The sequence below is a fragment of the Lepisma saccharinum genome, chromosome 15, assembly GCF_977018435.1.
Source record: "Lepisma saccharinum chromosome 15, izLepSacc3.1, whole genome shotgun sequence".
NCBI lineage: Eukaryota > Metazoa > Arthropoda > Insecta > Zygentoma > Lepismatidae > Lepisma > Lepisma saccharinum.
The window spans coordinates 20,377,809-20,521,987 of record NC_139243.1 but is presented as its reverse complement, the minus strand read 5'-3'; the positions used below and the strand labels follow the sequence as shown (position 1 = coordinate 20,521,987).

Sequence of the window (144,179 nt, the reverse complement as noted above, 5' to 3'; positions counted from 1 at the left end):
TTATGGGATGTTTTCGATATTTTGGTCACGATTATCTCGAGAACCAGCCGACAAAAATTTTCCAAATTTTGATTGAACACTGAGAAAGGATGTTTCTAGAGACCCACTGATTAATATTTTCATTTTTTGCATCAACGTCCCGAAAATTAATTAATTCATTTTACTCTATTTTCACTTTTCTTGACAGAGCAACCCTGCAGAGCCCAGTCGCCTGGCTCTTCACGGACCCTCGTTCACGACTAATGAGCCGGGAGGAGAAGGGAGGGAGGCCCGAGGATAACTCACCAGATGTTTTCGAGCTGTAGAAATCTGCTTCAGGTATAAATATCCGGGGAGGAAAGCTCTCGGAAGATTTAACTGAGTATTTTTGAAATTATAGGGCTAACTTGAAAATGGACAAAAGAAAGTGTTCAGGAATGCGAAGAGAATCAGCACAGATATATATTCACTTAGTCTGGAGTATGAAATTTCTCGAAGTACCGGGATGGCGAAAGTATGCTGTAAAGCATTGCTGTTCTCCAGGAGGGGTTGAGGGCAGCATATTCCCCAGTATCTCAGATGTCAAGAAGAGAAATAAATTACACAATGTCCATTTCAAGAATATTTCGGCAAAAATAAAGCGCAGGTTAAGTAGTTCATGAATATCTGGATAATGAACTTCTAGCAATTGTATAGATCAGTCTCCCACCCCGTCCATGACCAATATCGCATCCCCCCCCCCCCTTAGATCATGCCATAATTCCCATAAAGTATTTTATTGCGACACTCTCCTATTACTGAAAGTCATTTTTTAAGATTTACTGAATAATTTACTTGATCTGGCCCTTCTCCAAATTATTCCTTTTCTTCATCTTGGAACCAATTATAGTGAGTTGAATTAATTACTAATCAAGTATGTTCCTCTCCGCCTCATCGCACACATTGCACAACGATGTCCTTTTTATACATATATTTTAGAAAAATATATTGAATTTTATGATAGTGAAAGGAAAAATATTCCTCACCAAGAATTTAGATGGGGCGGTCTGCGTCATTATCCCCTCACGCGCGAAGCGCCTAATAATCCGGGAGGAGGGGGAGATACAAGAGAATAAAACCCAGATGCACTCGACCTGCATGCAACCGGTTTCGGGTATATGTAACAGGGGAAAGACCCCTCAAGATCAATCTTGGTATTTCTTTTTCTAAATTGTGGACGGGAAGTTTCGGAGCAAACGTTTGATGAATAGAAACAGAATAATCGCAGATAGTGTATATTCGTTTAGTGTGGAATATGAAATTACTGTGCTGAAAACAGTGCTTCCGGCAAGGAGGGGCTGCGGGCGGCGGCATATTCCGAAGAATACAGATCAATTGTGCTAAATCAATTTCAAAAATATTTCAACAACGACCCATATATTGTTTTGTTCCGTGGTGGAGGATTCTCCCCGATATTTGTGTTTATTTCATGTTATAGTGTGTAATGAATTGTTCGGAAAGAGCCATTAAAGTGCCCCTTGCCATTTCACGAACATTTATATGAAGTAAATAATTTAAATGAATTTTATAGACTACACAAACTGTTAAATTCCATCAGAACTATGACATGTAGTCTGCAATATGTATATTTGTGTTTGTTTGTGTTTATTTGTGTGTTATAGTGTGTAATGAATTGTTCGGAAAGAGCCACGGAACTGCCTATTGCCATTTCACGAACATTTATATGAAGTAAATAATTTAAAATGAATTTTATAGACTACACAAAGTGTTAAATTCCATCAGAACTAGGACATATAGTCTTCAATATGTTTATTTGTGTGTTATAGTGTGTAATGAATTGTTCGGAAAGAGCCACGGAACTGCCTATTGCCATTTCACGAACATTTATATGAAGTAAATAATTTAAAATTAATTTTATAGACTACACAAAGTGTTAAATTCCATCAGAACTAGGACATATAGTCTTCAATATGTTTATTTGTGTGTTATAGTGTGTAATGAATTGTTCGGAAAGGGCCATGAAACTGCCTATTGTCATTTTACGAACATTTAGCTATATGAAGTAAATAATTTAAAATGAATTTTATAGATTACACAAACTGTTAAATTCCATCAGAACTATGACATGTAGTCTGCAATATGTATATTTGTGTTTGCTTGTGTTTATTTGTGTTATAGTATGTAATGAATTATTCAAAAAGAGCCATGAAACTGACTCTTGCCATTTTACGAACCTTTATCTGAATTAAATTAATTCTATAGACTACACAAACTCGTTCCCTCAGAACTATGACATGTAGTCTGCAATATGTATATTGTGTTTGTTTGTGTTTATTTGTGTATTATAGTGTGTAATGAATTGTATGGAAAGAGCCATGAAACTGTCCTTTGCCATTTTACGAACATTTATATGAAGTAAATAATTGAAAATGAATTTTATAGATTACACAAACTGTTCAATTCCAACCGAACTATGTCATGTAGGCTGTGACACACACACATATTTATGGGTGTCGGAACCAGAAAACAGAGGCGATGAATTTGATGGTCTGGCTGATCATGCGTCACCCAATTAAAAAGGCAATGTGGCAGGCCCTGGCCCATAGCTGTCGCACCATCGAGTTTACATATGTCTGTAGTTTTAGTTTCTGTGTGTGTGTCGGATTACGTTTATTCATCTTCCAAACCGTTGGAAAGCACTCGGCGGGAGAAACATGATACTTCGGTGGTGATTCCCGGAATTTGACCCCAGCTGGCAGGCCCTTCCAGTTTCTCCACCGCTGGAAACCGGCGATCTGGTGGTAGGAGGGAAAATGCCAGAAGTAAACAATAATAGCTGCAGAAAACAGATCGAGGTTGAGAAAAAGGATTTCTGATGTTTTACAGTCTTGCAAGAGCCGAAGTGGTCTATTTTGTCTACCCCCGTCGCGAACCTGTGAATGCAGCGCGCTGTGACACCAGAGTCCCGGGTTCAAATCCCAGTTCGGACATGGATGTTTGTGATTGTTTGTCCTCAATGAACAAGTCGAGATTTGACATCAATTGAGATGAGTTTTGTGTGAGGAAAGCTGCCCCTTAGGGGCTTCACTTTAATAAAAAGAAAATAAAAAGGATCTGACTGCCATGCGAAAGACCCGGGTTTGATTTCCGGGTAGGTGATCTAAGGTTGGAGTTTTTCCGGCCTTGTACCCGTATAAAGCGGCTCTGGGGCTGCCCCAGCCTCAAATCAATGGGTACCTGGGGGGGAGGGCTAAAAGCTGCAGTAGTATGGGGCTGATCACCACCTCCAAAATGGTCCAGTTCGAGAATGTGTGGGGCCCTATCACCACATCCTCTAAATATGCCTTCATGCCACAGTAGTACGCACAGGTAACTTTATCTTTTTATGGTGTTTGCAATGGAATTGAAATACTAAAATATTATACTGGCATAAATAGGCTACTTGTATTTTGTGCATGAAATGTTTCATTGCATTAGTGATAAGAGCTTTCGAAATGATTGATTTAATAGTTAATTGGTTCTAATGTAGCCATTATGTAAAATTCATACATCCACAACCCGAAATCCGGACAGTCGGGCCGACCTGCGTGCGAAGTGATTAGCATAGCGTGCTAAAACGCCGGGTGTCCTGGGTTCGAATCCCGGCCACGGCGTAGAATTTTTTTTTTTGTGAGTTGCCGTTCAACAATTTCATCTAATACGCATTCTTCATTATTGTTGCAATTATCCAAGTATCAGAAAGCGACGAATAATAACAAAATTAATCAGTCAATCAACGGACACTCGGTTCTAGGATCAGATCCAGGTACCCGGTTCCGCCGAACTTTATATTGTTTGCCATCTCTAGTATATACGTATGTAATCATGTATTATTTATACGCGGATCTTCCCGATGCCGTAGTGGTTACGTCGTCGTCTTGTAATCAAGGAATCCCGAGGTCGATACCCAGTGCAGGCACATTGTGGTTCGGACTCCACTTTAAACTGTAGGTCCAGCCCTGACTAGCCTTTCTGTGCATAAAACAAATTTAAAAACAAACTCTACATTTATTTATGCATATATAGTATGGTCCGTTATCTACATTTATAATGGAAGAATAGTGTGTGTTTTACAATAATAAAAATAATGTAGTAACCAGCCCTGTTACGGAAACGCCACTGCTTTAGAAACATATTTGTCTCTCAGACTCAAACTCTCGGACCAAATTCCAACTTTATATTTTTCTTGGTCCGGAACACACTTCACCAATTTCATGCCACCACTTCCAGTCCATAATTTAAAAGCTACCCAGTTAAAAGCCAAAAGACATGTTGCTTTCTTTTCATCTTCTAAACCTGTTGTATGTTGGGGCGAAACCACCCGCCGTGTTCCAAACCCTCTTTCTACAAGGTCATTAGGCGACCACGAGCAGCTGCAGTGAATCTGCCGGTCTGCAACAGGGTTGCCCTGCCAAGAAAAGTGAAAAAAAAGTCTGATATTTCACAAATAAAATGAATTAATTAATTATGGGGACGTTGATGCAGAAAATGAAAATATCGATCAGTGGTTCTCTAGAAACACCCTTTCTCAGCGTTGTTAAAATTTGAAAATTATCTGTCTACTGGTTCTCGAGATAATCGTGACTAAAGTTACGCCCATAAGCTTACATGGAAAATTGCTCAAACCTTCTCCGGGGTAGGAGATCGCCTTAAGCAAATCATTTTCTGTAGCATTGTTGATGTTCGGGAATGTAGTTTTGATCCATTTTAATGCGAATGCATGTTGCTTTCTACGAAAATCTATTTCCGACGTGCTATTGCTGCTGCTACAAGATGACATGTCACGAAGTTGTTGCCGGTGTGGAAGATGCTGTGGAATTTGTAATTCCGATGTTGTCCGTATATGCTAAATTGAACGAAAGGAGTGTAAATCGAACCTAACCTAGTAGGCATACCTAGTCTCTGTGAAGTTTCGTGGGGTTATCGTGAATTTTTGGGCTAACGTCAATGGTTTTTGGGGCTACCTGTGGATAGTGAAATAAGGAGCAACAGTAAGTACTCGTTAATGTAAGAAATATTTTCGTTAGAAATTCATTATTTCATCAGTAAATATGCGATAATGCCCGGACACCTTTCACTCATTTATTTCCTTCATTTTACCACTGGTACTTACCTATTTTGCCTTGTGAGTCGTTCCATGTCAAATCACCCAGAGGTGGTTGCTTGACCATTTTGTTAATTTTTTATATTTTCACCATAGGTGGTCTTGCTAGTGACCTGCTCAAAAAGAATTTTTTTTTTCAAAAATCTTCCGCCATCTTGGATTTCTGCTCATTTTTCATCACTGCGGGAAGCAAAAATGAGTGTTTACAAGGGTTTTGAAAAAAGGTTGCTGTGTGATTTCTATTACAGATGGAATGTTCTAGTTTTCACTGCCTGAAAGTAGAGATTCTGGCCTTTCAGAAAATGTATATATATGTAAGGTAAGAATTAAGTAACTGGGACTTTAATGGGTTTCAATATAGCCATTGTAACGGGAATTTTTGCCAATTTTAAAGGTCTGTAAAATCAAAAGGGCTTGAAACCACAGGATGGAATTATTTTTGCAAGAACTATGAGTGGAAGGCTTTTCAGCCATGGTGAAACAAATCCGGGGTTGTAAGCCCTTCTGTCCGATTTTTAGTTCCGAAATCCGAAAATTTCCAAAATTTGTGAATTTCAAGGTCAAATATATCTAAAGGGGGACCTGCCAAAAATTAGAAATTTTGGCCATGGATACTCCTACTAGTACTTAGTAAAACCTGTCAATTTCATTTTGGGGTTCACACCGATGTTCATGTTACAGGCTGTCAAATATCTCTAAAAATGACATCGTGAAAACATAATAATAAATAGGCTTAAAGTGACCTGATTTCCATTATTTTATAATCTAGTTATTTTATAAGGGTAAACAGAAATTAAAATAGATAAACTAGTTAGTTACTAGTTGATATATTTCAATATATACTTAGTGTGCTTTTGTTAATAAAAATCAAATCAAATCAAAATCACTTTTTGGATTGAGAACACAAATTTTAGTAAACAAACAAGAGTACTTTTATGTCAGTAAGTATATACAAGTTGCATGCACATGTTTCTTAAAGGTTTATAAATATCCAATACTATCAAACCTTACTTAATACATCCACTCTGATACATAACAAGTGTATGCGAAATATAACATAATATATACAACAATTGTCTGCGAAATATAACATAAGCTACCTGTAAGCATTTAAACGCTTGAGAATATACGGATTCAAGTTATTCCTCTATTTTTTGTATCCCAGTCACATATACACAGTTTATGATATACACAGTTTACAATTACAATTACACAAGACTTAAAATTACATGAACTGAATCCTGATTTGGACAATTCTGATGATGACCACGAGAAAAAAATTACTTACAAACAATGGATAACAACAGATCGTTGCAATTTGATCACTGTTGTAGAAACAATTTCAGAGTTTAAAGAAAATTTAGCTTCAAAGTTACTGCAATTAAAAAGTCACAACTTTATTGCTCAGAGTCAATCAGAATTTTGCAAAAGAACGAAAGAAAGTCTTTCTCCAGATGAATGTGTAGTGATTGGTGATTTCTCTGAAAACTTCACATTTGTTGTACAAGATGAAATCCAGAGTTACCACTGGATTAATGCTCAAGCTACTGTCCACCCCTTTTGTGTCTACTTTAAGACTAATTCTTCAGATGATCTATGCATCAAACGTCTTTGTATTATAAGTGACTGCATTGTACACAACACAACTGCTGTTTACGCTTTCCAAAAGCAGCTGATTCCATTTGTTCAAACGTTCATCCCAAATCTAAAGAAAATTTATTATTTCTCAGATGGCTCAGGAGCCCAATATAAGAACAGAAAGAATTTTTCTAACTTATGTAAGCATAAACAGGACTTCGGTGTGGCTGCTGAGTGGCATTTTTTTGCCACAAGCCATGGCAAGGGTCCTTGTGATTGGATTGGTGGGACGGTAAAAAGACTTGTGGCAAAGGCAAGTCTGCAGCGACCAACTGAGGGCCATATTTTTACACCAAAGGACATGCATGAGTTTTGTGTGGAAAATATTAAAGGATAAACTTCATCATGGTGACTGAAAGTGACAAAAAATGAGCAAGGGTTTCTGAATGACCGCTTCAATGAAGCTCATAGATTTGAAGGAACAAGAGATCACCACTGCTACATACCCAAGGACTCTTCAACTCTTCTCATCAGTAGAATATCTGCATCATTTCAAATTAATCATGTAGAGTTCAGAATTGATGACTCACCACGAATATTTCATTTTAATGAAATAATTGAAAATGACAATGTCGTTTGCATTTACAATAACAGGTGGTATGTAAAAAAAATAAAATAATAAAGTGTTCCCCTGTGCTTAGCACCACGGCATGAAGGCGTATAGGGGGTGTGGGGGTAATGCCCCACACTTTCTTAATCCGGTCGTGAGTGGGGGTGATGTGATCAGCACCATGCCCCTGACCGCCTTTACCCCCCAGGTTTCCCCAGGTACCCATGTTATTCGACGCTGGGTGGGCGCCGGGGCCGCTTCCATCGTTAGAAAAGTTCCCGGATTTGAACCGGCCGAGGGATCGAACCCGGGACCTTTAGCATGGTAGTCAGACGCGTTACCGACTGAGCCACCGCGGCCACTAACAGGTGGTATGTAGGTAAAGTAATTGAAATGTTAAAAGAAAACAATGATGTTAAAGTGATGTTCTTCAATCCTGGTGGACCATCAACGAGCTTTACTTTACAAAGAAATGATGTTGCTTGGGTGAAGTTGAACAATATAATTGATGTTCTGACACCATGAGACTTCACCACTGTTACTCGGAGAACATACAACATTTTACTCAACAGGAAAACACAGAACCGTCACTAAAGTTACAAGCACATAAGAAGAAATAGTCCGTTGATCAATCATCTCCGTGCCAATCAGTGTTTTCAGGATCAAGCACCAGTCGGATATTTTTTCTTTTTTTCATGGCTCCATGGATTGAGAGAGACAAGATCCCCTGTAACTTTGATGTCCATCTGTAGATATGTATATATATATTGATGTAATGTTGTATTATGTGTAGTGATATATGGAATTGTAAATGTCATTGTGATGTAATATATTGAATTGCAAACTGTATATCATAAACTGTGTATATGTAACTGGGATACAAAAATAGAGGAAGAACTTGAATACTTATATTCTCAAGCGTTTAAATGCTTACAGGTAGCTTATGTTATATTTCGCAGACAATTGTTGTATATATTATGTTATATTTCGCATACACTTGTTATGTATCAGAGTGGATGTATTAAGTAAGGTTTGATAGTATTGGATATTTATAAACCTTTAAGAAACATGTGCATGCAACTTGTATATACTTACTGACATAATAGTACTCTTGTTTGTTTACTAAAATTTGTGTTCTCAATCCAAAAAGTGATTTTGATTTGATTTGATTTTTATTAACAAAAGCACACTAAGTATATATTGAAATATATCAACTAGTAACTAACTAGTTTATCTATTTTAATTTCTGTTTACCCTTATAAAATAACTAGATTATAAAATAATGGAAATCAGGTCACTTTAAGCCTATTTATTATTATGTTTTCACGATGTCATTTTTAGAGATATTTGACAGCCTGTAACATGAACATCGGTGTGAACCCCAAAATGAAATTGACAGGTTTTACTAAGTACTAGTAGGAGTATCCATGGCCAAAATTTCTAATTTTTGGCAGGTCCCCCTTTAGATATATTTGACCTTGAAATTCACAAATTTTGGAAATTTTCGGATTTCGGAACTAAAAATCGGACAGAAGGGCTTACAACCCCGGATTTGTTTCACCATGGCTGAAAAGCCTTCCACTCATAGTTCTTGCAAAAATAATTCCATCCTGTGGTTTCAAGCCCTTTTGATTTTACAGACCTTTAAAATTGGCAAAAATTCCCGTTACAATGGCTATATTGAAACCCATTAAAGTCCCAGTTACTTAATTCTTACCTTACATATATATACATTTTCTGAAAGGCCAGAATCTCTACTTTCAGGCAGTGAAAACTAGAACATTCCATCTGTAATAGAAATCACACAGCAACCTTTTTTCAAAACCCTTGTAAACACTCATTTTTGCTTCCCGCAGTGATGAAAAATGAGCAGAAATCCAAGATGGCGGAAGATTTTTGAAAAAAAAAATTCTTTTTGAGCAGGTCACTAGCAAGACCACCTATGGTGAAAATATAAAAAATTAACAAAATGGTCAAGCAACCAATTGATTTAAAATTGGGTGATTTCACATGGAATGACTCTTGTGGAACATTCTTTAAGGTGAAGTTATGCCTTTTCCATAAAATACTGTCAACTTTTCATATTACGATTGATTATTTGTCTTACTTGTTCCACTTCTGTAATAGACAATATGGCGTGCACTCATAATGGATCATCGTGCATCATGATGCGCCAGCTTGTGTTTTGTCAATTTTCAGTGCGCAAGCAGTGTTTCAAACCTTCAAGATGGAAAATTACGTACTATTTCGATTTTTTTTTCATGTTCACCTCCACAAACTATGCACGTTAACCCCAAAAACCATCCACGGGTAGCCCCACAAACCATTGACGTTAGCCCCAAAAACCATTCACGGATAGCCCCACAAACCATTCACACAAGGTTAGGTTAGGTTCCATTAGCACGCATTTCACCCCTAAATTCATCGAAAATAGAAAGCGCGGCGCAGTTAATAATATAAATTTTCGTAAAAAGAAGGCACGTTTGGAAACACTGCAGAGATCGCGTGACTTTCAACGCTCTCGCCACCTGCACACACACAATGGAAACAACGGCATAATGTGGCAGGCAATGCCAATTTCTTACGTAAAAAGTGATTAATTCTTGTTCGGCAGCATTAAACTACGAAGTTTTTACTTTCCGTGAAAGAAAATACCTCCAAGAACGTCCAGAATGCTAAAGAAAGTCATTTCAGTAAGTACTTTCTCCTGTAAATTTGAAGAAATCCGTCCGGGCGATATCGCATATTTACCATTTCATCTAAAGAAATGTTCCGCAAATAAATCATTGATAGGCGTCTCCGGTATAGTAAAGTAGTACCAAAAGAACAAATCGATCGTATGGAATATAACCATCATACCTTACATAAACATTTTCACTGTCTAATGGGAATACGGAGAGTTATGGGTAGTGTAAAAAAGCAATGGGCATTCTCCATTGTCTTAGAATGATTTCATTACTAAGATACGTAAGTCTCAACCACGTATACTACAATTGCATTACATCAGATTCGGGCAGCTAGAGGTGTCACACCATTATGTTTTGATCATTGGTGGAAACATATAATTTAATTATATACAATATATTAGTTTCCAATTCTCTTAGTCTGTCTCAACTAGACGAAAGTTACTGCATACAAATTGGTACTTACCATCGTGCTGGTCTGCGTCCCATTCTGAACTGAAAAGAAAGAGTAGAAAAATAATCAGTATGCTTTGAAATTTGTCAGCAAAATGGGCATAACAAAATATAATTAACAGTTTTTCAAGAAAAAATAAATTAAAACGACTCTTAAAAATCAGGATGGAAATCGATTTACCTTTGGATATTTACAAGTGGAAACCCCACTTCTTTCTTCACACTTCACAAGCAAAATGGACGTTCACAGACTATTAGTAAGAAAAGTTATTTTGGTACCTGTGAGGTCTCCCTTATCGCACAACGCCAGACCATCCATGATGACGTCACCGGAGAATGGACATTCCGACGTTTTAATCCATTTATTTTACAGATAATGACACAAACATGAGATGTGTAAAATACCTCGGCGATATTTGTTTTGGTTCTCGAGAAACACGCTTTCAAACTCCGCTGAAATTCACCTCCTACGTCACGGATTTGAAAACGTCCACTCCACACACACGAGGTCCCCTGACGTCATCACATAGAAATGCGTGCAGGCAGGACTTCTGCTCATCCCGTCAACTTAGCATGAGTCGCGGAAGCGACAGAAAAGTCACTTGTTACTATGTAAAACAAGTATCTTGTAACTTCCAGTGCAAAAATCTGTGCTCCATTTCTTGGAGATGAATTATGCCCTAGCAGTATAGCAGTATTTACTATAATTCAGCCACTCGGTAGAGGGTTCCATTAGGGTGACAAAGCAAAACCTTGTAACAGTCAATGGCTGAACACGTGAACAGCCTTGTTCATTGGTTCTGACTGGCAAGAACTTAGTGTTATAGGAATGCCTTTTCTGGAATATTACAATTATTTTCGTCATAATATTTTCTTCGCAAATTCTAAGATAATACGTTTAGAACACTCTGGTTTACACGCCAATTTCTGCAATATAAGAGGTGATACGGTATAAAAAGGTACGGGGAGTTTTTAAATTTCCTTCAGTAAATGAGTTTTCTTCAGTTAATATATATATTGCAAATTTTTGTATTTAGCCTACTTTTCCGTCACTTTGTATAACCGCAACGATGAGAATACATGGTCAATTTAGTATGTATCCTATCTAACATCACATTTCTTCCCACTTTTGGCTAATCGCTACAATAAAGATGAATGACTACAAGCAGTATTCGAAGTCGGGGTGCAGATGGACACCCCCCACCACACACACACTACCACCACCACCAACAAGCACAATCTAAGTATCACCCAACCTGCCACGATACGAGACGAACTTTTTCTTCTGTCCCATCTCATTTCGAAAACATTCACTTGTCCCATCTCCTTTTATGAGACGAAACGGAAAATGTCTCGTCTCGTGAGCATCACTAACATTAACAATAGAAGCATCCCCCCTGCTGTCCCCAAAGTCTCGAGCAAACATCCTCCCATGTAACAATTTCCAGTTCAATGAAATGTAACTCACAAGGAAACAGTCATGCCCAGGTCGAGAGTCAAACCTGGAACATGCGACTTCCTCAGATAAATCATGAATTTTGTGTATAATAATTACAACGCCAGTTCATTCCTGGTAATTCTGAATCTGCGGTTTGGTTTGCATATATAAGCAGGATAATATTCAGTTTTCGAGGGCTCGTACCGTCGAAACGAGGAGTAAAATATTATATATATATATATTAAGACAGTTTTTTTTGTGTTTATAATGATAAACCTTTGCATACGTTGTTTCGAGACTTGAGACGAGAACGAGAATTGCCCTCCCAAACCGAGACGGATGTTTATAAATCGAGACGAGGCTGTCAATGAGACAGTTACAAATAAACACGAGACAGACATTTACAACTCTCAACGAGAACGAGACCAAGGCTGCCATGTCTCGTCTCGATAGGATCCTTAGTGGTGAAGTTGTGCATTCGGGGTAACGAGATGAGGCGGCTTTTTTCGCAGTACAAAATTCAAAATATATCGTACCATTTCAGTATGGGATATTGTTATACACATGAGCGTATATATAGTTCACGTGGGGAGGGGGGGGGGGATGGATCAACTTTTGGTATGATTAGGGTTGCTTTATTTCGTAAGTGAAAATCCAGGACACTGATGGCCGGAAGCTTGTTTGGGAGCAGGGGGGAGGGGGTGCTGGACCTCATAAAGTTGTGTGTATGTAGTCATGAAGTCACGCTAGTATTGATACTTTTCTGTTCATCTTTTGTCACTGCGTTTTTAAAAAACAAATATCTTTAAGATGACTCGAGGGGGGAAAATAACTGATTTGACAGACTCAAAGCAGTTTCTTATCGCAGAAATTCCGAAACTATCAGGAAATTGCAGACATTTGGTCTGCAGTCCCATCTGGTGTGTGGAATTATGTAATTTCCTTCCCATACGTATCCCATCCAATGTCTCTAATTTAAGAGAATAAAATAAGTCCGAAGAAATTTTTCTGAACTAGCGGAGAGAACAGGTAACTCTGGTAATTTTACTGAACCAAAGGGTGGACCCGTTGAACCCCCACCCCTTAAATACGCCCTTGGTTATACACATTGTTTGCTTGTAATAATTATACATAAACTAAGTGTTAATATGTACTGTGCAACTGATGTAATCTTCTCAGTGTATTTTCTCTTAATTGCCCAAAAATATTTGATCATAACTTGCTCAACAGAAATGAAACACACACAAAGTAAAATAGGCTTTATAAATAAAGTGAAGAATGTAAAAATTCTTATTTTGCACTACATAGGTTACGGTAAATTTCAATAAATATAAGTTTAATTTTTTTTTTTTTTTTTTTTAAATTTGGTCAGCAACCAATTTTACAAGCAATATATTTCGCATGACCTGAGAACACGCACGCAGCAGAACCATCACCTTCTCAAACTGGAGAAAGCCGAATGGCTTGTTCTAGTCACGTGAGCGACGTCATCATCTGTAGGCGAGACAGCCGCCATGTTTGATTTATTTGTTGGAAGCAATGTTGGATCGTTTTTAGCGTATGTGGAATTGCAATGCAATTTTAAGAACTGCAACGAAGTATAAGTGAAGTGGGAGCGTACAAGGAATATGGTCTATAAGTGTTGTGTTCTCAATTGTAGAGGAAATTATGATGAAAACAGTAAGACTAATGTATTTAGATTTCCTCAAGATGTTACTGAAAGACAGAAATGGATTAGGGCAATTCCACGTAATTTTGACCCTACGATGAACTCCAGGGTAAGTAACACAGACTTTATACTTATAAATAAACGAGAGATAGTTTAGTTCATAATGTAAAGATTTAATGTGCACGAAATAGGCATCTAACATAATTTCAGATTTGGTCAAGTTTTACTTGTTTCTTGCAAATCATTCTTGATCACCAGTTTCGAATTGGTAAATCTAACCAAGCTAATTTCTTTAGAAATGCCAAATTTAACTTCAATTACTATATTTGGTTAACGTTACATAGTTGTTTATCGATGCAAAATGAAATGTTCAACGTTATAAAATATTGTTACATCTACCAAAGCAGTCTTTTTCGATAACATGTTCGTCATCGAGAATTCTATACAAATTTTTAGTTTCAAAGTATGCTTAAGGAAAGAAAACTATAGAACTGAGCAAAATTGAAATATATGCACATTTATAATCTTATTTTTACCCCGTTGATCTGCCTCTTTAGGTTAATCGGAGATAATAGAAGGCAAGTTGATATTTAGGTTATGCATTGAAATACAAAGTACATTTGTAACAACAAGCAATTTGTTGGAATATTTTCTTGTATAATTATACAAGAATATATTGTTTATGTTTCAAATAAACGTTTTCACACAAAAAACCATACTTTTTACCGAGCTATGTGAATAAGCAAACATAGTCATTTCGTTTAATTTTCTTTTTCTTGAATATATTTAGTCATATTCTTTACTTGCATGTGTATAAATCATTTTGGCTCTACAAACTTTTATGTGACAATTATTTTTGGTATTCCTAAACAAAATGATTTAGAAATTTGTACTGATGTTTCGTTATTGCAAACAAATAAATCGCCAAACTGTCAACCTAACCTTTTTCGTTAGTCTAAGCAAATATTTTTTTCTCTGTACCAACCGTAACCTGAATCCTTAAACAGTCTTGTAAAAAGTATTGGTTCAAATTTTAAAAAAATTGTATAACTACTAGTACTGAGACTTCCTGATGTCATGTTTCATTGTTGTTATTTAGCGTCGCTTTTCTACAATTTTTGGTTAATTGTGACGATGAGAACGAATGACGATATGATGAAATTGATGTAGCACTCACAAAGAACATCCGTGCCCCGGTCGGATTCGAACCCCGGATCCCCTGGCGTTGTAGCGAGTTGTGCTAACCTCTCAGCCACCGAGTCGATTCTGATGTCAGGTGACCTGAATGAGAGAATATTATTTTCCTTTCAACAAAAGTATTACATGTCTACTTGAGGACAGATTAAGTAACTAAATACTGTACATGTGTATTGTTAATATATTGTAAGAACTTTACCAGTTTGTTCATTCTATGCTGGTGAAAATGAATGTCATACCCGCCTATGGTCTTTTTACTGCCAATTCCTGGCATTCTTAACCTCACGTCATGATTTGCTGAAAATGTTCATGGTAACCACACACTTGTATTTCTATATTTCAAAAACGGTCACAATTTCTGCAAGATTTGCATTCCCTTATATCTTAAGTTCTGCTTGTATAAAGCAAGTACCTAATAGTTCACTTCATTCTAAAGCTCCCACTTTACCTTTATGTTCCCAGTTATAATGCCATTTTTCATTATGCTATTTCTAGGTGTACCAGGCACATTTCAAGACTGGGGACATTGAATGGGAGACTGTGCATGTGGATAACCGTACAGGAAAAATCTTCAGGGTTGCTTTGGCAAGACCTCGGATCCTCGGATCCGTCCAGGTGCAATCCCATCAATTTTCCCTGGATGTCCATCGTACCTGTCTTCTGGAACGCAATATGAAGAGGCACGAGAATGTCCAGAAAAGAAGAAAGAAAAGAGGGAGGCAGAAGCTTGAAGAAGATCAATTGCAGGCAGTATAGGGACAAAGAAAAGAGTATGACGCAACTCACACATTTTCGACTTTAAATGAACTGAAGGATCAGATTAACAAAATCCATCGTTCTTTGCAGTGGGATATTTTGCAAAAGGAAAGCTGTATTATTTTCTTATCCCTCAACCTCTCTGAAAAGCCCCATGCAGTTAAGTATGTTGTTGTAAATGACTCACTTTCTTTGTCAATGTTTTATCGTGGATTTGAAATTAATGAGAAGAGATTTTCACGTAAGGTATCAACTACACATGCTATTGAAGATGCAATACATTTTCTGGAAATGTTCGACAGTGTAGAATCAGCATGTAATATTAGTGATGTTTTGGAAGCCATTGAAATCCTTCTGGACAATGTAAAAGAGACTGTACATGATAGTAGAGTGTCAGTGCTTCATTTTATAAAATCACAGATACGGCTGTTAAATGTTCGTGAAGAACGGCTGAGACATGATTCTGAGATTATTGTTTTCTCATCGTTGTTGAATTTTATGTCTCCATGTGCATATAGGTTCATCCGTGATTCAGGATATTTTATTTTACCCCATCCAAATACTTTGAAGAAATTATGTTCAGATATCCACGCAAGTCCAATCGCAGAGCAAAGTGAAGGCAATTTTCTAATGCATATGCAAGAGAAAGTGGCTCACCTTAAAGACCATGAGTTGTACTGCTCATTGATATTGGATGAAATTCATATCAAATTCTACATCGATTATAAGGGAGGTACAATTGTTGGCATTGAATATGATAGTTCTGAAGCTGCAAAAAGTGCTCACGTATTTATGATTAACAGTGTGCTCTCTAAGTACAAGGAAGTTGTACATATATTACCCGTGAAAACTTTAACTGCTGATTCATTGCATTGCGTAATTAAGAATGTCATATTGGGACTTGAAAATTTAGGTATTAAGATTATATGTGTTGTTTCAGATAACAACATGATAAATAGGAAATCTATGTCCATGTTTAATGTTGAACATAAACAGAACTTTGTGTATATTCACCCATGTGATAAGAAGAGGCCTTTGTTTTATCTTGTGGACACTGTGCACTTATTTAAGTGTATTAGAAACAACTGGATCAATCAGAAAAATGAAAATGTGAGTGTTGTTTACCCAGATTTTGAAAACCTGTGTGATATTCACGTTGCATCATTCGCAACTTTAAGAACACTCTTTAGTATGGAAAGTGATAATATCCTAAAATATGCTCATAATTTATCATTAAAATCTCTGGCCAACTTCCCTAGAAAGACAAAACGTGAAACTAGTTGCTCAAGTTTTCAACCATATTATAATTGAAGGTTTAAAGCAACAAGGGCCAAAACACAATTTGCCGAACTTTGAAGACACTGCAGAGTTCATTAAGATTGTTTTAAACTGGTGGGAAGTAGTTAATGTCAAGTCTCCATGGAAAGGTGCGAGGTTAAGAAACATTTTACAGTATCCTATGACAAACGAAGCCTCAGATGAGAGACTCTTGTACCTACATAAATTCCTTGATTGGTTGGAAAAGTGGGAAAGTTTGAACATCTCGTCAGGAAAACTTACTAGAGAAACTTCCAGTGCCCTGAAAATAACCACACATGGGCTAATTGAAATGACCAGATATTGTACAGAAGAGTTAGGAATGCAATACCTTTTGCCAGGAAAATTTCAATCAGACACACTTGAAGCGAGATTTGGCCAATACCGACAGTTGGCAGGTGCGCAGTACAATGTATCTCTCCGTCAGATTTTTGAGACGGAACACAAACTGCGTCTTGCCAGCAGAATGAAGTTGAAGCTGAAGTCACTAAAATATGGTGACATCTTTGTAAATCAAATTGACGAGCATGGTACATCTGAATTGACCCTTGCACTTACAGACTTGGCTATGTTTCAGAGTTTGAAAATTTGTGCTGCGGATATTATGGAAGCGAAGAGAGATCTTCCTATTTTGATATACCTAGCAGGCTATTGCTCTTACATTGCAAGAAAAAACTTGACGTGTGATGACTGCAGCGACATTCTAGTTTTGGACAAGACTATGCAATATCTTCCAAACGATTCATTGGATTTTATAAAAAGTTTGGATAGAGGTGGATTGTTGTGTCCTTCAGAGGTGGTTGTTGATATTGTGCTGATCAATTATGTTGTTGTCAAAAAACTGATAAGCCGTGAATATGAAGTGGAATTCTTGAAAGCAGTAAACCAGCGGGAAGTGGCATTCAATCTCAGTCTTGTGAAGTTGAGAGAAGATGAAGATAAGTGGTGGGTGAGTTGCAATAATGGACACGAATGCGAAAAGGTTTTGAGAATAATTTTGTGGTCCTCAACAAATGCTTTGTTAAATAATTATTGTAAAAAAGTAAATAACTTTGTTGAAGGCCGACACAAAAGAAGGAAACTCTCCACACTCTAAACTTCTTTCCTGTTTGCCTTATTAATTGTTGAAAAAATAATTGATGTTTGTAATAAAGTGCTATCTGTCGTCGTCTTTTCATGAACGGAAAGACAGTGAAATAATAATAATAATAATGAAAGTGCTAGCGATGCTTCTGTGAGTTTATTAATTGATTAGGCAACTCGGCGAATTTTCTCTGAACGTAACATGCGGGGTTTAACTTATTCTATTTGTTTTTACTTTTTTATATATATATAAAAACTGTAACGAGTTTTATGTAAAACTTAAAAATATTACCGATAATATATCACAAATACACGCATTTTTAAAAAAAATTCCACCAGTAAGTTTGAACAATTTTGAACATGAATTTGTGTGACATTAGGGATTTTTTTGTGGTGGCCAAAGTTGCTTCTTGAACGAAGAATGTTGGTGTAAATATTTAATATTTCTTCTATCTCTTCTAACTATATTTACGGTAAGGATAAATGTTCAAATGTAACTTCCTCTGAGCTTCCAGTCCTTCCAAAAGAGAAACAAATGAACTTAAATTCTCTACGATAAAATATTGTCTTCCTTGTACAGTGTTAAGATGGTCGCCTCCAGATGATGACGTCAGGACTGAGCGCTGCGGCCTGAGCCTCTCTAAGATGGTCTTGGCAGAACCCTTTTATTTATCTTGCACGTGAGCAGCAGGGATATTTCATGGAAGAATGATCATTACAAATCATAGCTTTCCTTTCCACTATTCGCGATTAAAATTAACCGATATGCCATCTGGTGGGGTTTTCAGGAAGTACTCTAAGTAGGATACGTTGTGTTGAAGTCGTTTAAAGCATGGGGAATATGCGAGAGACTAAGGTCTAGTGTTCAGTTTTTTTTTGCTCTAAATCGTTTTATGGGTAAGAACAAATTAAAAGTTTTCATGTGTTTCCACCCCGTGGAATCAATAAAATGAAATTTGTTAATAAATCAGGGAAAACGTAATTGACAGAAGATTGGAATGGGGGATATAACACTGTAATTCGGCAAGGAAATTACGAAGAATGCACGAGTCTGCTTACTTTATTTTTCGAGATAAATATATATTACCATGAAAGTAAAGTTTTAAATTGTACTTTATAAATAAAGTTTTTTTAATTTTTTTTTCGAAACATCATGAAGCGTATTACCCATTGCGTCCATGTATTACTGGTATTACGTATGTGTGAAGTTGTGAACAGGTGCAAGTCGATTAAGGGAGAAGATGAAAATAGTTTGAGAATGAATTAATGTCAAATGTAACCAGAAAAAAAGTGGACATGCTAATGTTACTGTTTCATTCAGTACGATGTCCTTTTTCAGTGAGTATAGCCTTGTCATGAAATCGTGAATATTATTATTAAACCAGCCTTTCTCTTTCGAGAAAGAACTGCAACGATATGTTCGCAATTTTCTCCTGTCCCAGCTTTTCAAGTACAAGTCAATTTCAATTCCTTTATTTCAAATAATTTCCGAGAACCACAGTTACAACATGACGTGCAGATGATACAGCACTGCTTTGGACAACCAGTGCGTATACATAGGTTTCGTCTGCATTTTCCGTGTTATTTTTGCCTATCATAATTAAATATTTCGTTCTCAGTACAGCTTCACGTTTGTTAGAGTACCTGGAATTCACATCTCATTCGCAATACTTAAAAATAATGCGTAATTTAAACGTTTTCTACCATACCAGTCATGACAACACGCTGCTACTTTGTACTGCTGCTGAATGTAAACAAAGATTTATCCTACTTAGAGCGGCCATATTGGAAGCGACACTAGCGCTCAGGTGGTAATTTTAATCGCGAATAGCTCCTTCTTCCATTATTTGAATCTGTACAGATTTGTAAAACTGCTGCACGTGTTCGCTCACCGTGGGCTACCCGCAGTACGCTCGAAGCAGACAACAAACGAGCTCTCTGGAAGTCGTGACGTATTAACATAGCGGGTCATCTTTTCAGCGCAACGCTAGTCTCGCAACTTTGGAAGTCCCGATTCTGCCTTAAACTGGACGCAGAGAAATGCGAGAACTTGCAGGGGTCATTTTTCCAGGGTGTAGTTTTTAAAATTGCTGTAAAAAAAATTGAGTGGAAATGTCCATTTAGTTCTACCATAGAATGGTTCTACACCCTCTTTAGACGAAAGCATTTTCCTTAGCATTTTTCTCAACATTAATGCCATGACCAAAATTCTACCGTGTGAACCGAGAAATCTTATGGCATTTCAGATGCCATGGCATAATTCATGGCATTTCTCAAGGATAGGATCCGTCCTATGGAGTCCATTAGTGGTGACGTCACAGCAGACGACGCGCTGGGACTGAGTCTTCGCAACGATAGAACTTTTCTTCCTATCAAATTCAAAGCTATTTCTTTTCGGAAGGGGTAGCTTTAATTATTGTGATAGCAGTTATGAAACAAAATTATGGTGCGTATCGTACATCAATGAAAAGATGAGATTTCGGAGAATACTAATATATATCACACATATCTTACAGAGGATAAGGTAAAGAATAACCGGAGTAAGAAAATCATGCATTTTCAAAACATTCCAGTTCCGAGCACAGCCAAAGCTCACCTGATCTCAAGTCGGCCATGCTGCTGCTATGGATGATGCGAAACCGTGGAAAACCAGCTGCCTGAGGCGATTGAGCCGACGACGCCCATTGGCTGAGATTTCTTTTGGAGCATTCGCTTTACTCGATTTCCTACTCCATTTATTCTTTACATTCTCATCTGTAAGGTATATGTTATATATAGACGTATTCTCCGAAATCTCATCTTTACATTGATGTACAATGCACATCACAATTTTGTTTCTTAACTGCTGTCATAATAATTAAAGCTACCCCTTCCGAAGGAAAATAGCATCGATTTGAATACGAAGAAATGCCCATGTTTATTTGTTTAGACTCAGTCCCAGCACATCGTCTGCTGTCACACTATTGGACTCCATTTCTGTAGCATTTTTCGTAGCATAACCAATCAGAAGCTACTTCTAGATCATGAGCGCAGTTGTAATGGCGGCTGCGTGAGATGTAAACAACGTATAAAGCCCCTATCACACGGAACTGGATTTCTAGTTGGAATGCCCTAGTTGGCGATGAACTGACTGTCGAGGTAGAAATTATGGCCGCCTGGCTGACTGCTTGACTGGTTTTGAGGAATAGAACATGTTCTAATTGCTACTAACTTCTTCGACTAGATTCTGTGGAACAGCCAATCAGAGCAAAGTTTGGCCATGTGAAGATAATCTGTGAGTTTGCAAAGTAGCCTTTTTTGTCTGTGGTTTCCGAGTGCATACAGCGCGAAAGGCATGTTTACAATTGAAAAAGCTAAAATATTTTTCCATACTTGTATAGTAAACGTTGTGAAGTATGTATTTTATCAGCGCCGTTCTTCTCTACCTAAAACCATTTAATACGAAGCGATATTCCTCTCCGTTGAATAGTTATCGTATTTTAAAAGTGTGAAGTGATACGTTGTTTACATCTCGCGCGGCCGCCATTATGGGAACGGAAGACTATCGACAAGTACGGTGTAACAAGTACCGTGTGAGGCGAAAACTAGCAAATGGGTAGCCAGTCCAGCGTCAACTAGAGCGTTCCTACTAGAAATCCAGTTCCGTGTGATAGGGGCTTAACTTCACATTTTTAAAACACGATAATTCTTCAACCGAGAGGAATTACGCTTCGTATTAAATGGTTTTAGGTAGAGAATCACGGCACTGATTAAATATATACTTTACAACGTTTACTGGGCACGTATGGAATAATATTTAGTTTTTCAATTGTAAACACCGCTCACTCGCCATATATGGTGTAACTCGACGTACCTTTCATGCTGTATATGTTATGCATTGTAATCACAAAAGCTAGTCGAAAAGTTCCGTGAAATGCTTCTGTGTAAAGTACAATCAGCTATAAGATTTTTGGAAGCTTTTGAACATAGCATTTATGCTAGCAAAAATGCTTTCGTCTAAAGCCGGCCTTAGCATAAACAATATATTTACTGTGCATTTATGCTCCGAACAAAACCTAACAACGCAGACATTCCTTTTCTGACGTCAGAACACTGGTCTCGCGTTGCAAGTTGTGACCCGGTGCCATCGGAGCGTAACTACCCTGGCGTTTCAGCGACCATCATTTTGTTCTTTCGACTTTTCGGGATACCGCACACCCCTAAATATCAGTAAAAAAAAAAGGAGTTTTTAATTGGAAATCTGAAACCCCATTAACCTATTCCTTTTCCCCTTTCCAATATATTATTTGCAACAGTGGCGGCGATTGGGTTCCAAAACGGGAGGCGAGGACAGTTTACTTTCCTTGTGCGGGCAAATAACCCCCCCCCCCCCCAATCCTCTAATCGTCACTACTGATTTGCAACGAAGGATTTTGGACAGTACCATTGCATATACATTTCTATATGCCTAGCTTTGAGGGGACAGAATCGAAAAGTTTTGCCACCTCATAGAAAAAAATACTCTCCATTTGTATTCCTCAGGTCACAGGTGGTTAAAAATTCGCCTCACTTAAAAATTGTAATCAACGCAAATGAACTCGACCAGCACACTGACGATTTTCCTGATGCAATGTCACATCTACAGATTAGAGGGGTCACCTCAGTATGTCACCACCACATGCTAGAATGACAGTAGACCGAAAACTGGGCATAAACAAATAGGTTACCACTTACTGTACTACCATAGAAAAGTTAGGTAATAGAAGTGGAAGCTACATTTAAACCTCGCTGCGCTTTGAAATTGCATTTCCATCGGTGGCCAGTAGATGGCGCGGCCGTCTTCTTTTGCTGTTTCCAGCACAAATTGGGGGGAGAGCTCTTTCGGTGACAGTCACGTGGGTTTCAAACGTCCTTATTGGTCAGATCTCTTGTATCCCAGCAAGGCTGTTACCAATGGCAAGGGCTTTCTTTTTCGCTGGTTCCCTTCCAAGCACCGCTGTTAGGGGTGGGGTGAAGAGATGGGATGGGTGATGCGTTTCCGCCACCGCAAAGTTCTTCGGAATCTTTTACTCTAAAGTAAGGTTGCCTTTCCTATGCAATTAACAGATTCTTTGAGTGTTTATTTGAAGGCGAAATTGGGAATGTAAAATGTAGGCATTTTCAACTGGCGCCTGAATTTTCAAATTCAGTTCTCAAAAAACGTTTTTTAAAAAAATATTTCAACTTCGCTTGTGGAAATTTCCATTACCACTTTTGAAATAACGAGTACAGTGTGTGGGCCTCCCCGATGGCGCAGTGGTAGCGTCGTCGCCTTGTAATCAAGGGATTCCGGGTTCGATACCCGGTGGAGCTACAAGTGGTTCGGATCCCACTTTAAACTGTAGATCTAGTCCCGATTGGCCTGAGCAAAAAGAAAAAAATAATAACTCATAACTGAAGTACAAACTGGGGGCGGCGAATTCCATGCACCGGCGCAACAATCATTTCTTGACTGCAACAATCTTTACTCGACCTCGCCGCACAAGAAATGAAAATGAACTGAATAACGTGAAATTCAAATAATTTTTGTTTCACTTTGCTCGAAATAAAATCGTTTCTTTAAGATAGGGTGACCATTCGTCTCGTTTTGACCGGGAGAGTCCCGTTTCATAGGCGTGTCCCAGTTGTCCCGTCGATATTATACAAGAAACACTATTTGTCCCGTTTTTTAAAAGTCTAGGAATTAGCTTGAAAACCAAGTCTAAATTTGAGAGATTCTTAAAAAGAATGACTTTCTGTGTCTTGGCGGAAATTCAAATGTCAAATCCCTTGTTTTGTGTTAGATATTAATATATGATGCAACTTTTTCGGGGAGCTTTATTAACGGTTAGTAAAGAATTAAGTTGTTCTCAAGAAGATTGGTCCTTCCGGAAAATACTTCTGGCATAGTAGTCATACCGAGATTATAAAAATTAATAGCTCTTGACAACGAGAGATCATATTTTACATAGATATTGTTCATGATGTATCATTTATGTGATCCATACTATAATAAATAATAAAAAAGGTAAAGTGCTCCCCTGTGCTTTCCACCACGCCATGAAGGCGTATCTCGGCCGAAGCTTGGAGTGATGTGATCAGCACCACGCCCCTGGCCGCATTTACCTCCCAGACTTTCCTCCAGGTATCCACTTTATACAACACTGGGCGAGCGCCGGAGCCGCATAAACAGGTGGAAAAAGTCCCGGTTCTCTCAGCCGGGATCGAACCCGGGCCTCTCGCATGGTAGTCAGACGCTATACCGACTTTTTTATATATAAAATAAAGAAATACCCCTATTCGGTGGTATCCCCCGTCATTCACACACATTTTCTCAACATTCGTACATATCAGTTTTTCTCTATATTCTCGGCTTTCTAAATTTACGAACAAGTCCTAGCCGGGATTCGAACCCGGGACCACTATGCTAACCACTCCTCCACGGAGGCCGACCACCGACTGAGCTACAGCGGTTACTATAAATAATAATAATAATACGTTAATGACAATAATTTTATAGCTAATTAGGCCTAACCAATTTTTCAGGAGGGAGTAAAGTGACCTTTGGGTCAAAATATTATGATCACCCTACTTTAAGAGCAACATCAAATCGTACTTGACCATGTTTTTATGTTTACATTTTTGCTGCTTTTAAAAATTAAGATATACTATTGATGAAATCCTACGAGCAATCTTTGTATTTTCCTCAACCAGTACAAATTTTTAATTTCAACCTGTATGTGGAGTGAGTTGACGATATGTTCGGGGTCAGTTGACAATACTTGTAATTCTACCTTTGAAATGGTTTGGAATATTTTATTTCAAACAATATACTGCCTTAAAATTACAGATTACAAAAATGTGATTTAATGAACAGCATAATATGTAACATAAATGTTCCAAACCAGCGTGCGGAATCCCGGGGGGACGGGGGGAATTCCAACCACCAACGATCTTGTCTTGAAATTCCCCCCCCCTCCCCCCACAAAATTCTTTCAACGGGGGAAGAGTTTTTGTTTTAACAACAAATATAAACAATTAGTTTGAGATTCGAATATACATGACTGGAATAATATCGAGAACATACAAAAAGAACGGACAACAAAGAGCCTCACCTCTAAGGACACTAAACCCAGCAATCTCCAGAAAACAGAAATTAGACCGACTTGTTACTTCTTCTCCATTTCTCATCGTCTTTCGTTAGCAACCACGAAGTACATAGATATATTAATAAAACACGTAATAGCATTTATATGTGAATTTTATACATGAAACTATTATCATCTGAATATATCTTATTTTTTATCCCTCCTCCCTTATGCACATCATTGTTCATCTATTTGCAATTATACATTTTGAATGAAAGACAGTCGATATAATATATTGTATATTTTATAAAATAATTTGAGACATTTAATGACATTATATATATAAATATGGGTCGGGTCATTCATTAATGTCAAATCAGGCAGGAGTTGACCCTCATAGTCACGATGTTGATGATATTTCGGACACAGCTTTGCTTTGCTCCAAAACCTGTGAAAGGATTTTGCTGAAATATGATTATTACGAATTATATGAGGGTTGTTCAAAATGTCATTTTTGAGCAACATGCTCTTTTCAATTAAGTATATCTCGGGAACGAACGAAGATACAGAAGCGTTCTTGAGCTCGTTGTAAAGGGGAAAAACGGTTGCATATTATGAGATGATAAAATCTTGAAACTTTGTAAAATTTGAACACACTGTTCAAATGTTCAAATTTCAAGTTTGAACAGCTCAAAACATCCCCCCATCGATTTTTCTCATTTTTGAATATTTTTAACTACCATCCTTCCTCTTCATACTAATAAAGTTTTATCGAGGGGTTTTTTATATAACAGAGAAAAATGAATTTGAAATTTGTCCTGCATCAGCAATGAACTGAGCTATAATGAGACTTTTCATTTGTGTCGCGCTAGAGGATATACATACGTACTGTTCAGGGACAGATGATATTCCTCTTGATAATTGCCTTTATTTTGTGATGTTATTGCTAATTTATACGTTACTGTTTTCATATTTTTAGCCGCGTTCATGGGGACGAGATGTGGGAGTGTTGTGAAAACTTCTGTGTTAGCCCAAAAAAAAAAAAAAATTAAGTTGAAAACGACGAATGTTGGGAATGATTTCGTAAAATATGGATTTTGGTCAGTTGTTAGACCTCTACTAGAAGAAAAAAATCTCAAAAGTTCACGTCCTTCTCCCCTGTGCTTCCCCTCAAGCATCGGATTCACAGACTCTTAGTTACTGACTTATACATGTATCTAAGCAGTTATTTTTCTATTAAACTTTTGATCCTCATTAGATAGACTGAAGAAAAGGTAATGTTTCGTTGTTCAATAATGCGTAACGATCTGTAGGATTTTATATTTTGGTAATGAACGCTACCCCTATAAGATTGGATCACATATAAAGACGAATTCAAAGGAATTATTTTCCGGAGAGGGGCATCGTAACGACCTGTAGAATCTTTTAAATGTAACGTACAACGAACTCTAAAATCCCAGACATTTAGCCATCACTTTTCAAATCAGGAAATTGCTAGAACCATCTAAGGAATGAATGTCTTGTCAGACATTGCCGAGCTTCCTTGATCGCCATCCTTGCAAACAGGTGCAAACGATCGCAATCAAGGAAGAGTCTACAGATAACTGAGTCGGCATTACTGAGTAAATTCGATTGGAATAAATGTCTGGAAGGAGAGAGGTCAGTGGTCAGTTCTAAGTCAGTCAATCGAGGAGGGAGTATGAGGATTACGAAGAGGGATAAGAGGACGCCTTGGGGGGACCGTGTCGAGACGAGTCGCAAGTCAGACTCTTTGTATAGTCTCGAGCGTAACCTCTCATCGCATATCTTCAGCTGTAGTGCAGAGAAAAGTATACCCTTTCCAATAAGCCGTGTTCATCCAGTCTTTGGGGGTTTAAAACTCAAGTGGTGTGTCTTGCCACACGTAGGGTTACCAGACGTCCGGTTTTTCCCGGACATGTCCTACATTTTAGTCTTATGTCCGGCGTCCGGGAGGAATTTGAAAAATATCATAAAAGTCCTACATTTTGAGCGTCACAAAATATTAATTAGGAAAATAGGTAACAGAAAGAAATCATTCAAGTTACAAGTCTATGGACTACGCTACCAAACTCAATAGTGAAATTTATTTTGCTTCAGTCATTGATGTCCGTGTGCACGAACGATGATCAAATTTTAAACTCTGATCGGGAAAGGATCACTGGAAAATTCCATTGCACGAAGACGGTTCAACACTTGTTTATCTTCTGATCGGCCATTCGCGACCGTTTTGGTTCTGTGGTGCAAAGTTGTAATGTTTATAAATACTGTACTTTCTATCCCAGAACACAAAACATATATAAATGTCATATATTACGTGCAAGGTAAATTAGAACACAGCAATATTTACGATATTGCTACATGGTGTTGGAAATATGATTGTATAAATTTACGAAAATATATGTTACTGGCTATTTACACGACACGACAATATAAATATATAAGAATTAAGAAATGAAAAATTCAAATAGTTACCACAGTACAGTAATAATAGAAATAATAATAATAATATACCTTTATTGCGGGCGAGGTTCAGCGTACACTGTTCTCTCAAAATCGAATGTATTTCGTAAGGCATTAAAGTCCCGTAGAAGAAGGTTCAATGCTTTCTCCTCCTTTTGTGTTGTGCCGTCAGTTCTTTTTTAATATCATTATTTCTTTACACTCCACTACATCCTTGTACATATTGACAAGGTTGATTAGTACATCTCTCACATTCAGAGAAGTTTGCAGCCCGAATTATCTTCTTCTCCTACATGTTGATACTTTACCACATCACATTACTCTATGGGGTTCTTGGTTGTAATTTGTGTTAGCCAACCAATCAGGTATAGCCTTACAAATTAATCTCGGATCAGTTGAACGGAATCTCCTGAACGTCGTTTTTCGTTGGTGCAATGCAAATCCTTAAACCAAGTTCATTTATTGTGGATTAAAATTGATCTCGTTCATCTGAACTTCGAAATAATCGGCGTTGGTGAACGCGGCCATGAGTCATTGCCCCCCCCCCCCAAAAAAAAAAAGTTTGTCCTGCTATTAAACAAACAGGAAAACGGAAGCACTTAATGAACAAAGTTTTGGGACCACTTTCTGCTAACGTCACTGTTCAATGCCTGAGCAGAATTTCTTGCCTTAGGGTTTATACTGATGGAACAAGGTCTTGCCTATTCTGATTCAATATTCAATACAATTTGATTGTAAAGCAGAGGTATAGATAACAAAATTATTCATGGTGTCTGCCAGTCAAGAAAGTCATGGTAGTCAAGAAAAAGTAAAGAAATTAACAAGTAGGTCAAGAAGTCAATAAAAAGGCAATAAATTATTCTTGTGGTCAAGAATTTTTGCTATCATAATGACTGATTGGTTGATTTAGTTTATTTTACTTCACTTTTTTCTGTCCCTTTGGCTAATCGCGAAGATGAGGATGAATGGTGGTAAGATAAGATGGATGCAGGGACAGTCACAAACATATAGGGACAACCGACACAAGGCCGACATAAGTTTATACTGGCTGTGAGTAGACGCCAAAGCCTCGCTTATCTGCCAAACACAGTTCAGGCTCGTTAGTAGGGTTTTTCATTAAATAAATATTTGTTTTCTTAATTACTAATTTTCCACTTTACCTAAGTAGGGGTCGAATAAATAGACATTAAGAAAAACGGAAAAAGGTATAGAAAAGTTGTTACGTACCCAATAAGACCAAGTAATGTAAATAGTTTGCCAAAGACGAATAGAGATGGCAGCACCAGGCGTGCAAGGTTAAGAATTGGCATAATATATGTGAATAACTTTATAAATAAGAAAAAGCAAATTGGAAAGATGAAAAACAATAGAATATATTATAAGAAGACAAAGAATAAATATGAAAGAAGTAAATTAATATATATATATCTTATAAATCAAATCAATGATCACATGTAAGTTAATATGAAAATTAAGGAAGTCAAAGCACTGATACAAGTTTGTGTCTTTGAACAGATATTGCGTCTGTATGATTGATTTACCATTCCTATAGGGGAAATTTTGTTTACATCAGTGGCGAGCGCGTTCTGATCGACACCCCACAGCACTTTTTGGTTGCGCAGTTTAACTGTAGCACCTACTTGGATGCGCATGTCAATCGGCTGCACCAAGTATACACTCTGTTGTACCTAGTTAGTGGTGGCGCGTTCCAATTGCAGCCCCAAGGGAGGATATTAGTATTATTCCCAAAGCTTAGAGGAAAAAGTTGGAAAAAGGATAAAGGAATTCGTTAAATAGTCAAAACCGAAATAAATTGAAATCCAGAGGGAAGTCCAGATCCTCCATATTGAGAAGGAAGTCCAGATCCAGACCGTCCACCAAGAAGGAAGTCCCGATCCAGAACGTCCATTAAGAGGGAAGTCCAGATTCTCCATATCGAGAAGGAAGTCCAGATCCAGGCCGTCCATTAAGAAGGAAGTCCCGATCCAGATCTGCCCATTACGAAGGAAGAATATTGAGATGAAAATTGACTGTAAACGAGAAAATTATAGAAGAATGTAGCTTATCATGTAAAATTCTTACTCCATGTATCCTGTGTTTACATAATATATTCGTTTAAACGTCTCCATTGGAAGGCATCCTGTCTGGTTTCGTTGTCTACAAAGAACCCTACCCTGTAGATAAGCTAGCTGAGTTTTAAGTTTAAGGTTTATGTACCTTTGCACCAAATGAAGGTAGCATAAATAAATGGCGACCAACTTTTGGGGCTAGAGAATTAGGAACCAGACAGCGAAGAGAGAAAGAATAATTAAAAATGGAGGAAAAGGATAAAGATGTAAATGAGAATGGAGAAGCTACAATGAAGGAAGACGGAGAAAAAAGGGAAACTTTCATTTGTTGCGGAGAGGAAGGAAACAAAGAAGAAATTATTGTTTGTACCACATGTAAGGAAATGAGACACTGGATGTGCGAAGGAATAAGAAAGGAAAAATATATATCAATAAGCGAAAGGGAAGAAGGATACGTATGTAAGAACTGCAAGAAAGAAAAGTTGAAAGAAAAACAAAAGAAGACAGAAGAAATAAACTTAATAGAATTGTTTCAAAAGATGTCAATGCAAATGGAAGTTAACGCACAGAGAATGGAAGAAAATAACAGAGAATTGAAGGAGAAGATTGATGAGAGTAATAGATCAGTAGAAGAAAAGTTAGAAGAAAGTAATAGGAAGGCGGAAGAGAACAACAGAGAAGTAAAAGAAAAGTTAGAAGAAAATAAAAAGGAAGTGAAAGAAAGGCTCGATGAAAATAGTAGAAGATTAGAAGAAGTAAGAAATGAAAGCAAGAAAATGTACGAGAAAATAACCGAGACATGTGAAGAAAATAGAAGATCATTGGAAAAGAAGATAGAAGAAACAACATTGCTAATTGAAAACAAAAGCGTGGATATAAATAGGAAGATCGAGGAAGAAGTTTCAAAACTTAGAGAGGAGAATATACACAGAACCAACAGTATGGAAAGAAAAATTGTTGAAAATAAATCGCAAATAGAAGCAGTATCTTCTAGAGTAGATGCAAATGAAGACAAGATAGAAGAAGCAAAGATTCTGATAGAAGATAGAAGTTGGACGATGAAAGAGGAAAGTTCCAATGACGAGCAAGACAGCAAGATAGACGAAGAAGCTATAAAGTTAAGCGAAGGAAACAAAGAAGAGACAGATAAGAAAATAGAAGAAGAAGAAAGAGGAATAGCAAGGGATGAAAAATTTACTTTTCAATGTAATGATGAAGAAATCCAGGTCGAAATGAAGATGAAAGAAGAAAGTTCCAGTGACGAGTCTCTGACGGAGGAAGAAAAGAAGCATACACATAACCGAAGATGTAAACAAAGAAGGAAGAAAAGTAAAATGAGATTTAGATATATTCACGTAAAGACATGGAAGAAGAAGAAGAGAAAAAATTAAAAATAGAAAAGAACCTGAAGAAAGTTAATAATATGCTAAGAAGGGTCGACATAGATCAAACGGATTTTGATTCTACTTCGCCAAAGAGAAGGAAGAAGAAGACGAGACGGAAAAGACAAGGAGAGCATGCATTTGATGAAGATCTAGAACAGAAGAAGTCTTGGCAGAAACCAGATTGGAAGAAGAGAGAAATGAAAGTAATTTCTTTATTAGAAGAAAGTTGGAAGAGGAGGAAGAAGGATCTTGAGAAGAATAGAAAAGAAAATAGAAGAAATAGAAGAAAAATAGGAAGAGAAAAAGAAAACAAGATAGTGACAAGCAACGAGTATTTGAAAGAATTGGAAGATACAAATAGGACTGACTAGTGCTAAGTATGAAGATGTTATGATTTACAGACTGGCAAGCGTATGTTTCTAAAATTATTAAAGTTCTCTGAAAAAGTTCCAGTTCACCAGAAGAAAAATTTAGTTACTGTAAAAAGATATACGTATATATATGATAGTCATCGTTGGAGGAAAATCTATTCTGCAAGTGATATCTTAAGAAAGAATGATAACTGCTAATTTATGTCACCACTCGATTGAACAATGAGACTGATAGTGAAAGATCAAACCTGTAAAAGAAGAGATGCCAAAGAAAGTAATATGGAAAATGGATGTAAACTTTTCAATTGTACGAACAGAAGAGAAAGAAGAGAACAGTTAGGCACAGAAGGAAGTTAATCATGAAGAAAACTCTCAGGAAAAGGAGAAGAAAATATGAAAGAAGATCGAATAGTATCAGTAAAACATATTCTTTGTAACCTTAGACGATTAAAAGTCATCGTGTATTTAGAAAAGTGCAAATGAAACGGGTTGTAATCCCAGAAGTTAGAAAAAGAATCTGTTGTATTCCGAGAATGGGTTGTAATCCCAGAAAATAAATATATCTAGATACATGCTGATATGAAATTAAGGCTGATGTGAAGAATTATTGTAACTGATGGAAACACGTAGATGGTCAACTTAGAGAAGAGAGAGAGTTCTTTGATACGGAAAAATCTGAACTAACTGATAATCTGTAGAGATATTGCTGAAAGAAGAAAAGGGTGAAACGAAAATTACTATTTTGGCAGGACATCGTCAGGCAAAGACTATCTTGGAGAGATTAGACGAGCAGACTTGTAGGAGGTGAACTATTGAAGAATTATATTTTGTAACTAAAAATAATTGAAGAGGTCACGAATTTTTCTGGAACGTGGTGATAAGATATCTAGAAACAAAAAATAGAAAGAAGAGAGAGAATTTGGACAACATTAGAAGATATAATTGTACAGAAGAGAAGAAAGAAAGCGTCAAGAAGAAATAATAGACTTGTACATATATAATTTGAAAAAAAATGTATCTGCATATATATATATATATATATATATATATATATATATATATATATATATATATATATATATTACGACAATTTTTTTTATGGCCAACGGGGGGAATATTGTGTTACGTACCCAATAAGACCAAGTAATGTAAATAGTTTGCCAAAGACGAATAGAGATGGCAGCACCAGGCGTGCAAGGTTAAGAATTGGCATAATATATGTGAATAACTTTATAAATAAGAAAAAGCAAATTGGAAAGATGAAAAACAATAGAATATATTATAAGAAGACAAAGAATAAATATGAAAGAAGTAAATTAATATATATATATATCTTATAAATCAAATCAATGATCACATGTAAGTTAATATGAAAATTAAGGAAGTCAAAGCACTGATACAAGTTTGTGTCTTTGAACAGATATTACGTCTGTATGATTGATTTACCATTCCTATAGGGGAAATTTTGTTTACATCAGTGGCGAGCGCGTTCTGATCGACGCCCCACAGCACTTTTTGGTTGCGCAGTTTAACTGTAGCACCTACTTGGATGCGCATGTCAATCGGCTGCACCAAGTATACACTCTGTTGTACCTAGTTAGTGGTGGCGCGTTCCAATTGCAGCCCCAAGGGAGGATATTAGTATTATTCCCAAAGCTTAGAGGAAAAAGTTGGAAAAAGGATAAAGGAATTCGTTAAATAGTCAAAACCGAAATAAATTGAAATCCAGAGGGAAGTCCAGATCCTCCATATTGAGAAGGAAGTCCAGATCCTCCATATTGAGAAGGAAGTCCAGATCCAGACCGTCCACCAAGAAGGAAGTCCCGATCCAGAACGTCCATTAAGAGGGAAGTCCAGATTCTCCATATCGAGAAGGAAGTCCAGATCCAGGCCGTCCATTAAGAAGGAAGTCCCGATCCAGATCTGCCCATTACGAAGGAAGAATATTGAGATGAAAATTGACTGTAAACGAGAAAATTATAGAAGAATGTAGCTTATCATGTAAAATTCTTACTCCATGTATCCTGTGTTTACATAATATATTCGTTTAAACGTCTCCATTGGAAGGCATCCTGTCTGGTTTCGTTGTCTACAAAGAACCCTACCCTGTAGATAAGCTAGCTGAGTTTTAAATTTAAGGTTTATGTACCTTTGCACCAAATGAAGGTAGCAAAGTCCAGAAAAAGTCAAGAATTCTGGATGTGTTATCTTGGTAGACACCCTGGACACTACTCAAGATGAAACATCTCGAACCATTTTCAATTACGGTAACTGCTGAATATTTGTTTGCCATTACAGGTCATAATTCAAATGTTGATAGAGTACTTTCATTACCATCAGCACAACAGACTCACGAGAGAAATGATTTTTTCATGAAGTCTGTAAAATGTTTGTTTGGTACTGGTCCCTATAATTTCAAAGAGTTTGACTGTCCACTCTAACATAAATATAGTTTGACTAAACCTGAAATTTTGATAAAGATTGTCTCCTCTGAGAAGTACCGCTTAAATCATGTAGTGAGAGGTGCATTGATTAGTATGATTGCAAGTTTTGAAATTTTGCATTTAAAAATTTATTAAGAATTCATTTTTTTTAAACTGAAAAGTGTCACTTTTCAACTACTTTCTAAAGTGTTCTATATATATATCTATTATTTATTGAGAATGTTTTGTGTCCTACCTACATTTTGGGACAGCATGTCCTACATTTCCCTTACAGCGATCTGCTAACCCTAGCCACACGTATGTGTTTAGTCATTACCACTTGCACCTTACCATCAGGTTTGCCATGAACAGCGAGTATGCCAATAGTTGGGGTGATGAATGATGAATGAGCTACATTACCCGTAGTACGATCCCACGTGGTGATAGATGCGGGATATTCATTTATTTCAATTCGAAATAAATGAAAATTGGAAGGATAGGCAATGATACGAATGTAAGTGGTTTTCGCGTTATGTAAGAAATCATCTTTTAAAATAAAGACAAGTCTTGTCTTCCCCTGTACTTTTAGAATTTTCTCGATTGTAACTATCAAATAAATTATGCGACAGAAAATTATTTGGAATAAAAATTATAGCCTAATTTATAAGCAATAAACTGATATAAGTTTTAATGTATTTAATCAAAGAATCGCCATAAGATGTGTCTCCAAATAGAGGACTCGTACCCACCATCTTGATCACTGTCCAGCGGCTAAGTCCCTAATGATTGACGAATTGTTACACTTTTTGATAAAAGCAAGAGACTTGGTAGTATAATTGTTATGCCATTTAAGGAATTTTCTGTCGAGGAGCCAATCGCTATGTGCGTGCCGATGCCTCCCATGTTCAAAATAGTCCACCGTATTAGATTTATTTTGGTTTGATATTTCTCGGGAACGGTGACGCCTATGAATGTCTGGTTTTCTCAGAAGTGCTCCAAATAGTATAAACTTTCACACTAAATCAATAAATCTATTTTTAAAAAATAAACGATTATTTTGTGAAATACTCATTTTTAAAGTATTTTGTGAGAATAACTGCATATTGAAAATTTTGTTGATGGTTATGTTCTTACATTTTCAGTCATATAAATTAGAGCTCATTCCAACATCTCGAATTGAGGTCTCAAGCAATAAAATTTTGTATAACTGTCATTTGTCCAGTAACTTTATAAATATAAAAATAGTATTTTAAAAGGAAATCATGCCCCTCGCCCGAGCGCGACCGTCTCCCCCTCCCTTTCCTAGAAAGACGAGTTTTCCCCGTTTATTTGTAAAAGAAGTAATCAATTCCACTCCTCCGTAACTATTGGACTCACGACCTACATATTTTTATGGGACACTTTTTAAAGGTTTATTTCATAATCTATTCACTCAAATTCTCTGTAGCAATAATGATTTCATACTTGATTTTAATTATATTAAGTTTGGTAACAGCGTACAATTGCCTCACTAAATGGTCGGCTTCTCACTTTCCGATTCCGTTTTCTTCCTAATTTTCAGCGAGGGTAAACAAAACAGGTTTCGAGAATCGACGGGACCGAGCGGGCAGGTTTCTAGTGTTTCGCCCGATGGGAGGGATTGAGAGAGAGGGGAGGGGGAGTGAACTGCCTCATCCAGAATAAATAGCCTCGGCCTTTTACCATAGCCATGGGCAGGGGCAGCGTGACAAAATTCGCAGCAGCTTCTATTCTCCACTTGCTTGTGTCCATAGGAACACAGAGCAGATGGTAGGTTGGTTACTCTATCCCAGTGGTTCTCAACCTTTTCGAGACCTCGGCCTAGTATTTTTTTATTTTATAGGACGATGCCCAATCCCAACAAATTTATTCGTAAATACTTTTCAATTTTTTTTATAGTTTATACTAACAATTGGAAAGTGTGGTATAATCATAAAGACTGACAAATATAAATTTAAATTAGTTACCAATCACTGGACCAATGCAATATTATAGCATGTAAGTTCCTCAAGCCATCATCATTAAATTAATTTCTGTTCATTATTATTGACAAACCCCTTTCTGATAAAAAATATATAATATTTTTCCGTATAAAATTGATTATTGTATTATTAAATTGATTGATTTTAATTGTGTAATTAAAACTGCCGGCCCCCGTGGCGGAGTGCTTAGCACATCGCGCTACGACGACAGGGTTCCTGGGCTCGAATTCCGGCCTGGGCATGGATGTTTGTGACTGTCCATTTATCAATTTCATCATATCATTCCTCATCACCATCCTCGCAAATTAGACAAAAATGGCACAAAAAGCGAAGTAAAAGAAAGCAAATCAAATCAATAATTTTAATTAAAACTGCACTCACTATAGAAGTCAATTAAGCAGGAAGCCAGCAGAAGAATGACAGCTTATCGGCGAAACCCTGTCCTATCATATACACACAACAAATATGTACATGCGTAAAATATATAATTTAGTCAATAAACACTAGTTCAACACTAATACCAGGCTGTCCCAGAAGTCTTGCACCATCAGCACACTTAGCCCCAAGAGATGAAGTTTGCGAGGGTAGGTGGCGCCACCGGTGAAAGGCTGTTGGCAGGCATAGAGGACAGGTTCGTGGGATCAAGTGAAGGCACGCGCAGCATGTGTAGCCAGTGTTCCTTTGAAATTAAAGTGGGCACGATGAGTGAGGACCAAATTGCACTTCGTGCAGTGCTAGCTTTTTTATGGAAAAAATGTCCAACAGCAAAAGCGGCAGCGGAGGAAATTTGTCTTGTGGAGAACGAAGAAGTGGTGAATCGATGGACAGCTTCCCGTTGGTTTAAAAAATTCGCTTCGGGTGATCTACGCCTCGCGGACAAGGCCCGCACGGGGTGACCTCCGATGGACATTAACGAGTCTCTGCAGGATGCTGTGCATGCTACACCACAATCCAGCACACGTGTTAGCCAGAGTGGTTGGGGCATCCAAATCGACAGTAAAACTTCGCTTGCATGACATGGATTACACCAATAAACAGTCTCGACAAAGTCCACACGAGCTGACAGAGGTGCAGGCCCAGCGCAGAGTTGCAATTTGCCAGACATTGCTACAAAACCCGCATGATCTTCGTTTTTGGAGGAGAATTGTGACAGGAGACGAGAAGTGGGTGTTTCTGAAAACCCCGATACACGTAAACAGTGGGTGAAAAGAAGACAGGAGGCCATCGCCCATGTGAAACAGGACAGATTTGGGAAAAAGCTCATGCTGAGTGTGTGGTGGAATATTGACGGGATTGTCCATTATGAGTTTGTTCCAGAAGATCATGCTGTAACAGGTGAAATGTATTCTGAACAATTACGCCGAGTGTATGCTATTCTGGACGGGAAATACCCGGCATTAACGAGGAGGAAGAGGTTACTGCTGCAAAATGACAATGCTCCCAGTCACCGGTCTCGAAGAGGGACCAACACACAGGGACGGCGACAGGGGTGGGCACGGGTGGGCAAGCGCCCACCCAAAAATTCCTGTGTCCACCCGATTGCCCACCCAATCAAATTCAATAAGTACATACACTTGGGGATATGTGAATGACTCAATAAATAAGTGTATTCTGGTGTTCACAACATGTATATTTTACTTGTGAATATTATCTTTGCTAGAAATGTGCACATATTATTTATTTATTTGTCTCTTTTCTTTTGTGGCGGAGATTAAGGTTCATGCCTTTATAATGCGACAGTGTTATGCCATTGGAGAAAAAAATATACAGAAAGAACTCGCAACAAACTGTCATTTTACCTCCACAGAAGATGCGTCCATTTTAAGAGGGTGTCTTGCCTGAGACAAATATTTGAGACTTTTGGGAAACAACGTCATTGTTCACGGAATTAGCTGCCTTGATCCACTAATGAAACGCTTAGCGATTGAAACTACCACCTCAACTTTCGAAGTGCTATGTACTAATGAAACTACATTTTTTTTTGGAATAGTAAGTTGTGGATGATTTGTTTTATTATATTTTAAGTCATTTTTCTGCTAATTTTGATAATGACGACGATAAGGTTCAATGGTGATTAAATGAAAGTGACGAAGGGGCGAAAACAAACACACGCGGACACTCAAAATACAAACCCCATAAATTATTATTTCGACTTTGGTTCCAGGCGCCAGGGACTCGTTGCCCTGCAAGAATAAAGTTTCCAAACAATATTCCAAACTTTTTGTGAGGAGTGTATTAATATGCATGAAAGAATGTGTCCATCAGAGACAACGCGAAAGGAAATGGAATAAGTTGCGAGAATAGATTAGAAAGAGAACGAAGAGGAAAACCTGAAATGGAAAGGGAAAAGAAGTAAGAAGAAAATCGGGAGTGTAAGAGAGAGGGGATACATGTACGTCTTACATGCACATATATATGGTCTTAAATTTATACTGCCCACCCTAATCTATCAATATGGAGCTCCTGCCCACCCGGTCGAAAAATTCTGGCGCCGCCCCTGCCAACACACTAGCTGAGCTTGACGGATTTGAGTTGTTACCTCATCCCGCCTATAGTCTGGAAGTTGCACCATCGGATTACGGTTTGTTTCGCGCTCTCACACATTGCCTGTGTGGTCGGCACTTCGGTTAATATGATGAGGTAAATTCTGCCTGTCGCGAGGTTTTCAATTCTAAACCTGCCACCTGGTATCGCCATCATATTGAACTGTTGTCGCAAAGGTGGGTGAAGGTAATTGAACATGGAGGCCTGTACTTTGCTGAATAAAGTCTGTCTTTGTTTCTGATATTCTGTGTTTCGTTTTCGTTTTAGTATGGTGCAGGTCTTCTGGGACAGCCTGGTATTTTATTTTGAATCTGCAAACTCGCTGAAGAAAATAGTTGGCTTATTATATTACAACTGAGCTTCTTTTTTTGTAAGTTATTCTAGTGAAACTTTTGCTGCCGTTTTCTGTCCGTAAGTTTGTTAATTCAGGAATGAATTAAAGTGATATCCAAACGAAGACAGTCACAAAATTGCAGGTTTTTACCTTGGAACACTAAACACGTCTATCTTCATTTAACTTCTTGGATTCCATTTTCTAATATTCCTGTGAAGAGCATGTTCCAATGTCACTTTGGGTTCGGGCCTATTGTAATAATTAATGCACTGTTACAGAAATTGAATTACATGTTTAAGAGATGATAATTAACCTATCGTTAATGTCCAGGTTGAAGAGGTCCTCCATTTCTTCTCTTGGGATCTCGTCAAAGAAGGCGTCATTAGAAATATTATGCTTATTTCTGTGCTTATGTCAGAAATTAGTTTTTAGATTATATTTAGTCCCGTCTTCACAGAATTGCTTCCACATAAAAAAAACATCCACTGTGAAATAAGATTTGAAAAGCCTCAATTGCGTACAATTTATACGAATCCATGTTTGAAAGACAAATTGAACGACATCCAGACAGCGCAAATTTGTAATTTATATTTTCAACAGATAGTTTCTAATTTATATGATCAGCGATCAATATATGTCGTGGGATATACACTAATGAAATCTGTCCGAAAATCTTACTAATTCAAACATTAATAGAATTTTCAAGAAAACGTGTACATTACCCAGGGCGAAGTTCGAACCTGGAATCTTCGGCGGTGAGATTTTGAGTCGATAACTCAAATCATTTGGCCACTGAGGCTGTCCATTAAATGTAGAAAATATAGGTACGTGTATCAGTTTGTACTTAATCACTCCGGATAAATTCAAAGATGGTACCATAATGGAGGCTCTTCCTCCCAGTTTCATATTTGTATTCCTCCATCTCGTCTTTCTTAATCTAATGATATAAAGAGCAATATATTTAAGTTTATTACACTTATATTCACCTCACCGTTAGATCAACTTTGATGGGAAAAAGTTTCAAGATAAAGAAAATCGAAAGAAAGCATACGAGGTCTTTATGGAAAACACAGTCCTATAATTCACATAAACTGACTGTATTTATTATTTTCGTTGCTTTTATAACTCTTAGTTTAATCGCGACGATGAGGATGATGAAGCGTATACAATACAACATCTCTCTCCATGTAAACAATAATTATAATTATAACCCATGGCGCAAAGGTCCAAGCAGGTCAAGATACTGCCGGCATCACTCCCACATGCCTCAGCAGAGGGAGATCATGCAACAGTGGCGCAACTACAGGGGGGCATTGCCCGCCACCCCAACCTTGGACGGAAATGAGTTCTGGGGGGGGGGGGGACATTGACGGCCAAGTGCATCTGCAAGGGGCAATTACCGCCCACAACTTCAAATTTTATGTAAATAAAAATGCTTTTCGTAAAATTTTCTTTTTCGCTTCGCTTGCAGTATACCTGCTTTTCTTAGTATTATCAAGTCCCGAAACATAGCTGGGGATGGCGAAAGTCGGCCTTGGGCGCCGAACGATCTAAATGAAAAGAGATGAATTGTGGTTTTAAGTCTATTTTATGCACAGAAAGGCTAATAGGGACTGGACATACAATTTAAAGTGGGATCCGAAGCACTGTCATGTGCCTCCGCCGGGTATCGAGCCCGGTACTCCATCAAACGGTGACGACGTTACCACTACGCCATCGGGGAGGCTAAAAAGTTGTAAAAGAGAGAATGCGTTGGCGTCCCGTGAAATTATTTGCGCCCTATTAAATTTAAAAAAAAAATGGATCTAAAAATATTCTTGCTCGCAGGTTGTTTTCTGTAATGCATTGTAAATTACCAGAGAGAGAGAGTAACACTTTTATTAATTGATTTTGTTTTAAATGTATGAGCAATTGTTGAGGAAAAGGAGCGTGCACAATTTATGTAATTTTTGCTGTTGGTTTATTGTGAGATGGATGAATTTATTGTGTAATGTATTTCAATAATATATTATATTGTATATAATATGCATTAAAGAAACTTTGAATACGTACACAATTTAGTGTCCACGTCGCTCCATGTTGCATATGTGCGAAACATATATCGTGCATGAGTTATACATGTTAATGTAAAAGGGAATTATATTTGGAATGCATTTATCAAGCATTACTATCTTTCGAAAATAGTTTGAGTACTTTTTTTCCGTTATTAATGTGAAATTGAACGTCTTGAAAAATAATTTAGATCGTTTGTTCGAAAACAAATACTTTAGCACCAACTTCTACCCCTTTTTGCATAATTTACGAGGGTAATAACGTCTTTGATACTACTACTACCGCTACTACTACTACTACCAATAATAACAACGTGTCATTCTATAGAATGAAGGGATCTGAACCAGTTAATTGATGGGGTGATGTAAACTACTCATCATTCATCCTCTTGATGAGACCACTCGTCATTGACATGACGAGTTATTGCTTGGCATGCGAAAGGTACAAATTACACAAAGGAATTAAACTACTGAAAAGACAATGGTCACTCGTTGGGTTTTGCGAACCGTTGAACCTGTATCATGGCTGGGTGTAGGATAATTACCTGTCTATCTGAAGTCTTTAGCTGAATGAAAATAGCGAAGTCCTCTGTAAGCTTCTCTCCTATTTGTCGACCAGAGCGTTGTTCTACTCCTCACCTACTGCCTTGCTGACCACCTTCTCTCTCTCCACTCAATCCCCAAAGTCAGTCACCTCCCAGCTTGTCTCACCTCTATATTCCCTGGTCATCGAGCTCTTCCTCGATGCCGAATCGTGTGATTATCATAATTGCTACCATGCAAACCGCTGACACCATAACCAGAAGTATACCTGTTTCCTGAATGCTCAGGAGGTTTGCATGGCACAACACAATGCATTGTAAACATGCCTAAGAGGCTTGAGACAGCTGAGAAAAACAAGTGAATGCCCTGGTCAACATGAAGCGTTCAGAGAGACTTAATAAAATAAACATACAATCTTAGGGATTGATACGATAATAATAATAATGTTGGTCCCGGGTTCGAATCCCGGCTTAGTGTCAATTCATCAATTTCATCATATCATTCATCCTCATCTTCGCAAATAAGTCAAAAGTGGCACAAGAAGCAAAGTAAAATAAAGAAAATCAATAATAATAACATTATTAATATTGGTACGTTTATTATGGTACTTGCCCACCCCCAGACAAAAATTTTAAAAATTCGTGGTTCCGCCTCTGTCATGCTACCAGTTACGGGATGACGTGTGATTAGCACGACGAACCCTCAGTTGTTGTTATAGGTTTCCACGACCTGATTACGCTAATCGTTCGTAGCTCCCCAATTTGCTCACGATGGTGAGTGGCCTCCGGCCTCATACCCTGGCCAAAATTTTCGGGAGAAAAGTTGTTACTAAGTAGAAATATTTTCCAAGTATAATAAGTAAGAATTTGATATGGTTCTACTAGAAAGTTTGTATTACTAGGAAGCTAGCAAAAAGTCTATCACTGTTTTGCAATTGCAAGCCGAACGATACTGATTTTATATGACCAGGGGTCAACCTAGAATTTTACAGAAGTGTAAGGGTAAATTTAGATCCGAAATAATCATAAATTTGACTTCAGTGAAAAATTTTAGGTGAGAGTTGAGAAATTTTGTAGTCGTTAGGGGTGCGTGGATAAATTTCTGTATAGGACGTCATTACTTTCACAGGTAAGGTAAAGCAAAGTTCCCCGTGCATATAGCACCGTGCCATAACACACATTTAGGGGATGTGAGGTAGGGCCCCACACATTCCAGGTCTCGGTCATGTAATCAGTACCACGATCCGGCCGCCTTTATCCCAAGGGTTGCCCCCAGATACACATTGATTAGAGGCTAGGTGAGCCTCAGAGCCGCTTTATGAGGGGACAAGGCCCACCTCCAGAATCGAAACTGTGTCTCCCACGTGGCAGTCAGACGCCCTACCGAGTAGACTACCGAAGCCGTATTCTTTATTTTTATTTCATTTTGTCTTTATTTTTTTTTTATTTTTGGTGATCTGGTGTCCCTTGCTATCACTTCGATTAAGAATAATTTAATACACAAGGATTCTCTGTTTATTTTTAATACACCAAATCGCCGACCTACATGACGCTGTGGTTAGCACTGTGCGCAACAATGCCAGGGATTCAAGGTTCGAAGCCCGGGCTTTGCATGGTTGTTCTTTGTGAGTGTCGGTTCATCAGAACATCAATCATCCTCATCTTCACGATTAGCTAAAAGTGGCAGAAAAGCAAATAAAATAAATCAAACCACAAAATCGAAATTAAATATTTGTTTTTACCCGGACATGCAAACAATTTTCATTGTGAACTCAGCCGGCTCCCGTGGCGGAGTGGTTAGCACATTGCGCTCCAACGCCAGGGGTTCCCGGCCTGGGCATGGATGTTTGTGAGTGTCCATTCATCAATTTCATCATATAATCACTCCTCCCCGTCTTCGCAAATTAGCCAAAAAGTGAACAAAAGTTGAAGTAAAAATAAAGCTAATAAAAAATATTGTGAAATTTTATGTAAATAAAAATATTTTTCGTAAAATTTTCTTCCTCGCTTCGCTAGCAGTACCTGATTTTCTTAGCATTATCAAGTTCCGAACCGTAGCTGGGGGTGGCGAGAGTCGGCCTTGGGCGCCGAACGATCTAAATGAAAAGAGATGAATTGTGGTTTTTCCATTAATTCCGAAGAAGAGCACCCTGCCGAGATTTCATCTTTGGAACCTTTGAATATGGTATTCTGCGCCTTTCCTCTCTTCGATCTTCCATTTCTTGAAGGTTTACTCTTCCAACGAAGGTTTGGCACTTGTTACAAATAACACAAACTCCCGTTGCTTCGTAAAACACACTGAAAGGAGGTTCAAGCATTCCGTCATCCGTGGTCAAAAGCAGGCGGGCAATTAGCAGCACCCCTCCCTTCCTTCGCGGTCCTGCCGAAATGAGGGGGAAAAAACTCCAACCGCCGGGAAAGACCCCGTTCCGTGTAAAGGGTCGAGGATGACTTCGCCTGTTTATGGCATTTGGAATGAACATTGCCAAATTTAATGTAACTAACTAACTAACTCCCTAGCCTTCTTAAACCCGAAGGTTCATGGCTGCAGCAACACAGGTCTTCCATCTTTCCCTATCTTGAGCAAGTTCTATATACTCTTTTCCATCCCTACCGATTTCCCTTAGGTCCATCTCAACGTTGTCCCTCCATCTTCGCCTTGGCCTTCCTACAGGTCTCTTACCATCAGGTTTCCCAACAAGAATCCTGTAAACTCCTCTTTCCTCTCCCATTCGTGCCACATGGCCTGCCCATCTCAGTCTTCTTGATTTAATTATTCTAATAATATCTGGACATGAATACAAATTACGTAGTTCTAAATTATGTAACCTTCTCCACTCACCTGTCTCCTCATCCCGTTTAGGTCCAAAGATTTTCCTAAGGATCTTATTTTCAAATACTCTCAATTTATGTTCCTCTTTCAATGTAAGGGACCAAGTTTCACATCCATATAATACTACAGGCAAAATTACGGTTTTGTAAATTTTAACTTTTAGTTTCTTAGATATTAAAGGAGAAGACAAAAGTTTATGAAGAGAGAAGTAACATGCATTTCCTGAATTAAGCCTACTTTTTATTTCCTCTTTAATATAATTTTCATTTGTTAATATTACTCCTAAGTATTTGAATTTGGAAACTGGTTCAAACGAGTTGTTATCAATAATTAGATTTTGATTATTACCTAACACTTGGTTTCGGCCTGTAAGCATATATTTAGTTTTCTCTTTGTTAACTTCCAAACCTATCTCTTTAGCAGTTTTGAAAAATATTTTAGCATTATTCTTAATTGTATTCACATCATCCCCCAGTAAGTCTACATCATCTGCATATGCTAACAACTGAGTCACACCATTTAATTTTAGCCCTTCTTTAGTTTCTTTTACCTTCCTAACAGCATATTCTAAGGCAAAATTAAAGAGCAATGGAGATAATGCATCTCCTTGTTTTAACCCATCATGAATTGTAAATTTGTCAGACATATTAATACCCACACGAATTTTACTTTCTGTTTCACTAGTGCATATTTTTATCATACTAACAAACTTCTTAGGTATTCCAAACTCTACTAATATATTATATAATTTATCTCTTTTGACCGAATCATATGCTTTTTTGAAATCAATGAATAGCTGATGGACATTTTGATTATATTCCCACTTTTTTTCAAGTGTCTGTCTGATGTGGAAAATTTGATCTGTAGTTGATCTGTTACGTTTAAATCCACATTGATAATCACCTATAATTTCATTAGCATATGGGGTTAGTCTTGTTAAAAGAATGTTAGATAATATTTTATATGTTGTTGAGAGTAGATAAATTCCACGGTAATTATTGCAGTTCATTTTATCACCTTTTTTAAACACAGGAACAATTATGGATTCTGTCCACTGTTGAGGGATTTCTTCTTTATTCCATATTAAACAAATTAATTTATGAATTTCCACCATATGTAAATAAAACCAAATATCAAACCATTTGTGAGAATGAAAATTTGAATAGATTATGAAATAAACCTTTGAAAAGTGTCCGATAAAAATTAGAAGGTCGTAAGTCCAATAGTTACGGAGAAGTGGAATTGATTACTTCTTTCAGAAGTAAACGGGGAAAACTCGGGAGACGAACACGCTCGAGCGAGAGGCATCATTTCTTCTTAAGTATTCAGTTAATCTAAAATTTAAATTAAAACTTCTAACAAACATTGCCCAATATTACAATATATATAATACTATCGTTTGATTCGGGAATATTTTTAAGACTGTTAACTAGTAGTGGTGATCGGCACAAGAAGAGAAGTAAAATAAAGTAAATCAATAATGATGATAATAATAATAATAATGTTACAATAACATTATTAGCAACATTATTATTAACATTATTTTATTAACATTATTATTATTATTATTATTGGTACGATTATTCTGGTACTTGCCTCCCCCAGACAAAAATTCGTGTTCGCGCCTCTGGTCCCAACCAAGACAAAGCCTACATCACGCAGGAAGTCACAGCACGGAGTTAGCGGGTTGTTTTTAAAGAAATCGTTGACGCACGACATCAAACTATGGTCAATGGATCCGTCTCTCCCCCAACCTTCCCTCGCTTAAGGACGACTGGTCCTCTATGCCTCCCAAGAAGACATCACTTCTGTCCCGCAGTCAAGTTACTTTGTGTTCTCTGCCCACTGCCTGAAGGTCCCCTTTTGCAGGGATATAAAACCTTTTTCGAGCAAGGCCTCATCCCCTTCTGCAAAGAGAATGAATGGGATTTTGTCAACCCTCACGGTCTGAAAATTCTGTAACGTCATCGTCACATCGGCTCGAAGAACTTGCCTTCCTGTGATGTGTTCACGTGGAAGCGTATAGAAATAAAAACATCAGTGGAGTGTACTGAGTGTACCGAGTTTAAACCCATTCTTGAGCTTTGATTATATAATGGAAAATTTGGAGAGCGGTATTGGAGGTTTATCACGAATCTTTACAGTGTCGTTTGAGAACTTTCGATATGTCTAAACCATGTAAGCTGCCGCCACCGCAAAATTCAATTTTGCATTCCCGCTCCCCGCCCCCCCAAAAAAGTCACGCGGTGACTCTTGCCAGAATTGTGAAAATTCCTTGCCTCGTTGCATTGGGTCGTCGTTATTGCGAACGTTCTTCCCGGTATTGATTTCGTATCCCCTTGTGAACTCTCAAGTGGTACTGAATATACATCTACATCAGTAAATAATGTTGATGAAGTGCTTTCTGAATAGCCTAGAAGTGATTAATGTGTTGCAATTTTTTAAAATTTACTTTTGAACGCAAAAATAGACTCAGTGGAATTTAGCAACATGTATTCTGGTGAGTTCCATAGGTAAAGGTGATGTAAATTTTCCCGTGCATATAACACCGTGCCCAGGGGCGCCGACTTGTCAAAATTATTGGGGTGGCTCTGATCACTGAAATAAATGAATGAATGACTCACTCCCTCCCTTTTTTAAAAATAAAAATTACGTCTTCCTATAGCAGATTTAAGCAGCTATTATATTCCTCATGCAAATGAAATGTAACATGAAAAACGTGTGTCTGCTCATTTGTTTTTTAGATAACACTTAACATTTTTATTTGAAAGTAGGCTATGTATTTACATTAAGAGGCCAACATAACAGTTTTATGCCGGCCTCGGTAGCCGAGCGTGTTGGGTGGTCGTCTCAACTCGCTTTGATCCGGAGGTGTCGGATTCGAGTCCCGGCAAGGGCATGGGTGTGTTTTAATGTCCGCAACAGACTTGTAAAGAAAGGACATGTGACGGGTGCAAAGAACCTTAGTGTTGACGTACCCATAAAAATAGCGAATATTTACAATATTTAACAGTTTTATTTAATTATTTACATAAATGCTAACACAAATCGTAGGCAAATAGTTTTACTTTTTTGTTCTTGCTACAATATTTTACTTTTTAAATTTAATTTTGCAATAATAAATAAACACATAGCACGCCGTGCTTTAGCAATAATGCCTTTGATCATAGCCGTTCCCGCTTTCGCAATACAGACTTTTCATAAGCTTTCCTTGCGTACTTTACTGCAAGCCAGTGTTAAATAAACTCAAAGACTTTAGAATTATTTTCCCCTTATTCTTTGGACTAGAGGAAGAGATTTCGAGGATAACTAAATATCGTACATATCAATATTGCCTGAAAGTCGTGTTTACTACCTCAAATTGTTTGGAATTTACTAAACAACAAACATACTGGTATAATTGTCATATCACCTCGTTATTTTGAAACTCTTTTTAGTAAAAATGTTATCAATACTCATAATTATATACTTAGTATATAGTAATAAGTCATGTGTTTTGCTGTCTCCGTTCATAGCCCCCACCCCCAAAGTTGATGGTTTAGCGGTCTCAGCTCCCAAATTTGATGGTCTAGAACATTTCAAATGTGTATTTAAAGTTAAGTTCATGTTGCACAATTCAGAGTAAACTTTACAAGAGAAGCAAAATAATACATTAGATTCTCTTAAGCAAAATTATTTGAGGGTCTCTTCCCCCATATCATTAATATTGGGGGGGGGGGGCCTCGAGCACCCCCAAGCCCCATGGAGTCGGCTCCTATGACCGTGCCATGATGGCATATGCAAGGGTGGGGCCCACACATTCTCGATCTCGATCATTTTGGAGGTGATGTGATCACTACGCTCCGGCAGCCTTTACCACGTTGATTTACTCTCGGGTACCCATTGATATGAAGGTGGGTGAACCTTGGAGGCACAAGGCCGGAAAAGTACCAACCTTAGATAACCCATCCCGAGAATCAAAGCCAGAAAAACTCCAGCTTTGGGCCTCTCTGCAGGGTGTCGGGAAAAGTGCGCTCTCGCAATAAAAGTGGGAAAAATGCGCCCTCCCAAGAGTAACCACAATGAAAAGGGGGAAAAATGCGCCCTCCCAAGAGTAACCACAATGAAAAGTGGGAAAAATGCGCCCTCCCAAGAGTAACCACAATGAAAAGGGGGGAAAATGCGCCCAGCATACACGACCTTCACCAATATGATAATATGTTGATCAAAACAACCTTCACGCAGCTTCACCTCACACTTAACACAGGTTTGGGACTGTCAGGAAAGAGATATTTTTTTTAAAGTACAGTAAAAATATTCTCTTTTCTGGCGTGTTTAGAAGCTGGAGATGATGTCCTTTGTCATATTTTTATTTTACTTTTATAATTTTTATTTTATTTGATTAAAGTTTTTATTTACATTTGTATTTCCATTTCTTGTGACCTACGTTGACGATCTTTTACTCCATTTTTTGGATGTACGCCAGACTTCTCAGGCACTTGGTAAGGTCCTTGGGTGTGCTTGTTTTGTAAGTATGTAAAATTTTGCTAATCTGTTCATCCAGTTTTATGTTCGTTCGTTTCCTCTTCGCTCCTTCCAAACCGATGCTAGCCCTGTCATATTTGTATCCGCTGTATTCCACTTCCTGCTTCAGCGTCTTCAGAAGGGTGTAGAAGTTGGGATGAAGTCGAACTTTCTCCTGCAGCTTATTGTTCCACCCTTCGACAGCATTGTTCGTGCGGTGCTTTGCATCTTCACAGTGCCACACATCAACTGGTAGATTTGGATTTTGCAGCCATTGTTGTACAAAGTAGTCAAGAAACGCTGTCAGTTTCTCTCCTGCTGGCGCCGTACTATGGATTTGGAGCCACCCATCTTCAACGTCCTCGCGGGTGATCATTGACAGAGCGCTGCACATTCGGACATGAAGCCTTACTTCTTCGTCATTCTTGTAGTCCGGTACCAATCCAACGTCTTGAACAGACACTGGTTAAAGTGCAAGTAGCGTCCCTTGATGGTACAAGTCGGGAAGTTTGAAATGAGGAAACAAATGCACGCATCTTCGAAGTCAACCATGATTCTCTCTGGATTCCAACCCGGTAAAGATTCCTTCATTTTCCCAAAAAGGAGGTCGTAAGTTTATCTATTTTTTGTTGGGCAGGAAGGCGAATACTACTGGAGCTATGTTCGTCTCGTTATCTGTACTGCCAAGGTCTGCGTGGATTGTATAGAGCTGGGTGAACTGCTTGCTACACGATTTGAAAGTCCCGTCTATGAAGAACTGATTGTGATTCTGCAGTATTTCCCTGCCTTTGGAGCTACAAAAAACGAGGATTCTTTCCTCGTATCTTTCATCTACCAAAAGGAAACTTGAACTGTCGCTCATTTTCAGGTCTTCTTCAGATAAAACGATGTTCTGTCTGGAATTCGGGTCCCGACGATCTCCTTGTGCCTGCCTCCTCACATAGTTCATGCTGCGTTTGAAGCTGGAGTACACAGGAACTTCCGCCACTAGGTCGAATCCTTGATTAAACAAGGGACCCATTTCTTCCTGATAGAGCTTAGCCATAGATTCGTCACCTTCTCTTGCTCGCTTCTTAGCTGCCACTCCCTTAATTCGGACTTCTGTTTTGGCGACGTCCGGTTTACACTTGTGATCTGTTGAGCTGATTATTTATTTTCCTTTCGTAACTAACTGTCCTCTACATTTCTCTTTCTTCTCTTTAACACAAAGCCAAGTAGTTTTCTCATCCGTCTTCTTCTTAACTCGATATTGAAATCCATTGAACAGAGAACACGACTTGCCTCTGTTCGTCTCGGTGATTGTTAAATCAGCCATCACAAATAGAAACACAAACACACACACATGACCTGTGCCAGAGACGGGTTGGTAATGACTACTGAGTCATTGGAAAGCTTACCAGGTGTGCGATAGAAGCAAACAAATGAACAGAGTTAGATAACCGGGAATTCCAACCCATCAATGGATTAGTTGGTGAAGGTCATGTGTGCTGGGCGCATTTTTCACACTTTCTAATGTGGTTACTCTTGGGAGGGCGTATTTTTCCCACTTTTATTGCGAGAGCGCACTTTTCCCGGGCGCATTTTTCCCTGATTCGTCTGCAGAGCTGATTAACGGTGTCCTTTATAAATCGTGCTTCATAATGTTTCCCACTAGTTTCCAGTATGCAAGATTTTTACTCACAAAGGAATCTAACGAGAAACCAACAACACCATTGTGTTGTGTTATGCAAGAAAAATCGAATTAATTAAATAATAATGGTTACATATTATCTACACTTTGATGATAAATTATGTAAAACTTGTAATATTTTTTTTTCTACTTGCTAAAACATGGGTCCCTTAGTCCACCACGGTTTCTATTTCCTTCAAAGGGCAGAGACTCTTGCATCACAACAGACAATGTTTACCTCCTGGTTACGTTAATCATTTTGCAAAATGTTGTGTGAATTTTGTTATTTTATTGTTGAAATACATGTGTTTGACACCCAACAAACAAATTGGAATCCCTTGATTGATCAGTTACTTCTTGGATTACAGTGGCATCATTAATATTTCATATGAAGTTTCATAGAGAGAAATTTAATTAAAAGGGTGCAAATAATTTTACGGGGCTCAATGGCATTCTCTTTAACATTTTTTCACCCACATAGATCATTTGGCTCCCAAGGCCGACTCCCGCCGCCCCATGGTATGGCTCTGAATTTGGACTATAAGTGCGAAGATATTGCGAGCGAAGCGATCAAGAAAATTTTACGAAATGTATTCTTATTTGTATAATATTTGAAATCCAGGGGGCAATTTCCACTCTGTGCCCTCCTGCAAGTGCCCTCGGCCGTCTGAAAGATAAATGCATGGAACACGTGAAAACTAATTCCATCTTGAGTATCCATTTGTCCTTGTTTTTCTTTCTTCCTCAATGTTTGCTTCCCCTAGAATGAACTCAATCCAAGGTCGGGGAGGGGGGATGGACAATGCCCCTTCACCCCTGTAGTTGTGGCACGTTTGTGAGTGTCTCTTTATCAATTTCACGTCATCACTCATTTTTGCGATTAGCTAGAAGTTGCACAAAAGCAAAGCTAAGTAACAAAAATTAAAAATCCACTCCCTCTCTCTACCATATGATTCATATGATATGAATCAATATTACCAAAAGGTAGACTTGGGAATCAAAAATTTAAGCAGTTCGAAGTTCATACCAACACATCAAAGAAAAACATCCGAACACATTAGGGAACTTTAATACAACACTACTCAAAATGCCACAACTGTTCTAGATATTGAAAATTGCGAAATCATTTCCCGAAGTCTGAATCTCGAAGAGAATCCCCCCTTGCATCAATGATTGTAAAATAGAACTAAAAATACACAATATTGCAGACTGCAAACTTCTGATGTCTGCCTCTCTACACAACAAACACATTCATTTTTGCAAGAAGAAAATTGGAATTTTACAAATTTGAAAAATCGTCGATGTTATTTTCGTAGCTTATTGTAAGTTCACATTTAAATATTTCATAGTTCGAGGAGGGGCATACCCCCCGTGGCCCCTCCCCTGGGTACGGGCCTGCCCATATTATATAATATTGCCTAAAATACCAATTTTTCTATTATTTTTTATTCATCTTTATTTCTTCAACTCAGGTTTAAGTACATTGTAAATGCATTTATGACCTAATACATGCATGAAAATGCCCTATAAACTTAGAAAAATGACCTAAAAATTCTGAAAGATTTTTAAAACAAATTTATAAACTACCAAGAGAAAGTTTCTATCAACACAAATTCTATCAAATTACAAATCAACGTTACAGTATCTATCACATGCTCATTGCGTATGGTGGTAGTACAAGTAAGAAAGTTCACTTTTTGTCATCTTTTACACTTTAAGTACTGAGTTGCAGTACACAACGAATGATTGTCGATTTTTGGACAAGAGAGCCTTGTACACAGAAATTTTTTTCTCGACTTCCACCTACACAAGAGTAGCTTACTTCCTGTTAAGTCACTTTCAATTCCATAGAGTGCAAATTGCTCCCTGACAAAATATCCGATACAGAGCACAAAACTTTGTACCCTTTGTTTTTTTACAATAATCCGTCTGGCGACAATATATTTACTGATATAGGGGAAATCACATTGTTTGAGCTGAATTGTTATACAACACCTTGTGTCAACAATCCTGCACAGAATTTATTTGTTTCTTCAAACACAGTCATTCAGAACTGCGCTGAAGTCAATGAGACGAGAGTCGGGAACCTCTCTCCTTCAAAGGGTTACATTTGCATGTAAAATGTCCCTTCTTTCACCAAAATGTAGAAAATTCATAAAATGACTTAAAAAATGGCCGAAAACTGGCAAACGGTTTAAAAAGTCTAAAAATTACATTTACTTCAAAAAGGTTCAAAGAATTGCAAAAAAATGCCCAAACAATGGCGTTCCCATTTATTCACTTACGTGTAAAATACGTTCCTATCTACTATGCAATGTTTCTGCTTTACCAAAAAAAATATGCATTTGCATCAAAATCCTAGCCCTAGTTATCACATTACAAAGGATGTAATATTATTGAAATTCAAATTTCTCACTACCAGAGTAAAGAACCTGGATAGCTATTTAGTGACTCGGACAGAACGACACCAATCAGATGTCAGCCCACCCCTTCCTTTTTTTCAGCTCCACATTTATAGTAGTCAATCATTATTAAATTGTTTCGTTCTACGTGTATTTCGATGCCCGGCCTGGGCATGGATGTTCATTGTGAATGTTCTCATATGAATTTCATCATATCATCACTCATCCTCATCGCCGTGATTAGCCAAAGTGGCAGAAAACGACGTAAATAACCTAATTCAATCAATTGAGCATTCAACACTTTCGAATCTGCCCCCCCACAAATGCTTTGTGTGAGCCTGACATACGCCCCCCTCCTTTAGTGTTGCCCACGAGACGAGACTTTGGTCTGTCTCGTCTCGTGGAGTCTCGTCGAAATGCTGTCTCGTCTCGAAAATATTCGTTTGTCTTATGACACATGGTCAATCTCGTTTCGTCTCGAATTTTTAAAAGCCTGTCCCGTCTCGTCCCGTGGGCAACACTACCCTTCTTCAAATCAACATGTTTTCGTTGCTGAAATGGCGACCCTCGGAAGAAGTTTCACCTACGTAGGTGACGTCACAGCAGGCCTGTAGCTATAGGGAGCAGAGGGGCAACTGCCCCCCTTGTAAAAAATACAGAATACATATCTACCTGGAATTCTCACTAATCTTTACAATTTGATCCTGTATTACTCTAGCAATATAACAAAGACATTTATTGATTTTGTGATTTATGAAGGTGTGTGGGATTCCGTATAATGTCGGATCAGGATTTGGGGAATAAAATCTCTTCCAGATTCAAACTTCGGGAAATGATTTATCAATTTTCAGTATGTAGAACAGTTGTGATATTTTGAGTAGTCTTGTATTAAAAGTGCCTAATGTATTTGGATGTTTTTCTTGGATGTGTTGCTAAGAAGTTTGAACAGCATAATTTTTTGTTTCCCAAGTCTACCTTTTGGTAATAGCGATTCATGTGATAGAGAGAGGGAGTGACGTGAAATTGATGAAGAGACACTCACAAACACTGCTGCAACCACAGGGGGTAGTGGCATTGTCACCCCCAATCTTGAACGGAAGTCCAATCTGGGAGGGGGCAAACATTGAAGTAAAGAAACATGACTAGCAGAATCTAAGAATAGTAGAACAAAATGGATACTCAAGTTGGAATTAGTTTTCAAGTGTTTCTTGCTATTTTCCTCCAGACGGCTAAGGGCACTTGCAGGGGACAACGAGGGGCAATTGCTCCCTCGATTTCAATTTTTTTTTTACAAATAAAAGTACATTTCGTAAAATATTCTTGCTCGCTTCGCTCGCAAGATCAATATCTGCTATTCTTAGTCCCACGTTCAGAGCTATAGCTAGGGCGCGGCGGGAGTCAGCCCTGGGAGCCAAAACGATCTAAATAAAAAAAAATGTTAAAGAGAATACCATGTTCCCCGTGAAATTTGTTGCGCCCTATTAAATAAATATTGTTTTCAGTTTGCAAATATTTGATACTAAAGATTTTCCTGCTCGCTTCGATCCCAATATGATTAATTTCTGTAATGCATTCTAAATTACCCGAGAGAGAGGTAAGGCCAGATACATATATATATATACTTCAGACTGTTGCTGCTTAAATGCATGAACAATTCTTTTGAGGAAATGGAGCGTTCACATTTGAGAGACAATTTGGAGGATGAATTGACCATGTAATGTATTTAAATTATATATATATATATATATATATATATTAAAGAAACTTTGAATACGTACACAATTTAGCGTTAACATGTTGCATATGTGTTTTCTTATTTTATGTCGCTCTATGTTACATATGTTTAAAATATATGTTGTATACATGAAAGTTATACTTGTCATATGTACAAAATAATAATGTTCGTCATTATTATGTTCTTGAAAAATACGGTTTGTGTGCTTGTTTCCATTATTAGCTAATATGAAATTGAACGTGTTGGAAAAATATTTCAAATAATTTGTTCAAACACAAATGCTTTAGCACTGACTTCTATCTCCTTTTGCATGATTTACGACGATAATAACGTCTTGTAATGCTACTATTATTACCACCATTACCAACACTATATTACTATTATTATTATTATTGGCACGTTTGTCCTGGTACTTGACCCCCCTCTCCAGATAAAAAATTGTGGTTTCGCCTCTGCTCACAAAGAAGACTCATGCTCAGGCTCGAACCTGGAACCCCTGGCTTCGCAGTGTGTTATGTAACCATCCTACCATGTAGGTCGGCTAGTGAAAGATGTAGGACAGCTTACTGGCTCAAATTATTATCAAACAAGATGAAAATGTGATAGTGTTTCACAATTATTATTTCGGTTAGAAAGCGATAAAATTTGTAATTCGATAGGGTTACATTAAGCATCTTATGGAGTGTAAATATCAATTTCAAATCTTATGAATCATTTCTCTATGCAAACGCATCAAATATGGTAAGCAACATAGGTGTGTGTTATGATATCCATTTTATAAAGGAAAAGTTAAGTTTTAACCCTGACTGTTTGCATGATATCGTTTCAATAGCATGTTATATATTGCTCTCAGAATTTTAAACGGCAGTAAAAATAAATGACATTTGCAACTACGAAGCTTACAATGGGATTGCATCCATTAAGGACAGAAGATGCCTATTTTGATTGCTTGTAACATCGAAAGATGAATTAGAGGCGCAAATAGTGACTGAGAAAAGTTGCTTGCCTTGATGTCCTGCACACACTGTGAAAGTTGTCAATGTTATCAGGCGGCACCTTATGAATATAGGTTCAAGAAAATGACAAGTAGAAAAAAGCTGCAGTGAAATAAATACGATTGAAAATCTCTCAAATTACATTCTATTTATTTTCTTATATTTATAATAATAAATTGTGTCTATAGCAGAAGTTGTCTGTTAAACCTACCTCAGGCACAATCTAATTTTTTGACAAATAATTATGTCAACTTTTCTGCTATGTAGTGGATTCTCCTAATTTTATTCATATATCTTAAGCCATTGTGTGACTGGTAAAAATTAGTATCAGAATAAAAATCCCTGATATTTGGGGTTTGTACTCTTCTGCTCAAAAAGTGGTGACGATAAGCTGCTCAGACACTTCGTGCCGCGGAAATGGGGTAAAGCGAAGGAGGCCCCTTATATCTTTCGGTTTCGTACCATAGTCATTAAGGAAGGTATTTTTCAAAATGTAAAGAGGATACAGCATTTCCCTCGATAAAACTTGATAAAACATGAAATATTAATGATGACAGTGTAATCCAAGAAGTCGCTGATCAATCAAGGGATTCCTATTTGTTTGTCAGGTGTCAACACAATATTTTGCAAAATGGTTAACGTAGGCAAAGATTGTCTGAAGTGATGCAAGAGTATTTCATTTGAAGCAAATAGAATCCATGGTGGAGTAAGGGACCCATTTTAATGTTTTAGCAAGTAGGCCTAAAAAAATGTAAATGTTTACACAATTCATCAAAGTGTAGATAATATGTAATCATTATTATTTAATTAATTCTATTTTTTCTTGCCTAACACAACACAATGGTGTTCTTGGATTCTCGTTAGATTCCTTTGTGCGTAAAAATCTTGCATACTGGAAACTAGAGGAAAACATTATGAAGCACGGTTTATAAACGTCTTCCTTAATCAGTTCTGCAGAGAAGCCCAAAGCTGTTGGTACATATTAATCGTCTATTAACATTATTGACCTGTAAATATAACGTAGATACAGTCCCGATTAGCCTATTTATGTTAAACTTTATCTTTGTATTCTTTGGTAGTCCGAAAAGGTCATTATCGAAATATTGTTATTTGACGTTGCTCAAACTTTTTTTGTTCGTTGGAGTTTCAAGATATCATCCCTTTCCTGTTACTTATCACTTTTGGAGGAGGGGGAGGGGGCATCTTCCAATGCAACACAATATATTAAAAATTTGCCCCCTCTAGGATTGACTTCGCCTCCCTACTAAAAATTCCTGGCTACGGGCCTGCGTCACAGAGAAACTGGCTCTGGCGGGATTGTAAACACGAGAGTTGGGGGAAGAAAATGCCTGTAGGACCTTCAAAAGCGGGCCAAACCTGAATCAGATCCGCGAGCAGTTTGGGCATCGGGGTAATGGTTGCGGTCGTAAACTTGGGAACATTACGACAGTGAGTGAGTCCTAACTCAAGGTTACCCCCCCTCCTCCTCGAAGCCAATGCGTCACTATTTTTCCACAGAAGATTTGAATCTCAAACCTGCGAAGATTGACATAACAGCTACTGAAGGGAGCCAAGAAAGCTCAATTGATCATGATAATTAGAGACAGTGGCGTAGTGGCCGCCCGGCAATGCAGGGTGTGGCGAGGTGTAGAACCAGCCCCGCAATATTCTTTCTCTCTCTCTGCTTCTGAAATTTTATATAGCTTAGAAATTCAACAGGAAGTGTCGATTATGAAATAATTTAATTTACAAGACAGAAATCTGGTTTCCAGGAACATATGATAGGACATCTTCGATAATAAGCATGGGCGTTCTGGTTCGGCCAGAGGGGCCCGGCTAACTTAACATATGTGTCCCCTTCGAAATGCAGAATTAACTTCCTTGCTCGCAGGTGGACATCTATAGGAAAAATCCCATATCTCATAACTAGACCTCGGATTTTTAGAATGTCCTAAAAATCTTAAGTTAGGCTCGAAAAATCCTAAAATAGGTTCGAAAAACCCTAAAATAGGTTCTAAAAATCCTGAAATAGGTCCTAAATATCTTAAGTTAGACTCGAAAAATCCTGAAGTAGGTTAAAAAAACTTAAAATAGTTCAAAATTTCTGAATACTGCTGATTAGGTATAGTCACCGGCAATGAAAATGGGACACATATATCCTGAAATATGCACTATCTTGCATAACGTTATGTGTGTTGCCTAACCCTACGGCGATGGCAGAACTCAACATTGGAAATTTGCTATTAAAATCCACTCATCCACCAATCTGTTTTCATGTTATCCACAGTAAAACTCCGCAATTTTGTCTGTGAGGATCACCTTATATTCTGAAAATCTTAAAACAAAAATATAGTGAGTGGTGCAAACTTCAATGTTGAAATGTTAGTTTGCAAGGCGTGAATGCCACAAAGCACCGAAGTGACGCGAAAGTCAGCAAGACCACACAGATCAGACCACTTTGTATTGCACAGGTAACAGTGGAACCTAAAATAGGTTCTAACAAGCAAAATAGGTTTTTAGGCACTAAAAAACTTTTGTTGCGTTTTTTTTAACGAAACGCTGACATATCTTATTATTTCTTGCATGAATCCAGTATAGAAAGATCCAGTTACTCAAGCAGTCGTTGCTTTGTTGCTGCACAATATAAAGAATTAAATTTGATAAATCATGAACTTTTATCACTAATTTTAATTTTACGTGTGGTATTTGAATGTAACTTCACATCAAATATTTTCAAGATGGCTCTAAGCCTTTTTATATTCAAATAAGAGCTGAAAAAAACTCTAAAATAGTTTACACCTGTTCCATGTTACTTCAAAGTGATCCCAAAACTCAGTTTGATGTGGAGTCAAATTATCCCTTTGCCCTAAGGGTTCACAGCGTATGGGTTAAATGTTACCATTATTTGGGGGCATTTTGTGAAGTTCATTTTTCTTCCATATTGACATTCTGTGGACATTTCCTTCTTTCCAGTGTGTTTTTATTTTATGATCTACAGTGCTCGAAGTGGATACTCCTATAGCTGGTATGCTTGTCGAGGAGGATTGGATTGATTTGGTGTTTAAGTCCACTTTATGCACAGTAAGGCTAATCGGGACTGGACCTACAGTTTAAAGTGGGATCCGAACCACTTGTGCCTCCACCGGGTATCGAACCTGGGACCCCTTGATTACAAGGCGACGACGCTACCACTGCGCCATCGGGGAGGCCTCTTGGTCGAGGAGGGTCTTTGTGTAGATCAGCATGGAGACAATGAAGAAGTGGGGGATGCTTATGCAAATTATCCTAGCAGGAGGGGATGGTTAATGGAAATTTACATAACTGGGGGAAAAGAACCCCTCTGCACTCCTTCTCCACACCCACAACTCCAGCACTGACGATCTATTATTAATATAAAAAGGTCTTGTTTCATGAAATATATCGAAAAGAAATGCTATTGTTGAAATTATTATTAATAATGTCCACTATTATTAAAATTGAAATCCTTTTCGGAATTCAGTCTTTCCGATCGACTTTCATTGAGTGACGAATTTTCAGTGAATGAAGTCCCATCACCGCCCTATTACCCGTCTTTCAAAGCTGGAGTCCGCCATATTTCCTTCTACTAGATTCCAATTGAACTTGTGATGCTGGGTTAACACTGGAAATCTAGAGGTTCAGTTCAACCCCCAAAACAGAAATGAGTACATTGTTGAATACATTAGTTACAATTAGTATTAGAAGGCTATTATAACTCCATTAAGCCTTGTCTCCATGATTATGAAAAACTAAATATGCTGACCAAGGCAGTAATTTATTTTATTAAAAACATAAACTAACGTAACGTTTCAACCTTCTAGCAAGGTCTTCTTCAGACTCTGTATCAAGTACAAAAGTAACCAGATACAACAAAAAGGGTAATATATATACACAAACATTCAGTGGCGTACGCAAGGGGGGGTTACCGGTCACCCCCCTTGAGCTCTTGAAATATTATGGAAAATGCTGTAGAAAAAATTAAAAATGGCTAATTTATCACAGTCAAAGATCTGCGACAGTAATAATAATAATATTAATAATTTGGATTATTATTCCCATGCAGCATGAAGAAAAACACAACATTCCAAACACAATCTAAGCAGCCGCAAAGTTCAATTTTGCAATTTTCTTTTGCATAAAGTCGCGCAGTGACTCTTGCGAGAATTGTGAAAATTCCTTGCTTCGTCCTTATTGCAAAAGTTCTTCCCGGTACTGATTTCACATCCCCTTGTGAACTCTCAAGCAATGCTGAGTCTACATCCACATCATTAAATAATGTCGAAGAAGTCTTTTGTGAATCACCTAGAAGGGATAAATGTGTTGGAATGTCTATAAACTTACTTTACAACGAAAACATAGACTCAGTGGAATTTAGCAACATGTATTCTCGCGCTTCATCATCACCCTGGGTGAGTTCCATAGGTAAAGGTAATGTAAATTCCCCCGTGTATATAGCACCGTGCCATGAAGTCACACATAGTGGTGTGGTGGGCCCCAAAGATTCTTGATCTCGAACTATTTTGCAGGTGATGTGATCAGCACCATGCTCCGGCAGCCTTCATCCCCCAAGGTTGCTCTCAGATACCCATAGGCTGGGTGCGGAGACAAGGCTGGATAAATTCCAACCAATTCCGGGAATCGAACCCGGATATCCCACGAAGTTGTCAGACTAGACCAGTGCGGCTCCTTGAATGAGTTTCATATTTCGATTATTTCAATAAATTTAATATATTTGCTTGTTTTTATGGATTTTCTTCACACTTAAAATGTCTCACTTATCATATACAAATAACCGTTGGCTAGACAATTATTTTGAAACAAAAGAATTGTAATTTTGTTCTATTTCTTTCATAAATAGCAGCTGCATTAGTAGTAATTAAACTAATTAATTAATTATAAGAATTATTAATTAATTTATTATTATTATTAATTAATTAAAGTATAATAAAACAATGGTAATGTGAATTTGTAGAAAGTTTTCGAGATAACACCCCCCTTGATGAAATCCTGCATATGCTACTGCAAACATTACTCCCTCCAGACTATTTAGAAAGTTGTTTGGAACTTTCTAGCGGATGACTTTCACTTTCCAACTTTACTTTCACCTAAAAGGCTAAACACAATTACTTCCATATAGAATGTGGTTGGACTTTTTAATCTCACGCTCTTTTCCCTTCATTTTTCTTCCTTCTCCTCTCCTCTTTTTCTCTTGCCCTTTCCACTCTTTCCAACATCTTCTTCCATTCTTTGTTTAACTTCAGTCCCCCATTCCAGTTCATTGTGTCTTCTTCGCCTTTCTTCTCTATTTCCTTGGCTTCCTTCCATTTTCTCACTAGCATTCTCTTCTCCCTTCCTATCTGCTTAGCCTCATCCCACTCTATGTCATGTCCTGTTTCTCTCGTGTGTTTAAATATTGCATTTCTCTCTCTCTTAAGTCGTACATCATCCCTATGTTGTTTCAACCTGTCTTTCAGCCTTTTTTTCGTTTCTCCTATGTACACACTCTGACATTCTTTACATTTTACTTCGTAGATAATCCCTTCTTCTTCCTCTTCTCTGTTTTCCTTTTTCTTGTTAGCATTCCTCGCTATTCCTAAGATGCTTCTCCCTCCCTTCCTGTAAGTTTTAATTCCTGCTTTCCTAAGCACTTTGCATATCTTTTCTGTGGTCTTCCCCATACTCCTTATTCCAAACCTTCTCTCCTCTAGTGAGAAAATGGAAGGAAGCCAAGGAAATAGAGAAGAAAGGCGAAGAAGACACAATGAACTGGAATGGGGGACTGAAGTTAAACAAAGAATGGAAGAAGATGTTGGAAAGAGTGGAAAGGACAAGAGAAAAAGAGGAGAGGAGAAGGAAGAAAAATGAAGGGAAAAGAGCGTGAGATTAAAAAGTCCAACCACATTCTATATGGAAGTAATTGTGTTTAGCCTTTTAGGTGAAAGTAAAGTTGGAAAGTGAAAGTCATCCGCTAGAAAGTTCCAAACAACTTTCTAAATAGTCTGGAGGGAGTAATGTTTGTGTATATATATTACCCTTTTTGTTGTATCTGGTTACTTTTGTACTTGATACAGAGTCTGAAGAAGACCTTGCTAGAAGGTTGAAATGTTACGTTAGTTTATGTTTTTAATAAAATAAATTACTGCCTTGGTCAGCATATTTAGTTTTTTAGGAGGCTAATGTGAGGGGATTACTTTATATCATACATTTTAGTCCGATGAGAAGGTCCGGAATAATGCAGTTAGATACCTCAAAAATTTTTAGATCCAATTTGTGCAATTGAAAACAATATTGATTTATTAGTGCGCAATTAATTTCCCTGGACGCCATGGCATTCTCTCTTTTACAACTTTTTTTAGATCATTCGTATCCAATGGCTGGCTCCCGCCGCCCCTCTGAACTTGATGAAAACAAGAATAGCAGATAATGCGAGCGAAACAAGCAAGAAAATTTTACAAAATGAATTTTTATTTGCATAAAATTTGAAATCGAAGGGGTAATTGCTCGCATTAGCCCCTGTCCCCCCTGTAGTTGAGTCACTGTATAACGCAGACATATTTAAGTAATATATGTTTACTTTGGATACTTTAGGCTCACTGCCATTGTTAGTCAACCTTATTCTGCACAGTTGCTCGACTAACCTTGTGTTAATGCGAATACCACGCACCCTTCCCCCTTCCATCCAAACCGATTCTAAAGGCATAAGAGATAATGTTTTATTTCAACCCTATCGCCGCGATCACCCACAGGTAGGTAGAAAACCTATACATAATAACCAAAACTAAAAATCAATAACAAGTCAATCAAACGATAGTTTAAAGTGGGATCCGAACCACTATGTGCCTCCACCAGGTATCGAACCCGGGACTCCTTGATTGCAAGGCGAAAACGTATTCACGGCGCAATCGAGAAGGCAGTTATAAATATCTGATACATAAACAATATCAAATAAATTCCCTTATATGTATTAAATACTAATGTATTTTTACATGTTTAGTAATTTACTTTTATATTTAATAACATTATAAATATTAATCATATAGGCTCTTTCTTCTCAGTTGCTTGGTAGAAAATTTGAAAATTTTCATGCACATACATAATATATATGCATAGTTTGTGTATGTCTGTGTAGACCACAATCTTCTTGCCCCCCCCCCCCAAAAAAAAATCAATCTTCAATGATTTCGCGCCCTGATAGGGTATGTAGATGCCTGGCAAAGTCCTCATTTCGTAAATTCACGAACTGCATGAAATCAGAAAAAGACATATATTCCCCCCTCGTTTTCAGAAAACCTGTTTCACAACCCAGCCCTGTCCTTTCTGTGGTGAAGGACACTCCAGTGGGACAATGAATCTCCCCCCTATTTACAGCGAGCAGCAAAAGAAGACGGCCGCGCCATCTACTGGCCACCGATGGAAATGCAATTTCAAAGCGCAGCGAGGTTTAAATGTAGCTTCCACTTCTATTACCTAACTTTTCTATGGTACTACGAAGAATCTTGTGATTGCTTTCTCATAAGGAAAGAAAAATATTTTTACTTGCAATGGGACAGATTAATTGATAGTCTAATATTTCTTGAAGCTTTCCTTGGGATATTAGCCAGATCAGTTCCAGATATGCTAATGAAACTGACCTGGCTTGGTTGATATCCTGAGAGAACCTCTTTATAATTGGTACTTGATCCTTATCAGCAGATATGGGCATATCAGTGCATCACAGATAATTTTATCAATTCAATATATCATTTAGCAGCCTGAAGTTCAATGCAAAATTTCCTGTCACGTTGTTAACATTGTTATGCTTATAAACATACATATAATTCACATGTCCTAGTTTTGTGAAGGTAAAATTCCCCGTGCCATGAAGGTGCATTTAGGGGATGTACTGGTAGGGCCCCACACATTCTCAATCTCTGCAAATTTATGGGGTGATGTGATCAGCACCATGCTCCAGCCACCTTCACTCCCCAGGATTTTCCTCAGGTACCCCTTGATTTGAGGTTGGTGAACTACAGAGCTGCTGTACGTGGGGACAAGACCAGAAAAATTGTGAATCGAAGCCCCATGGCAGTCAGACACCATACAGACTAGACCACTGCGACTTATAGTTTTGTGAAGCCAGTGTCTAAATACACAGTTTGCTTTTCAAAGTAAAACTACAGTCACCTGGTTCCACATATGAAATATGGTGGATAAAGAACCACTTATGTTCTGTAAGTATCATCTGCAATTTTAGATCAGATCACTAGAATATTGGTTGTTAGTGTCAGTAGATATTTCATATCGATATATAACTTATTCTACCCTATTCTTACAAGTAGTGTGTGGTTGATCTTGCAATGCAAGGTATAATTAGAAATATGATCCAATTTAGTACATTTATCTTTTCATCTGTGTAGAGATATGCCGGAAGTTAAATGCTAAGCTGGTCAGTAAAAAATCATGATTACAAACAGCATTTTTTTTTTTTACTGGCTAAACACTGCATTTTTCCTTAGTGTAAATTATGCTTTTCTTGAAATGCATGCTATCTTCCAGGTATTTAATCTTTCCATGGGAATAGTGATCACCAACCCCATGAAATTTGCAGAATTTTTCTCTCTCACATAAAGATTAGTTACAAGTTGTTGGAATGTGGAAACTTGTTAGGGACTTATGGGAGGAAAAATGAATTTGGAAATAGCACTTTTTTAAACAACCACACTGTAAAATTATATTTTTATGGCAATTTTCACATCAATACAGCACTGCAACACAAAGTGCGCATGGATGCTTTTGAATATCTGAACATTCTTTCATTATCTTTGTTCTAAGCTCTGCTGCACTTCTAAGCAACTGAATATTATAAAATTAACAACAGTCATATGCTTGGGTGACACTTGTCAACCATATGCCTAAATACGTAACATGAAAAATGGTAAAGCTTCAAAAGAGCACACAGATGAACATGTCATACAGGGGTAGTTAATGAAGAAAAAAACGTGTCATCCAAGCGTGTGACTGACATTAACTTTTATAATATTACATCATTTACTAGTGCAGCAGAACTTACACAGCTGAGCTTGGAACAAAGACAAAGAAAGAACGTTCAGCTACATAAAAGCATGTGCAGTACAGTTCACACAGTATTTCATACTTTTACTCATGCACCTAAACATGTTACAGAAAATTGCATGCATAATGCAGGGTAAATTGAAATCATTTGCATGTTGAATATGAATCTAACTGACTAATCTACTCATATGTGACTTCATTGCCAAATGTTTATACAGAGAGAGAGCTATGAATCCTAACATAACAACTGGCACAAAAAAATAGTTGATAGTATTTTGTGCCTTTTCCGAAGATAATGGCGAGGAAACAATATTTTTTTTTGTACAAAAATGTCAAAATATTGTATAAATTGTAAGAGGAAGTGGATAACAATTTGCATTAAACAATAAAAATAAAATTTAGGCTACAGTACTTCATACAGAAAATTACATATATTTACAGTTTTAATATAATACATGAACATAAAACACAAATTTTTACCTACAACTCATTAGTAGGGTGTGGATTTTTACCTAACTGTCTTCATTACTTTGTAATAAAATGTAGGCTTTCAATGTTTTGAATTAATTTCATGGTGTGTCAAGCATGATGATGCATTTTGATAGGGTCTATAAAGGTCTATCTTACACAATCTTCAGTAACAATGCCTATTATTTTCACCTTTATTTACTCAGGACTCTTTCACTACATACATTATAATACAAATAATAATTAATAAGTGTTCAACTATCGGGGGCAATTCAGTAACAAGTTCATGTTCACTGCCTGTTTTGGTGCCTCTTTAAATCCTATTTTAAGCAATTTTAGTGTCTGCAATCTACTCTACTTATTAGATACAAAAATATACTTTCACCAAAAAAGGAGTTTAAGTTTTCAAGACAATATATATATATACAAAAAAATATATAAAAATATAAACAATCAGGAGTTAAATAAATTCATATGAGAAACATAGCAGAATTATGTACTCAATTTATATATAATCTGCATGAAATTATTATTATAGCAAAGTTACTGACTCAGTAATTTTTGCTAATTTTTACATTTACAATCATTGGAAAAGACAACACAGAAATGTCAAAGAAATCAAAATAATACTATTAAATTGACCAAATTCTAAAATATAAGCAAAATAGAAACTTCAGTGGTCTACGATATTCACATAGTAATTTATTTTGGCATAAATAATCTGCAGTGACCATCTGCATACATGTTCCAGTTGCTGACTTGCTGGCTCATCATGTGAAGTGGTAGACTTTTGACTTCAGCACAAAAATTTCTGGGTTTGAGCCATGACCTGAGAATGGATGTTCTTTGCAAGAGTCCTCCATCAGTTTAATCTAATTCTCATCATGAAGTGGTAGAAGAGTAACACCAAATAACAATACAATACCCATACAATGCATGTTTCCATTGAATACAAAATGTTTGGTAGAGATACTTAAATCTGGTTACTCACAGAACTGGGCCTAATGATTTAAAGTGGAATCCACCACTAGCATGTGGCATGAGTACATCTCAGATGGGTATTACAATATCTTCAACTTTACATTATAAAAACTTAAGAGAAATCATACAGCAAAAATAATTAAAACACAAAACAACCAATGAATCTCACAATTGATTGCTGCGAAAGATGGAAGTACCTACTATCAGTGCAAGTGTATGCATTCAAATCCAGCGGATTTTATTCCTCGATCCAATATCTGAATCCTAAATTTTGGATCAGATATCCAAATCTGGAATCATGGATTAGATATCCAAATCAGAAATCATGGATCAGATATCCAAATTTATACAGATACAGGTCCAAGCTACTCATTACAGTTTGATTATTTACATATTACAATGGTGCGTTTTACTCACTATCAATTCAAATAAAAATAAATAAATAACTTACGTGAGTAGGAATGTTTCAGAATGACATTTTGGAAGTCTGTACTACTTCCTTCATCAGGTAATAAAATAAAAAAACTTTAGGTGCCAAACATGGTACCACGTTGTTAAATCGTAAGTTGAGGATTCAGGTTGAGGATAGAAAAGGTAAAACACTTATGGTGACAGCATAAAAACTCCGATGGAAGTCTTCGCTGGTTAAAAATTCCCTATGTTAAGAACAAAAACCACAGCTAAAACAAATAAAAGTTGAAGACCTATTACAATCCCCTAGTGACTTCCGTCAATGTTGGGTACCTTTTCTATCCTCAACCTACGATTTAACATCACGGTACCATGTTTGGCACCTAAAGTTTTTTTATTTTATTACCTGATGAAGAAAGTAGTACAGACTTCCGAAATGTCATTCTGAAACATTCCTACTCACTCACGTAAGTTATTTATATATATTTTTATTTGAGTTTGATTATTTGGTAGCATATTGTGTAACCAGAGGCAGCTGGTGGCTCTCAATTAGGTGAAGGGCTAGTAGAAAAAAAGTGTGTTCTGTCACTTGTTTTGCTCGAAACCCCATAAAAAGTATAATTTTCTCTATTACCCCATTTTTCCCCTACTAGCCCTTCACCTAATTCAGAGCACCCAGCCACCACTGAACAGCCACAACACAACTTAAGAACCTTTAGAACATGCGTGCCACCTTCATTGCTTTCATAATGTGCTACAGGCATTCAAAATCCTTTTTAAAAATCCACATATCATTTAATACTCTTAATAGATGCACAACTCCATAAATTGTCTAAAAGTTAAAACATACAAAATTATAAATAAGATGAAATCCCAAATGTACGTGGTTGAAGTTAAGAATTTTTATTTTTACATGATACGAGATTATATAATTGCAATCCAATGGTAAGAAGAGAAGAAACGTAAATAGTATAATGGAACACTTTATGAAAAGAGCTTTTATAAATATTTTAAAACACATAACTTTTCTCCAATCATAAATCATTTTCTTCATGTTTTACTATGTCATTATAGGATGTAAAAGTATTTAAAATTGTTTTTCTGTACAAAAGCTATTATACTTATCTATATTTACACTATATGACAAACAAGAATCCAAGATAAATTAACAAATTACAACAATAGTTATTGTAAATACACACACGTAGGAAGTAGTACGTATATTTTTATTTTTACATTACTTTGTTTGCATTCACTTATCCTACATACAACATATTATAAAAAAGCTTACATACATTAACATATATTTACAATTTATGCATTTGAATCATTATTCATTATGGTACGGCTTTGTCCTGGCTTGTTGGTTCATGGTTAATGGGAAGAAGTTGACGGGTAGAACTGCTGGAACTGAAACTATCCCCACTCGAGCGGTTACTTAAGTGGCTTGCATTACTCAATGGTGTTCCCGGAAGTGACATCACACCTCCCATAATTCCATCCATTACAGTGCGTATTGCAGATTTTCCTGGTGTACTTTCCACTGACATGTTGGCCGAAGTGGATTCCTAGGACACATAAAAATGGTTATTATGTATCATTAACCCATAACACTATTGCATTCTTTATATGTGAGGGAGCAGATAGGTTTCTGTAAAACTGATAGAGATGAAGCTTTACCATGGAATAACATTTCTTCAAAAATAATAATATGATAAAAAAAGAGCTCCAAGATCCTGCTAAATTACCATTTCTCTCTTTGTTAGCATTCTTACTGAAAATAAGATATTTATGATTTGGAGAATCAGCCTAGTATTAAAATAATCACGATCTAGGACAAAAACAAGGAAATAAGGACAAACCCTTGAGCAAATAAATTCTTATTGTCAACTCATTAGGATACTACATGGGTGGCTCTCAACCTTCGTGAGCCTGCAGCCTGGTAAATTAATTTTTTTAAAAGTCAATGCTCTGATCCCAACAAGTTTACTCGTGAATAGTTTTATATTTCTTAAACTTTATTTATTAATTAATATGTACCCTTGAAATGTAATATTAATAAATAAATTATGACAATCGCATAATTATAGAGAGTATTAGTTTGACTATATCTAGGCTTGTTTTACAAATAAGGAATTTGTATTAAATTACTGAATAATGACTTGATCTAATGGAATCTTATAGTTTCCTCTGCCCCGTTATCATTAAATTTATTCGATAAGTGCTGACTTTCAGTGGCATGTCCCATTTTGGACACCAAAAAATTCCAAATAATCAGAATATTTCCACTTCAATATATTTGTTAATGAAAATTCCTGTGCGAACTAAATTGACCGTGGTGCCCATCCTTCAACCTATAAATAAATTGGAGGCGAGAAGCAACGTGACTTCCTGCCAGTTAGATCGTTTTATCACTCACTGCCATTGCTGTGAAAACATTTTTTGTCATCATAGTGGAAATTTGAACAAAAGTCCATCTTTCCAGGTGGCTGCAAGAAAGGATTTCCTCTTATCGCTGGTGAACCCTGAACGAAAGTCCATCTTTCCCCGTGGTTGCTACCTGGTGTAGGAAATCTAAAACTTCAGCTGAACGTCTTGCAGCCCGAGGCAATTGACGCCAGGCGCTGGTACCGGCAGTTGAGAAACACTGCGCTACATACTGGGTGAGTCTTTTAAAAGAGGCCCCGTGGAAAATGCGCTCCTTGCATGTAGGCGACCATGGTACACCCAAGAGAAGAGCGGGTTAGAGAACAGTCCAGGATATGTCATGTCATGTCGTCGAATATGCTTGGCACCGATATCCTGGACTGTTCTGTAACCCGCTCTTCTCTTCGGTGTACCAAAGTTGCATACATGCAAGGAGCGCATTTTCCACGGGGCCTCTTTTAAAAGACTCACCCAGTAGTTTGTCAGTTTTTTTAGAAACACCCTGTACATAGAAATAATTTCTTGCATGTAGGAAAGCAGATGACCTAAATTAATAAAATGTTTTGTATCCTATTATTAAGATTTCTATTTGTCTTTATTACCCTGCATTTTGATACACACAGGATATATTCTAAGAAGAAATTTTAGTCAAAAATACGGGCTTAATCTCTGGCCTACTGTATCATTTCTCTACTAACTGAGCAACTAAGCCAGTCTTGGTAAAAAAAGGTAAAGTGTTCCCCTGTACATAGCACCACGCCATGAAGGCATATAGGGGGTGTGGGGGTAACGCCCGACACTTTCTTGATCCAGTCGTGAGTGGGAGTGATGTGATCAGCATCACGCCCCTGACCGCCTTTACCCCCCAGGGTTTTCCCCAGGTACCCATGTTATTCGACGCTTGGCCAGTCTTGGTTTCACCTTATTTTTTGCTTCTGTGGTTTCTCCCTATGTGGAATTGCTGTTAGTTATACTGAATGAGATTGTTGCATTTGAAACATCAGTGACCAGGGAACAGATGGTATGTAGACTAAAAAAAAAATGCTATTTTTATTTTGTATATTTTTACATATAGCAGCTTTTAGGATATATTTTACAGATTTTAGTTATTATAAATATAATTTACATATTTCTAAATGTTTCCATGCCAAAGGTTTTCATTTCATGTATATTCTGTTCATAGACAATGCATCTCTTAGTCTGGCATCCTTATCAAAAAAGAGAATATAAGAATAACCTTTCAAGGGGGAAATTCATTACATATTTTAAGTCAAACATAGTTACGATCAACATAAATCTTCCTTTAAAAACAAAAGAAGGAGATTCATATTTCAGAACTTAAATGAAAGTTTGGTAATCTAACGTTTTGGTAACGGAAAATAAAGCACATTTTGTATTAGAATTTTCCATCACAATTAATGTCATGAAAGCTTAATTAATTTTACTTAGCTAGATGAGCCGTTTGCTAAATGAAAATTGCCATTTTTACAATTGGAAGTCCATATTTTGATAAAAATAACATATCTAACACTTATTCTTAGTACATATCAATACATTCCCTGCCAATGACATTCATGGTACCAAGTATAACCTTCTTGGAATTGGATATTGCCTTGTGTTTAGGCAGGGATGTACTACAAAGATATTTCAGTGAAAATTGCAGACTCAACCAGGACTCGAACCTGGGTTTCTGTCAAACTGACAATGCACACAGATAAAACAGTGGGAACAAAAAGTAAAGCACGATCAGGGCTTGCTTGGTAGGCCAGTTGGCACAGCAACAGCACACGGAGCCAGAGATGCTGAGAATCGGGACTGGACAGTTTATGTGCTTCCGACAGATTTCCAACCCGGGACCCATTGATTACAAGGCGAGGACATCACCACCACACCATCTGGGATGCCCTAGTTTGATTTCTGATTGAGCCTGGATTTTTCACTTAAGTTTCTTCACAGTACATGTCTGTTTCTATTCTCAAATTTTGATCCAATAAGCTTTATTACCAAATTACTAGACACGCAACCTATTGCGCATTTTATTATATTACAGTTGTGCAGAAAACAATTAACTACAGAGCATACCCAACATAATAATAAAGATAAAATCCTCATTAATCTTTAAAATGACAAAAAGAAGCATGCATAGTACATATGCATGTGCATTGATGAAAACAATAACATTTGCAAATCCATCACCAATTGCATCTCGCGTACGTGTCATCATGTGGTGTAGACAGTGCATTTCATCAACCCTTAAAGCAGCGTACATCCATGCATAGACAAGGACAATATTACTTCTATAATCTTTGCACAAATTTTAGTGACATTAAATGAAACACCAGAGCTGCCAACACATACAAAAAAAAATACAAAAAAATTACATGCACATATTTATATCAGCCTTTGGAAAGCTATCTTTTCAGTTAATTTATTCTATACTCTGTCCAATCTATCCTTGGAGCAAGTGAACAAAAACAAGTGTCTGTGCAAGTAGTGATGCGAGGTGGCTCCATTAATGAACACGTGAGAGGAAATGGGATTGCATGGAGGGGGAAAGCAACTGAAGTTACCAGCCTTTGCAGCAACGTGCACTGCTTTTATCTACCCACTCAATTACAACCCCCCCCCCTTCCTCTGCTGCTATGCATGGCCTTGCTCCAAAGATAGTAGGGACAGAGTATAGATTATTTATAACTAATAGAATATGTTGAGTGTATGAAGTGTACGAGGAATATTGTTTTTTCCTGAAGACCATCTAAAGATTAACACCAAATTTTAATAAATTACAATAAATCTTGTATATTTATGTAAATATCAAGGTGTAAGGAAATTCAGAGTAAATCCTCATACATGAATTAATAGTGCGACATAAGACATGTGCTTGTAACAAATATATATATATATATACCTAGTCATATCATAAATTTTGTTACAAAGTTTAGACAGGGACGGCAGCACTGGTTGGCAAGCTTACCCTGCAATGTTGGATCAAACAACAACCAGTATCATTGTGTGTTTGGCTGTGACCGGAAAGGTAAATTTCACTGCGAGTCGAATGGAGTGGGGTGTATATGAGAACCGTGTGGCATTAATAGCACTGCACAAAGTTGGCAAATCACCATCGGACATTTTCAACACCCTGAAAAAGCTGAATATCAGCAGGATGTTCGTGCATCAGACCATCAACAGATACTGTGAACAGGGACAATTGAGGACCGCCCCAGGAAAGGTAGACCTCGCAGCGTGAGGAGCCAGAAACTTGTGAAAGCAGTGGTGGCACGGATTCAACAAAATCCTGTCAGGAAACAAGCAGTGATGGTTCAAGAGCTGAACATTTTGAAAATGTCGATGTCACGTGCGCTACGAAGTGACATAGGACTCTGCGCTTATCGGCAAAGTACTGGTCACTTCCTCACTCCACAGCTTAAGGTCCAGAGGGAGCAGAAAACAAAAATACTTCTTCAGCGCAAATGGTGGCCACAGATGGATCCTTTTCACAGACGAAAAAATCTTCATGATTGAAGAGTCTTACAATCGTCAAAACGACCGTGTTTATGCCTCGACATCCCTGGAAGCCCGTGAAAACACACCACGGATCCTCAGAGGCCATCATCCCGCCTCAGTGATGGTTTGGTGGGGGGTTTCGTACAATGGCACAACTGACCTCCACTTCTGTGAACATGGGGTGAAAACATCTGCAAAAGTATACCAAGCGACAGTGCTGGAGCCACTTGTGAAATCATTGACCTGCACCATGTTCAACAATGAGCCGTGGAGCTTCCAGCAGGACTCAGCACTGGCCCACAAGGCAAAGACCACACAGGAGTGCCTTCAGAGGAATGTGCCTGATTTCACTGCTCTGGCTGATTGGCCCTCCAGCAGCCCCGACCTCAGCCCATTGGACTACAGGTTGTTGTACATTTTGGAGGGCATGGTCTGTAGGAAGAGGCATCCAAACCTTGCGAGTCTCAAGCGTTCTCTTGTGAAGGCAGTGGCGAACTTTCCACTCGAGACCATGTGTGCTGCGATCGATGACTGGCCTCAGAGACTTCGGGCCTGTGTGAAGGCCAGAGGTGGCCATTTTGAACGATTGGTGCTCTGTATTGGCACGACCTGTACCTTTGTAACATCCAAATATTAATACATTAGTTTGCTCACTGTGTTCATTATTAACTTTGTAACAGAATTCATGATATGACTAGGTATATATGAAGATTACAATTTGATTTCCACTTTCTAGCAAATCATAATTTAGTTCAATACTGTTGGAATGTGTAGAGAAGTAACTGTTACATGTAACTTCATTACAAGTGACTTGTTACTTCTAAATGCAGATTTATATTATATATTTAAAAATCTACTGTACACTTCCATGCAGTGATTGAAGTGGAAATTGTTAGCTCGGGGGATACTGAGTCGAGTCTTTGGGCTTGCTGAGGTATATTTCTATGGTTTAATGGGGTGACAATAAAGCACCCCTCACTTCAAGCGCTATGGGCAGCACTTAACTCTATTTGGTCCAGTCATCTCTAAAATTGTGAATCCCAACTGTTTTATTTGAACAAATGCACTCAGAAATACTTCAAGAAGATGCTGTTTCAATCAATTAATGTATTTGTGTTCTTGACAGATCATCATTTGTATAAGAATGGATACTTCAATTACTGCAATACAGGATTACTATAACAGAAATAGACGCTTTGAATGTTATATAGAATCAAAACCTTTATTCTAGATAGACATGTACGTAATTATGCATAGCAGCATAGAGGTGGGATGAAAGTTTTTCCGTCTGCAGTTGTTTATGATGGCAGCATCACACATCTGCTGTTGCAATTGTTGATGAGGACATGATTCGGTATGTTTGGAACAAATTGGAGTATTGTATTGATATCTGTGATTTGATGAAAGCGAGAGAGAGACAAAAAATTCCTCACACACAAAACACCAGTAAGTTAATCAAAAAATTATAGACAAAATTTTTTAATAAGTTTTAAGTATTTTGACTATATCAATACTACTTTTGTTTCTATGAAATGCTGAAATTGTCATTTTTTTTAGCAACCTTGTAAACCAATTTTGCCCTTGGATGACATTAAAATCAATCAACATGCTGCCACAGACACACCAAGGAAGACAGATGTGTACTAGAAGCATATGTTATGTGAATGACACTGATATGGTGTCAATGTGTTTGCTTTCTCAAACAAACAGCTAACTATACTTCCATTTAACATGTAATTTTGCATGCACCGTAAATAAACCCAGATTTATATGGGCCTTCTTGTAGTCATGCTAAAGACATGCACATTACTTTCAAATATTCATTCATTCATTTGCTTTATTTTACTTCGCTTTGCGCCACTTTTGGCTAATTTGCGAAGATGGGTATGAGTGATGATATGATGAAATTGATGAATGGACACTCACAAACATCCATGCCCAGGCTTGGATTTGAATCCGGGATGCCTAGCGAAATATTCATTCATGTCTGCTTTTCTGATCGTCATACACTTCCCGAGATGCATACATACAACTTCTGATCAAATGAACCACATGTTAATATCCTTTAATTGCCATTTTATGACATATCAGTTTTTAAAATGCTACCCACTTGTTTTTCTTCAGGTTCGTAAGAGTGGCTCATGCCTCGCAATGGTAGTGCCTGTAACTCAGGTTTATCCTGGTACCACTAGTGCCAGTAGGGGGCCTGTTGTCAGCTGTAAGACAGTGGATGCTTTGTTCTCTGCCAACCAGAGTTTACAGTTGCCTTTTGAGGGGAATTTGAACACTTGGTTGCCATGTTCTCATCGAAGGGAAGGCAACATACATTGGGTAACAATGGTTCACAGACAACATACCACATCTTGGTAAGAGCTGTACCACAATAAACCTTCTGGCCCATATCTAGGATCTGACCACATGTGGTACCATTTTCCAGCACTTCTACAGACACATTAGCAGTAGCCTTTACGTCTATTTCCAGATTGACTGTGATGCCTCACTAACGAGGTAGAAAGATGTTGCAGTTGAGTGCAGGGAGATTATATCACTTCCAAAGTGCGTTTACTAGTTTCAAGAGCATAAACTACAGGGATCGTGATTGTGAAAGCTTAGGAGTCAGATGGTAGAGCAAGGTTACATTTTATGGTTCCCATACAATCTCGCTGACAGGCTTCTGGCAGGGAGTGAAAAGATTTAATCTTACCTCTCGGCCAAGCGGTTGAGTGTAGATATCAGGCAACAGAGCATGGAGTCCTGAGTTCGTCGGACCCCGGTCGTCTTGCCCATGGCTGGCGACGAAGCACAAGCTGGTCTCGGAGAGATGGCGTCAGAACGACGGTCTGACCGACGGCTGCAACTTGCAAGCCGTGGTACCGAAGTTGGTAAACTCGCATTATGACGATAACTCTCAGATGCGACTGTCAGGTGAAGTAATATTTTTGGTCCGGCTTTGAATTGTACAATAAAGGCGATTGTAATTGCCCATAGATGGCAGTTGAGTGCCAAATAGCTTATTGAACTGATGATTAATACAAAGATTTCATAATAGATGTCCTCACTGTACTCTAAGTGTAAATTGGTAAAAATGATTGCATTAGCCATGAAAATATAAGATTATATTGTAAATACAATGAATGATAATATTTTCCAAATTAGATTATATATGTTTGCAATGTTATCACAATTAGTAATGCACATTGCGAATTTGCAAGAAAAGAGAAACATTCGTCAAAACCGGAAGAATGCAAATGTTAAAAAGGAACTGGTTCCAAGAACGGATCACAGAACCCGTTGACTGTGCGGAAGCCGTGGAATTGACGTAGATGGAATCAGTTTGAGGAATCGGATCGGCGGAATGGTTCATGGACTCTGTCCGGGATAAAGGAAAAGCTATGGCGGTCGTCAAGGAATGAGCGAGAAGTATCAATGGAAATCGGGCTTATTAGGAATTGATAAGTGGATCCAATTAGCTAAATTTGTTCATCAAGGACCGTTCATCGAAAATTCCAAAGAACATTTACTCTCCATTCTGTGTGGAAATGGATATTATAAGTTAAAGTTGAGAGAATTTTTCGCCCGATGGCAGCTGATCTGTAAGTACAAATCTTCAGTTAATTCTTGCATCGTAATTAGATGAACGTGCAGGAACGTGAACTATACAAGGTTTCATCCTCAATTTTGTATATGCTAGCATCCGTGTGAGTAATTATGGCCATAATTCGTGTGTATACCTTGTGTTGAACTTTGGAGGGAAACTTGGCGTCCTGGGTCGCCATATTGAAAAAAGTTGTGGAAAATTTCATCGAGCGTAAAGAACCATACTTGTCTCAATCTGAAATTGATTTAAACGATCAATTTGTGTTCGATGGTCCAGTATAAAGGGACCAAGGTATTTTGTTGCACGTTGAAGTGTACGTACAAACTTTGATAGGGTGAAATAAAACCCATTTTTGTCAAGTACGTTTTGATTACGCACCACAATTTGTTGGTGGCAAGGTCATTGTGAGGTGATCATTTTCATTTGAACTGAAGTCTTTAGCGGACTTCATGCTTGTAACTCCCGCGCATATTGACGTTTGTCAACTTTTGATGAGTTATTCAGTTTCATATATTCCCGGGTAGTACAATTCCAGTACATTGAACATTTACTTAATTTCTAGTAAGGAAGTTATTATTGTGCACATGGTACATGGTATATGCGAAGGATACTTAATGTCAAATATAAGCTTGTTTATGTTCTGGCGTAAATAAATTGTTGTCGATAAACTAATATTTCAGACTCTGAATTTGCAATTCGTATCCAAACATGCTTTAGTGCATTTTGAATGTAGTAATATGTTAATGATAATATTTCTTTCAGGCAGGGAAAGTTCATCTTGCTCTGGTCTCTAAGGGCGATAATCTGAACTTCCTTTTCAGCAAGGGTATTTCATGTTCAAGTCTGCTGTTCTGGGTTGGGGCGTACTGTAAGCTAGCACCCCCCCCCCCTCTCCGGTTAAGCCAAATAGTTTGTCTTCTTTGAGTATTCGAAGTTCATTTGTCAGTATTGATTAGTTGTATTTCCTAGAGCTTGCGGGAATTTAACTTAAATGTAAGGGCAAGGGGTGATCTAAATTCATTCACAGAGTTGATCATTCTTACCGGTTGGTCAATATTTTGTTTTAGTGTTGGACATTGATTTTCTTTTAACTTGAAGCTTTAAGGGTATAAGTTTGCGAGAGCAATTACAATGCTGCGTGACCGTGTGTTGCCTGACGGGTGTGTCCAAAGTGCAGGGGTTCTAAATTTTTGAGTTAAGAGTTTAGGGTTGGGAACATTGTAGAGCGATTGCATGTGGACATATAGGAACGGGGAAGCCTCGTCAGCCTAGTCTCGTCATAGCATATGTACTGCGGTTGCCTTAGGCAAAAGCTACATCTCGGTTTCCCGAGCCGGCTTGAGACCTGAAAAGCGCAGGAGGTCTTCGCCTGGTAGCTGGTATTCTCTTAAGAGCTTCTACTGAATTCTGAGGTGTGACTAACTGCCGAATTCTAGTGCCTAGCATTTTTAAGCTGCTGGCAAATACTTCCTAGCTCCATGCTCAGCTCTTCCGTATTTGCAAGCCGATTACAGGTTTGAACCCGGCAGTATCGAAGTATGCAGTCTTCTGACGTCAAGTGCTTCCGCAATTTGTGTAATGTTACATTGTGCAGTGTATTGTCGCTTGACCGAGCACTGATGTCTCGACAGAAAATTTTTAGCTTTTTACAGAGTCTCCCTTGAATCGTTCCGCAAAAGTGTCATGTTATCCCTTTACGCAGCTGTTCATCTGGTCTAGATCATGTGCACTAGATCAACACCCCCATCGCCCATCAATACCCAGAAAAAAACAAGGAAAAATTACTAAGGTAAACAGTTTGAATTATTGAAATGCCTTCTTCTCTCCTTAATTAGTGTTGGAAATGAAGCTCACCGGACAAAAAATTAGTCACCCCTGCGCAAAAGCAAGGTGGTTTCCTGATGCCCCTACAAATGGCGTTGCAGAGGAGTGGCATGGTACATTGTGTCTGGATCAGTGCTGTGTGACTATAGCAATAACATTGAGTGCAGAAGATGTTGCCCAGTACGGGGATAGTGTGTCAAAATGGGCAAAGCCAGGGATGTGTCGGAGTGGCAAAAAGGGCGTACCCATGGTCACACAGTAAATGAAGTTGCCGGATTTGTTGATGTCTCGATACGAACTGTCCAACGTGTGTACAAGGAATGGTGTCCCACTGGTGGCAATGAAACACGGCGTGAGAACTGTGGTCGGAAAAAGATCCTAACCCAGAGGGACCGGAGATGAGCGTGATGTCTTGTGAATGACAATCGGTTTCAAAGCAGACAGGAATTGTTTCAGTCAGTGAATGAAGGTCCATCCCAACCAATTTCCGAGCGAACATTGTGACAAGAACTTCATGCCATGGACATATGGAGTCCGGTGCCTCGAAAGAGGTCTTTGCTCACAGCAACACATAAAGTTGCACGTCTGACATGGTCCAGACAACACCGAACTTGGACAGTGGCAGATTGGAGGCCTGTAATGTGGTCTGATGAATTGAGATTTTGCCTCTTTTCAATTGACCCAAGGCATCAAGTGCACCGACGGTCAAATGAGGCATTTCATCCTCAGTGTGTGGAAGGTGTAGTTCAGGCAGGGGGTGGTTGTGATGTTTTAGGCGTGTTTTTCTTACTATGCACTGGGCCCACTCATTCAGGTCACTGTAAACATGAACCAGTATGTTTATTTGAACATTCTCTGTGATCAGATGCTTCCCTTCAGTCAACATTTTCATGATGAGCATGCTGTGGACACCCCCATTTACCAAGATGACAACTGCCGTGTTCACAGGGCAGCATGCGTATGCGAGTGGTTTGATGAACATTCAGGCAGCCTATCACACCTCGCCTGGCCCGCTAAATCACCTGATCTTAACCCCATAGAACATTTGTGGGACTATTTGGAACAGCGGGTGAAACGCCAAAATCAGCATCCCGACAATTTGGAGGCCTTACGTGATATTCTGATCAGCGAGTGATGTCAACTGTAGTGGAATACATGCAGAACCTTGTGGACTCCTTACCTCGACGAATCGAGGTGGTTATCAGGGCCAGGGGTGGTATTACTCGGTATTAGAGTGATGTCTCCAGGAAGTGACTAATTTTTTGTCCGGTGAGCTTATTTTACCTATTCCTAAGAAATAACCCCGCTACCAATTCAACTAACCATGTAAAATGACAATGTAAGTGTAAATCTGCTCATTTGGGTGATATAGTGTTTGAATACAAAACCTTCACCATGCAACTGCAAGGCTTCGGGTGCACGACAACTTTTTGCAATGGAGTTGTTGAGGAAGTTTGCGGCCTTAATTTTTGGCGAAATGGATTGGAAAGAAAATATATTAGGCAAAAGCATTGAAGATCTTAGGAATTACTATAACAATGCATGCAAACAGTGCTTGCATTATAATAACTTAACGACTGCTTACTTTTCCCCAATACAGAAGTTAGGTGAAACGAAAAATAAAATACCTCGTACCTCGGCCGCTATAGGTATTCTCCGAACAGTTGCTGCTATCTGTTGAGTGTTCTTTCGGAAGGGCACGTGCTCCGATACCCAGTTTTCCCCCTTGCTTTTTTTGGTTTCTTCAGTCAAGCTAGATAGAGCATAGGAAGAATACAGCAGAACGAGTACACTGTGCCAGATGTGTCCTGGGCTCTCGCTGCCTAACCTGGTGAGCTTTTCTTGTCAACAGTCGGGGAAAATTGGGAAATTTTAAGCATTGTGATAACTTTATTAACGAAAATAGGTGCTTTGTAAAATAAGTGTATTGAAATGTACTATTTTATTCTGCAGAAAGGAAAACAAATTGAAAATTTTCCGTTTTCAGTTGGGGGTTCGTGTGCTCCATGAACTCCCTTCAGGCGATGCCTCTGGTTAAAAAAAAAAAAAAAAAAATGAGAACATGGCCTTACATGTGGTAAAATCAGCATAATGTAAAACTCACAATAAAGCATGAATGTAAAAAGTCACAAGGGGCTATAGTAGAACCACAAGCAAAAAAAAAAAAAAAACCTGTGCAGACCCGCGACTCCTGTGCACCGTATTCCCACATGGAGGGGAGGGGGGAGAGTGGAGCATGCTTCCATATGGCCCGAGTTGAATGGAAGGAGGAGGTGGTGCACGGGGACTTTTCGCGGAAGGTTCTTTTCCTTGTGGTCACTCTAAATCAATGTTTCTGGAATATCACATCCCTGTCGGGAAATTGTGTCGGACAGACTGAACTTCTGGAAATTGTGTGCCCGTTGGGTCCCACGCTCGCTTACAGAATACCACAAAAAGAATAAAATGGGGAGTGCATTACTGTTCTTGACACAGTACTGTGAGGAGGGTGATGACTTTTGGAATCGCATCGTGACTGGGGACGAGGCATAGGTGTTGCATGAGACTCCAGAAACAAAACGACAATCCATGGAGTGGAAGCACACGTCCTCGGCATGAAAGACCAAAGCCAGATTAGTTCTGACCAATCGGAAGGTCCTGTGCACGGTGTGCCGGGACAGACAAGGTGTATTGCTTGTGGACTTTTTGGGGTGCGGCGAAACCATCAATACCAACTTCTATTGCAAAACTCCACGAAAATAGCATCATACAATACCAAACAAGCGACGTGGCATGTTGAGCCATGGTGTTGTTTTCATTCACAATGATCGTCCCCATACGGTGGCTGCAATGCAACGAACGACTCCTTACAGACTTTGGCTGTGAAATATTTCCTCATCCCTATATAGTGCAGCCCTCGTATAACTCGTATAACCCATCTCATTTTCATTTTTCTTTGCACCTGAAAGCTTTCCTTGCTGACCAGAGCTTCCAGGATGATGATGGGGTCAAACAAGCTGTTACACTTGGTTATCAACAAAGGTGGCATCGTTCATCGATATGGGGATACAAAATATGATGTCTTATGATAAATGTCTCAACAGGGATGGTAATTATATTGAAACATAGTCCAAGGCCTCTATTTCAGTGTACAATAAAGTGTTCTGTTCCATTACATTTTGTGTTTTATCAATTGGCCAATGGAACTTACTTGCTGGATGACCCTTGTATGATGAATAAGTATTTACAGGATCCCATATATTCCTCATGGAGAGGAAACTTCAAATTCAAATTACATCTAATCAAATGGACATTTTGAGTTTTCCAAACGGAAATAAAATCTTGAGCCTGTTCTCTTTCCATTCATATGTTTTTCTAAACCATCAGAAATTTGATATTCCCAAGAGAACAAGTAAAATAATACTGTGAAAAGCGTAATGCTAAGTTTTCTCCTCCTCCTACAACCATTCAACACACAGATATCTTTTTCGCCAGCTTGCAGAGGGGAAATATCGGAAGAGGAGCAGTAGTTTAGGGTCCTTGCATCTGGAAACTGTTCCTCCTGCCCTTAAGAAAAAGGAGATGGCAAATGAAGAGTTCACTGCATTCTTACCACTGATATTGATGTTTTCTGTAACCAGGATAAATGTTTCTGTTATCTTTTGATTTAATGACTTGTATATTCCTTTAAACCTATTTATCAGTAAGGTAAGTCTATGCACTTTTTCCACATCTTCTCGTATTTGAGATACTGCAGTTGCACTTGAAGATATATTTACCTTAAATCAATATAATGGTATATATCTTCTATTTTTTAATACTTATCACCTAGACACCCTGTATAATTCACACAAAAACATTGTAATTTCCATAAAACACAGTAACAAAATAGTTACCCGGTATTGCATGTGCAGGACATTGCTTGACAAACGATTTCACAGATGAAAGAAAAAGTACAAGGCAAAACTTGCATCAAAAAGATGCAGCACTCTACAGTGTGGAAAAGCAGAAAAATGGGATGAAATAAATGTCAGCATCTCTGGTGTACCACAAAGGAAGGATAAAAAAGAAAAAAACAGAAAGAAAAAGTTTGAAAACACACAAGACATGTTGAACAATAAGCTTAGCAAAGCCTGCTCACCCCCTCCTGTCAGCAACTGATATTAGGCAAGATGTCTTGGTCATTTTTGCCTTGTTTATGTGCAAGGATAGGTTGCAAGTAGTCTGCCTAGAAACAAAATGACACATAGACAATATTGTATTTCAGGATATTTTGAAAAGTGTGACCCATCATCCACCTTGAGGAACAGACATAAAAGCAGAATTTAATGAGTCCTCATTACCTTAATTAGCTGATTAAAACAACAATGCACTGCTGGATGGATCCTATATTAGATAGAAAAACTTATTATTAAAATGCATTTTCATTATACAGGGTGTACACAAAGTGTCTGACACATTTTAATTATTAATAAATCAGAAACTAATAAAGATGCAAATTAACTGGTGGCAATGATAGATAGATAAACTCAAAAAGTGTTATGTCCTGTATCAGTACCCTTCCATGTGTGCTTCTTTTGTTGCACCGAGAATGTCAAGACGATAATTGATTTTTTTCACATGTTCGGGTCAGTATGTGTCGACATTCACAGTCGCTACCGCGTTGTTTATTCTGGCTTTCAGTTCATCACTTTTTCCTCAAACATTTCTGCCACATATCCCCAAAGGAAAAAGTTCAATAGGGTTTTGTCAGGTGATCTCGAGGGCCAAGAAATTGGACCACCACGTCAAATTCATCTTCCAGGCAAGCGTTCGTTCAAAACACGACGAACAATGTTGACGAACCTTACAAAAGTGATGAAAATAAAGCCAGAATAAACAACGCGATATCTGCTGTGGATGTAGACATGCTGACCCGAACGTGTGAAATAATCGATTATCGTCAAAATGAACACACATACTGATGCAAGACATAAAACTTTTTGAGTATCTGTCATTGCCACAAGTTCATTTGTATCTTCATTAGTTTCCGATTTATTAATAATTAAAATGTGTCAAAACACTTTGTGTACACCCAGTATCTTAACAACATGCTCATAAACGTGTCAAATAGAGTTACTTTTTTTCCAAGTGTATGCTTTTTTTATATATTTTGAAATGTTTTGAATATGTACAATATTCTTATAAAAGCATGTAAACGAATTACTAACTTTCTTTGCGAGACTTCCTTTTAAACGTTCTATTATTTTCAGTGACTCCTCCCACCATGCACTTGAGAACTTGGAACCCAGATGTGAAGCAACAAGTTCCAAGTGGATGGTGCAAGGGCCACCAAAATTAATAGAACCTTTCAAAGTTAGTCAGTAATTTGTTTACAAATATTTATTATACAACTGCATCTTCTATTCTCCAAACATGAAAGATTTTTATGAGTTTTATGAAACAGTTCTTCTAATATGCCTGCCTGTCTTCTTAACGCAATGCTTATATTCCTGTATTTCATTCATTTTTGATATGGAAGAGAATGTGTTGCATTAACATGTGTACTAAGATATTACAGAGGAAGTGAGGGATGGACAGATACAAAATTTTGGCTGATACAGATATTCTACAGATCCAATAGAAAATTGCATATGTTACTTGAAGAATATGATTGGTTCATTAACCTCCATCATTAATGTTTGTGATTGCAGGTGATTACTCTGTAAAAAACTGCATATTTATACATTTATGTTATAAATCCCACAATTATGAATTACTGTACATGTTTCACGAAAGTAATAACAAAATGGCAGAAATTTGCACTAAATTAGCATCTATTTATAGATATATTGGATCAGTGAAAATATCAGCATACCTATATTGGCCAATACCGATAAAGTAACAATTAAATCTGTTTCATGCATTACATATATACAGAAGGTTGTTTCACCCTTGGTAAAACCTTCAGTCGCTGTCAGAGGTGCTGTGTTCGCCCCAGCACCTTATAGTTCATGCCAGCAGAGTGGCAGACAGTTAGCCACAAGATGGCAGAGAGGACGGTGGCACAGGGCCTTTTTGTCTTTGATGATGTACTGCTTTGTAATCAAGATGTCAAGGTGGAGGCACAGTTACGATTAGACTATCTGTGCAAAAAGTAGACTAATTAAAATTAACTAAAAAGCATAGCCTGATGAGGATAGTTTCTGGTACAATATATGCCACACAAATTCGAATGTGCAGTTGTTTCTTATCCACACTGGAGTTTCAACCCTCACTTATGCTTTCCTGCTTTCTTATATTTTATAAAAAAAATATGAGCCCTGAAAAATTTAAAATTGGGGTTTCGGTGTGTTCGTATGCATGTTCACATACACAAACAAAATAACAAAAAAAAAATATAGGGGAGGGATGGAGGAAGGGGGGAGAGAGGGAGGGAGAGGAGGGAGGGAGGGAGGGAGGGAGAGGGAGAGAGAGAGAGAGGGAGGGAGGGAGGGAGGGAGAGGGAGAGGGAGAGAGAGAGAGAGAGAGAGAGAGAGAGAGAGAGAGAGAGAGAGAGAGAGAGAGAGAGAGAGAGAGAGAGAGAGAGAAGGAAAAACTGCCTCACATTACAACAATATATTCAAATTCATTTCATTTCTCAGAGTATATGCTTCACTTCTGAAGGGAAAAGGAGCAAACAGTAAACTGCTAATGGTAACAAAGCGTAGGTAAAGTGGCATGCTGAAGTACCCATGCTACTACAAAAAATTAAAGAATCCAATCACTGTTGAATAATGCAAAATAATACAATAAATCTTATTTTCAAAGTTTCTTTTTAAAAGTCTTTTAATGATGTCTGTCTGTTTCCCAGAATTTTTCCAAGCTAATCGGTGAATATATATATGCATTGCTAGTCAATACATACTTATAGATTATAAATAAATAGGCAATAACTGATTAGTGTACATAGATTGGATTTTTGTTATTGAGTATTGCTTTTTTACCACTTTTGGGTAATTGCAATGATGAGGACGAGCGATGATATGATGCAATTGATGAAGGACACAAAGAATACCCATGTCCAGGCTGGGATTTGAACTGGGGAAGTGCACAGAGACTAGCCACAGTCTTCTATCTTTATCTTTGGAAAGTTCTAGGAAACTGGAATGAAACATCATTAAAAGAATTAAAAAAACAAGACAGTTCCAAAATTAGGTTTAGTCTAGCGATGGGGTAGATTACATGATAGTGGCAGCCCCAGTGTACCTTTCTAGGCTGAAGTGATGGATGAGAGAGAAAGGAAGCTGCTGAGTGAATATTCCTTTCCTCCTCTTTCTGGGATGACTAGTAGGATGCTGGATTCTATGCCTGGTGACCCCTTGATATTTACAGGTGGACATCAGGAAACAGACTTACCTGCTAATGCTCGGCTGTAGCATCTCTGACTCTAAAATTAACATCTGCTTCGGTCAGAGCACCGGCTGGCCAATGTCAGTTCCCAGGTAATGCATGGGGATGCCGTATCCTGTACCTTTGTGTGGCACGAGGTACCCACTGCGCTGACCACTGTCAGTTCGCCTCGGAGGTACCACATACTTCCCCCTTCCCCAAGCCCAGAGAATCAAATTACAACAGAGACCTGTGATTAGTTACCGAAAATTAATACTCTAAATAAAATTAGCTTTGTTCATTCTTCATGGCACTGCAAGGAAAAATGGATGAACCTCACCTATCTAATAGTTTTTCTTGTATGTACGCATTGCTTGCATTATAGAATTATTTTCCTGTAATTTACGGTTATTACAAGCATAAGAAAACAGTTTTTCTTTGTGACGTTTCAGGAAACGTTTTGAAACGTCACAAAGAAAAACTGTTTTCTTATGCTTGTAATAACCGTAAATTACAGGAAAATAATTCTCACCTATCTATATGCTGAGACCAGGAGTGCAGTGATGCCACACAGCAGATAGTCATAGCACATCTATAAGTGTGCTAGTTGTTTTTCTCCTTACTTAAGATAAAAAAAAAACTAGTGTAAACAAAACTGTAGCCGCAGCCATTTTATATCACTCAGCAAGTCCTCAGATACTTTTTATTTTTGTGCCTACGGCTAATGAAGTTAGCACACATTGCACAAATTTTGCCATACATCTACTTGCAGTATGTAGCCTGTGTGGAAAGACCATTACCAATAATTGATACTTTACTGATCTGATATACAATTAATGCTTGTAACCCGTTGGCTTAGAAAAATAAACTAGGTATTTGAACATTTACTCTGAAATGCCAGGGTGCATGAATTATACACTAATGTTCACAAAAATATCAATGATTGATTGAATTGCTTTATTTTACTTCACTTCTTGTGCTGCTTTTGGCTAAATTGTGATGATATGACGAAACTGATTAATGGACACTCACAAACATCCAAGCCCATGCCAGGATTCGAACCCGGGACCCCTGGCATCGTAGCGTGATGTGCTAACCACTCTGCCACGGGGGCCAGCGAAAAAAACAAAAAAACAATGAAAATGGCATAATTATCCACTAAGTTATTTTTTTAACATTGACAAGATCCATTGTATAACTGATTCTTTCTTGTTAAAATTCTTTAACCATTGTTATAACTGTATCTTTAATCAAACTAAAAAGGAAGGAAGTCCGTGTTCTCCTGAAATGTCACAACAAAAATTGTGTAACAACCGTAGACTACAAGAGAAATAATTCCACTACGTTACAGGCTAATATGTAAAAATAGGATCAGTAAAATTGTCAGCTATTTTTCTGACAAATCAAAACACTAATTTATGACTGTATTGGCCAGTATCAATAGAGTACTGATGAACATGTACATCCCTACTTTGTACAATGCAACAATAGGTTTACTATAACAGCATACGCAATTAGCAAGACCAAAAATAGTTCCTAATGGACAACAGAAGACTTACTTTATCAACATGTAGGGGACTCAATATAGTCGTTCCTGGATCTTCCGGGGTGTAGTAATCCGACTCGTCGCCAGGAGGTGATGTCACGTCTCTCGAAAGACCATCGCCCTCTCCGTTTCTCATTCGAACGCTTCCCCGGGATTTGCTGCTGCTTCTCCTGATGCTATTGCATGTTTCTTCTTCTTTATCATCTGCTAGAGAGTCAGATTTCAAGTCATCGTCATCGTCCATGTTGGGAATTGCAAGCAGCGGGTCAGGGATCATGAGTCCTGCTATGTGGTCTGCCACAGGACTTGGGTCTGTTGATGTGGCTGCATCAAGGAGTGGAGACATTTTCTCAGCCTCACTATCAGGCTCTGGTTCAGATTGGTCTGGCGTCTGAAACATAATTGCAGTGTTACAACACGACTTCGATTTTTGCACTGAACCATATTTCAATAAACAGTGTCCTTACTTAAAGAATTGTCCAAAAGTCGACAAAATTAAAAATGAACACTGCACAACACATTACGATTCCACACACAAGAACTCATGATCTCTCGCATTGTAGTGGTATATTCTAATCACTCCATCACAGAGGCTGACACCTACCCAACTGTTGTTGTCACATGAAGCGATGGTATTCACATTGGATCATGCTGTTTATACATTATAAAAAGTATGAATAAACCTTTTTGAAGGATATATTACCATAATGCACAATCTTGGTCCCATAAAATATTAATGCACATTCATAATATGGCTTAATGTGTTATGTAATGAAAATGTTATGTTACATTGCTGCATGTACAAGTTATTCTATTGTCAAGTAATAATTTCACTAACTTCTTTTCCTTTGACAGAGATCAATCCATGCAAACCAACCATATAAGTTTTCAAATCAATCTTCTTATACAAATAATGGACTGTTAAAAAACCTGAAAATGTTTAGCATTTGTCTATGGTTATGCTAAATGCTGAGAAAATATTAGAAGGTGGGCAGCATGTGAATGAAAAAATGAAACAATTTACTCCTATTTTGGCTACATAACGTAGTCCTTGTGAATCTCTACTTTAAGCACAATGATGAGGACAGGACAAACACACACACATTGTGTCCTTACCCAGCAATCAAACCAATAACTGCTGGCATCATAGCATGATAAGGTATCCAATGAGTCACAGAGGCTGGCAAAATGCAATGATCAGAGTACACAGATGATTAACATTGCTGTACATTTTACACGTACAATAATAATGATGATGATGATGGAGAAAGTCTAATAGCGTTCAACTAGAACTCAGACAAATAAGATTTCAAACTTACATCATCAGCATTTGAGGTGTCCTTTTCATTCACCACACGGACAGTGTCTCTAGGAAGCAAAGCACTTTTGTCTCTATTGTGAGGACGGCTTTGACGCCTCGTTGGGATAGGAATGGCCTGTTGTTCCTTCTGATTGTCCTCCTCCTGTGCCAACAATACAGACATTCTGAACTAAAAGGAGAGAATGAAGAAAAGTCCAGTGACAGTGAAACAGAGATTATCTACAATTAAATAAAATTAACTAAAATCATGTAAGTCACAAATATTAAAAAATTATGGATGACAAAAATTAAAGTGACAGAAATTATTGGTAAAATACGTAATACATGGGTCACTCTGAAGGTTTTGAGACTGTAAGCCTTAAAATGAAAAAAAAAATCTTTTTTCCATTACATCTTCTCAAAGTACTCTCCACCACACTCTATACAATGTGTCACCCGTTCAAACCACTTTTTGAATGCTTAACGCCATGTGTTGGCATGCTACAAAGACACTGTTCATATCCAGCCACTGCAGCTTCAGGTGAGTCAAATCGAAGACCACAAATGTTTTCTTTCACTTTAGGAAAAAGAAAAAAATCACATGGGGCCAGATCTGGGCTGTAAGGGGGATGGTGTAATGTTTTGACTTGTGACTCGTTCAGAAAATGTGTTGTTTCCCTTGCGGTGTGAGCAGAGACATTGTCATGATGCAGCATGATTCCGCGCAGGCCTGTCTTTGGATGGTTCCTCCTCAACGAATCAAACACTTTGGGCAGACATTTTGTCGTGTACCATTTGGAAGTGACTGTTTTTTATTCTTCAAGTGGAACTGTCACAATGTGCCCACTAGCAGAGAAAAAAGAACAGATCATCTTTTTGCCAACACTTCTTGATCTCTTCACTTTTGTTGGAGGATCCTTCCCAGGGAAGACCCAGACTGATGACTGTAGCTTCGTTTCAGGATCATATTGGTATATCCAGCTTCCGTCACCTGTTATGATGTTAAAAATGTGTTTTGATCTTCCTCCACTGAATTTGTCCAACATTTCCTGGCACCAATCCTCTCATGTCCTTTCTGCTCATTTGTTAGGTTGATGGGGATCCAGCGACTGCAAATCTTCCTGACATGAAGTTTTTTATCCAGGATCTGTCTAACTGCTGCCGATTCAATATTTAGGCTTGTTTGAATCTGCACATATGTACGTCGTTGATCTCCTCTCAACATTTGTTCAACTTTCGCCACATTTTCATCTGTTGTGGCTGTTGCAGGCTGCCCTGAACAATCTTCATCTTCAAGGGAGTCCCTTCATCTCTTAAATTCTGCAAACCATCGATAGATGGTGGCTTGTGAAGGGCAAAGATCCCCAAATGCACGGTGCAATTTTTCACGACACTCACTCTTGCCTAAACCAAGTTTGAAGTCATAAAAAATCATAGCACGGAAATGCTCTCGTTTCAGATCCATCCTTGCTCGAATCGAAACCTCAACTGCTGCTGTGTAAACTATCATGCCGACTCAGTCCATTGTTGGAGCAAGTTATAACTTGCAGAGTTTGCTAGTGAAATACCAATCTAACTATAGAAACACCAGCAGCTTGTTGCGTTGGCTTATTGTTGTCGATTCTCAAAACTTTCAGAATGACCCTTGTAACTTTACCGATTCAATATTTTAATAATAAACTCTTTAAAAAAAGAATAATGTATCATAGGTAAGGCCAATATGAATTTTAGCCAACACTGATGATATAAAAGTTATTAATAAGCAAATTCTACCAATACAGAGTGCTTTAAATGATGCAGAACCCTAAGCTTCATCGATAACTTGAAAACCATAACAGATATTCACACTGGGTTATTTGCATTTTGAAGCCTTCTCCTTTGAGATATGCTATAATACTTTATGTTGTAGATTCATTCCACGTAGAAAGCTCCATTAATTAACTAACACATTAGCTGATAATAGTGATGATTGGTGCTTGAAGTTTTTCTATATGTGGTGGATGCCAAATGGTGTTTCATGAGCCTTTATGTCAAGTGTGTTGATTTATTTTACTTTGCTTTTCTGCCACTTTTGGCTAATTACAAAGACGAGGATGAGTGATGAAATGATAAAGGGGCACTTGCAAAACCCAAGCCCAGGTCAGGGTTCCAACCCGGGACCCCTGGCACTGCAACATGCTGTACTAACAACTCTGCCACAGAGATCAGCTTAGGTCAAGTTTAATTTGACAAGTAACCAGCATTCTAATTTTGCAGCTGCTGCTCTGAGTCTTTGTCTAATGGTAGAGTTTACGTTGTTGGAAACTTCCATTTGAAATTGCCGCTACTTTCCTGCTCACCATGATGAAAAAGTAACGCAACCTAACATGCTAGCTCATCTAAAGGTAAAAACATTGACATTGAGAATATGACACAAAATATCTGTAGGTTCGAGTGATGTATCATTGCCTTTGAGTGATGAAATTGAAGTGCCTCATAATGATAGTGAAGTTTGTTTGGTGTTGCTACCGAGTTGGGATCTTCAGTCGCTGCAGTCAGTTCCAGCAAAGCAGTCTCGTGAGCATTCACTAAAAAAAAAAAAAACATACTTCCTGTTCTTCTGCAAGGAAACAATACCCCATATGATTATTTTCAGTTATTGCTTCATGATGTATTTCTGGAAGAAAATGTTCAAGAGGAAAGTCAATGTGACAAAGAGATATTTCCATCATGAGTAGAGGCACATATTTTTGGTAAATAAGAAAGCAAAATTTCGGTACAAAAATAGAGTCAATTTCGGGTTCAAAAGGGGTCCATTCTTGCTTCTCAAATATTTACAGCAGAATTAATCAATTTTCCGTGAATTGTATAACTCACAGGATAATTCAAACTTCAGTAAGTGTGACGTCGGTAAATAAATTCTAAATTTAGTGTATAAGAGTCTATTTCGTATTTTGCAGTTCATTTCACATCATTTCGTGACAAAACAGGGTACGAAAATGCACCTCTCACCTTTCAGAAATATTAAAAATCAATCTTAGAATGTGTTATTTCACATTTTTGTGTCTTTGTCAAAAATGAAATATGCATGCCCCTAGTCATGAGGAATGTGTCACATATCTCAATGTGGACTTGACTGTGCAAGAACTGAAATTATTCATAAGGTCTAATGCTCCATACTCAGACAATTACGATGCCTCATATTTAGGACTATAGCAAAAGTGATTCTTTGTTCTTGAGTTTTTCCATCAGCTTATAAGTAGAGATAGATTTTTGATTATCGTGCACTGTTGAATTCGTACAAAAATCCCAATCCTAATAAAAAAAAAAAAATGTCCATACAATATTGGTGCACAAGTGGAAATTCAATTTTTTCAAATAATTTCCATCATAATTGGACTGCACGAAAGTTTTGCATAGCATTTTTGCAGATCCTGCGAAAGAGCAAAGTGCCAGGGAAGTATTAGCTAGTACCAGTAAATAAATCCAACTAATATATTCTGAAACCACTGGCATCAATGTGAGCGCCTACCAATTCTCGTAGCACTGCTTGCCGCTGGATTCCTAGGATTTTTACCTTTCAGACCTTAAACATATTACGTTGTCATCAAATTCTTTAAAAACAAGTCTATCTTAGAGATTTCAAGTTTTAATTTGGTTTCACATGCAAAACATGCATCGAACTCCTTACAAGCACAGCTTCCATCAGAACACGCCACAGAATATCTATACCCGGCCCTTGCTCTCTTTTATACAACGTGATCGCCAATATGGCTTTCTCATATTGCTTAGAAAGTTATAATTTGTAGTGTGATTGAACTCGTATAAAATTAATTTTTATACAATGTTTTACAACTCTACAACTTATGATCTGTCATATAAAGAGCCATGGTGGTCTATTCAGCAGGACATCTGTCTGCCACGTGGGAAACCTGGGGTGGGGGTGGATGGGGGTGATCCAAGGTCAGAATTTTTCTAGCCTTGTCCCCACATAAAATGGCTCTGGGGCTACCCAGCCTTAAATCAATGGGTACCTGCGGGCAACCCTGGGAGATTAAGGTGGCCAGAGCATGATGCTGATCACATCATCTCCAAAATGGCTGAGATCGAGAATGTGTGGGGCCCTACACATACATTCCCTAAATGTGCTTGCACGGCACTGTGCTATATGCATGGGGAACTCACCTTACCTTTTCTACCTTATCTCACCACTAGAATAAGCCAATATGAATACATAATTATCAGCTCGTTATACTAAATATGCATCTCCTTTGCAATAGGCTAAACGCACTGCACTCACCTAGTCATATACACTAATTAATGCATTGAGCAGTGTGTACGTTCCCTTGCAATTGGTGCAGGTATCTGTTCAAAGTGGAGATGACTCAGCCCAAGTGATGACGTATTTCAATTAAAACTAAGAAACAAGAACAACATTATTCAATGTACTCATATTTCAAAAATTAAAAAGAACAAATGAATATTGTGCTATTTGAGAAACTAAAAGGAAAATATTCTATACTGTACAAGAGACATTTCTAACCTCTGGTGTTGTGCAATTTCCAACGCCCTTTATTTCCTTGGGGCTGTCTGGATGCTCTGGCTCTTCCACATTTGTACCTCCCCGCACCAGCTGACTTTGAGATCTCTCAAGGGTTGACCTTCAAAGAGAAGTAATATTTGTACAAGGGCTGTTCAAAAAGAAACTGAATTTTTACAAAATTGAGAAAATTGTAATATTTACCAGCAATTTGTACCTGTCCCCTTCAAAATACTCCCCTCCACTGTGCACATATTGCTCACAGCGTTCTTCCAGTCCTGGAATGCCTGCTTGAACTCTAGTTTCGGAATGGCCTGTAGGTCCAGTAGAGAATTCTCTTTGATCTCCTCTATTGTCTGGAATATGTGACCTTTGAGGGTTGCTTTCAACTTGGGGAAGAAGAAAAAGTCTGCTAGTGCCAAATCAAGGGAGTAGACTGGTTGTCAGACAACATGTGTCAGGTGATTTGCCAAAAAGTCCCGAACGAGTGAGGAATGAGCATGTGCATTATCGTGATGAACCATCCAGGACTTGTTCTGCCACATCTGTGGCAGACGTTAAGCTGTTGCATGACGTTAACGTAGAAAGCTGCATTCACTGTGGAACCATGCGAGAATGTAAACTCCGAATGGGCGATCATCCCCTGCCAATCGAAGATCACAATCAACATCAATTTAAATGGAATCTACTCATTTGTTGTCCTCGATGGAGGTTCGACCTGATCTGAAACGTCTATCACTTGTAGCACAGTGTTTGACCGAGACATTCCTCACCACAGGCTTCACGTAACATGTTGTACGCCTCTTTGAAAGTTTTCTGTAATTTCACACACATACTCGCTGCTCTTCCAGTTTCTTCATGGCAGGGTAACTGAAAATCGCCACGGGGACTCAACGTGTCTGCAAATCAACATTACTGCGGTTAGCAACAGCTTTGAAACTGGGCACAACTAGGCACCACCAATGTCAGTTCTCTTCAACAAATTTATGTATACACTTTACAAAAAGAGTTTGGGTTCTTTTTGAACAGACCTCGTATAACAGTAACAAAGAAATATTTCCTACTTGTCACAAAAGTAAAAACATAATTACATGAACAATTTTACAGTTTCATAATACAATGCTGGGGATGCAAAATGGAGAGGAACGTGCAGTGTTGCTTCTAGTTTCTGTACAGGCAATGATACATGGGAACCACAAACTTACCAAAAGCAATGCTTCACACCATAGTGTGATGCCACAGTTGTAGCTTTCTTGCCTTGTAATCAAGGGGTCCTGGGTTCGATACCCGGTGGAGGTAAATAGTGGTTTGGATTAGCCTTACTGTGCATAAAGTGGACTTAAAACACCAAATCAATCAATCACACCATAGTGGCATGGCACGTTACACAAGCCGGCATTTGAATGGTGAAATCCTCAAGTGCCATGTGCCATGTGTGTCTTGTAACATCAGTGTACCTCCCAATTTGCCTTCATGGTATAAAAGCTGACCTGCCAGACAAGATGAAGTCTCTGCTAACACTAAATGATCCTCCATGACATTCTGTTGTCTGCCACTTTGACCATTACATCCAGTATTGAGGAACCAAATATGTACATATGACCAAATACCAATACACTACCCTTTAGTTGAGATGGACTGACACAGGTTAAAATTTCAAACTACTTGTCATAGAACTATAGTTTGTGGGGAATCACATAAAAAATGGCATATTTTTTATCAACAAGACTTGTAAAATTTTACATCAACAATTTGTCACCTCGGAGATTCAGTCCAAGTTGACATTTCAACCCATAGTTCCTGGAAACTTTTTTTTTACACAAAGTTATCATTCAAAAGCTTAAACCGTTGTTGCAGTAGGTAACAAACCCCTTTGAACAGACAAAAGACAGATCCCATGCAAAAATATCCCCAAATAGTTGGAAGGAGTTCCCATCTTTGATGAAATGTGAATACACAGAGTAAAAAAAAAAAAAAAAAAAAAAAAGTAAAGTAAAGTGCTCCCCTGTGCTTAGCACCACACCATGAAGGCGTATAGGGGGTGTGGGGGTAACGCCCCACACTTTCTTGATCCGGTCGTGAGTGGGGGTGGTGATCAGCATCACGCCCCTGACCGCCTTTACCCCCCAGGGTTTCCCCCAGGTACCCATGTTATTCGACGCTGGGTGGGCGCCGGGGCTGCTTCCAACGTTAGAAAAATACACAGAGTAAGGTACATGAAAATAAAATGCCTCTTTTTTTTTCAATATTTGTGTCGTTCTCCTGGCCAGTATTAATTTCTATCTCTCTATATAATCTCTCTCTCTCTCTCTTATCTCTCTTTCTGTGTGAGTTTGGCTTCTTAAATACTATTTCATTCTCTCATTTTCTACGCCTTCACTCATATCTCTTCCTTTCGCTCTCCTTTAAAACATGTTATAATTGAGTGTAAAAATGACATCAATACATTTTACTTAAGAATTATAAGCCCCCCCCAAACAAATTCCTGAGAGTGCCAATGACTGTACACACTACACCCCTCCCACCAAAGTATAACATCTATCTCTACTATGTAAATACACTTACAAATGATATGATGTTAGTGGCCTGAACTGTACAATAACCATGGAAATCTCTTCTAACTTCATTCACTTATTGTTAGATGCAATAATGAGCAACAATAGCAAGATATCCCTGAATAAATTTCACCGCTCTGTACTGTACTGGAAGGAATACCTTTCGCATGGATTTCAAGTTAAGAGACGGACCATTTTCACAAAATAGGCCCATGACTTGATATAAATAACCGTTCAAGAATTCTTCTTGAGATTCTGCACCCCCTCAATTCTCTCAAAACATTGATTTATTGGGTCTCACAGTAAATCCAATCATATCATTAATATTTAGTGAGGTAAAAATACACATTCTAACATGCAGGTATTTGTAATCCAATAAAAAATCACAACTAATTTGAACTTGCTGATACTGTCCGTGTGGCTTAGTCGCAACTATAGACACAAGTGTGCATGCGCTGACTGGGCGAGTCCAGTGGCAAAATAGGGGTGGAATGGATAAGGGAAAGAGGTTTCGTGGAAATCATCTAGTACTGAAACACTGAAATTTCGTGCATAGTAACAGCGCTTGCAAAATAGGCTAGGAGTTTTAGCAAATATCACAAAGAACAACACAACAAGCCACAACTTCCGGTTTTAGTAATCACATATCTATACTTTTAAAAATATTGCGATGCGGTTGCATAGTATCGTTAGCATATATTCAGTATCAAATTAGTTTTAAAACCCCAAAAATCAGATATTGTTTTGATATATGAATATTATACTTCTAGTAGAAAGAACTACCTAAAAATCACAACATACATATTTAGGTTCAGGCACATGACTCATTACGTAATCTTTTACAGTGTTGGCTATTCACCACTGTACCCACGTCCCGTAGTAAAATGTGTTACATATTACCAGAGATAGAAAAGAGCTTGAAACCGCTGCTGGAAGGAGCATGAAATGTTAGAAAGTGGAGAGTTACACTTGAAGAACATCACACAAAGAGTCAATAAACACAGAAATATACATCAACATTAGAGGAGTTAGAAGTAAAATAAATAATAATTCCACTTCATTGCAAGAAAAAGGATTTTATCCGTCAGTGTGCACATCCAAGAACTAAATTCCAAAGAAAAGAAAAAACACAAAACATGGCTTACTCATTGCAAACCGGAATTTGACAAGGAATCCGTAAGGGCAAAGGGCTACGATATAAATATAAAACACATTCTTTCAAAGCAATTTAATAATTTCAAAACTCTGCACCGTTCATGATAACTAATGCATTCTGAGTAGAACATATATATCTACCCATAAAAGATATAAGTTTCTTACCTCTTTTGTAACATCTGCGGCAGCTGAAGTTAGCATAAAAACACCAGACACAGAATACATACACCATAGAAGTATAGCCGGTAAAGGTAAGTTTGTTAAGTCAATATATATAAGATAATATATGTCGAATATCATATCCATGAAGATAACAATTAGGACAAATAGGAATTTGTCTTTGAAAAACTGAATTCACATGCTCCATAATATCATAAGGATAAGAGTAAGCAAAACGTACTTGTTTCAAATCTTTTAGCTTCGCAAGAGTAGTGGCCTTGTACTGGCTTCACAGTCATTGGTAGAAGTTCCAAACAGTCATAAGACTGAAATCTCGTCAATTTCAAGATCTCATCATTCAAGAGCTTAAAGCGTTTTTGCAGCAGATAATAAACTCCGTGGAACTGACAAATGGCGCCATGCAATAACACCCCCCCAGTCATTGAAACAGTCGTCAACTTTGATGCTGACCTGTAGAACGAACTGCGCAGATTGGCGTAGACAAAACGAATATGAAACCTGGACAATCACCATTTACGGTTGGTTTTGGGTTCTGTTTACGATTGTAAATAATAAGCAAAATGTAACAATGCAAAATTTACCAATGCCAATAGCTGAAGTGTAACAACACAATTTTATGTAATGTCAAAATTTCAGCACAAAAAATGACCATACATTGTGAAGTCAAAACCAGTATATAAATGGCGAATAAATTTCCAAATTACCTGTTAAGGACTTCTGCGGCTCTCACGGCCCCTTCTTGGTCAGGAGGGTCCATTATGTCCACAGGGGGGGCACTTGTCAAGGTTCTCACTTGGTAGGGGCCATTCAGGGCCTCGATGAGTGACACAGCTTCATAGCCAGCTGGAATATTTTCACAGCAACCCTGAAAATATGAACTATTCTGTAGGAAACATAATTTTCGCATGTATATTACCCTGTAGAAAACATGTTCCTTTTGTTTTTTACATATACAGTACTCTATATTTTCCTCCGTTTGTACAGATTATTCCTCGAGTTTGGATTTTTATTGCAGATGGACCAATATAAAAAATGTTGGCAATGTTGGTATAAAATTTACTCATTTTGGTGTAAAACACAAACAACAAATGATGTGTGCAAAAAAATTATGGCACAGAAACTACATACCTTACTCTACTTTTCACATATTCGCTAAACCCATTCAAGCACTTATCATAACCAGTTTGATATCATCATTGTACTCGGTTGTCACCAATGTACTCAACCATGTAGTTGATTGATTGATTGAATTGGTGTTTTAAGTCCACTCCATGCACAGTAATTGGGACTGGACCTACAGATTAAAGCAGCATCCGATGGACCAATATAAAAAATGTTGGCAATGTTGGTATAAAATTTACTCATTTTGGTGTAAAACACAAACAACAAATGATGTGTGCAAAAAAATTATGGCACAGAAACTACATACCTTACTCTACTTTTCACATATTCGCTAAACCCATTCAAGCACTTATCATAACCAGTTTGATATCATCATTGTACTCGGTTGTCACCAATGTACTCAACCATGTAGTTGATTGATTGATTGAATTGGTGTTTTAAGTCCACTCCATGCACAGTAATTGGGACTGGACCTACAGATTAAAGCAGCATCCGAACCACTGTGTGTCTCCACCGGGCATCGAACCCAGGACCTCTTGATTACAAGGCAACGATGCTACCACTGCTCCATCGGGGAGGTCCTCAACGATGTAGTGACAGCATCTCTGAATTCATCAGTCTTGGCAAAGTGATTTCCGGAAAGAAGGAACATTCGACTGTAGCACACAGCACACTCCAGTTTGGGCCAAGCAGGAAAATGGTTCAGAAGTGTATGGTATTGAGCTGTGAGCCCTGAATATGAGCCAAAATTGAGAATCCTGCGGAGTGTGATAAGGTTTCTGAATGCAAGAAAATTTTATGCCAGTGAAAATCGTACGCAAATAACGGATGTGTATGGTTAATATCGTGATGAAAGCATCATCTGTGAGAAAGTGGCGTACCAAGTTTAATAGGGTGGCATGTTTTTTGGTGGCATCATTCTCGTCTACGACAACACTCGTCCTCACACAGCTGGTGCATCTCGGCACCAACTGCAACGTTTTGGTTGGGATGTACTTGTATTCAACCATCCACCATTCATCCCACATTTGGCACCCACTTGATTACCACTTGTTCCTAAAATTGAAACACTTCTTTCTGGAAAACACTTTGCCAAGACTGATGAACTCAAAAGGCGTTGTCACTACATGGTTGAATACATTGGTGGCAACTGAGTACAATCATGGTATCAACAAACTGGTGTGGAAAAGTAGAGTAAGGTATTCTTTGCACACATCATTTGTTGTTTGTGATTTACACCAAAATGTTCCTTTTTGTGGATGACCCTCGTATGTCACACCTATATAAACCTATAAATGAAAACAGAAAACAGGAATGAAATATCAAGATGTTGTTCCAGATAAATTAAGAGAAAGAGACACATTTTGCTGGTTTAAAAAGATACCAGCTGGCGTTTATAGGTCGAGGAGGTGAATGAACAATTCAAAGTCTGCATGGAATGTGTTAATTTTAATATCAGATATCTGTTAAAATATATTTAGTTAATCCGAAATGAAAATATTTGACACGAACTATGGTGGATTTCATTTGTTTTTTTGTTATTTAGTGTTGATTTTCTGGCCACTTTTGGCTAAATGCGACAATGAGGATGAGTGATGATCAGGGCCCAGATTTTGATGACATTTCATCTTTTAACTGGTGCAACGTAGACATTGCTAACTAGTACAGAAATCCTGAACACCCTCCTCAGGTTGAAGAAATTTAATTTTTTAGGGACATTTTTTTACAATTTTTTATTTTTAGGTCATTTTTTAAAATTTTGCATCATTTTTAGGTCATTTTTTTTAGATTTTCCATCATTTTTTTAAAAAATTGTGTCATTGCATGTTGAAACATAAGAAGTTCAACAATTTCTGTTTTGTCAGAATGTATCTTGCAGTACTTGCTCTGTGTTTAACTACCAGCGCAACAAAGCCTGTCTGAAAATCGTGAAATGGAACATTGTCGAGTTTCTTATTCACAGTCCGTACAACACACCAAGGTGAAGAAGCAATTGCTAAATTGTTTGTTTCGGAATGAACCAAAAAGTTTATTTTGAAAATTAACAATAAATACCGCATGCTCGAGAATCAAAGGAAAGCGACAGCTTAACTGTTGGTGCAGTTGAACGTTGTATTTTTGAAGGTCACTCAGCACGAACATTTGCATCTTAGTCCGATATTCGTGGTTGGGAGGGTGTGACTTCTGTTTCTTCTATTCGTGAGTTCAGGTGTCGAGTGGACTTAAAATGCCGAAGATAAAGCCATCTAAAGCTGCTCATTTGAAGCAGATAATCTCAGAATTTGGTGAGGACATATATTTGTGAATTCTTCCCAATGTTATTGATTGGATCCATAAAGTAAGTGTACAATATAAATAATAGTTTTTCTTGTATGTATGCATTGCTTGCATTGTAGAAAATAATGTGATCAATTTTTTTTACCTGAAATAAAAATAAAACAGACTGCTTTTTTTCACAGTTAGTGTGCTATATTACAACAATGTAACATTGACAACATCCATTATATAACGGATTCTTTTTGTTTAAAAAATTGCTAACCATTGTTATAACTGTATCTTTAGTCAAAATGAAAATAAATGTCTGATGAAGGGAGCGTGTGTTCTCCTGAAATGTCACAACGAAAAACTGTTTTCTTATGCTTGTAATAACCGTAAACTACAGGAAAATAATTGTACAATATAAATATATATACTATTTACAATAAGCAGATTGAGTTTCGTATGAATTTTTGGGTCATTTTTCAAAGATTTCAGGTCATTTTACAGGATTTTTGTTGTCATTTTAAAGGTCATTTTTTAAAAGATTTTTAGGTTATCAAAATCTGGGCCCTGGTGGTGATGATATGAAATTGATGAAGGGACACTCACAAGTAACACCCATACACAGACCAGGATTCGAACCCAGGACCCCTTGCGTTGTAGCACAATATGCTAACCACTCCACCACGGAGGTTGGCACGAACTATGGTGGAACATATAAATATAAAAAGGAAAGCTTGTCATTGCAAGATTGTACATAAAATTGTGATAAGTATCAGTTATATTAGAATTATTCACCAACATAGTTTCTTTTCATTAGACTAAACATGCACAAAACCAATAAGGAATTCAAGAAAATTTTAATATACTCATTAAACATAAAACCAAAGAGAAAGGAGATTTTCAAGGCAAGAAGCTACAGATGCCTCATATATTTTCCTTACCTGAAATACCAACTTGTAATGAAATACAGACTTGTAAAAATTGTTGTAAAAAACTTATAAATAATAAAATATAATGCTGACTACCTAAGATTTTGAAACTGCAGTTATCAAGAGAAAGACAGACATTAAAATATGTTTTCTTTTCTTTACCTCTGTTGGTAATGCTGCAGCAGTTGGTAAGCCTAATGCTCCAGAGGACCTTTGGAGTGCTCGGATTTGCAGCAATGCTCTAAAAGGACTTCTACATATCGGACAGTTATTTGCCTTGTGGAGGGAGAGAAAAAAGTAGAATTACATGGGAAATAAATAGCCCAAAACAAAGCATTTTAATATGAGTTAAATTATAGTAAAAAAATATATACATTATATGATGAAAATGTCTACACATATCTTTGTCACATTATACAGTCAACTCTGGATGTAGTGAACTTGGTTGTAGCGAACCTAAATCACTAGTCCGACCCAGGCGCGGCTCGTGCATTATTTTCCTGGGGGTTCACCGAAGTCATATGACACATATTCAGTTTCCACAAACACTTTCTTCGCGAAACAAAGGGATCGGGGTGGGGCTTAAAAGATTGATACAGATTTTTTTTCATAGAATGAGGTTTCATAGCAGAGTTTCATAATAATTATCATAAATTACTGTGACGGAAATGAAATTAGATGCGGATAATAAATAGTTTTACGTCGACATTCATCTTCCAGGCGGGTGTGACCCCTTTTTCCATTTGGAAGTCCATGCCTGCAATTATAAAATGAATAATCACAATGGTCCTACAATTATTAAAGGGAAATGGCAACCAATGGCATGTGCGTACCAGAAACCTGAGACCCATGAAACCTACAGCTTTTTTTTATCTTCTTTTTTTTCAAATTTGGAGTTGGTCAACCAGCACACGCATAATCTCTTATTTTCTTTCAACATACAAGAAAGTTTGTTTCCGTTAATTGCATGCATTTTAGCAGCCATTTCTTACCTGTGCAGACAGCAACACCTACACTGCATCAAATGGCGTAATATAGTCCATCCTTTGTAGCATCAATACTTTCCAACAACTATCCAAGCACTTCGAAAACTTACAAACTTGAAATATTGACACCGACAGGGTTTGTCACGTCTTCCTTTCTTGTCTAAGATCGTGCCATTCTTTTACTTTCACATATCCGAAGTGTTTCCATCTTTAAGGAAAAAGTCTGGATGCATGCACGAGTTATTTTAGTAAGGTATTTCTTTTATTTTAATTCACCGTATCCAATTCCAGCTTTCATTCATTTCTACTCATCCTTCTCTCCGACAATTTTGCATTTATGCCAAGAAGTTCAGCACAGAAAGTATTCAACAGAGAAGATTGAATATGTAACGAATGTGCTCCAAACTTAAACCTCACAGGGCAACACTGGAAGGGAGGAACCAGCTGGGTCTCACTGGCAGCGAGGATGGTGCCCTCCGGCTTCTGCTGTGGCTTCTGAGAGAGCAAGAACTGTGCATGACTGTTGGTCGGAGTTCGAGGTTCCTCAGAATCCTCTTCCATGTAATTTGCCCATATAGCTATCCTGAGCTTCTGCCTGCCGCCCGAACCTTCACTATGACAGAAGCTCTCCTGTGAGGGTTCAGCTGAGAGTCTGCACGAACGTGGCCGACTCGCGGTTTCTCTTTCTCAGCAAAAGAATTTGCCGTGTTATGGACACAAATACATGACATCTTGTGTAGAAATTTTAAAGAAAAATTGTCAAAAGTTAAAGACATTGTTTATTGTCCATTCTCGAGGTAAATGCTGTATATTATAAGTGGGGGTTCACTGATCCTGTGTGCTATAGGGCCAACCGCGCCTGGTCCAGCTCCACATACATTCCACATTTTCATGCTCGGCAAATAAAATACATGGTAGTATAATAAATATACACAAGCAAATTACTAACTATATCCACGAGACTTACTGTTAAGAGTAGGTAAAGTTCCCCACGCATATAGAATTGTGCCATGGAGACACATTTAGGGCATGTGGGGGTAGGGCCCCACATAAACTTGATCTTGGCTAGTTTGGAGGTGATGTGATCAGCAACACACTCTGGCCACTTTTATCCCCACTCCCTCTCCCGATACCCATTGAATTAAGGCTGGATGAGTCCCAGAGGCAGTTTATGCGGGGACAAGGGGAAATATCCAACCTAAGATAGAGTTAGTAAATTGCTTACATGTTTCTATTACAAATTTTGTTCATAACGAACCCTAACTTGTGCTTTAGTGAACCTACAAAATTAAATGCGCTCGAAAAACTAAAATTGTTGCATCATATCTACAATATATTGGATTGGATAGATTTGTTGTTTTAAGTACACTTTATGCACAGTAAGGCTAATCGGGACTGGACCTACAGTTTAAAGTGGGATCCATATCTACAATACAGTACTTCAAAACAAACCTTATATTAACTTGAATGTTTGAGAACATTGATTACTTATTTGGTTTTGGTAGCATGCAGGGTGGGGAAGGAGAAGGCTGAGGGCAGGGGCAAGGGGTGGGATTGTGACTCATGGCGGTGATGAAGCACTTGATACCTTGCTTAATACATCCTGTGTCAATAAAACTACTACTGCGTTAGGTCTTTAATTTCCTCTGTCGCTACTAACGTCAACTGAGGTTAAGGAAAGGTATTTTGGTTTTAGTGAACATCGGTAGTAGTAATTTTAATATTAATTATTTTCTTGTTGATTTTTATGTTTTATTTTTCAATGTAGGCATTTATTAGTAACTTTGTTAAGTAACTTCTTGTGTTGATTTTATATTTATATTAACTTATTGTTTTGTTAATCATCAGGACCTGATTATCTGAATCCGCAAGGGTGCATTATAGGCAGAGTTGACTGCATATATTTTTAGGATATGTAAGTATTTTAAAACCACTTGCTATAGTTAGACAATTAGTTACCTGATACCGTAGAGAATCTGCACATGAGTTGCACAAACACAAATGCCGGCATGGTAAAATTAACGTGTCGCGCACATCACACATGCAAATCACACACTCAGAGCCATTGTCTTCTGAATCGTCATCGGCAGTGTTCTGAAAAGAAAAATATCTTGTTACACTTTATATTTTCCTTCTTCGTCTAACAGATTCTCTCATAGATTTTTATCTACTAATCTACAGAGGATATTATTACAAGAGTTAAATAAAAACCTTAAAAGTCCAATAAAAGTAGTAGGGACATGAGGTACCAACTGTTATTTACAAAACGACCTCAAGGCTGCAACACTAATCAAGTGAGCTTCAAAACGGCATTTATTTTTCAATTTAAAGATGGCGCCTCCTATACACACTTGCACCAGTAAAGATGAGTGATTTCTTGCCCTCTGTCAACCTAAAACTTACAGAAATTTCTCGGCAAATGAAAATTCAATATCTGTGTATGTTTACCACACCAGCAAGTTTACAAATGGAGGAGAACGTTCAAGAATGGCTTCAGTTTGCAGGCAGATGGGTGGAAAGGTCTTTGCAGTGGCTCATAAGTGACTGCACGTGGACCCCAAAGACTTATTCTTGAAAATAGATGTAGATCAGCACTAGGTATGTGCTAAAATACAACAACCTTGTTCAACGCTGCATACAAAAATCTACTAGATAAGAAACAAAAACAAATTAAGGTTTTTATTTGTATTACCCGTATACACTGCAGTGTACTTATGTAATGAATATAATAAAGTTGTTGGGGTACATAGATGATTCCCTAAGAATGAAAGAGATAAAGTGTGTATCAGACACCTTGGTATATACCCATAGGAACCAGGACATGTCCATGTAGGTGCATTCATCTCATAAATAATATCTTAGAACCTTAGTTTCTTTACTGTAAGAGTATGTAGGACAGACTGTATACAGCTCAAATTTACATGAAGTATCAACTGTTATTTACAAAACGACCTCAAGAGTGCAACACTAATCAAGTGAGCTTCAAAACAGAATTTTTTCAATTTAAAAATGGCGCCTCCTATACGCACTTGCACCAGTAAATATGAGTGATTTCTTGTCATGTTTGTGTATATAAATCGTCCTGTTTTTGTATCTTGTTACATTTGTACTTGGTGCAGAGTCTGAAGAAGACCTTGCTATAAGGTTGAAACGTTACGTTTAGTTTATGTTTTATAATAAAATTAAATTACTGCCTTGGTCAGCATATTGAATTGTTATATCATGGAAACAAGGCTTAATAGTGTTATAATAAGAGTATGTATGAATATTACAGCAGAAAGCATTTCAGTACATAACTCACAGAAACCATATTATCACTTGAACACATTTTGAAGTTACGGAGATTACGTTAGAATCTCACCTTTCCATTCTCAGCATTCTTGTTTTCAATACCATATATCTCCTGAAGAAGGTAGGAAAGTCCGTCAACGTACAGTTTCTGCTTCAGAGCTTTCAGTACAAATGTTCCATCAGCATGGCAGTCTACAACAGCTATTGTGGTATGAGACTGATGGGGTTCTGCAAGAACATAATACAATGAATAAGGGTAAACTAATCAGGATATTACAAACTTTCATGTTGCGTGATTTGACATTGCTTTTCTACCTCTTGAGTTAACCGTGACAGAGTTGCTACACAATGAACGCAGGTATTAACCTATTCCAGTGTTTCTTTACTTTCCAAACCTATTAGTTTTAAAACCTAAGAAGTGTCTACCTTGGAATTATAAAGTTATTTCTGTTTTGACTACTTTACGTAACATAGTTTTTCTTGTATGTACACATTGCTTGCACTGTAGAATTATTTCCCTATGGTTATTACAAGCATAAGAAAACAGTTTTTCGTTGTGACGTTTCAGGAGAACACACGCTCCCTTCATTAGACATTTATTTTCATTTTGACTAAAGATACAGTTACAACAATGGTTAGCAATTTTTTAAACAAAAAGAATCCATTATATAATGGATGTTGTCAATGTTACATTGTTGTAATATAGCAAACTAACTGTGAAAAGAAGCAGTCTGTTTTATTTTTATTTCAGATAAAAAAAAAATTGATCACATTATTTTTTTATTTAAAATTATGAATACCAAATATCATCAGGTAATTCAAATTCATCATTGTTTTCACAAAGTCTCTTGAGGTTTTCTGTCACATTAAATTTTAAAGATGGTGGCTTACTCCATTTGTGAAAAAGAAAACTCCATACTGAATTTATATCTGATGAAGGGAACGTGTGTTCTCCTGAAATGTCACAACGAAAAACTGTTTTCTTATGCTTGTAATAACCGTAAACTACAGGAAAATAATTTTATGTAACATTTCTACATCTTTAATTGTGGCAATGAGGATTAATGATGAAATACATGATGGGACAAATATGCATTTATGCCTTACTCAGGATTCAGCTCATAACAACTGGCTTTCTTGCAATTTATGATTAAACCCCACCACAGGGACTGCCAACAAGCAAAGCAGTAAATCTTAAATAAATAAATAACCCCTGGTATAACAACCAATGCGAGCCAGTGGCTACATATCAACTGGAGACTGCACAGCCACGGTGCAGGACAAATAAACAAATAAAGAGGGAAATGTAAAGTTCACGAAAATTTTACATTATACTCTACTGCGACTGTTCAGATTGAATGTATGATGTAGGAAAATACAAAATCTGGGAACATTCTTGATTGATTGGTTGAAATTAAAAATGGTAGGTGCATCAGCACTAAATTGTGAAAACTTACCTCAGGGCATTTATAAATATGTATTAATTCAATGGGATTTGGATTAATGTAAGTTACAATTTTTCACATCTATGGAGAAAATTTCATGCATAATGAGTCATGCGCGCCGACTACGTGGGTGCTCCGGGGCTCGAGCACCCACATAAATAATCTTGTGGGTGCGCCGCACCCACAAGATTTTTAGTTTGATAATAACAAAATAAAATAAATATTTCTCACTTGCCATTATCAAAAAATAATAAGCAATTAAAACATTGAGATGGGACAGACTTTGATAAAGACAAGCTAACATTGCACAGGGACGTGTTTCTAGATGTGTGCAGAACGAACAAAGAAAAAGTGGCCAACTTGTCAGACATTACAAATATTTTAAGTAGAGAAAACAGTGGTCCCATGCGTGAAATGATCACAGAATTTGTGAAGTTTGTACGGGTGATTTTAACTATACCTGTTACTTCTTGTACCTCTGAGCGGTCATTTTCAGCACTTAGACGATTGAAAACGATTTTGCGGTCAACAATGACCCAAAAAATATTGAATGATTTGGCAATTTTGCATGTTCATAAAGAAATGACTAAAAATATTGACATTACCAAAATTGCAAACAAATTCAGAAGTGCAAATGATGTAAGAAGGAACGTGTTTTATATTGAAAGTTAACATGTCATGATTATTATTATTATTATTTGGTACATAAAGTTAGTCATTTTGTAGTTTCTGTTCACAACAAAATCCTTGCATAGTTCTCTCTGCAATACAATTAAAATTATTTGCATTTATGAAGAATTTTTCATTTTAATTTGTATGAATGTGGTATTTTCTTTTAGTAACGTGTTGATAATATCATTGCCTCTTGCAATCATTGTGCATGTAAGTTGTTTAAAGTATACAATACTTGATAATTACAGATCTAACCGCCCACAGAAATTTTGGAAAGTCGGCGCCCTTGTAATGAGTAGCCACCTTGTTAATGTATGAAACTGAGGTAACTGCAATGGATTTAGCATTAGAATAAGAAATAGTTAGAATTTTTGCACTATATTATATTCTATTTGTTGAAATGTTGGGGATCTCTAAAAATACATAGGCTGATTTTTTAGTAGTGGCAACTATTTATTTTCTAGACACATAGCATACATACATGGTTCGAAGTTTTACAGGCCTTCAATGTAGTACCCAGCATTGTGTACAACATGTTAACAGCAATGTGGAAGCTGTCGGATGCCGTGGGCACTGCCTAATTTGTTGAAGAGAGCGATCTACTGCCAGAAGAATGTCTCGAACTGTTCGGAAGCGAATCCCACGAAGTGATTCCTTCATCTTAGGGATTAGGTCGAAGTTGCAGTCCATGGTGACACCGTTGTGCTGTGCAACCTCTAGCACATTCAATTTTTAACCAGCTCCGCTGCTCCTGCTTCGTAAACATCGCGACCGCTTGCTCATAACTGCTCTGTTCTTGTTGTCACTGCGCACGGGCATGCAGTGGGAAGAGTGAGTTAATTTGCTCTGAGGGAGGGTACGCATGTAACTAACCTTTGGTATAAACAACATTGCCTGGCGTTGCAATAACACAGTTGCCACTACTAAAAAATCAGCCCTTGTATATGCAATTTTACTGATAAACCAACAATACTGCTAGTGCTGCTTAATTTGTCCTACCCCTTTATGTCATCTTTCTTTGATATTGTTTCCTTCATATGCTTCCCTAAAACTATTTTATTCTTTACACCCAGTTTCAAATTACTGTACTGGAGTAATAAATAAATGAGTACTTTTTAATTTTTTTTTTAGAAACAAATAAGAATTAAAAATTGATCCAATGTATTCAAACCTACCATCTGTACCATCCTCTGCGACACAATGGATAGCAATTGGAATGATTTCACGTTCCGTGTTATATGCCAGCTCCTCTTCTGAGAACTGGCTGGGGTCAAAAATGTGAGATACTTGTGAAAACTGCTGATTTGCTCCACGCTTGTAATGGTACGTCTTGGAGTTCATCGTAGCATCACGGGGAGTGTACCTGATGTGAACAAAAATTAATATTAGTTCATATTCATCACAAAGGGATTCATTTTAATTTAAAAATATAATTATGCAAATTGATTCAGACTTGTCAGTGGAGCTGGTTTATTCGTTAAATTTAAACACACATACCACCCTTCTCCTCCCATAGTTCTCGTAAGCTATACGCAGTTTTTAAATTGAACAAAAGTAGATGAAGAGAAAGGGAGGACCATGTAAATTTATCCATTGAACACAATATAATAGTTCATTAAAAGAGCAATTCCACAAATAATATTATGAACAAAAATTTCTGCACAACTTCAATTTCATATTTTTCAGGGGACCAAGATTAAAAACTTTTAAAAGTAAGGAACATGTAAAATCCAGGTCCTACTGTACATCCAAAATTTTGTAATTCATATAGGTAAATTTCTTCAGGCACTTTCTAGAGGTGATGTGATCAGCACCATGCTCCAGCTGTCTTTAACCCCCCCCCAGGTACCCATTTATTTGATTGAGTTTTTTTAACTCCACTTTATGCACAGTAAGGCTAATCGGGACTGGACCTACAGTTAAAAAGTGGGATCCGAACCACTGTATGCCTCCACTGGGTATCAAACCTGGGACCCCTTTGATTACAAGGCGATGATGTCATTTATTTGAGGCTGGATGAGCCCCAGAACCACTTTATGCGGGGACAAGGCTGGACCAATACCCAACTTGGGAATTGAACCGGGGTCTCGTGCGTGGCAGTCAGATGACCTCCCGTATAGACCACCACGGCTCCTTAATTAATAGATAGGGGGGCTTGTAAATTTATCCACTGAACATAGTACTACCACCATTAGTGGTGATCTGGTGCGAAAACTGTGGGATACGCAGTTTATTCCTTCTTGTTAGAAGTAAAGACTCAGCATTAAGAGACTATAGTCCAGGGGCAAAAGTGGAGAAAGTTTACTAATCACCACCACTGCTAATATGAAAAATACTATGAACAAATTAATTACAGTAAAACCTCATTAATCTGGACCCCGATTAGCTGGACTTCGCTTAATCCGGCAGGCACAAGGAAAAAAAAAGCAGAATGCAAGGTGTTAAATGTGGCTGGAAGTCAACAAGAAAGGCATTCAACTACTGATGAAGTTCTGTTTCCCGCAACTTATCCTCCTCATTAGTCTGGATTAACGAGGTTTTACTGTACATCCAAAATATTATAATTGAGTGTGTGTTGAAAATATTTGTAAACAACCTAATCGGATAATGAGCATCATAATAAAATGTGCTGCTGGTTTGCTTCGCATCCATTCTGAACCACAACACGAGATCGAAAAACGTTCACAAAATAAAGAGGATTTAAATCTAAATTAAACGCAGTGGTGCAAGAGCCTTCTGGGGGTTAAGGTCTAACACACAACTTTACATTGCAGTGCACGGTCAGTGCTTCAAGTCCCAATGTCATTGTTTTCTGACTTTCAAGCCCAAGTCAGTTTCGGTTGCTTCCAATCAGCTCTCTAACTGTCCTCACAGTGCACTCAACACCGAAAATTTTTGAAGTTCCCACCTGGGATCAAATGTTTGCATCGAAGGTGAGAATGCTAACCATTTTGATAAAATAGGACTAAAGGGAATTTATCAAAAAATGGATAATATTTTTCAATTACATTTATCGCTGGATTCAAGTAGGTTGTATAAAGTAACATTTGTAAAATACAGGGTGAGCGAAAAGTCGCCGGACTGAAAGTTTAAAAAATCATTTTCAGAGTTTGTTTCCGTTCCGTAGGACCAAACGCGCATGGCTTGTTTCGACAACCCTTGGGAAGGGGAGGGGCCTATTTTGAAAGCGAGGCTGGCGTTGTACCTGCAGCAGTGGCTGTTTGTTGACTGTGCAGTTCAAGATGGTTTTTAATCGCGAGAAGCATGTTGCTTTGTTGGAGGCTTACTGAAGACAGAAGACCTATACTTTGTGTGTGGAAAAGTGGAGAAGACTGTATCCCGATGATCCTGTACAGGATTTCATTTGGTGCATTTGTTTTCTTTATTATCTTATCTTTTTTAGTATCGCACTAAAATCTATGTTAATAATAGTAATAATAACAATAACAATAAATAGCAAATTTCAGGAATAAAGACATATTATTGAATACAGGAAGATACATCCTACATTGAGCATATTTCAATCTGTTGAATTTATAAATCAATAGCTATGAAAAAATATTCTCAGTTGAGTCCGGTGACTTTTCGCTCACCCTGTATAATATCCCTCACAATCTCATTGTCTTAGAATAGCAGTAGATTCATATTGTTTGAATTTGAATTTAAAAGTTTGAGTGCGTCAGCGCTTAGGCTATTTTACACCCATCACATGATACGGGGTCCAACCCCTTATCTTTTTTAATATCGCACTAAGATCTATGTTAATAATAACAATAACAACAATAACAATAAATAGCAAATTTCAGGAATAAGACATGAATACAGGAAGATACATCCTACATTGAGCATATTTCAATCTGTTGAATTTATAAATAAATAGCTATGAAAAAAAATCTCAGTTGAGTCCGGTGACTTTTTGCTCGCCCTGTATAATATCTCTCACAATCTCATTGTCTTAAAATAGCAGCAGATTCATATTGTTTGAATTTGAAATTAAAAGTTTGGGTGCATCAGTGCTTAGGCTATTTTGCAACCATCACATGATACAGGGTCCAGCCCCTTACCGTAACTAAAATAACAACTGTAATGCCGTGTAACTAAAATATTTAAAACATTCTGACTTCAGTTAAAAGCTGAGTCTGCAAAGGGCCACTCAGCACAGGCAAGGACAAAAACAGGACAACACACAGAATTATACTGGCCTCAAGGGCCAAATGCCAGAGCCTCGTTAGTCTGGAAAATGCAGTCCAGGGCATACTATGTGGAAGTGAGGTTGACAATTGGGCGTACTACGTGGAAGGTCCTCTTACACCCCAGATTCATATTGTGCATCGAATCATATAGTGGCAGTGATTAAAGCTATACTTTTCTTTGTTGTGATCAGAGTGGAGAAAAATCATGATTATAAAAATTTGATCAATTTTTAAATTTAAATCGGATTTTTTATTTCAATCGATTTTTTTAAAAATCATGCTTAAAATTGCTTGCATGGATTTTGGAACTACACATCTTATGATTTTTGTAGAAAGACTTTTTTCTGGTAAACAGCCCTATGTAATAGTTAAGAAACTGAGTGAACAAATCTTAACCACAACTCAATACAATTTTATATTTCCAAATATTTAATTTTATCAAATCCCAGTACAGGTATATAACAATGTAAATTTACTATACTATAAAAAAAATAGCAACAATTCTTGACCACTAGCATAATTTCTTGACGACACCCTGTTATACAGGGTGTCTCATAAGTAAAAATGCAAACTAACACAGGTGAAAGTACACGATAATAGAAGCAAAAAAGTCTCAGTAAAAATGGGTCTGCAAACGAGCTGTTTTCGAGATAATTGTGAATGTGTGATTACAAGCCGCCACTGACCTCATTGTTTGTAAACGTCGTCCTAAATGGTAAAATGCTAATAACGTGTGCGAATGTGTGGGTACAAGACGTACGACCTCTCGGAAATGTTCTATTTGATTACAACGCCACCTCTCGGAAATGTTCTGTTTGATTACGCCACCTCTCGGAAATGTTCTGTTTTGTAAACAAAGAGTAAACCTCGGATCACGCAAGGAGTAAAGCACTCGGTGTTTACACAATGCAATGACAGTTTGTAACCACACATTATTTGCATTTGACCAACTAGAATGATGTTTACAAACAATGAAGTCAGTGGCGGCTTATAATCACACATTCACGATTACCGCAAAAACTGCTTGTTTGCAGTGGTTATTGAGACTTTTTGGCTTCTATTATCATGTACTTTCACCTGTGTCAGTTTGCGCTATTACTTTTGAGACAACCAGTATAACTGACATGATGTTGCATAAGTTTTGTTACATATTTTTACATATTTGCCAGGATATTACATATATTAAATATTTGATAATTTACTTTACACAAAACAACATATTCTGGTAATTTTTCCTATCTTGATTCTTTTTCCTATATTTTCGATCTCTGAAACATGATGACGGAAATTTGCAGCTCATGTGATGTCATATTTTATCAATGAGATGCATAGTGCTTACGGTCACCTAAAATTGACTGCCTAGTTTAAAGATTTAATGACAGACAAAAACATTACTGAAGTGTTATTTATCGAAAGATGCTGGAGTTTCTCCCCCCCCCCCCCCCCCCGAACTTCTGAACAACTTATGTTCTTAAAATTATGTTGGATTTGTTCATATAAAAAAAATATCTAGCAGAATTCTTCAAATTGCTTGGATACTCAAATATTATTAATATTATACATTCTTTGATATTACATATGTATTTAGCTACATATTATTTTGATAATACATATTTAGGTACGTATTTTATCAATTATTGTTACATATTTATGTACTTTCTACTTTGATATTACATAAAAATCTGGGGTCTAGTGAATGACAATAAAATTAATGTTGTACACTCATGACCAGCCTGGGAACTTCGGCGCCAAGACTCAAAGTTGACTACTTGACACGCTCAACCATTGAGCTTCTCTGAAATGTGCATCAAAAAATATTCATGGACTCTTTCAGGAGATTTTAAAATACATTTTCAGATTCTTTGATTTGATTTGATTTTGATATTAAAAGATAGGGTGCGTCAGCACTAAGGCTATTTTGCAACCGTCACTTTATACGGGGTCCAACCCCTTATCGTTACACATGACAACTCTAACGTTGCAAGTTATCATAAAATATTAAAATCTTTCGACTTTCATTAAAAGCTGAGGCTGTAAAGGAGCACTCAGCACAAATAAGGACAAAACACAGGACAACACAAACAAATTATACTGGCCATGGGGCCAGTCGCCAGAGCCTCGTTAGTCTGCAGTCCAGGGTGCACTATGTGGAAGTGAGGTTGACTATTGGGTGCCCTACGTGGAAGGAGCACCCCTTACTCCCCTCAGATTCTTTGGTGGTGTAACATAATAAATACCAAGTTTTTAGTATTAGGGTGCACTTGCTACAGAGGATCACATACCTTTAACATTTCTCAAAACAAATGGACAAAAATAAATTATAAAAACATTTTTATGTTGAGTATCTCCCTATCAAGAAACTGGTTTACATTATAGGTAACTCGTGGTTGGACTTGTGTTATAGGTAAAGTTCCCCGTGCATATAGCAAGGCCGGAAAAATTCTGACCATAGATCACCCACACCGGGAATCAAACACAGGTCTCTCGCAGGGGAGGGCTGTGGGGGCAGGGCCCCACACATTTTGGATTTCGGCTATTTTGTAGGTGAGGTCAAATCATCATTGACAAAAGTTTATTGCAAAACCAAGAAGTCCACACATAAGATGTGCAATTCATATTTATAGCAATACATATAACATTCACCAACCTTAAGTACATTAGCACCAGAAACAACAACATGACTAAATATTTACAGTACTACTTACACAATGCCATTTGCCGAGACTTCCTCTGTACAAAAATAATATATTGTTATAGCACATCTACAGTCACTGTCAAATGTAAATTCTATGTTGAACTGTGAAGGCTTCTCCTCCCCCATCGCTTCGGAAGACGATGTCTTTCTGGATTCAGCCACATCTTGCTTGTCCGGCACACGGATAAATCGGAGAGATTCTTTCCTTATGTTTACTAAGGACTTCAAAGTCTTAGTGGGTTCATTGGCTTGCGGTGGTGGGTAGGGAAACTGAAAAATATTAAAAAAGTAGCTGAATTAGAAATTACCAAATCCAAATATCAGATAGTGGCACAAGAAGAAAACATGGCACTTCGTTGAGTGACGTGGAAGCGAGCTGTCACACGTGTGTGGCGCTGTGTCTACTCGTTAATTTTCTGTTTGCGCAGAAATTGTTTGTGTTAAGTTTGTGAACACAATTATTGTGTATGTGCGTTAGTGTATGAAAATGTGTTGGAGGGATAAAATTGTTTGGTAAGTACTAATTTTTTGACACATGTGAATTGTCCTCTGTTTTTCTCACGCGGAGTGAGTGACTTTGATCTGTAAGGGAAACAGTGTTTCTTCAGGCCCTCACTTACGAGAGAACAAACCACACATGTCCCAAGAAGGGGGCTCACATTTCAACACCCCCAAAGCACAAAACAATACAGGAATGACACTCCATCATTTTTAATCGGAGGACCGGTTTCGAACCAAAGTGGATGGAAGTCACATGTACCTGAGACGCCCAACGAAAAAAGGAAAAAGTCCCCTGAAACATTAGAAGACCCGAGGAAGAAAAAAATTGGCAAAAAAGAAACAGCTCCCAAATTACCCCTTTTCTCCCCAGTAGTGAATATGAAAATGTAACTATGGATACGGAACTGAACAATATTCCTGACATAAATTATATTCAACTGGGTCTATTTATAAAGCTTTCGCTACAACTAAACACCATAATTTCGAAAGAAAAAACATTAGTTTAAAAAGAAAACATCAATACATGAAATAATTGCTAAAACGGGACAAGTTCATCACGAGGTGATGATAGAAAATAAATCTTTAAAGACTGCATGCATATTACTACAGGAAACAACAGATAAATCCAGTGTTGCCAGGCCAACATGCAGAAACAGCAGCATCACATGCGGTTGGGACAACAGGAAAAGCAGCACAAATACAAAAATCCACAGAAACTACGAAATTCACTGTGTTCATCTCTGATGAAAATAAAAACAAAGATGCAAAAAGGTTCCTCAGGAAACTTTTACAAAGGTAATAAATCCCATATGGGATGGGATCAAAATTAAAAACAAGATGCTCATTGTAGAAGCGACCTCCCAGGAAGATGCTGAAAAGATTGTGAACCATCAGGAGCTGGCGAAACAAAAACTCAGGGTAGAGCTCCAAAGGAAAAGAAATCCCCTCCTAATTATATATGACGTCCCGGCACAGAAGGAAGAAACAAGCCTGTATGAAGAAATTTACATGCTCAATTTGGAAGATAAGATCTGAAATTCAATCTGAAATTCAAGACGGGGCCGAGAAACAGGGCTACTTGCAACTGTGTGTTCGAAGAAGTGCCTGATTTAAGGAAAATATTGCTGAAAAACGGGAATTTTTTTCTCCCTGGATATAAAGGATTACATTATGGTCCCTAGATGTAACAAATGTTTTGATATTGGACATGTAAGCCGATATTGTAAGGAAAACGAAGTCTGTGCACACTGTGGACAAGCTAATAATCATAAGAAAGACACATGCCCAAAGATTAATAAAGGACTGCAATGGCAAGGACTGTCCAACCGATAAGTTGCAATAAGGAAGACTCCCAGCTGACTCCGCAGAAATTGGATGAGAGAGGCTGCTCACAGAGGAAGAAAATTCAACAAATTGAATCTGTTGCTAGAGAGAACTAACATAGATAATCTAAGGAAAAACCAACATCTTAACTCCTTCATAGCATATCTTGAACTTCCAGACCCAACTATCATTCCAGAACAAAATAATAAAAAACCTTTAAACTTCATACTAAAGAATAACCTATACCTAACAGAACAAGTCCCCTCAAAACCGAGACAACCAATCAAACCTCTCCTTGGCTCAAAGATACCCAGCCTTCCCCTCAGCGTATTCACTAGATTACCTGACTGTTCCATACCGATGGAACACCCCGAAATCCCCCCAGAAACGCCTCCTAACGAAACCCTCTTCAGTTATCACACATCAACCGAACCATCCTGCAGCAAAGCAGAATTAAAAGCCGGAAAGATGAAGAAAAAACAGAAACTGATTCAGAAGGACACCAAGATCTCAAAGCAAGCCCCCCCCCCCCCCCTTTCCTGCCTACTCCACCACCCCAGAGCACCAAACGTCGGAACTCAATCCCGATGCACGGGTCATCTTCCCAACACGAGGTTACAGCAACTTCAGCCACCCTCAGCTACTTCACCCTCCATCTACGTCGCCGTGCATCGACCCACCTTCAGGTTAAGGAGGAGAAGAGTGTCGAAACATAAATCAAAAAAACATCTATAACGACTTCGAGAAAACCTTAAGACTGAGTAGATTAGAAGAGAAGGACAACTTAGTTACGGCCCTGCGACTCTTAATAAGAAATAAACATGAAAAAAGGAAGATCAATTACATTTCCGTACCCTGAGGTGGTCAACTCAAACAACATTCCAACGGACATAAATGAGTTATCAGCGTTATTGGAAACTGTGTTTACTCGGTGAGGTGAGTCCCTCGACATAAATGAGATTTATGCTGACTTTGCAAAAGCACACGAGAGGGTGGTTTTCATTCATAATAAAGACTGGCCACAGTGCTTCCAGGTAGCAAGACTCCCGTAGACAATCAATATAGAAGAGTTGCACAAGTAAACCTCAACGACACAAAACTGGCCACTAAGGAAATATTTGATTTTGCCAAAAATAAAAAAAAAACATTTGCGCCGATTGGGGCAAAAATTATTCAGCACAGCGGAAATACAAGGCAGCTATAATAATACTAAATAGGAAAATAGTTCCTACAAAAATAGCCCAATTCTCTAATAGACAGATTAACATCGCACAAATCTCATTAGAAAAATTCTCGTTCATATTGATCAACAGTTACTGTCAATATAGCTTTAACACAGAACAGGTTTTGGAAACATTGGGAGACGTGTCTAATACCTACAATAACAAAAGCATCTTAATTACAGCTGATGCAAATACCACCTCGCCTTGGTGGTACGGGCATGGGACGGACCCGAACGGGAAAAAGGTGAAGGACTTTATATCGGAACATAACCTCTTTGTACAAAACCAACCAGATATCCTGACAACTTACAGAGGAAGAGCTGGTGCATCCAGCAATATAGACATAAGACTCTTAAATAAGAAGCTTCTAGGAAAAATACAAGGATGGAGAGTGCACGACATGGAGACCACAAGCAACCACAATGTAATCTAATCACCTTTAAAATTTTCACGAACATTATAAAAAATGAGAAATCATCAAACCAGATATATAAATGGGATAAAACCAATAAGCAGCTGCTGATCGATTCTGTCAACCTGCCTCAACAAATACATTCCAACAAATTGTTTGATGAATGGGCCATGGAGATTAGGCTTCTGTGGAGGATGCTGCACAACAAAACACATTAACATGCTACCCTCTGGTTTATCTTGCTACGAGGAAGCCATTTCTATAATTGCAGGGAGGTAATGCAGGGGTACTTATAGTGCTATGTTATGGAAGTGCAATTAAAACACCACAAGCAAAACCGTGGAAATTTAAGAGGTTAAAGGAAAGGCCCAAACAAAGGGACCTGAACATGACTTACTCATGATGACACTCATATTAATTCTATATTAATACCCTCGACCCATCAAAAATAAGAGTCCCATTTCTGCAACTAAAATTTTCCTGGCACAGCTTGATAGCGAAGACCACTTTCCAAGGTTGAACATATTTCCTAGTCCCAAGTCAATTTTCCCTTGCCCTGTGACATATAGTTAGTACTGGTAGCTCTATTTGCTGAGCCCACTAGTTTTTAGTTTCTGGAACCCATATGTTCATTGGAGAAACACGAATATTATTCCCTGACCCAAGTTGTTTTATTTATTATTATTTATTTTTAAAGTTCAAATGTAGACGAATTCCTTTTTCATTTTAACAAGAGATTTTGCATTTTATTGTAAAAAACAAACCTCATTTTGTTGTTTAGCAATCAGTACAGTCAGGGGAAAAGCATGGGCTGAGGGGTTCCAATCAGCAGCAAGTTATTTGTGACTAGCTGTTCAAACTATCTGCATATGTAAGCTGTCAGGTGCATATCTTGAACTTTTAATTCGAAACACTGCGAGTATAAAGGGGTGATAAAGCCGCAAATATTTGTATAGGGAGGAGTACTAAACTTAACAGGGATGATGGCATCTTGGAAGAAGGGTGGGTTAGACTTTTCAAAAAATGGGATAAGGCAATGAAAACTGAACCTATGATCGGCTTTCATGTTACTCCGAAGGGCATCCGAGCGGCCGGTGAGGAATGAGAATTTACGTTAGAATGGTGACATAATAGGAGGGGAAGGAGGACTGAATAGGAGGGGGAAGCAGCTTTCACCTCACATCAGATTGGTGTTGTTCATCAGTGCTGGCCTTGTAATTGGCGTGGGTTTTAATCGATTTCAAGTGTCCCCATTTTTAAGTGGTTTTAATCGAAATAGGTGGTTTGTCTTTACGGGAATTTTAATATGTGGAGTATTTTTAATTAGGAATGTGTCAGGGAAAGTGTTAAGTGTTTTCAACCCTACCCTCAACCTAATCCTCTTTTAACACTTTTTAACGCGGCACTATGTTCAGTGCTTAGGAAAATATTTATGAACGTGATGAAGGAGACAGTAGGACCCTGAAACGGTGTTCCAAAAAAAGCTTCACACTCACTCACGTAAGTAGTGTTAAATTTAACTTTACACAAGTTAAAGTTGTTTATTTCATTTAATAGTGAGTAATAGGCACCAAGGATGTATATGTAGTAAGAACAACTGATGACTTAGATAACTTGAAACAATAAATGGCTTCGGAAAAATGTAATGAACTATCTGTCTACTACCAGAATGTTAGAGGGTTATATACAAAATTACACAAACTATACTCTAGTATATCCCTTGAAAATTATGATGTAATCATACTAACAGAAACTTGGTTAAATGTAGGTGTATATGATGGCGAGTTCATAGATAACCGGTACATGTTTATCGTCAAGATCGGGTCCATAAGGGAGGGGGAGGTGTCTTGGTTGCTGTAGCAAACAAATATTCTGTTGAGGAATTTAAAATCACTATAGAATATGTAGAAATAGTATGTATCAAATTTATATTTGAATATACAAGTTACTTTTTTTATCAGTATATTTTCCACCAAAATCACCAATTAAGAAGTATCAGGATTTTTTTGAATTTGTTGAGGAGATTGCTAACCGGCATAGTTTTAAAGTAATTATTGTTGGTGATTTTAATATTACCACAATAATAGATGATCAATATAATTTATTGGAAGGTGGACCTATTAGTATTTCTCTTGCTAATTTTTTATCAATGGGAAATCTTAAATCTGTCAATCATGTAAAAAATAAAAATGGGAAAACCCTTCATTTATTATTGACAAATGTAAGTGATAGCATGACTCTTATTAGAAATTTACACCCGTTGCTTGAGGAAGACCACCACCACCCGTCACTACATATTCAGGTCGTTTTAAACAAAAAGGTTACTAGTGTTAAATCAAATCCAGTTACTGTATACAATTATGCAAGGGCAGACTTCTACAATATGTACAAACACTTGGAAAATGAAAAATGGGACAATTTAGCTACTTACAAGAATCCCAATGAAGCCTTAGACTATTTTTACAAGGTAATTAATGGTGTGATAGACATATTTGTGCCGAAAAGATCAATATGTAAAAAACGTTCTTATCCATGTTGGTTTACATCTGATATAATAAGAAACTTAAAAGAAAAAGAAACATACAGAAGAAAGATGAAATATTCAGACTATTATCAAACTAAATTTGTTGAATTACGTAGAAAACTGAAAAGAATGATAAATATAGCATATAAAACATATGTATCAGAAATAGAGAACAATTTAATAAGCAACATTAAACCATTTTGGAATTTTATAAGAAACAAGAAAAAAACAAATAGGAAACTAGCTTATATGATGTATAAGGGTAATAGATTGGAAACAAATGTATTAATTACTAATGGTTTTGCTGAATATTTTCAAACAGTGTATGCTTCAAATCCTTCAACATATAACATCATTGAATCCTCTGACATGATAGTATCTCAGTCGTTGGTGGTAGATTCTATCACCAAAGCAGAATGCAATGAAGCCATAAAAAAAAACTGAAATCAACCAAATCTAGTGGTCCCGACCAATTGCCAACATACTTATTCAAAGGTTGTGCCGAATTATTATGCACCCCTTTGTGTTATATTTACAATATTATTTTAAAAACTCAAATTTTTCCTGATCTTTGGAAAATCAGTAAAATTTGTCCTGTTTTAAAAAAGGGAGACCCATGCGAAATTACAAATTACCGACCCATTTCACTAATCTCAGCTCCTTCAAAAATATTTGAATATATATTATATGACAGGATATAGGCTACAACCATATTAAACCTTATATATCAATAGATCAACATGGTTTTTGTCCTGGAAAGTCTACTTCAACTAATTTGGTCAATTTCACACAGAGTATATCCGATTCCCTCGATGATAGGAATTCTGTTGATGCAATATATATGGACTTCGCCAAAGCCTTTGATACTCTTGATCACGATGTATTGTTAAGTAAATTGTCTAAGTTTGGTCTCTCTCATAACTTTCTTACGTTAATATCCTCTTACCTATCCAATCGAATGCAATTTGTGACATACAATCAAGCTAAGTCATACACTTACAAAGTCTGTTCCGGTGTACCACAAGGCACCAATCTTGGACCATTATTCTTTCTATTATACATCAATGATCTACCCACAATTTTTAAATACTCAAAATGCTTACTTTTTGCTGATGACTTAAAATTGTATAAAGTAATGAAAGATCCAAACCATGCACATAAGTTGCAAAAAGACTTGGAAAATGCACAAAGATGGAGCATCGAAAATAAATTAAATTTTAATGTCACAAAATGTTTTGCAATAACTTTTTCCAGGCAAATCAAACCCAGTATTTATCAGTATACAATGAATAATCATGCATTACAAAGAGTAAATCACATAAATGACTTAGGAGTTACATTAAATAATAAATTACATTAAATAATAAATTATCTTTTGGAACACACATTGATCAGATTTGTAATGATGCTTACAGAACGTTAGGGTTTCTAATTAGAAGTTCACAAGACATGCATAATGAAAGAGCTCTGACAAGCCTGTTTAATTGCCTTGTTCGAACCAAATTAGAATATGCAAGTGTAGTCTGGTCACCTTACACTCAACGTAATAGCAAAAAGATAGAAATAATTCAGAAGAAATTTGTTCGTTACTTATATTACAAAAAACACAAAAGATCATCTTTTCAGGATTAGGTATCATATAAACAACTACTCAGAGAATTCAATGTTACACCTCTGTACGAAAGGAGAGTAGTATCACATCAATTATTTTTATATAAGTTAGTCAACGGGCTGGTTGACAGTCCAAGTCTCCTCCAAACATTAAAATTTAATGCTAAGAAGGACATGTTGCGGTTCAGGCAGCCTTTTTATTACAGTAAATCCAACTCAACAGAACACCAGAATTCCCCCATTCTAAGACTATGTATTAAACATAATGAAATAGTCAGAAACGGTGGAGACTTGGATTTCGCTATGCCATTCATGCAATTCCTGTCCGTCCTTCGAAGAATATCATGAATAAATAATAAATAATTATAGATGTTTTCTGTGTATATGGGTATGTTTGTAAATACAATTATGCCTGTATGTGTGTATATTTGTTTATATATGAGTATTTACATGTGTATAGTTATAAATGCCTCAGTCTGTATATAGATATGTACCTTGTTCTACCTCAGTGAATATCATTTTTGGATTTATGTTCTCTAGAATACTTGTGCTGGTGTTCTTTATGAAACGATTATTGTAGTTTTGCTCTCCTTTTTCTTCTATTATTTTTGTATTGTTGGAATTATAATTTTTTAATTGTTTAAAATATATATATATATATATATGTAAGCCTATTGTAATTGGAGCGAAAGCTCTGTTATAGGTGAAATAAATAAACAAACATACAATATGATAAAGGGGTGTAAATGTAAATTTATCACCGAAATTATAACAGGTCTTGGTGAAAACTTTAAAGGGGTTGCGTAAACGTACATAACCTTACCTGTATTGAAATCGAGACTTACACACAACATGACATGACAATGAAAGATTGCAAAGGTTTATTGGCATTTCAAGTGTTCTCATTTCATATTTTCTCTTCTTCTTACAACAATCGGTCAAAAGTAAAAATAACATCCGGTACATTACAGCCCCCACTCTTTCGGCAATTGAGTATGCAATTTGCAAGATTATTTGTTGTTTGACCCAGGCACGTATCAGTGTGTAGCAGTGCAAGTGAATAGAATGCCTAATGTAAAGGAATCTCTTGGGGTGAGACTTGAGGGGCTGAATCTCTTGCGGTGAGATTGAGGGACTATGTTACAGAATTTGGGACTGTTGTGTTCTCCACAAACGACACGATTCTCATTTGCAAGTTGTGTGAAACCAGGGTAGGATATTTGAAGAGGTCTTCAGTATTGCAGCATTTAGACAAAATGCCAAAGAAACTTGTCAACAAAAAAATATAATGCAGTTCAGGAACTACTTCAAAAGGTGGCACGAGGCCAGACTGATCAACTGTCTTCTTTCTCCAAGGACCTGTGGATAGCATTTATCGTGTCTGGTATTCCTCTATTGAATCTGGAAGAACCTCCTCTTCGTGAGGTCTTACAGAAGTACTGTGGCAAGGTAATCCCTCATGAGGCTACACTTAGGAAGGCCTATGTGGGAAATATATACAGTAAAACTACATGTAGCATTTGAGATAAAGTGAAGAACAAAAATGTGTGGTTGACGAAATAACAGACTGTTGTGGACGTTACATAGTTCATGTTGTGGTGGGTATTCTGGAAGTGGAACATGCATTCCTTGTGAATGTCAAAATGACCGAGATCGAGAATGTGTGGGGCCCTACCCCTATGTCCCCTAAATGAGCCTTCATGATATGGTGCTATATGAATGGGAAACTTCACCTTACCTATTGGTATTACAGGGATATCCCATAATTGTCATCAGGATAAAATATTTATAAAAAATGCATTGGAACATGCCAACGTAAGTTTCTGCAAAGTGCTAGTGCATTTTTTTCTTAATTTACCATTTGCACTGACGACAGGGGTCGGATATACCTGAAATGCTGATACACTATCACAACCTTTTCTTTTCATACTGTCTTGCATGTCATACTTGTGTTCGTACCTAAATACAGATAAGACTATGGAATTTAAAGTGGCGTTGCACTGAATATCTAAAATGGGCATGCCGAAAAACAAAGATGTGTAACACATAAAAAGAACACAAGGGGTTGAGAATATGCAAGTGCATGAAGAGTGGAGAAAAAGAGAGGAGCGAGGAGGGAAGCTAGATTGTATAACAATAAAGGCAGAAATTCTATATACTGCTAGTACGTCACATTTTTCTTTCTTAATGGATTGACCTTCAGCGGATGATAACGTCTCCTGCCTGTAAGCCTCTTGAGGAGGATTCGAGAATGCACTTTTCAAATTCTCCTAGCAGGAAGACTAATTATCGTAGAATTTTGTCATTCATTCTCACATTTTGAACCTTCCTTAAAGTAATGAGCACTGTTTGGATTTTCGAAAAAAGTTATTTATGTTGACACAAGCATGGGCGATTCGCATGGACAATGTATTTTTAGTTGACAAGCAACTGCAAGTATCGTAGACTAGTGGGAATGATTGTAGAAGTAAATCGGAATCTTAGTAGAATGCATTTTGGGACTTTATTTTAATGCTAAGGAACAAAAGGAACTTGGGCCAAACCATTTTTTCTCAAAGAATCACCTTCTTGTGGGGATGGAAAAACTGGAATACCTCCTCCAAAATAACACAATTAGAAGAGAGATAGAAGAAAATTTAAACTATGCACCGAAATTCCTGTTTGGAGAGCTCATGTGCACCCCACAATAGACCAATAAAAATATTTTAAAACTTGGTACTGTTAGGACACTACAGAATCAAATGTACCAGCCACATGATAATGTTAATGTGTAAATGATGTTTTGCATTATTTTAAAATTCTGTAATATTTCCTCATATCTGTTAGTTTTTTAAATTAACTGAATAGAGAAAAGCACTTAAGTAGTTCTACTTACTGGGGTTGGTCTACTTCCTAAGAAGTTCAAGTCTGCATTTTCTCCAAAAAGATAAGCCTCTGGTTGTGGAGTATCAAACCTTTCACCTCCCATAATGAAGTGACTTCCAAAATAATTTCCTGCAAACATAAGGCAACCAATGAGTATTTCTGGGTACTAATTTACTATTCCACAAACAGAAGACAAGAAACTACTTACAGTAATAAGTTCCTGTAGCATTGTCTAACATCTGGAAGGTGTTTTCTGTCATGTGGGAATGTATCATAGTAGAAATTCATTTTTTTGTTGAAAAGTAATTCTCCGACACACAATAGCCTTTGGCGCATACTGTTTTTACGCAAAATGAAACAACGCAAATAAAGAAGTAGGCTACTTGTAATGTGAAAAATTGAAATTACTTTCATCAAAAAAACATGAATACACCTTCAAGAATGTTCCATGAAGCAGATACGTAAGTACGAATGTTAAAAGTGATGAAACGAAGAAGTTACATGTGTTTGTGGAATAGTAAATTTGTACCTTAATATTTAATATATTCATTTGTAATGATCTTTATTTACATTTGTGTGATCAGATGCTATATTGCACATATTTATAAAATAAGATTTAAGAAATCCTTGAACAAACAAAATCTTAGAAGATAGTAGTATTCACTATCCATATTTACACTTCAATTGCACATTGAATACATTTTCTTTGTAGTGACTAAACTTTTAATTCTCTAATCTGGCAACCACAATGTTCCAAAAACCTACAACATGGTAACAGTTCGTTATATTGGAGACACATTTAAATCGGATATATTTTGTGTTTTGCATGATTCGTAATTACCAATTGTGTATTGCGGAACATAGTTCAAGGTGCCATTATGCTTTTTACATTAAAACAAAGACAATTTTTTCACATACAGAGTGATTTTTTTTATTCCTTTCTTCGCTTCCAGAACACACAATATGGCAGGCACAACTTGGCTTACGTTGTAAGTATGCAGTGTTTGGAGCGAATTGACAATATAGAGAAAGTCTCCAATTTTGTTAATTTTCGGTATACTAACTAATTTTGGCCTCCTAATCACGAATCTGTTGTAAAAGACCGGGGGTCACGTCTGGAAATTTGAAAAAAGCAGATTGAATTTTTTTGTATATATAGGTGTATATGCGTAATTTTACGAACGAAAATGTAATCTCCTGTCATTGTTTCCAACCACACCGCGGTTTTACAACAAAATCATTTATGATGTTCAATTTTAGTACGAACCCTATTTTTTCGATGAATTTAGGGGTGAAATGAGTGCTAATGGAACCTAACCTAACAGGCCTAACCTAACCTCACGTGAATGGTTCATGGGACTACACGTGGATGGTTTTTGGGGCTTGTCAATGCTTTGTGGGGCTACCCGTGGATGGTTTTTGGGACTAACGAACAATGTTTCATCAAAATGTACAATTTCCAGATGTGACCCCCGGTTTTTTACAACAGATTCGTGATTAGGAGGCCAAAATTAGTTAGTATGCCGAAAATTAACAAAATTGGAGACTTTCTCTATATTGTCAATTCTTACCCAGGGTTTGAACATTCTTCACTGAAAAATACCTACACCGGTGGAAATTATACATTAGGCACGGGTAGCTGAAGGATAACCCCACAAACCATTGACGGATAGCCCCACGAATCATTCACGGATAGCTCCACGAACCATTTCCATAAGGTTAGGTTACGCAAGCATAGTAGAAAAAAAAGGAGTTTGAAACACTGACAGTGGCTTACGTCATCAAACGTGCGGAGCATGCAGTTCACGTACGGGAAGCATGGCAATTGTACGTTGGTGGGATATTTCTCTTGAAAAATTTATGATTTGCCGGGCAAATAGATTCCACGATTAAAGCAAATACCTCCACGAACGTTGGAAAGCTCGGAGAAACTAATTTCCGTAAGTAGTTTCTTCTGTAAAAATGAAGAAATGTGTCTCCGATATAACGAACTGTTACTCATAAAATAGTAACAGAATAAATATATTAATCAATCTATACGGTCTGGTTCATGTTCATATCATATGCAACTTGAGCCTTGTGCGATGTTAGCTTGCATCGATTATTATTATTCTTATTCTTGCATTGCAGTGAAGAGTGACTTCGTTACACTGATGTTGTCGGAGCATATTTTAATATGTAATAATGTATAATTAAACAAATAAAATATGTTGATATTATAATGAGCTTCCTAGTAATAGTAATTCATATAAACATCACTGAACGACTATTTGACAATCACGACATCTTATACTTCTAAAATCCTACTACTCACCACATCTGGGAGGGTATTTATATGCGTGATTTGAGCTAATATCAACCTCTTCCACTCCCGCATTTTGTCTGCTAGTCAACGCGCCCATCCTTCAATCATAAATTGACAGTTTAGTAACAGTTACTTCTTTGTATACATAACATTTTCACAAAATAAACAACGGATTACACTCACAAATTTTTTTAATGGAGAATGCATCACCACGATGTATAAACGGGAAAAAACTGACAGGTTTTCATCACTGGTTATATGTTATATATACACTACGTTTTCCATTTCCATCGTCGAAAAATGAGTGAAATTCGTAATTAGTAGTTAGAAATACTGAAATAGTTACAAGTTAATTACAGTACGAGTTCATGCGAAAACATCGAAAGTAGAAAATAAATTGTAATTCTCGTGCGACTTTCGTAACGGGCCCTTTGTAAGATCCTCCCATTTGTTCTGTTTGATGGATTAACGATTTGACCATGAATATTACCGGACATTGCATGCGCGAAATAATAAGAAACCGCAACATTTATATTCAATTAGCTTGTATATTATTTGCTTCCATTAATACTTTTGGCAATTTCATTCCTCCTGGAAGAAATATCACAGCTCTCCTCCATAAATTCATGAAATTTCTATTTGCTCTGCAAAGCGGGTAAATTATCGATACCTTGGGAGGTACGAAGAGGACGACATGGGCTAGTCGCTAGTAGAGAATTGAAAAAAAAAGAGTGAGTTTGTTTGTGTTTCCTGTGCAGTGTGAAAAGTTAAATAACTAACGTATGCGAAATTCTAAATGACTTAAAAGAAAACGATTATACCCATAGAAGGAAAGAACTTGGAAAGCACATTACATGAACATGTAATGCACGGATTTCCATGTAAGATGAATAACGTTGAACCAATGGAAGCAGTGGAACAACATCCGAATGTTCCGCAACAACCCACTTCAATAACAGTAGATGATGTAGATGTTGAATTCTTACCAATCATTTACGAAATTATTCGAAGGTATGCTGATTACGTGTTACTCTGCATCAAATCATACCATGTATGTGCCCGATGGATAGTTGTCCACATATCCAGGAAAACATGTATTTTGAACCCACACAAGGTTATATGTCTGTTTACACATACTTTGGAGTTTTGGCGATGACTTACTGCGTATTTGCTTGAGAATGGTTTTTCACTCTTATATACTCCTGTATGATTCTTCTGTTGCAACCAGCAGTTCATTTACTGTCGTGTTCGTTGCGGACTGCTGCTCCCATCTAGGTCTAGTGTGTGTTTGGTGCAAAGGGGTTTCATAGTTAGGTTAGGTGAGTCAGGTTTAGGGCTGTTAGTATTCAAATAACGTCTGAAAATGCTTTCATGGTTAGGTTAGGTGAGCCAGGTTTAGGACTCTTAGCATGACAATCAGTGGTGCAACCACAGGGGGGCATTGCCCCCTCCCCCCAGCCTTGGACTCCACAGTTGTAGGGTGGGCAAACATTGATGGCCAAGTGTACCTGTCGAAGGCAAATTACCGCCCACAACTTCAAATTTTATGCAAATAAAAATACTTTTCATAAAATGTTCTCGCTTGCAATGCCTGCTTCTCTTAGTCTTATCAAGTTCAGAACCTTAGCAAGGGGTCGGCGGGAGTCGACCCTGGCCGCCGAATGGTCTAAATGAAAATAAGTTGTAAGATTGATTTATTTATTTTTGGTTTCAAGTTCATTTTATGCACAGAAAGGCTAATCGGATGTTATAGTCGACGTGCTATCTACGTTAACGACCGGCTGGCTTTGAAGTCCACGGAGCATGCTAACCAGCTGCAACAATCACATCCAATGCACAGTGTTGCCACACATCTACTCTATGCCCCCTTGTCCTTCTGCGCACAAACACCTTCCCACGGTCTCCACATTGAAGTTTGCAAAGTACGACAACAGTGTATCCGCAGTCATGTGATTGAGATTCCACGTGGAGTAGACGAGCAGAATGACAGCTGTGCCCATTGGCTGAATGTTGTGTGTGATTGGACGAAAGCAACTCGTCCGCTATTCAACCCCACCTACGTTCGTGGCGGCGGCATTCTTCAGTTCTTCGACGTTTACAAACTAAATGCGTGGACTTTACCACTACACCATCGGGGAGGCACAAAAGTTATAAAAGAAAGAATGCATTGGCATCCTGTGAAATTATTTGCACCCTATTAAATCAATATTGAGTACAGCCTGCAAAATAATTGGATCCAAAAATTTTCTTGATCGCTTCGCTTGCAATATATTATTGTTCTCTCTAATGCGTTGTAAATTACCAGACAGAGAAATAAGATTTGTCTTAATTGATTTTGTTTAAAATTCATGAACAATTGTTTTGAGGAAAGGGAACATGCACATTTGCGAGACAATTTATGTAATTTTTGCTGTTGGTTTATCGTGAAATGGATGATTTGGTTGTGTAATGTATTTAAATTATATATGTTGTATATAATATGTATTAAAGAAACTTTGAATACATACACAATTTAGTGTCCAAGTCACTCCATGTTTCATGAGTGTGAAACATACATCGTGCATGAAAGTTATACATGTTAATGTAAAGAAGAATTATATTTGAAATCCAGTTATCAAGCATTTTCTGTCTTTCAAAAATAGTTTGTGTGGTTGTTTCCCATTATTAATGTGAAATTGAACATGTTGAAAAAATAATTCAAATCGTTTGTTCGAACACAAATGCTTTAGCACCAACTTCTACCCCCTTTTTGCATAATTTGCGAGGGTAATAACATATTTGATACTACTACCACCACTGCTACTACTACTACTAATAATAATAATAATAATGTTGGTCCCGGTCCCGGTTTCGAATCCCAGCTTGGGTATGGATGTTTGCCAGTGTCCATTCATCAATTTCATCATGTCATCACTCATCCCCATCTTCGCACATTAGCCAAAAGTGGCACAAGAAGTGAAGTAAAATAAAGCAAATCAATAAACATCAATAATAATAATGTTATAATAATATTATGAACATTATTATTAAATTTATTATTACTATTACGATTATTATTATTGGTATGTTTATCGACTTCCCCCCCCCCCCAGACAAAAATTCATTGTTGCGCCTCTGATGACAATGATTTTCCTAAATGCTTTTAATGTTGCATGTTGGTGCTGTTCTCAAGCACAAAACCCCTTTGAGCTTTGTGTCGGCATAATATGTGGAATGCCTTGTTGATTGGAAGCAGGAGTATTTGCATAAAGTACCTTTTACATCTTCTTTTCACCAATAAATACGTGTCATCAGAACTGCAAACAGTGCTATTTACTCTCAGAAAGCTTCAGTTTACTATCACCATCTTTCCCACTATTCAGCGATACTTTCTCTTCCTTCTATGAATGAAAAATGCCTTGTCGATGGAAACCACGGATGCTGGTGTAAGGTAGTTTTTACATCTCTTTTTCATTGATAAGTTGCACTTTTCTGAACTTCAAACAATGGTAACTATAGGGTGCGGCACGTAAAACCAGCCCGCTGTAATGATATCTTATGAAGGCACGGGCTGGTTTTAAGTGCCGCACCCGTTACTTTCACCAATGTTCATTTACTGTAACAATCATTTCTACAACTCTGCAATACTTTGTCTTTCTCCAATCAAACTGAAAATAGCCTAATCATTAAACATTCGGAACTGTTGCCGAAGAAATTAAAGTTCTTTTTGGGGGCATTTTATTTCAATTTGGGGTATGATTTTTACAATACTGGACAATTATCCAATTTCTTCCATATTTCGCATACTCAATAATTTACGTCTCCTAATCACGAATCTGCACTTAAAGTTTGGCACTCACGTGTAGAACTTGCAAAATAAGCGGGTCCGTGGTCACAATTAGCCTTACACCCCTCGAACGATGCACGAACCATAGTTAAAATTTGGGATCATAGTAATATCAGGAATATATATTTTGCTATTTAGGTATATATATTTCGTTATTTAGTATTCGAAACACAATATCTTGTGATAAACATTGGTTTTCTTGAGAAATCGAGGGTGTTGGTTGCGATCATGGACCAGCTTATTTTGCTAGTTCTACATGTAAGCGCCAAATTTTAACTGCAGATTTGTGATTAGGAGGCCTAAATTATTGAGTATGCGAAATATGAAAGAAATTGGGGAAGTGTGTATCGTAAAATCCCTCCCAATTTGGTGAATTGTAATGTAGGAAGTGAAGTATATTAGAGAATTGGTTTTGCAGTGTTTGGGTTATTTTGTGTAATGGTACAGAATTCTATAAAGAGCAGCTCTTAACTGAAACATGAGAATGCATATTACATTCATAAATTATGGAATGAACTTTCAATTGCATCTAATTGGAACAATGTGCGTGCACTCCGGTACAGCAAGGCCAGCAGTGGTGGCACACAGTATAACTGTTACAAATTAATTTTTTAACTTTTGGATTCTCATTATTTCTTCCGGGTTGCCTCAACAGAATATCAACCTGCAAGCATCCAAGGTTCTTCCTTTTCGGATATGCAGCCATCAACACCCTCTCACGTCCTGTTAAGAAAACATCTGCGTAATATCACCACCCTGGCAATGCCATCAGAAACCCGTAAAATACCCCGGTGTCCTTCAAGGATCCAATGAGAGGAGACAAAGCTTGTTTTCCAACCCGTAAGGGCTGGAAGAAAGCAGAGAGTGCCATCTGTCAGCCTGCTGATGTCCTCAGTGTTGCGAACTGCACAATTAAGTGTCGAAGTGTACTGTATATTGTCAGCAATGTAGCATATCCACAAAGCTAGTTAAAATTTATATTCATAAATAAACTATAAAGTTTCAAAACACAGGAGAAACACAAAATACGATTGCTGACATACGGATGATATATTATATGTGAAGATAAACGCTTCCGAGCGTTCGGTCTATTAAGACAGCTAACATGTCCATGGACACATCTGCCAAATAGAGTTGGTAAAACTCGCTGGCCGCAGTCACGCTTTGCGAGGTGAAAATTGTGGCTTTTCAGGTGGGTGAATTTATATTTGTTTGCATCAAATAGTGTTGGCATGTTCACTATTTGTTACGGAAAGAACTACGTGGTGCCAAAGCAGATTTGTGAATATTGCAATATGTGAAAATCTTGAAAATTGTTTCAATCATCAGCGATTGTCTGTTGCATTAAATACTTTTGACAACACCAACTGAAATTTAAAAAGAAATGAACAACTGCACCAGGACATTCATCTTTCCCTTAGACGTTATGGAAACAGTATCAGGTAGAGTGCTATTTTTTTCATTATAACGTACCATGTAGAAGCAATGAATTCTTGGTTTTCTTAATTTTTCGGGATCTGCTTCCGCAACGGAAAATGTCACCGCACTGCACTGATTGGAACACTGTTGAAAATCAGATGTTGGAATTGTAAGTAGGGTTGAAATTTGGGAGGGAAACTAAAACTATCTTAGCATTGCATTTAAACTAAGATCCGTGCCTTTTAATGAAGGGGTCCCAGGTTCGATACGTGGTGGAGGCACATAGTGGTTCGGATCCCACTTTAAACTGTAGGTCCAGTCCCGATTAGCCTTACTGTGCATAGAGTGGACTGAAAACCAAATCAATCAATCAATCAAAAACTAAGATCTGTGAGAAATCTTCTATTAGGTTAAGCCAAGTTTCTGCCAAGAACATTTCCGACATACAGGTGCCTGACCAGAAATTCTGCCAGTTTTCATGGACGTGAAAAATCACCACTTTTTATAAAAAATTAACATTTTCTTTTTGGGGGTTCACATTCTAGCTGCATAAGATTTACATGATTAGTTTGAGACTTCATCTAAGAAAAAATAATAATAATAAATAAAATAAAAGAGGGAGGAATGATCACTATGTACTCTTCCCTGTAAATACTTTGTTATTTCCTGGATGTCTCATTGGTAATCAGTTCATTCTAAAGAGAAGCTCATTAGCTCTATTGTTAATTGTTAGTATTCAACATCTCTGACTCTGAGGGCATCAAGATGTAAAAAAAGAAAACTTTCCATAAATATTTAGTGTAAAATGTTGCCACACATTTTTATTATAACATTGTTATTATTTTTCACCTTGAATTTTGTGAAACACTTGCATTGAAAACCTGGAATTATACTTGAATTTTGAAAAAATAACAATGCAATCGAAGTGAAGTTTCAAAAGAAAAAAAAATTGTAGAAACTTTCTTTGTCAAAATATGAAAGGCTGTTTGAAAGACCTTAAGAGAAAATTTGATTTTTAAAACAATTGAAACTATTGCCAAAATTGTAAGTCAAAGAGACTAATTTAGTTTCAGCAATTTAATGTCCAGTCGAACAGTACCAATTTTGGAATGAATTACCTATTATGTATTTTGGATTAATAATAATAGTTTTTGTTTGTTTTTTGTTATTTGTTTATTTCTTGGCAATGCGAAGAAAATGTATTGTGTTAGTGAAAGCACAAAATACTTTTTATATGTCAGTATTATGATTTGTTTGAAAGTTTAAAGCAAATCTATCTCTTTCTTCATCAGCATTGAAAAGGATTCCCATGATTCTTCTCAAAAAGCCCGAGAATCCCAGGATACTAGTCAGAAAGTTTTGGAGCTCCAAAAGAAGTTAGACCAAGCAAAGGAACAGGTAGACTGTTTTAAGCTCACAACTTGAGTAATTTATAAGTGTGTATGCATCGTGTATGACCAAATATTCATTTTCATATTTCTGATGGTGAATATGGAGGATGTCTACCAGTCAAGAAAGTCAAGAAAAAGTAAAAAAAAAAATCAACAAGAAAGTCAATAAAAAAACCTTAAGAAATTATACTTGTGGTCAAGAATTTTGCTATCACAATGACTGATTGAGTGATTTAGTTTATTTTACTTCACTTTTCTCCCCCTTTTGGCTAATTGCGAAGATGAGGATGAGCGGTGATAAGATAAGATGGATGAAGGGAAGTCACATGAAGAGAGGTCAGAAATACAGCGTGTCCCGCTTGTACGTATAATAAAAGAAAAATTCATAACTTCTAAACAAACTGTCAGAATGATGTTATTGTTGTTTCAATTTAAAGAATGACTCAGAATTTTTTTTTAGCAACACATTCATTGGTAGTTGCGCATGTGAAGTAGCCAGAATGTCTTGAAAACTGATATTATCAGTTCCTCAGTAGCCATTCGTCATGTGGTCGCCACAAGAAAAGGTGTTTTGTGTTTTAACGTTGCCTGAAGTGAAGGCTGTGACACTTGTGCAGAGACGATTTCATGCCCGTTATGGTTTGGGTGCTAAAGTAGTAGTTCCATCGTACATTTCAATAAAGAAATGGGAAAAACAGTTACGCGAAACCGGTTCATTTCTCAAATCTCATTAGAGACTTCCTGGATGAACATTTCAATGGAAAATGGATAGGAAAAGGTTCGAATTTTATTGAATGGCCTCCATGGTCACCAGACCTCACTGTGTGTTGTTGATTTTTTGTTGTGGGGGTTTGTTAAGGAAGTTTACTGTACACCAGTTAGAGATTTGCAAGATTTGCGTGAAAGAATTGTGGTTGCAGTAAGCAACATTACCCTGCACATGATTCAAAATGTGTGGCTTGAGACTGGCAACCGGTTTGACATTTGCCGTGCCACTAACGGTTCACATGTGGAATTGCGCTAGTTTTCTTGATTTGTAAAAAAAAATATTTCTGAGTTGTTACATGTTTGTACAAAGTTTGGACAAAAAATATTGGTAAATAAAAATGTTGTGATTTTTTCTTTTATTATACGTTTAAGCGGAACATGCTGTATTTAAGTATAACAACACAAGCCCGGCATAAGATAATACTAGCTGTGATTTCAGATGCCAAAGCCTCTCTAGTCTGCCAAATGCAGTCCAGGATGCATTAATAGATACAGCAACTCTAATTCTCTTATTAAATACAGCTTCAGTTTTCATCTTAACTGGCCTTTTGGTAAGGGTTTTTCATTAAATAAACATATCATTTCTTAATTGCTAATTTCCAACTTTACCCAAATGCAGTGACGGATTAAGGTGGGTGCTATTGATGCTGCAGCATTAGGCCCATTCCTGAAATGGGCCCAGATGAAGACAGACGAGAATTTTCCGAAAGCTGAACAGTTTTCTTTTGCTATATTAACCCGAAAATAAATCTTAGAATGAAATTTGAAGCCCCAATTTCACATGCCTAGACATAGCATTACTTATTATACCGTTACTATTATTCTTTGCGCTGTGACGAAACTTTAACGTCGTCGTGTTTATTGTTCACCGAAAATTTCAAGCATCAGGCCCAATATTGTCTTAATCCGGCCCTGCCCAAATTAGCATCGAAAACAAGAAAGAGTCAAGAATTTTGGATTTGTTATTTTGTTAGACACTTTTAAAGATTGTTATTTTTGGTCATATTAAAAGGAAAATATATTTTTTTGTTACACTTGAACCTTTAATTTAAGTGGAATATAATTGTTATTATTTCTCTTGTATTTCGTATTGCATTCAATTTCTTCCTACTGGCCTATGGTTGTTACAAGGAGAGCATATGTATTTGTCATTACCTTGTAAACAAGGGGTCCCACGTTCGATACCCGATAGAGGCACTTAGTGGTTCGGATCCCACATTAAACTGTAGGTCCAGTCCTGATTAGCCTTACTGTGGACATAAAACATCAACTCAATCAATCAAGCATGTGTAAAAATATAACAATACAGAGGTTGTTCGCTTTATATCCGACTATTTTCAATTCGGTGCTACCACCTGGCATATCATGCTGGAACTGTGGGTCTGCTGGCAGGAGCAGTGTTGTGTCTGACCTTGTAGGTGCGTGACTGTTGGTAGTGAATGTTATCAAATGGCGCCAAAATCAACCGGTATTGGGAGGCTTACGTAATGCCCCTATTCCATGCTAAGTTTTCATACGTACGCATTGTGAAACAATATCGGGAGAATGGGTTAACACTCGCGGTGACTACTGCGAAAGCTATTGTGGCCTGCTACACACAACAGGCTCTCCTTGCGAAACATTCACCCACGAAAACCACCAGGAGAAGGGCTGCAATCAAAGTGTCACCCGTAGTGCAAAGGGGGATCCATCGATTGGCATGCCAAGAAAATCCCCCGACTGAACGTGATATGGCCCACAGATTTCACCTCACACCGTCAACTGTGAATAAAACAATTTGCAAGCACCTCAGGTTGAAGTGTGTGCAGAAGGCCTGTGTACACCACCTTCTACAGTGTCACATGGCCAAACGTACGACGAACTGCAGCAAACTGTATGAAAAGTACCTGGCGATTTCCAAATGGAAGAAAGTTGTCACAATGGATAAATCATATGTCCATCTCACTGCTGGTGGTCACATTCGGGCGATCACGTACCGTGACATAGATGGCAAGGGGCGCAGCAACTTTGTTCGTCAGTGCAGGGAAAGTTTCCCTCGTGGCTTTATGGTTGTGACGTGATTCGAATATGAGGGTAAGTTGATGATACGCAAGGTGGATAAAAACGTGAAGGTGAATGCCAGATACTTCCAAGAGTCCATTCTGGCACCTATATATCGGAGAGACATCCCACAATTGTATGGAATGGATGCGAACCAGGTGATGATCCATATGGATAAGGCTTCGAGTCATACCGCCAGAACATCACTACGTTTTTATCAGGAAATGGCAGAGGAATTAGGAATTCGTGTCATTCCGTTTGAAGACATTCCTGTGAAAAGCCCAGATGCCAGTCCAATGGATTTTTGTGCATTTGGACTGTTGAAACGACGTCTTCAACATCGCCGCCCACGCACCCTGGATGGTCTATGGAAAGCTTGCAGGGAGAAGTGGGACAGAATTCCCATGCCTGTCCTGCGCCGGAGTTTGCTGCAATGGAAACTGCTATGCCCGGCGATACTCCACAATGCTGAGGGTCCAATAGAACATGATCGGTGGTGGTGGCGCAGTATCTCTTCAGGTGAGTACCCGTCAAAAATGGTCTGATATAAAGCGAACAACCTTCGGTGTAAGTATGTTTATAAACTCAATGGAAGTAATCATAGCATGTAATGGTTTTCCATATCTACAACAAAAATTTGATAGAATGATGATAAAATAAAATCCCCTGAGCATTACTCCGTGGCTGCGGTGGCTCAGTCGGTAACGCGTCTGACTACCATGCTAAAGGTCCCGGGTTCGATCCCCGGCCGGTTCAAATCCGGGAACTTTTCTAACGATGGAGCGGCCCCGGCGCCCACCAAGCGTCGAATAACATGGGTACCTGGGGGAAACCCTGGGGGGTAAAGGCGGTCAGGGGCGTGATGCTGATCACATCACCCCCACTCACGACCGGATCAAGAAAGTGCGGGGCGTTACCCCCACACCCCCTATACGCCTTTATGGCGTGGTGCTAAGCACAGGGGAGGACTTTACCTTTTTATTACTCCGTGCTGTGAAGGCAGCACATGCACATTTTCGGTCTCAGTTGACGTGATGCCATCAGCATCATCTTGGCTGCCACGGTTGTTTCGTTTTCTATACTACTTATTTTTAACACATTGACTGCCACAATAGGAAAGGAAATCCCTGGACCACAATATTTTATTACGAGAATATAATAAAAATGTTGAAAGCAATATGTTCCTTGATGATTAGATGAACATTGTTATTTTTAGTTATTTTATGTGCATAAGTCATATACAACTCATGCAGCACTAGAATAAATTATTATGCTGCATGCCACGTGAGTTATATTTGGCTCACAGCATATTTATTATTTTTAAAACATTGTTATTGTTTTTTTCTGAGGATTGTTTTTGGTTTTACCTGAACATAAGCCTTTTGTTATTTGTAATATGACTACCCGAGAAGCTGGCCAGCAATAATTGAAGGTGAAACCCACAATCAGGAAAAAAACTTGGAAACAGTTTGAGTGAAAATGTTTTTTTTTTTTTTTTTTGCTTACTTGTCAGATTCAACTGAAATGTACATCTATTAATTTGATCCATGCTTTTTAGATTGTTTGTATTAATTATAATAATAACAGCCTCAGTAAATAAACTTTACAAATCAACTGCAAAATGTTGTCCATGAGGCCACTCTTCACGTAACATGTATGTTAGAGCATGGTATCATGAGTTGCCTGTGCACCATGAGGCTCCCAAGGTAGACATGTGAGTTTTATATGCTTGACGAGGCCCCAGACATGAAACTAGCATGAGTTAGCCTGTTAAGTAGCTCTCCGATTATCCTCACAAAACTGAGTTAACATTGGAATTTTGAGATTCATTGGATATTGAACCTGGATTGCTCGTACTACAAGAAAGAGCAGTAACTATTCAAGAACGCAGGAGCGTATTACTTTGATTAGTGTTTTACTTTTAAAGGTGCATGATGGAAGGGAAATATTTTTAATACACCTTGATTGGGCTATACTGCACAAGCGACCCTTGTGTTTTACCACTTTGGCGTAAAAGAAAAATATGTTCACTCGTAGTACTTAATTCATGCTTTGAATTGGCACTGTGCATTTTTCACTTAGATGTTCCTGTTCTGTGAAATAATATAATCTTTCTTACATTACTTACCATAGCTGCTTTCCTGAATCGAAATCCATATTGTAAACACACGGTATTGCCAGGTTGAACTTTGGATTTTAATGTGGATATGCAAATTTCCAGTAGGATTCAACTTTCTTTATTTCATGTTTTCATCCGTATTTATAATTTTTATTTTATTTTTGGATATTGAAGTTTCTATTTTTTTATTAACTGTAAATTATTTTCGTTCATTTAAATTGTTTTCCTTCAATTTCTTTTGGAAATATATGGTTTTAGTTTATTTTATTGTCCATGGCTCTCCTAGCGTTGTGCGATAAGGATAAGGAAGACCCTGATTTCACTTGTCTCCCTTATCGCACAATGTGAGGACAACCTTGCATTGTCACGTCACTTGAGGAATGCCTACGTTGTTAGGTTAGGTTCGGTTCTCTTAGCATAAATACACTGCAAATGTATTATTTATGCTAAGATAAGTAAACTCAACAATCCTAACATAACAAATTAGGCATTTAGGCTTACATCTTAAATTAGGCTCATTATGTTTCATTTATAATGATGGTTTCTGAGACTTAATACTACATTTTTCGTGTTCCAATTATTTCCTCACCATAAATCCTACATTTCTGGAATCCTTGATTCATATCCTGTCCAACGATGTATTGCACATATTTCTATTAGGAATGGTCGATTTGACATATTTACCCCTTGGTTGTGCAAAAATAAGTAAATTTTGTTTATGTACACTGACCTGCTGCATGACTTTTCAGGTGTAGTGTGTGTAAATGTGATGCATTTTTTTGGCAAAATGGCTATTCAAATGCAATGCAAACCATATTCACGGTTTGGTTTTAACTAATCAACATCAGGGTTTCCATTGACCTGGGAAATCAACTGATGACTAAAAAATCAGGAAATTTCATAAAAATATTTTAAAACCTGAAGAAGTCATACAGATGTGATTGTTGTACATATGCCATTTTTACTGTTATTTTACGTCACATTCTACCACTTTGGCTTCCTGATAGTGTACTGGTAATGTTGCCACCTTGTAAATGAGGGAAGGATCTTGAGTTTGATATATGTTGGAGGCACTTAGTGGATCTCACCCACTTTAAATGGTAGGTCCAGTCCCAATTAGTCTATGTGGTCATAAAAAAAAGTGTGCCACTTTGGCTAATCATGTTGATAAGGATGAATGATGATTAGATGAAATTGATGAAGAAATTCTCACATTGAACACTTGTGCTCATGCTCGTATTAAAACTACAGATGGCCATTTTTGAAAAAAAAAAAGTTTTTTAATTTTAGATTTTTCGCTATTTAAAAAATGTTTTTCGAAAAAAGAGTTTTGAAAAAAGTTTCTAGAAAAAAAATCATTTCTTGTTTTTTTTTAAAAAAATTCATCCTTTTTTGTTTTTGAAAAATAATTTTTCTATTTTTAATTTTTCGAAAAAGAAGTGACCATCCCTAATTCAAGCCTGGGAACTTCCAAGGCAAGATTAAAAGTCTACCACTAAACATGCTGAGCCACAGAGTCGGCTGAATAAATTGAGTGCTGTCGTATTTCCGCTCTAAAAATATATTGTAAATAAAGAAGGTAGAAAACTACAGCATTGTCTGGGAATTTGTTTGAAAATACTTGAAAAATCATGGAATTTAGGTAAATTGAATGCACCTTGAAAAGTAGCTAAAATAGTGCTATTTTTCATTACAGATCCATAAACTGCCTGGCATTGAATACAGCAAAGAGGAGCAGTTACGTAGGTTGGATACACTGAGAAAGCAGCTGAAACTGAAGCGAGAATTACTCCTGAAGTACAGAAACATGTGCTCATTTGAACTTCCAAAGACTGAAGAGTTTTAACAATTTTGCAGAAATGGTGTTGCGTTTCTTGTTTCGTTTTCTTGCTAATAACGAGCATTTAATCGAGAGACTATCAAACTCTTACCCTATTAGACGTGCAGCTCAACTCGCAGTATACATATTTACCAGAGGAAAAGCTATTGGTGAAGAAGGACTCCATAAGGCAATCAAGTCAGAAACTGGTCAGAAGGTCGGTGAGAATGTAGCATCATCTGGTCAGAGGCTGAAATCCTTCCAGTCGAGTCTTTTCGAGGAAATGAAAAAGGGATATAGGGAAATGCAAGAAGAATTGAAACGAAAAGGCACAAAGTGACTCACGTGAATTTAACGTCAGCATCTAAAAATGATCAATAGAAATTCTTACAGTATCCTTGTGGACAGTGAGAACAAACCAGAAGCTCAAATACTAAGACGCAAATCATCCTCTTTCTGGGGACAGTTGAGAAACAAGTTCGTAATTCGAATCGAAGAACTACCCTTTTACCTTTTGTCATCAATGGTACCACCCTTCGTAGGAACTAAATTCAAGCAAATCCATGTAGATCTTATTGGCCCTGCAGTTACTATTTTCTCGTTATCCTGTATTTTATATTATGGCCATCTTAAGTCTGGAAAAGTACTGCAAGAAGGAATGCTATCTCCACTAGCATGTTTAATTTCATACATTTTTCTGATGCCCGTTGTAATTTATTTGTTAGGGAAGGTTGGCCGTTCGTGGCTAGGATTTTTCGAGGTAGTAGCTCTTTTTGGATATAGTTTATTTGGGCATGTTCTTACGTTGTTAGTATCTTTTCTTTTTTACAGTGACAATAGTTTAGTAGTATTTTTCTGCTCCATGGTTTTCTTTGGAGGTTTGGCAACTGCGAGATTAGTGTTAATACTTTTGACTTCAATGCCGATACCTGCCGCACAGTTAGTAGTTTGTAGTGTCGTCGGGGTTACGCATCTTCTCTTCTTGATTTTTATTCATTTTATTTACATGCATAAGACTTTTGTATATGGAGGAAATTAGTGATGACCAATTTTTCAAGTTTTGAAAGCATTTGAAGCTCTCATAAATATATTTCTAAAAAACCTCAACGTGAGGAAAGTGTATTAGAATTTTTACAAATCAGTGATTCCTTAATGAAATATTGATTTTCCTCCCTTTCACAGCTATAGCTATTACACTGTTCAAGATGATTCGTAAAATTAATCACTGTGTATTGAAGAGTAGACTTAAGGTGTTCAAATTGTGGATGTTTGCATCTGGGCTTCTTTGTTTCCTATGCAAGAATTTTTTTTTAAAACTATGTCTAGAGCTATGCAAATGTCAAACCTTTCTTTTGTAAAATATCTTATTGATATATATATATAGGCATTTGGGAAAGTTAACTTTATTGTTAAATATTTATTAAAATAAAATGTAGTAATTCTTTCATGTCATGTTTTTCACCTGCCCGTTACCTAGGTAATTTATCTTTGATGATTACCAATAAATTGCTGATATTTTACAGATAGTTTGTAACTTGTTTGCATAATTCATAATTTTTCATTCAAATGTGTCTTGAACTGCGTAACTTACAAGGACGGTAATATTGGTCAATTTAATTACAAAATGGTGTTGAATATACTTAATTTAAATTAATGTAGTAGTTAGCTACTTACGACATTACTTGCAAGAAGTGTTTTAGTAGTTGGAGAGAACCCCCCTCCCCCCGAAGGATAATAATGAGAGATACATTACCACATCATCTTCGCACTAGTGTACATTTTGGTCAGTTGCAAGATGGGTATCATAATTTTTTTAACATTAATCAATTTTAGGTTTCTGAGCTGAGAGTTTCATATGCGAGTTCTTCTATAATAGGTTCCTTACCATGGTAATATAATTCTGACATTGTTTGTGAAATATTCCTGTATTACTGGCAATGGAGGAAACTGGAGGGTAAAGGCAGCCTGGGGCATGGTGCTGATCACATCACCTCCCCTTCCTTTCGGCTGTGATCAAGGAAGTGTGGGGTCCTATATGTCTTCATGGCATGGTGCAAAGCAGAGGGGAGTATCTTACACATTTACTTTACACTTTTTACTGACAAATTACTCGAAATTAGACTTTCTTCATATTTTGGGAAATGAGAGTTTTGAATAAATACAGAGAAACTTAGTACTCGTTTTTCCACGAAGCTGTTTTTGAATGTTCTGTTTTTTGTGGCACTGCCATCATCCTCATTGGAACATGCTGCAAGCATTAAAAATCAGCTTCGCGGAAAAGTGAGGAATAGGTTTCTCTGTATCTATTAAGACATGGAATAATATCATAAATGGGGCATGTGTTGCAGAATTGGACACAGAACCAGTTCCTTCTTCAAAATAATTTTGAAGAATTACTTGAAAATTGTGTCTATCTAAACCTGAGCCAATACTCGAAAACTCTTAACAATTCCAAGCAGTTCAGAAAATTTATTAATTTGTGTATATAAACCTCTACCATAGAAATCTATCAGACTTTAAAATATTCATAATTTCACATGAGAGAATCATTCAATCACAAAATCCATTTTCCCCCATAATCTTGTTACAAAAATAATAAATATGCATTTTGCATATTTTCCAGTTTATTTAGCTCCACGGAAATGTGACATAACGTATTTGTGGACTCCACAAGATGCTGGAAATACTATCTGTGATTAAATTTGAACTGATACTTTTTGATACATAGGTATTGGATTCACCCTACTTCTACCATATTAGACAGTAATCTGTTCCAAGTGAGAAATGTTAACCTGGAACATTTGCCAGCTACACAAACACACTCCTGAATATGGAAACAAGAGTTTTAGGATCAAAACATCATGGTAAGACTGTGCAGTTTAAGAATGCTAAGAATTTGAACAAAGTAAGAATTTTGCATTCCTGAATTGTACTTGTCTCCAATTTCCAGTCTGGTTGCTCCCCTCTTTTCTCGGATTTTTTTATTTCGGCTCTCGGTTAATTGGACCTGTCACAGCCTGCCTACATCTGGGTGGTGGGGCTGCCACCTGTGGGTTCTCAGGTACACCGTTGTTTTTCTGTCTGGATTCAAACTCCGTCAACTTTTCTGGATCCCTCCAGGTGCACATGGCAGTGGGGCAAACACTTTTATGGCGGTGTTTATTTGCCATGATAGGAGGCTATTGATGGGTATCTGTGGTACTTGCCGAGTATGTCCATGTCAAAGGACACTCTCCCACACACTGATAGCCTTGCCATCTTGGTCCGGGACTGCTTATTTGGGTTTCTTCTTATTCGCAGCTTCCCCTCATATCTGAGTGGATTTCACTATCCGTCACCTGTAGCTGAGAGGCAGGAAACAGCGAAGGATGATGATGATGAATTGTACTTGTTCCTGTATTATAATTAGGCAGCGGAAGTTGATGACCTAAAAAATATAGGTATATGACCTATAGAATGTCCTAAAAAAAATGGGGAAAAAATGACGTATAAATGCAAAAAATGACCATTAAATTTGTTAGTTTCAGGTTAAAAATTGAAATGAAAAGGAAATTAAACAAAATGAAATCTTGCTTTAAAAAAAGGCATCAAATGATGCATGCACATTCAATTAAAATATGCAACGAGGATTTCCAATGAAAACAACCGAATAATTTTAAAACAATTTAATGAGAAAGTCATACACACTGAATGAATTGGTGTAAAATGCATTAATTTCCCACATCTTTTCCAGGTGATGTAGTGTGGTGTGTTTCTGTAGCACGGTAAAGAATTGATTGATTGATTGAATTGATGTTTTAAGCCCATTTTTGCACAGTAATGCTAATCGGGACTGGACATACAGTTTAAAGTGGGATCCGAACCACTATGAGCCACTAAATCCTGCGATATATATGTTCACCGTGGTGAAAAGACCCAAGAATATTACCAAAATGAAAGAAGTGACAAAATATGATGAAACAATACACCGAATATTGCGAAAAATGACGGGAAAATCGGGGAAATTGACCTAAACCATGAAAATTGGCAAAAAATGCACTTAAAAATTACCTTTTTGGGTTCTAAAGGAAGTGTAATATTGTGTATATTTAATGGGCATCGTGTCAGAAATGTCAGAAAAAAGATGACATTTCATCAACTTCTGCTCCCTAATTATAATCTTTCTGATCCAAATGCAACAAAATGCCAGACTTAATTTGCACATATACATTTTCTGGGCACCCTAGAAACCACATTCTTGCAG

The 144,179-nt window shown here is 37.5% G+C and overlaps 4 protein-coding genes across 6 annotated transcripts in view; 2 read left to right on the top strand and 2 right to left on the bottom strand.

Moving 5' to 3' along the window:
- Positions 1-10,718, bottom strand: part of RpL10 (ribosomal protein L10) — a 25,020-nt gene extending 14,302 nt beyond the window's left edge. Inside the window, exons 1-2 of the mRNA XM_083136371.1 lie at positions 10,629-10,718; positions 10,461-10,489 (exon numbers count right to left, since the gene is read on the bottom strand). Of these exons, the coding sequence (XP_082992497.1) occupies positions 10,461-10,483 (23 nt within the window). The 5' untranslated portion in view covers positions 10,484-10,489; positions 10,629-10,718. The remainder of the gene's footprint in view (positions 1-10,460; positions 10,490-10,628) is intronic.
- Positions 10,719-66,339: 55,621 nt separating this feature from the next.
- On the bottom strand, positions 66,340-126,761 carry Mrgn1 (Mahogunin ring finger 1). Of its 3 annotated transcripts, none has more exons than XM_083136733.1 (13): positions 126,564-126,761; positions 124,260-124,378; positions 113,801-114,060; positions 108,078-108,265; positions 104,856-105,013; positions 103,454-103,588; positions 100,671-100,784; positions 96,900-97,060; positions 92,309-92,426; positions 87,806-87,976; positions 86,500-86,877; positions 81,934-81,976; positions 67,688-67,826 (listed from the first exon to the last, which is right to left on the bottom strand). In XM_083136733.1, exons 1-12 carry the CDS (start codon positions 126,649-126,651, stop codon positions 81,947-81,949), a joined length of 1,920 nt encoding a protein of 639 aa, XP_082992859.1. In that variant the 5' UTR covers positions 126,652-126,761; the 3' UTR covers positions 67,688-67,826; positions 81,934-81,946. The 3 variants fall into 3 exon arrangements, with proteins under 3 accessions (XP_082992856.1, XP_082992859.1, XP_082992857.1); XM_083136731.1 differs by lacking the exon at positions 81,934-81,976 and adding an exon at positions 81,732-81,818 and having other exon boundaries at positions 67,707-67,826; XM_083136730.1 differs by lacking the exon at positions 81,934-81,976 and having other exon boundaries at positions 66,340-67,826.
- Positions 126,762-127,237: 476 nt separating this feature from the next.
- MED9 (mediator complex subunit 9) lies at positions 127,238-140,112 on the top strand. The gene is made up of 3 exons (XM_083136729.1): positions 127,238-127,565; positions 133,092-133,197; positions 139,814-140,112. The coding sequence occupies exons 1-3, from the start codon at positions 127,420-127,422 to the stop codon at positions 139,961-139,963; spliced, it is 402 nt and encodes a 133-aa protein (XP_082992855.1). The 5' UTR covers positions 127,238-127,419; the 3' UTR covers positions 139,964-140,112.
- Positions 140,113-140,166: 54 nt separating this feature from the next.
- LOC145999634 (protein YIPF3-like) lies at positions 140,167-141,398 on the top strand. The gene has a single exon (XM_083136728.1). It carries the CDS (start codon positions 140,307-140,309, stop codon positions 140,973-140,975), a length of 669 nt encoding a protein of 222 aa, XP_082992854.1. The 5' UTR covers positions 140,167-140,306; the 3' UTR covers positions 140,976-141,398.
- Positions 141,399-144,179: the final 2,781 nt, after the last annotated feature.

Bases quoted from the DNA above. Each gene is read 5' to 3' on its own strand.
- Mrgn1 (XM_083136730.1), bottom strand. From the start codon at position 126,651: ATGGGCGCGTTGACTAGCAGACAAAATGCGGGAGTGGAAGAGGTTGAT. The intron at 108,266-113,800 runs GTAAGTAGTACT...TGTTCACATCAG, and splicing joins GTCTCGGCAAATGGCATTGT to GTACACTCCCCGTGATGCTA. The intron at 87,977-92,308 runs GTTAGAAATGTC...CTCTCCTTTTAG, and splicing joins GAAATTGCACAACACCAGAG to TTCAGAATGTCTGTATTGTT.
- MED9 (XM_083136729.1), top strand. From the start codon at position 127,420: ATGCACGGATTTCCATGTAAGATGAATAACGTTGAACCAATGGAAGCA. The intron at 127,566-133,091 runs GTATGCTGATTA...TTTCTTCATCAG, and splicing joins ATTTACGAAATTATTCGAAG to CATTGAAAAGGATTCCCATG. The intron at 133,198-139,813 runs GTAGACTGTTTT...TTTTCATTACAG, and splicing joins TAGACCAAGCAAAGGAACAG to ATCCATAAACTGCCTGGCAT.
- LOC145999634 (XM_083136728.1), top strand. From the start codon at position 140,307: ATGATCAATAGAAATTCTTACAGTATCCTTGTGGACAGTGAGAACAAA.